The sequence below is a fragment of the Canis aureus genome, chromosome 7 (assembly GCF_053574225.1).
Source record: "Canis aureus isolate CA01 chromosome 7, VMU_Caureus_v.1.0, whole genome shotgun sequence".
In the NCBI taxonomy this organism is placed as follows: Eukaryota; Metazoa; Chordata; class Mammalia; order Carnivora; family Canidae; genus Canis; species Canis aureus.
In genome coordinates, this window is record NC_135617.1 from 58,483,461 (window position 1) to 58,605,356 (window position 121,896).

Here is a 121,896-nt window from a genome sequence, read left to right on the forward strand (position 1 = left end):
TTGTCACCAGAGGGAGTCCTCTCAGTCACCAGGGGCCCTGGGAGTCATTTGGGTCTATGCCACCACCTTAGATTCCCATATTTGAATAAAGACAAGCCTTTGTGATCCAAAAGGAAAATCTGCATTCTCTTCCCCCTCTCTTCTTTTCCCCCTACTCCCCTGGTTCAATAGCTAGAAAGATTTAAGATAACTCAACACAACAGGAAGGAGCAGTAACCGAAAGAGGCATGTCACACACTCACCAGGCAACCCATTTTAAAGTTCCTCTCCAGCCTCCAAAAATAGGGGCTCCCCCTGCAATTTCTTTAACCCAGTCAGTCAAAGATCCCCTTCTATCATGAGCGTATCCTCAACTGAGTACGAAGTGGGATCTGATCTGAGTAGATCATGTATAAGTGAACAACAATCTTTCTTAACCCTTTCAGGAGCATTTATATTGTAAAAGAGCAAACCAAGACAAAAAGAAACAAAAAAATGGTGATGAGTCTCTAATTGGTAGGGTTCCAAGTAGGGTGGCAAAGGGGAGGAAAGAATTTCAGGGAGGGTGGGAGCCTTCACAAAAGGATGAGCTCAGGTCCCTGGGAGGCTGGCTGTCTCCTCTCTGGCCCGTGTCTCCTGCAGCACATGTAAAATCAGTTCCAGTGAGCAGATACTCAGCCTCTACAGAGCTGTGCCCTGTACTGAAGTTTGTCTGTATTATGATTTGTGTGCATTCACTGATTTTGTTTGTGTCATGTACAACCTTACCTTCTCTGCCACCTAGAGAAAAAAATCATAGGATGGGAAGAGCGTTAAACAGCTTTGAGGGCAAGAGGTGAGGTGTCTGGAGACCAGTAGGAGGGGTGAGGAAGTGGGTCTGAGGGGAGGGGGTGCAGAGCAAAGTGACACTCCTACAGGGGATAGCAGGGTCCCAGGAAGGAGGAAGCTGATGAGAGTCCCCAGCCATCTGCAAGACGGTCAGGATCACTTCATAGCTTCTTGTTTCTTGACTCTCTGATGATTCTCAGAGGGCAGACAAAGTGAGTCATGTGCATGGGAAACCCTAATCTCTGAAAACAAGTGATGACAATAATGATTACTAATAACTAGTAGGATGTTCTGTAACTTACAGAGCATTTCTGCATAGATTGTTCCTTGATCTTGGCAACAATTAAACTGTGAAGTAGGAGTTACTTTAATCTCCGTTGTATAGGTAAGAAAACTGAGGCTCGGTTGGGATTTTTTTTAAAGATTTTATTTATTTATTCATGAGAGACACAGAGAGAGAGAGAGAGAGAGGCAGAGACACAGGCAAAGGGAGAAGCTCTCGCTCCACGCAGGGAGCCTGCCATGGGACTCAGTCCCGGGACTCCAGGATCACTCCCTGAGCCGAAGGCAGCGCTAAACCGCTGAGCCACCTGGGCTGCCAGGGACTTTTTTTTCCATGATCTAATAGCCTATAAATGGGAGTATCTGGATTAGATACTGGGACTCTCCTGCCATTCCACATGAGAGTGGTCTCCAAGAGCACATAATCTACTCTTCCACACTCGATCTTAGCCGAAAGGCCACGAAGTGATATAATCTGCTCTTCTAAATCAATTTCCACCCAGAAGCTCTCATTGGTTTGTGTAATGTTGAATTAACTTCATGCCAGCCCACTGTAGTCCTGGCAATAGATAGGAGGAGTGTGATGGTTCAGAACATGATTCTAGAATCAATTGCTTGGGATTGAACCCCAACTTCTCAGACTACGTAAGTGATTTGGGGTTTTGTGGGACTAATGGTGTAGCACGGTGCCTGGCATGCTAAGCATTGTGTGAGTATTGGCTATACTTCCAACATTGTGAGAAGACAGATCTCGGCTGAAGTCAGACACCAGGAGAGATGATGATAGGAGGCAGCAGAGGGGTGGCAAGTCTCCGGTTATGCCGAGACCAAGGACAGAAGGAATGGCAAACACGGTGGACTCAGGACTGAAGACTGCTCGGCATCTCCACACTGCCATTTAATTCCAGGTGGCCTTGAGCAAAAACTAAAATGCTTGGTTTTCTCTTCTGTCTTGTTGAGGTTGTAATGCCTGACTTGCTTTCCACACAAAGCCGTTTGAAGATTAGACAGGCCAGGCCTGACCACTCGTAGCAGACACTGTTGCTGCCTACCTAAGCAGCAACTCACCCAACTCCTCGGTAACAAAATCCCAACTTTGTTCAGGTTTCTACCTCTTCCACCCAGCCACACATTTAGGGCACATGCTCTGATGGGCCGAAGCTCATGAGGGGGCTCCATTTCTCCTGGTGGTGACTGATAGAAGGGCATGTAACATAATTTTGACCATTGAGAAGTGAGGCGAGATCCTCTGGAGTTTGGAAGGGGGAAAGGATTCTTGATTTTAAAAAGAGCCATAAGGAAGAAATGGTATCTTTTCCCCCTCGATGTGGCCACGACTGGATATGATACTGGTCCTACTGCTGCAGGCATCTTGCTACCATAAGGGGCCATACTTGAGTCTAAGGCCAGCTCTCTGAAGATAGCAGTGAAGTGGGATGGAAACATCTGGGTATTTGATAACCTCACCGAGCCTTTTAATTAAGCAATTCTAAGATGCTCCATCTCTGACATTGCCATGTGAAATAACAAACGTATTATTTGCTTGAGGCAGTAGGAGCAGGGTATTGTGCTGCTTGCCACTGAGGGCACCTAATATCCCCCAGATGACAAAGCACTGTACAGTACAGTTTTATGTTTCTCCAGAACCATCACTTGTATCGAAACCTCCAAATTCTCTGTGTAACTGGGAGAATAATAACAACATTTCCAGAAAAGCCTCAATGGGCTATAGCCCTTGGACAAGGAATAGACTCTCAGTGTAACCGAGTCTACCTCAGCTTCACACTTTATTCCCCTTGAATGATGTTCAGGGCTGTGCCTCCCCACTGATTCTCCTGTTCAACAAATGATAAGTGTCCTAAATAAATAGCATACAATAAAGGAGCAAATCGTGCCCCTTCTCCAAATCCATGTGTACTTTCCCTTGTCATCCAGATTTCCAAAGCCTACATCCACTGTGCGTCAGAATACAGGCAAACCAACTGTGGGAAATAATTTGCAAGTCACAAGTCCATGCTTCTATTTTATTTTAAGTGAAATGGAGAGATGCTGGCTGCACCAATGTTCCATTTTCTAAATAGAATGCTTTATTTGGCCAGGCCAGATATGACCTAATGATGGAGATTTAATTGCATCTGAAAGGAAGATAAATTAAAATATAAGTAGTAAAATTGCATATTCTTACTAAACTGAACATGTGACAGGATTTTTTTTCCTTTAATAGCTGTTCATTCTTACTATTCTCTCTCATTTGATGACAAATGGCAAATGTCTTCAAAATTGTTTAAAATTCTGTGGAGTTGTGTTTGTTTTAAATTTTGTACTATGCAGGCCGGCAACAGTTCCTGGTGAAGAATCAGGATAACATCAGAGGTGATGTCTTGATGGGACGTGTAGCTCTCAGTAATGACAAAGCCCTTATTCATTCCTGGAACATAGTAAGTGCTCAACAAATGTGTTTTGAAGAACTAAAGCATACTATCCTGTTTATTATAAGCCGAAGACACTGAGCATCAGCTTAAAGTGGCAGTTTAATATTATATTAACAGGCTTGAGATACAAAGTGTAGTAAATTACTAGAGCAAATGTTGTATTCATTGAAATACCTCTGCCTTTTCAAAAATATATGGCAATGATCATCAATGTCCATGGTGAGCTGCTGGGATTCACAGACTCTAAGCACCTTAAAAGGAAGCATTACTATAAAGAGCATGAAACTTGGAGTTCACCAAACTGGAATCCTGTTCCTGGTTGCATAGCCACAGGCCAGAGATTCAATGTAGTACATTGTAGCTATGAGGACTAAGATAATGCAAGAAAAGTACTCACTGAGGTGTCTGGCATATTAATCCTTGTCAGAGTCACCGAAAATATAATGAATGAGTGAATGAATGAATGAATGAATGAATGAACTATGTAGGCGATAGCTTTCAAGTCCAATCTGTAATACTATAGCCAAGTTCTATATGACCAATTCATGGATGTTACATAAGGGAAACTCGCCCAATCAGAATCTTTGATTAGCCAAGGTATGCTTTTATGATTGTGCTTAGCTTATCGTTTCTTTTTTTTTTTTTTAAGATTTTATTTATTTATTCATGAGAGACACGCACACAGAGAGAGGCAGAGAGAGAAGCAGGGAGCCCGACGTGGGGCTCAATCCCAGGTCTCCAGGATCAGGCCCTGAGCTGAAGACAGCGCCAAACCGCTGAGCCACCGGGCTGCCCGGCTTATCGTTTCATAATTATTTGTTTATAAATTTCTCTATAGCCAGAACGTAAAGGTCACACAAGCATGAACGATATACATCTTTTTATCTCCAGTATTCAGCTTGGCATGGGCACATACTAAGCATTTAATAAACATAAAATGAGAAAGTGAGTGAATAAAGAATTTTGCCTTGGGCTAGGCCTCTTTTCTGTAAAATATTGCATGATTGACAGAGAATCCATTGGAAAGTCAAAATGAAGCCACTACAGAGAGCCCTCTATGAAGTCTAAAAACTATAGGCTCCCATTGCTGGCTGTGCTGCCAGATGAAAACCACATCGTGTGGCAATTTACATTGTGTTCTTCTAACATCAGGAGATTCAAGACAGCCTGGCTCCTGCCATCTCATGAACAACTCTGCCTCAACACACTGGCTACTGTTCTCTCTATTGAATTGCAACTTTTTTTTTTTTTCCCTGGGTATCGATAAACAGCTGCAGAGTCAAATTAGTACTGTTTACTGTCAAATTAAGACGGAAACCGATCCTTTCTGTTCTTTGTTTACAGCGCCTGTACTGCTTGTCCCAAACCCCCGAATAACTAAATGTGAACGGACTGCCTCTGAAGGCGGATGCTGCCCCAGATCAAACAGAAGGCAGATTTTGTTTGTCTTCTAAAATAAACTATCTTTTCAGGTTCATGGGCTCGGAATAACAGCTATCATATTTCGCCAGCTGTTTTTTATTCCTTTGCTAATTTTACAGCTTGGTCTTTGAGAAGGAGGGCTCCGTCTTTGTTCCATTCCTATGGTGCTGGTTCAGTGCCAGGGGAACAGAATATTCATAGAAATTTAGGAAGCCAAGAGAGAGAGAGGAGAGTGTGTTAGTGATTTGGATGCATGGATAATAGTGTTCTGAAAAGTCATCATGAAATAAACAGCGTTTATTGTCAAGACCTAAATACTGTAGAAATTCCTAATAATAGAGTTTTTAAAACCTTGGTCCTATTAGTTACCATTTATTTCATTTCCAGGCTCTTCACCACTGCATATTCAATAAGCAAACTTTCTACCTATTCTTCCAAGTTCTTTTCTTATGTTGAACTAGATGGTGCCACTTAGAAACCGTCCGCAGAATGACATCACTTTGATTGATTCCACCGCTTTTGAAGCACGTTCTGAAGCCAGCCAAATGCATTGTCCTGCTTATACTCTTCTGTCTTGTTCCTCAGCCTGTTATGAGGAAGAATCTTGCAACCTGTCTCACTGAAATTCAGACATGCTGCTTCTGTTGCTTTTTCCGGTGTCTCAGGCAACCCTGGTAACAAAGCGAATGAAGTTGTGCTTCCAGAAAGAGTTCCCAGGGAACCATTGCTGGCTTCTGAGGGAGATTCTTTATCTTATGCTCATAAACCAAGTTCCTAATAGCTTGACCTAGAATATCACCCAAGACCCCCATCGTGTTGATTGCTCTGCAGTTAGTAAAACCTATCCTCTTACCCTTTGGGAAACTAGAACCAATCATTGGCCAGGTTTGTTTACCATTCATTTCACAAAAAGTAATTTTACGTACATTGTATAATTTAACCTTCACAATGATTTTATAAGGAAAATGCCGTACCCCACTTGGTAACTAAACCATCACAAAGGGAGGTTAAAGATCTGGGACAGGAGTCGAAACCTCTTTGCCATCCCTAGTCTAGACCTACCTGCCATCATGCTCCGTCGTCTCTTCCTTGGGATTCAGAGCCTCAGACCTGGCTTCTGAGTTATCTCTAATGTGACTACACTCTTGCATTTAAAATTTCCGCTCTTCTCCAGTGTGAAGCTCTAGCCAAACTAGGCTACTCCCTGAACCTAAATCTGTACAGTCCTGCCTCCATGTGCATGCCATTCCCTAGTCCTCATCACGTAGCCAGGTTCCGGTTAAAATATCACAGCTTTTGCAAATCTTTCTCATGTGAGACCCATATGTTCTCTCTCTCACACACACATAGAAATGCACATCCAGAGCTGTTGCTACGGCTGGTCGATCATTTGGCAGTGAATAGAAAGAGCACCTTGCTGGGAGAGCCTGGGCTTTGTAATCCTTAAAGCCAGTGAGCTCAAGACTCCAGCCAAGGAAAGAACTTTGAGAGCCCTCCGGTGCTGGGGCAGACCTTCTAGGAACACCAGGCTGAGCAGACACTGGACATCAAATACTTTCCTTCTCTCACTGGGGCTACACCCGGGGACACAAATCCTTCCACACTTTTAGTGCTCCCCTAGCAAAATGGCCATCTTCTGCCAAAATCAAGTGTGGAGGGTGGGGAAGACTGCAGTTTGATTCTTCGATGCCGGCAATCTCTTCAATCTGTGAGAAGCTGTGGCTTCTTGTCCAATCCACCATTCATTCCATCATTCCTTCCATAGGAAAATATGAACGCTTACCCTGGAAAACACTAGAGAGAATAAAAGTGAATAAGAACTGGTCCCTAACCTCAGAGTATAATTTGGTGTGAGCAATAACCTTAAAGATCACAAAACAAGGCAGCAGTACATAAAGGTCTAGTCAAGCATATGGAAAGGAAAACAACACAAAATAAAACACCACCCCAAGTTCAGTAGAAGGGAAGATCTTCCCACTGGCTTTAGAGACAAGCTGGAAATCAAAGAATTAGAAGGATTTGAGGAGTAAAGGTAAATGTGAAGGTGGGAGTTGCAAGATGCGTTCAGGCAATGGCCAGCGGGTCCAGGCTATCGCACATGTTCCATGCATATCATGGGGAGCTGACAAAGTAAGACTGTGAACACCCAGCTAATGCATTTGTATGTTTTGTGTTCTTCTGGATAGATTATGGTGAGAGCCACTACGAAAGGTTTACACAATTTCAGGAAGGTTAATCTGTCCTGTCATGTGAAATGGAAGAATGTGGGAAGAATCTTATATGCCTCTTGCTCTAACTTCATCACATTTGGAAATCCTTCTGAATATTCTCTTCCTTCTCACTTCTTGTTCACCTACCTCACCACAAATTATAAGGAAGCCCGGAGTGGAAGCCCAACATGCTTTTTTTTTTTTTTTTTTTGCTTCTTGCTGTATTTTTTTTTAAAGAATATATCTGTGCTAGTTCTACTTATGAAAGAAAGAAAAAAAATGGCCAAGGTTGAGTCAGACAGGCTTTTAAAGCTTAGAAGGAACTTCAAGCTGAGGACCTGTATCTGATATAGCACAAAGTTCATTGTCATCATCACCATGATTGTCATCACCACCACTAACAACTATTGAACTCAAACTCTTCACTAGTTTTTGCTACGGACTTATTTAATCTTTATAATACTGTGAGCTAGAGAAAAGTGGTTGACCTTTATCCTGGTCAACACAACAATGTTGATTCTAGATTGCCTTTGGTGTATGCATAGTCCAGGCACAGGATAGAATTTCCAGCCTACATCCTGGGAACCAGCTCAGGGTTCAAGCTGGGTATAATATGGAGTTCTGGTCTGGTTTTATCTTTGGACCTGATCAATATTCAGATCTCCATAGCTTTCTTTTATTCTTCAAATATTTCTTGAGCATCTTCTATGTGCCCAGTACTTTGGTGAATAAGACAGACAAGTTTCCTACTCTCATGGATAATTTTTGCTTGGAATGACAGAGGTAGAAACCTTAACCCTTACTCATGATATTAAGGAAACTTGGGTCTAAGACTTGGCTTAGATGCTAATTATTCTGGGACCTTGGCCAAGCCTCCAAGCTTCCCTGAGTCCCAGTTTCCTTGTGTTTATAAAGATAGGATTCACCTGGAGGGGCTCAGCTTTTCATCAGAGTCTATGATTTCCAAAGTTTTACAAAGTGAAGTTGTTCTACAATCAGATAGCTTTCCATCTCCATATATCAGCCTTTCTGTTGTCTAGGGCTGAATAGTTTCAGCTTCATGGAGCAACTTGCCCTATTGCAAGCCCTTCCCCACTGAAGTTCATTGGAACCATTCTCATCTAAGGACACCTGTGTCCCACAAGGGTCTGCTAGGTCCAACCTGACTCTTTGCTCAACACCACTCTGAATTTCAACTCAATCTTTTTTAACTTGACAATGTTTCTTTGTTTACTTTACCTGGTAAGTGAATCATTGACCTTATAAAAAGCTCATTTCTGAGATGGAGTGGGATCCAGGAAAGGGCAATGCCAGTCATTGTTCCTGACCTTCTCCGTTAGTTGAAATATACTCAGTGAGAGGTGATGTCATTCCCCGAGGCAGACACAAGACATATGGGGATAAACAGAGTTGCTATTCTCCTCTCATTGGAAGACCATGCCAATGGAGTTATGCTAGGTTCTTCAGAAAGAGGAACTCAAGAATTCAATATGAGTATCATTATATAGACACCACAAAGCCTCTTTGAATGTAGGACTCTGTTGACCTCGAGTGTACTGTTAAATTGGAAACAGGATTAAGTAAGGCAGTTACAAATCACAAAGCATTAGGGCTGTCACCCATTTTCACCCTCCTCCCCTTCCAAATGGGCATGCAACTTCTTTTGTTCAATGACGTTTGGCAGCTGCCAACCCAAAGCCATTTTGATTTTTGCTATTCATCTGTGGTTTCAGCCACGCATTAGAGGTATATCTTTTTCCTTTTTCTCCCTAAATAAAAAAATTCATAAAGAAACCAAGGAGTTGATGTGAAGAGTGGGATTCTTTCATGAGGAAGCAAGTGGGGAAAGCATGAAGTATACAAAAAAGTTGTTTAACACCATGGGCTGGCCATTATGTCCTCTGAGCCTCAGGAAGTGGGAATGATGACTGCTTCCAGAGAGCTAGAGGGACTTCAACAAGATACTGTACAGAAAACACATAGCACTCTTTCCCTCCCATATTCGCTTATTCATTCAACAATGAGTGAGCACCCATTCTGTTCTACAGAGGACGACTTTTAACTCCCTCAAAAACAGAGAACACAGACTTAGCTACCAATCCTATTAAAACATGGAAGAATGTGTTTCAGAACACATTCTGATATAATAATATCAGATATACTAATATCTGATATAATAATATCACATATAATAATAACTCTTTCTGAGTAATCCTTTTCTCTTTATCTTGCATCTTTTCACCCAGCCCAAACTTCAGTGTGGAGAAAAACCTCTGCCCAATTCAACTCCCTTCTTCCTAATCTTTTCTTGAATCCAGGAAATCAGATTGAGAAGAAATGTCTGGAGAAAAAAAAACAGCCTTGAGAAAAAATGGATGACTTTTGAGATGCCTGGGTGGCTCAGTGGTTGAGCGTCTACCTTGGGCCCAGGGCATGATCCCAGGGTCCTGGGATTGAGTCCTGCATCAGGCTCCCCACAGGGATCCTGCTTATCCTCTGCCTATGTCTCTGTCTCTGTCTCTCTCTCTCTGAGTCTCTCATGAATGAATAAATAAAATCTTTTAAAAAAAAAAAAAAGGATGGATGACTTTTGATTGATTTGGTTCCTGGTAAGAACTTGAAGTATAAAATTCATTCACTCCCACAAAGGCCTACTATGTACCTATTAGGATGCACTCACTGCTAGTGGTGTGGGACCTGGGAGAGGGCTGAGTTCAAGTCTCCGGTTTATCCAGTCTACCACTACTTGGCTCCCCAACAGTGGCCAACTCCATTGCCTCTCTGGGCTCCTCCTCTGCTAAGGGGGCCTGGAAGAGGGGATGACTCATGACGTCTCTCCCAGCACAAACATTTTACAATGCTGATGGGCACAGGGAAAGAAACCAAAATGTTGCTCCTGCAAAAACGAAAGCTCTTTGCCTGTTCTGTTCTTTATTTGACCACAATTACTTAAATTATTTAGAACATATTTCCATGTTGAAGTCTAATTGTGGAATTCTTTTTTCTTCTTTTCATTTTTGCTGTTGTTGCCTTTGAATCCAACTTGTTTTGTTCATTTCCTTGGGTGGAAACTTTTAGCGCTGAGTGCATTTTTATGAGTGTCTTTAAAGGAGAGATTTAGATACAGTTCCTCTGCCTTCATATGGAAGTTCCCTGAAATTTATAGGGAAAAAAAAAAAAGAAAAAAGAAAAGTATCTAGTCACTTTGAATCTAGGTCAAACTGAATTTTAATATCCAAAGAATGTAATCAGAAGGCTGGAGTCTACATTACTCCTTTAAGATACCAGATTTGGCAAGTGTTCTATTTTGTTATGAAGGACCCTACCCATCTCGAGACTAATGCGGTACATATTAGCATTCAAGACCTCAGGAAATCTCACTTTGGATTAAATTTAACTCTATATATCCTAGAGTTTTTAGATAAAGGAATTTCTGCTTCATATATTCTGTGGACCACATCAGATTCATTTCTCTAGCTTAGGGTGATTCAACAGTTAACAAATGGTCTAACGCATTCCAAAAGTAAACATAACATCTTATTAATTCAGACCTCTCCAATGTAGAATCTATGCACCCTGAGGGCACAGGCAAATCTAAGCAATTTAGTGGTGTAAATGACAATTAAGGAATTTTAGCTTTCTTAAAAAGACATTGTTTTAAGTGCGCTAAAAAATTTTTTGCATTGAAAATAAGATGCTAAATATAAATGATCCTAAATTAATCTCCAAAGCTGTCCCAACAGCCTCTCTTTGCACAATATATTTTTAGTCACTATTTGTGGCACTGTTGATAAGAGAAATTATTTTTTAAAACATTCCACAATTCCAGTTTTTTCCCTTTGGGGTATACTTGTGCCACAACTTGATAGAAACTAATAACATTATTACTATAGAATATACTGTGCTGGAAGATGTGATGTGTTTGATCACAGCGTGAAATTGGCTTTATGTGATTCACCCCAGGGTAACAGTGAAAACATCTAGGGGGGACACGAATATTTGAGGTGAGTTTGAGTTAACATAGAAGGAAAGCTTGTCATCAAAGGATGGAGGGCATCATCGATTGGGGGGCAAGTAGGATCCACACAGGCAAACTCATTCGCTGAGATCTCTCAGTTTAGCAAGAAGGAAAGCAAGACTTAGAAAGAAAGCATGACTCTTTACTCTCGTCTCAGGCTTTTCTACTAGCCTGGTCTTTACTCTGTGAAAGCAGCTTTCCTCCCTACAGGTCCTTCTGCTCTTCCACAAACGCTCAGAGGCTGACCTAGTGCCTTAACCTCAAGCAGCCGCAGAATCACTTGTTGAAGGTACACTGGGAGCCTGCCTACAAAATTGTTCAATTTCCCCCCAAACCATGTCCTTAGCCTCTAGGATTTGCTTTTGTTCCAAACCCTCTGACTCAGTGTTAGTCTCATATAGACACAATTATTGGGCTGGTGGGGCGGGGGGGGGGGGTGGAGGGTGATGGTGCAGAGAGGGGATATATATTTATCCTGCCACATTATTTTGACTGACCCTTCTGCCCATTTCCACCTCCTGCTCATTGGTAAACCAAGGGTAAGTGAGTATTTTAGGGAAAATGTCCTGGGAGATCACCAGAGCAATCTGAATTTTCTTCAAGTGGAACTGAGAGCCACAGGCCACAGTAACTTGACTCTTGAAATGTTCACCACTGATCTTGGCAGCTGTTTTCTTTCTGGTTTGTGATTTTCAATAAGATCCCAAACAACCAAAGGAGGAAAAAAAAAAAAAAAAAAAAAAAAAGAACAAGCAAAGAGAGAAAAATCCCGAACCTTCCAAAACCAGCCATTTATCATAGTCATTCACACAGCGACCTCAAGGGAGGTCACTGCTGCTTAAGAGTTGGCGCCGGTGCTGTGGTGAGCACCAAAAGGCATTTTTGGCCTAACAAACCAATTAGCCAATGATCATATCCACTTCCTTGCTCCTTCCTGAATTTCTTAAACATGTGTTTCTTGGAATCCACCTCTTTTGCCACATAGACCCAAGCGACAAATCATCAACCCCAAAGATCCAGTGCTTCACAACAAACCACTGGCATATGTTGCAACTGCCAGAGGGCAAAAGGGAGTGATAAACCAGACTACCAAATTTGGTAAAAAAAAAAAAAAAAAAAAAAAAGAGAGAGAGAGAGAAAGAAAGAAGAAAGAGAGAGAGAAAAGAAAGAAAACTATTTGTATTGGCTAAGTAGTATATTCCAAAGTGCAGTGATGGCCCTCATCTATTTGCAAAATGTGTTTTGAGCTCTGTTACAGTTACGAAGATTGTTGAGAGGGAGTGTGTATCATCAGGGCTGGGCCAGTAACCAGGGAAGCAGTAGCTTGATGAAGTTTCTGCAGTCCACACACCGATCCTCAGCCTGGCATATCCAGCAGTTAGATTTGGCCCATACATACCCAGAAATGAAAGATAATTTCTTTTAAGCAGGTGTTTGACAACCAAACACATAAGGGGCTGATGTATAAACCAGAGGCTAAGCTATTCCGTAACGAGGCTGACCCTCTTCTGAAGCTGGCATGCTCTTTTGCCTCCCATGCCTGTCTGGAATGCTCTTCCCCCAGAGACCTGGGAATCTGAAGGAGGCTAGTCACAGAGCATTGACTCAACAAATGCAGAAAGATGGCCTTGAAGAACCTTTCAACTCCACCAAAATGTCCCTCTTTCCTGACTGGACCTGGATGACTCCTGCTTCCTTCTGTCTTTCTACCATTCCAAGCTGTCCCCTGTGTTTTTATTCTTTCTGGAAGTTCCTGGAGCCAGTGTTTGAAGCCATGTTGGTCTCTCTCCACTGCCTTTGTCCTCAGTCATGTCAGAGAAGTCCCTGCTATCTTCCAATATTCTGGATTTCCTCTCTTCCTTCAGCCATTTATTTTTTTTCTTAACTGAGAAAGTGAAGGGTAGGTAGGGCTTTTGTAACAATGGCAGAGGACAGAGGGTCTGTGCATACTTAGAGGTGACAAGATGCTATCTAACCATAACTGTTGAGAGGACAGAGAATCCTGAGAACAAGCTTTTTTTTTTTTTTTCCACACAAATACCAATAGCAACCACACAAATAACAACCACACAAATAAATAGCAAAACAACCACACAAATAACAATACAAATAACAACCACACAACCACACAAATAACAATAACCACACAAATAACAACCACACAAATAACAATAGCAAAAAGTCCACCTTGAAGGTGCTAATCTTTCTAAAATACTTCTGCTGGTTGCCTACCTTAGTTACTAAAATCTAATAAACATAACTGACCTTTTAGATTATTGGCTTTGATGACCATAGAACACTACAGCTGTAGTTGGTATAAAATATTGTACTGAAATTTGGTTTTCGTTGCTGTTTTCCCATCTGTTTTCCTTAATGCAGATCTGTTTTCTTGTGATTTCTTCTCAATGCTGAGCTGAGGTAATATAAGTTCCAGTTCTGCAAAGGTTAGTAGTTAAGCTCCATTCAATTAGAAATTTGCAAGCACAGGGTGCCTGGGTGGTTCAGTGGTTGAGCATCTGCCTTTGGTTCAGGTCATGATCCCAGGGTCCTGGGATCTATTCCCGCATCAGGCTCCTCGCAGGGAGCCTGCTTCTCCCTCTGCCTATGTCTCTGCCTCTCTCTGTGTGTCTCTCATGAATAAATACATTTTTAAAAATCTTAAAAAAAGAAATTTGCAGTCATAATGATTCATAGCTCATGATAATTTTTACCTTGGGGAACTGTGGCAATCATATAACCTAATCGCTTCATCCTGTGAATGAGAAAATGAAGGCCAGGAGGGAAATGAGCTGTTTTGGGACACTCAGTGAATTAGTAGCAGAGTCATTATCACATCTTCTACCTACAAATAAAATGGTCTTTCCACCTAGTGGGAGTAGAAGTTAACCAATAACCAGAAAAGTTGTCACATTGATGGAGGAGAAGGACACGGGGGTGTCTTCATGCCTCTCTATGTTTGGGTTGAGACCTCAAATACAAATATTACCAATTCAAAAAGTAGTAGAGACACCTTTCCTTTACCCCTCACAAACCCTGGTCTTGGAGACTTTCTGGGCCTCTCTTTCCAGAACTGCGGGCAATGAGGATGTTGCATGGGATTTTTGTTTAGTAATAGAGCTTTGTCTACCCTGAGCACATCTTTAGACTCTCTGTGAAGAGAACAAAGAACAAAAGAAGGGAAAGGCCAACATCACCTTGCAGACAGGGCCCACAGAAGTCTGGCTGGACTCAGGAGGGGAGCCTGCAGAGCAGAAGGCACGTAGAAACTGGTTTTGGAGTCTTGACTGAGGCTGGGTTGGGCAGCAAGTCCTGAGGCATCATAGCTAAGAAAACAGGGGGAGAATAAGAAGATCTGAGGAGAAAAAGCCTACAAAGACACCCAGACACCTAGAAAGACACCTTCTTATGGCTGCCATGACTGAAACTGACAGGGACAAAGGTGTCTCTCCCCACCTTACCCCAGCACTGCAGACATTCAGACAAGAAGGGGGCAGGGGTCCAAAGACTAACTCCATGTCCAGGACAGCTGCAGATTATGTGGGCCTGAAGCCAATACCATTCCATTCAGGCTAATACAATTAGAACTAGCCTGAAGCTAATTACACTTAAAGTTAAGAAAATACGAAGTACGCTACAAAGAATGAATTCTGTCAGAATTATGTGTTTAAAATGTGAATTTTTATTTACAATGAAGCAAAGAAACTGCAAGATATTACAAAATTCTTAAAAAGCCATCAAATACCAAAATATTATAAAAGCCAAGATGATGCCTGTAGTATCTTTATCAATTAACTTTCTGACACACCTCCCTACTACTGGGTTTTTTTTTGTTTGCTTTTTTTTTTTTTTTTTTTTTTTTGAGGCATCGTTTCTGTAGCTGATGATTATTAAGTATTATTTTCTTTATGTGGGCAGGAAAGGCAATTTAGTCTTTCTTCCAGCATGATTGATCAAAATTTGCTTTTTCGGGTTTTTATGGTATTTTGCAGTAATAGTTTTCATTAGGCACTGGTGAGATGCCTAATCTTCCACTTAAAATTTTGGACATGTAATGTTGAGAAGAACTTTCCACAACATGGTTTCTGGCTCCACACATCAATATCTGGCTTCTCCTCTGCTGTCTCATACTGCCAGTGCCAGGTGCCATAGGACACAGTCACAGTGAGAGATGACTCTGGGCCTGCATCTTTGTGCCATGATGTGGGACAAGTCTACCCCTTAGGTAACAGGAATATTCCCGCCATTCCTACATCAGGAGGGTTTGCAATAACCTAACTATGCATGGAAATGGCAACAACCTAATTGCCCTTTATTTGGATCCCCCAGGATGCCCATGGCCACTCCAATGTCACTCAACAGGAAGGAAGGTACTGGAGGTAAGACGGGGACAGAAAAACCAGCACTTAACTGACTGCCTTAAAATAACTTACTTTTGCCAATTTTATAAAGACATATGAGCCCTGGGGCCTCTTCCATGCAAATCAGGGAAGGAGGTCCTGAAACCTAAGCCCTCATCAGCTTCATAGTAAATCCAGGCCTTAAATCTGGAAATGCCAGACCTGTTGATAAAGCTCAATCCGCCCTTCATCTCCCCCAGTAGGCTGGCTCACCTGATGTCTGGACTGAGGAGCTGGTCTTCTTAAGTCTGTAGCTAGGGGATGGTCAGGAGGAGGGGGTCCCAGATAATCCTTAAAACGAATCCATATGTGGCTGGATTTGCCTGATGAGCAGGGAGGAGGGTGAGGAGCCAAGACCAGCAAACATCTATATTCCGGGATTGATTAGCATCATGAGGAAAGAAAAGCAAGGAGCAGCCTAGTGTGTAGTGTGGGGAGCAAGGAGGGGACAGAGGACAGCGTGGAGTCACATGTGCAATTCAAGTGCGTGCACACACACACACACACACATAATTGCCAGTCTCAAACATGGGTTGGGGCACTGTGGATAGAGGGGCTGCTACGTGAAGCTGGTGGAGAGGATTTCCAAAGGATATGGTAAGTCATGGGGCGCTCACATCATCATCTGACCCAGATGATGGAATGTGTGACACAGAGTAGGGTAACGGCCCCCTCACATCTAAGCAGATACAGCATGACAGCATGGCCCTGGCACTGTGAGGACCAGCCCCCATCTCAGAGGAGAAGGCCCTGAATGTGGTGGGCTGTATTCCTGCAGTGGGTTCGGGCACAGAGTGAGGCAGCTCAGGGGGGCCATGCATAGAGAGGACATCGTCAGGAGGGCCTCGAGGGGGGAAGGAGGGGAGAGAGGACACCACGTAGCAACCACTACTGGCGCACATGGCATGTGCTCCCCGGATTCCCCAAATGACGGGGCAGGGCTCCGCAGGGGGCTGAGGCCTGCATGAGCAGGTGGGGGCAGAAACCAGCCGGGGTGGCCTTGTCGTCACTGAACCTTTGACATGGGAGTTCCATTTCCTAGATGTTGGCACCTCAGCCCGCTTTACAGGAAACCCATCTAAGCGACATCAGTGATGTGATTTTGAAGGTTAGGGAAGGATATGGAGACCCTCCCTGGACCCCTCCGTTGAGGGTGAGAGGGTCCGATGAGAAGAAGATTCGGATTATTTATCCCTTCACTCGTTTAGTGGTTGTCGAGCTTCTGCTACGAGGCAGAGATTTCCAGCTGAGCGGCTGCCGAGGCAACCGGGGGGCCTGACTGCATTGCTGCATCTCCAGGGGGCCGCTGGCCCACCGCGGCGGCCAGACGAAGGCTCTGGACTCTGGGGCCGAGCTGACCTGGGTTTCCACTGACAGCTGCCCTCTCCCAGCCTTGAAAACGTGCGCAGATACCCGGTCACTTAGACACCTGAGCGCCGCCGGTGCTGGGGTCCCCGCCTGTAGATTGGGAGCACCGTCCGTGCTTGCTTCTGGGAAGTGTGAGGAGGAAGGCGGAGGTTCCACGGAAGCGGTCAGGGTCGTCCTGGTGCACGAAGGGCAAGGCGAGGGTGAGCTCTCCACAGGCTGCTCGTAGCCTTGCACTCTCATTGTCTGCAGTCAGGCCTTGGGACGGCGGGAAAGGGAGCACAGCCTTCCACGCTGTGGCCTCAGATGGCAGCAGCTGACGGGAGCTGCGCAACCTGGCAGCCCGCCCCCCGCTCAGCAGACAAGGAAGCTGACAAATGTCACGAGGGGATAGACAGCTGCACACAGGAGCACACAGATGACACCTTCTGGAGACTCAGAGGAAAACTAGAGAAGGAGGCTTTGGAAGGGCGGCTGAGACTCCCAGAGTCACTGGGGGGGGGGCTGGGGCTGGAACCAGGGAGCTTTGCTCAACTGTGTTTCTCCTTCCAGGCTGGAGGCCCCGGAAATGCGGGCTGCAGCACAAGAGCACAAGTTACCTCTTCTTACTGGGCCGGGGTAGGGACGAGGCACTGACTGGGTCCTGAAGGTTGAATAGGAGTTTTCCAGGTAGGACCCTGGTTTTGGGAGCCAGCAAAGTCCTATACGGGAAGAAATGGAGATGAAGTTGGAATGTTAAGCTGCAGCCAAATTGCAGAAGCCTCCTGAGCACCGAATGATCTAAGGCTCCGAGGCACGATGGGAGAACGTTATGAAATGGTCCTTTATGCCTGGGTTGATCTTTTCTATCAAAATGCGTTGTTGGGGATCCCTGGGTGTCTCAGTGGTTTAGCATCCACCTTTAGCCCAGGGCCTGATCCTGGAGTCCTGGGATCGAGTTCCACGTCGGGCTCCCTGCATGGAGCCTCCTTCTCCCTTTGCCTGTGTGTCTCTGCCCCCTCCCCACCCCCCCCCCCCGTGTGTGTGTGTGTGTGTCTCTCGTGAATAAATAAAATCTTAAAAAAAAAAAACGTGTTGTCAGTTAGAAGGGAAACAAAATGAAACTGTGACCTGTGCTCTTTGCCTCTTGGTTTTTAGGAGAAAGCAGTCCTGGGGAGAGGAACAGCCCTCGCTGGAAGCACAGCCCTGGGGCTCTCCTCCCTCACCAGCCCCCTACCCAGCAGGCTTATTCCTCAGCCTTCCCCCTCCTCGCTTCCCCAGACTTGCCTTATGCCCTAGGCCACATCTGAAATACCTTCTTTCTCCTGCCCTCCTCTTCCCGGGCCGTCCCTCCTGATCCAGAGCCCTTGCTGCATCTTCCAATGGCCTCCCCTAATCAGGCCAGTCCTCACCCCAAATAACAAGGATGGTCACCCATGCTGAGCCCCCACCCATGCTGAGCCCACCTTGTGAGCGCTGCACTCCCGAGTGTGCTCATTCCACCAAAAGTAAGGCACACCTGCCACACCCCCGGGGACCAGCCATGGATGCCGCAGTGCTTGGGATATACAGGTCCCTGCTCTCCCAGGGCTCCGCAGTGCTTCATGTTGTCGCAGGGACCCTGGGTGGGGGCAGTCCTGTCCATCACAGAGGGGATAACTGAGGCTCAGCCAGCTAGAGCATCTTCTCCAAGGCCATACAACTAGAATACGGGGGAGCAAGCTTGCAGCACCGGTCAGCGGGTGCACCGTCTCCAGCACTATGACCCAGAGTCACCTCTGACAGCATCTATGGTGGCACCGTGTCTGATCTTAAGCACCTACAGTGTCTTCTTATTGTTTGGTGTGTGGTAAACTTCACTGGGTAAGTGAGATCATTGAAGGCAGGGGCCCAGGCTGTGTCATGATCTCTCCACGGCACCTGGTACCACGCTGAGCCCAAAATACTTGGGGAGTGAGGCAAGGCAGGCCTTATCTGGCTCCCCAAAGCCTGTCTCATTTTTTGACCCATAAATTCAGCAGCAGAGGAAGGCCCACGGGGCTCCTGGATACTGAAATGCCTCTAGGCTGCTCTGCTTGTCTCTGGTCCCCACCACCTTCTAATCCTCCTCCAGGCCTTCCAGCTCTGTAGGAGGGCTAGCTAATCCCTTGATAACCAGAATCTTCTGAAAGTACTATTTAATCAGGCCATGTATTCCAAAGATACTGTGGCATTCCTTTTTTTTTTTTTTTTTAATCTTTCAAGTAAATGATGAATAACAAATCATACAGTGCTGGTTCCCCGGCAGCATTGTTCTAATAAGGAGGGTCCTCAGGCAGCATAGCTATCACCTGGAAACTGGTTAGAAATGCAAACTAGTATCTTGTTGAGACTTTTTGCATCTGTGTTCATCAGGACTATTGGTCTATAATTCTCCTTCTTGATGGGATCTTTGTCTGGTTTTGGGCAAATCGAACTCCAATTAAAAAAATATACAAAAAATAAATAAATAAATGAATGGACCAAGAAAAAAAATGCAAACTGAAGGAACACTCTGGGGTGGGACCCAGCAATCTGTGTTTTAACAAGCCCTCCAGGGGCTCTGGGCAGCATGAAGTTGAGAACACTGTCCTAGGTCTTTTCATGTATAAACTAACTCCCTGAATTCCCATTCCAATCCTCTGAGATAAACTCTATTGGTAACTCCACTTTGAAGTTAACACTCCACTTTGGAGTTGGGGGAACTGAGGTACAGAGAGGTTAGGTAAACTGCTCAAAGTCACACAGCTAGTGAGGTTGGTGGGGGGAGAGGCTTGACCTCGGGGAGTTTGGGGAGCTCATGGTGGCATCTGCTTTACCACGAGAAGAAATGTCTATAGATAAGAGGCTGGTGGGCACAAGGCAGGGCTAACTCAGACTTTGGTGGGCAAGGGGCATGCCAGTTTTCCTGGCAGTCATGTGGACCTATGAACTGTTGCTGGCAAAGTGACCAAGTAGATCTGCAGGTAGCGTTGTAGAAGAAGACAAAGCACTTTTAAAATCATCTTCTGCCAAGTCCTGATTATGCCATAATGTGCTTCCCTCAGGCCCCAACAGTGATTTCCCAGCAACACCTCCATAAGTGGGGTGATAAGGAGCTTAGTAGAACGTTGCCACAGCCCCTGACCATGGAACGACAGCGACTGCCTTAGACCAGGGGTCTAGGGTCCCCTAACTAGGGGATCATTCTATCTCAAGGGAAATGTCTGAGAGGGCAAAAGAGCATCCAGGAAACACCCATCCTCCCCCGCTGACCCACTAAAGGCTCTTGTGCCCAGCTGGGCTTCTCCATCTGGGGTCCTGGGAGAGAGCTGCGGATGGCCACCGTGAAATGGTAGCACATTCCTGTGGCTGATACCATGCAATTTTCTTTCAAAGTCTGCTTAAAGATTTTACTAGCTCTGAGGGTTGGGGTGGGAGTGGAGAAGAGACAGGGAGATAAACAGACAAAAAGAGACAGAATGACAGAATGAAGATATGAAACTGACTGCAATAAACCAAACAGAGCTGGTATAAAGATCTTTCATCTTTCTTCTGTGCTGGTCCATCCCATGGCCTCTAAGGAATGAGGATTAACAGTCCCTAAGAACCCACACTGTGCCGGGGACACTCCATGTGTCGCTTCACCCAGTCCCCACCACACCTACAAGGCCAATTTTATTTACCCACAGAACATGTAAAAGACAGAACTAGGTTGCAGACTTCCTTCTGCTTATCACCAGCCCAACACTTCTTGCTATATAACTTTCGCTCAATGAGTCTCAATTCGTTTGCCTGCAAAGTAAATCTCCAGGTGTACAAATTACTGGCACTTGAAAATAAACTATGAAATGCTCCTGTCATCTTTCCTCTCATCCCAGTACTATTTTCTCTTTTCTCATTTCATTGACACATGACCTCTCAAGGTAGCACCGATGGGACTGTTCATTTATTTCTAAGGACATGACACAGCCCTGTTTTTGGGGATGCAAATGTTGGTTCTCTGACCCCATCGAACACCCACTTGAAACAACCTGCCTTACCTGAACCGTAAGGCCTCATAGTTCTTCCCTGAAGAAATATTCATCAATTTTAAAAGTTTCAAAATAAATGCTCAAGTTCAGAATGGTATCTTGAGCCTCCTTTTATCTCTATACTTCCTCCCAAATCTCATTGAAATAACACGAAATAAATGCAAAAGAATAAATCCATAACAAACACAAAAGGATCCCAACAGCAATCTAGAAGATTTTACAAATGCCTAGAACTCAAAGAAGATGAGATCATGTTAGTGGGTAAAGCTGAGTGGAATTATCTACACCCCAGAAACACATACAGGAAGAGAACTAGCCTGGAGGAGGCACCCTTCCCAGCAAAGCACTGGAGATACTCCCAAATCAGAGCCACAGCTAGAAAGAATAGGGGTGGTCTATAAAGTCACTATTTATTTGTTTTTATTATTTATTTATTTATTTATTTATTTATTTATTTATTTATTTATTTATTTATTTTAGAGAGGGAAGGGAAGGGACAGAGGAAGAGAGAAAATCTTAAACAGACTCCTTGCCCAGCAGGGACCCCAATGCAGGGCTCAATCCCATGACCCTGAGATCATGATCTGAACTGAAATTAAGAGTCAGACATTTAACCTACTAAGCCACCCAGGCACTATTGGAGTCACTATTTAAAGGCCTTTCTGAGTTTTACAGCCCTCAACTCTCCTCCATAGATAACAACTGGCTGCGATGGCATTTGCTTGTGTTAAAAAAAAAAAAAAAGAAAAAAGAAAAATCCATCTGGCCTTGGCTTCTGGAATGTTCTCTACCCAAGGTCTCCTTGTTCAGGATGGCAATTTGGTCACATTCCTTGGTTCTGCAGTATGTAATATTTTCATAATCACAGTATTTTATATGCTGTGTATCTCTTTTCAGGTTCTCAAACCAGCCTACAGATGCAACTTGGAAGACCTAGAATATAAATCTTAAAAACCCTGAAAAGGTAAAGTGAATAGTACAGTTCTGACAAGGAAGTGGGGGAGGTGGGGTGGGGAAGGAAGTGCAGGTGTCCTCTTGGCTGATGTTACAGTCTTTCATCCGACAAATAGCAAGCGAGTGCCTCCTTGTGTCAGGGTGATCCCCAGCCCTGGAAGGCAGCAAGGAGCCAAAGGGACAGAGATTCTCACCCCTGTGGCACTTCTGTTCCAGTGGCAAGACAATAAGTACTGCCTAAAAGTTGATGAATCACAAAACAAAAATTTAAGTATATTACTTCAAACTATGAAAGGAACCATGAGATTAGGAAGATAATAGTATTATGCAAAAATACAGAGAAAAGGACAGATAGTGTAAATGTGCTAAAATCCCTGTAATAGCAGAGAGGGAACAAGTTCAAGACCCAGGTGTATAAAGGAATTATCTAAGCATCTGGTAGGAATCACTGAAACTAAGTACTGACACAGTTAGGGCCTTATATCCAGGGCATGGGGCCAGAGCTGGGGCCCAAGGAATGGACATTGGTAGTTCTGTGGCGGGGAGGCATGTTTCTGTTCATGTGTGTATAAGTAAATATTACACATAAATGAATAAAATGATCAAAACTCAACTTTACAAACCCTGGGAGAAACTTAAATAGATATTCTCATTCCTGTTTTATATGCGAAGAAACAGAAGCCAGCCTGCATCAGTACTCATGATTAGAAACCAGGTCCCCTGATCCCTGGCTCGAAACTTCCCCTACTTCCTCAAGGTTTTTCCCTTCAGATACAGACCCACTGGGGTTGGGATTCTTGATTTCTTGACTCAATGCAGGCTCCTTGGGGTTGCTCACTGCTCATCTTTGAAGATAAGGAGAATATGACCACCACCGCATGGGCCGTGGAAGGAGGGTGCAGGCTAACCGCCTCACACAGGCCTGGTGACAACAGACTCTCAAAAAATATCAGCTTCCTTTCTTTATATTTCTTTTCTTTTTTTTTTTTCTAACCCATCTAACATTTGGAACATTAATACCATTTGCCAATCATTTTTTCTTCTAATTTTATGTGATTTAGCATTAGTTCTGACTAAAGGAATCTGGCAATTCATTCAAATATGCAGGCTTGCCATATCAGAAGGCTCGTCATGATTTGAGAGGTAGAGAATGTTACCATTAAAGCATTTGAGAAAGATATGATGCTGCTGACACATCCAATGAATGTTCCACATTGGGTGAGTCAAGGGGTGCTTGGTGTGAGGGGATACTGGGCAGACTTTTCCCTTTACCCCCCAAAATATCCTGTCTCACTCACCATACTCAGGTGTCACCCTCTGAATCATTCTTTTGGACCTTGAAGAATTTCAGATTTCTCTGGTCCCCTGTGAATGTGTCTCAGACCACATCCCCCTAGAAGGAGTGGCTGTTCAGCTGGGAGTACAGTCTCTTGGGACTAGACTAGGGAAAGGATGGAGTAGAATAAAGACGGAGGGAAGAAGAGCAGGACTGAAGGGGTGGCACCGAGGATAATGCCACCAGGACCCCCAGGTATCTTCTGCACATTATAATCAGTGCTTCCTCCTGAAGGATGCTGAATAGCATATAAGGGCTCACAGGATCAAGCGCTACCAATGAGCGAGGTAGACACTGTGCTATACTTCACAGACATGATTAGCTCATTTGATCTTCACAACAACTCTATGAAGGTGTCACTATTATTATTTTCAGTCTACAGATGGAGAAACTGAGGCACAGAGAGGCTAAGTGTCATATGCAAACCATGTAGCTGTGTGACACAGCCAGGAGCAGAGCCCAGACAGCTTGACTCCAACACCATGCTCTGCACCTTCACACTAGAAACACTCAGTCCACACCCCATAACACACACACACACACACACACACACACACACACCCCGGGAGGACTTTCGGGGAAGTCTTGCTTTCAAGAACCACTAGTTGCCGAGTTCTCCCTTTTAGAGCCTGTGAGATGAGAACATGTTTGTTGTAGGTACAAGTGCTTAGCTGACACTAACTTAGTAGACTTACCCTCTTTGACTCCAGAGTCCAGAAGGAGAACTAAAGGGTGAGCCTCACAGGAGCCACACAGTAATTCAACCTAAGAAGTATAATAAGACAAAGGAATCAAGTACAAGTTGATATGAGCCTCTGTCAGTGGAGGTGGAGGGCTTGGGCAGCACCAGGCCAGGGATGGTCCATGCCCTGGGGACAGGGTTGGAAGAGCCCAGAATCAAAGCCTCTTTCGGCCTTGGCAGTCAATTCAGACACACTTCTCCAACCTGCCATCACAAAGCTGTGCATCACACCAGCAGGAGATGCATGAAAATAGGATCCAGCCTCTGAAGAGTTTACAATGTGATTCTCATATTTTCTAATACCATCTTTGGAGAGTTTCTGGGAGGAATTTAATAAAGGACAGTGAAGATTCATTCCTTTCATCTCCTAAGGCTAAGTCCATTCTGACCTGCCCATTCATTCTTTCTGTTCTCTGTCTGCTTCCAGAGAGTGCTATGGGGATTCAAGTATATATATATATAAAATATGTTCTATGTCTTTGCCTCCGCAGAGGAAATGCTCTGTCTTACTGTAAATAATAATTAGCAGGTCAGTGAAGGTTGTTAAATGTCCCCGATGCTTTTCTCACTTCCTTCCAGACTCTCATAATTACTACCGCTCTGAACCCAGCGGGCAGAGATGCATATTTCTCTGTCCAGGAAATGACAATAGTGAGATACCCTCTTCTCACTATAGTGAAAGTCTGCGTGACTGTGGATCAGCCCTGTCCTGAACTCATATTAGACTCATTCATGTCCCTGCATGGAAATAGCCACAAGGGAAGTCAGCAATTGACTGCCTACAGGTCATGGCCCAGGGTTCTAGATGGCTCTACTACCATCTGCATGACCTTAGACCAGCCAGGGAAACTCCTGGGCTTTTGTTTCTTCATCTGTAAAACTGATAACACAATACTTACTTTGACTAAAAAATATCATTGCTATAAGAATTCATGCTCTCATTCAATATTTCATATTGAATTTAAATATTTATGGATCATGAGTCAGGGTCAGGTACTATTGTAGTACCCAGGGCAAGATGGGGGGTGGTATAGTCATAAACAAAACAGATAAAAGTCTCTCTCTCTAGAGCTTCATGGCGGGGGTCGGGGGAGCAGGTAAATAAGTGAATAAACTAAACCTACAGAATTTCTGATGGTGATAAGTGTCTTGGCAAAAAGTAAATCATGAAGGGAAGTGAGGAGTGCCAGAGAGAGATCAGCAAGGGCATCTCTTAGAGGCTGCTGTTGAGACGTCGACCCAAAGGATGTAAAGAAGTAACCCCAGAGCATATTTGGGGGAAGAGCATTCCAGGTAGAGGGATGGCAAATGCAAAGGTTCTGAGCCAAAGGTGAGTCTGTACATTCAAATACAGCAAGGCCAGAACTATGGAGGGGATGAGGATGGGGGGTATAGGAACCCTGAGGTCCTAGGGAAGTGGGACTAGATGGGCCAGGACCTTGTAAGGCCTTTGACTTTGACTGTGAGTAGGATGGAAGCCACTGGAGGGTTTTCAGCAGAGGTATGCCATAATCTGCCTTGAGTCTTAAAAAGAATCTCTCCTGCTGCTCAATTCTCAAAAGAGAATTGAATGAAATAATACTTCCTGAGATGTTTTGCAAAGCACAAAGTACAATATGAAAATGAAGTACAGTAAGGAACTGAGCCCCCAGGCCCCCCTGGGAACAAATTGTTCTGGAGACCCAGTGTGGATTAAATATGACCACACATTTACTCCCCCTTTCCCCATGGAGTGGCAAAGTTTATGTCCCTCCCCTTGCATCTTTTTTTTTTTTTTTAAGATTTTATTTATTTATTCGTGAGAGACACACAGAGAGAGGCAGTGACATAGGCAGAGGAAGAAGCAGGCTCCCTGCAGGGAGCCTGATGTGGGACTCAATCCCCAGGACCCCAGGATCATGACCTGAGCCAAAGGCAGGAGCTCAGCCACTGAGGCACCCAGACGTCCCCCTCCCCCTCCCCTTGCATCTTACTGGTTCTGCAACTCCTTATCAAATAGGATATGGTGGGAGTGAAGCCTGGCCTGGTCTGAGGCCAGCTTTTTGAAGGACTGGTAATGTAGAGCAAGGAAAGGGCTCCATCTTCCAGGCTGTTCTCTTTTACTAACTTATCTGAGCACAATTCTCTGTAGTGACCTGTATAACCTTACCAAGGCCAGGAAGCCCCAACAAGCCAGTCCTATGAGAGATCAAAGCACAATGGAAAAGCTTTGTTCAGCTCCACCACTTACTAGCCATATGATATTGGGTGAGCTGCTTCGGCTCTCCAAGTCTTATTCAAGATAGTAAGTTCCACTCTCCATGTTTGTTATGAAACATAAATTAAATGACATGCGCTGAGTACCCAGCATGGTGTCTGGCACTCATATTGTGGTGCCCGATTTCAGACATAGCCCTAACGCAGAGCAGGAGACTGCCTCTATGGATGGATCAGAGCCTTTCTTTCTCCTTGTAACTTGACCTACTTGATGGGAATGTCCCAGCCCTAGACTCTTCCCTCTGGGGACAGGATGGCAAAAGTAGGAAACCATTCAGGAAAGGAGTCTACTAAGATGGGGATAGCTCATGGGAGGGGCTGTGGAGGGAGCCTTGTTTGGAAGACAGCCCAAGTTTGCTGATTCCTGATTTGGGAACCCTCTGCTGGGCAAGGGCTTCCCTGGGGATGGGGAAGAAGAGTGGTCTGCCAGAGGGAATGCTTGAAGGAGGGACACAACCCTAGAAGCCAGCAATGAGATGCCTCCCATCCCACACTTACCCCTTCAGGTCCCTGAGGGCTGTGAGGGCCCTAATACTTGTTTTGGAGAGAATTTTACTCAGTGCTCGGAGGAAAGAGGAAAAAAAAAAAAGCCAGTAAATCAATAACAGATTTTTCTTCCCATCAGTTGGTTTAAAGTATGGAGCCAATGTCAACCAATCTAGAATTTCTAAGTTGTAAATAAAAAATTGAATGGTAAGATTTTTATCTTAGCTGCTTCATAAAAGCCACTATTCAAAGTCTTGGTTTATCACGCTCCTCATATAGTCTAAGCTAAGGTATGGTTGCCACACCTCATGCCAGTCCAGGAAATTCAGTGGGAAAGTCTTCATTTCTACCTGACTTGGACTACAATGCTTAGATATGGCACTCCTACTAGATCCTCCTGTTTCTCCTCCAACTTGTTTTCCTCAACAGATTTCCTGCACCCTGAACAAATCATGCAGAAACAGATCAATGAAGGACATTGAACGGTCTCATTGTTCAGGATTAAATAGTCAATCAACATGCGCAGAACTGTACTGGGTACTATGGAGAATAACCATAATTACAACAATAATAATAATGACAGTTACTATTGATTGCACCTGCTATATGTCAGGCACTGAGCTAGCCACTTTTCGTATCTTATTCTTGATTCTTCCAAAAAATAGACAAAGTGGCTGTTCCATTACCTCCATTTTATATCCTAGCTGAGACTTCTAGAAGCTATGTAAGTTGCTCAAAGTTGCACAATTAGTGAGAATAAAGAGTCATATGATCATTCTCTTGCTCCGAGGAAACACCAGCTCTCATCCATTACCCAAGAATGTTTTGCAAAAAAAAAAAAAAAAAAAGAATGTTCTCTCACTTCTAGCCATCTGGGGAATTTCACTCAACCAATAAATATGTATAAAGTACTTAGTATGTGTACTGGCAAATAGAACACTGGCAACAGAGGAAAAAATATGTAAAACAATTATTTATTCAATTTTGTGGAACATAGTAGAAGGTCAGAGAAAGAGGACAGCATAGGCCAAAGAGGACAGGAAAAGTTTCACAGAGAGAGTGAGTCTTGAGGTGGGTCTTGAAAGATGAAAAAAAATCATTCCAAGGGCATTCCTAGTCAGGGGAACAGAATAGTTAAAGGCACTGAAGCACAAATAAGCATGAGGAAGCATGTTGGAAGAGAGTGAAAATAAGTCTTAAGTGGAAGAATGAAACTAATCCCATACCCTACAGGAATTGGGCAGGAGGATGGCATTTGTCTAGGAATTTAATTAAACTATTGCAAATGATAATTCCAGTGCTTCAAATTTCTTATTCTCAAAAGGTTTGAGGCTACTTTTAAAAGTCAGAGATGAATGAAAAAACAAACAAACAATACTACTCTGTTTTAATACTTGAAACATGAACTCTACTATGAGAGAAGCAACCTACCAAACGATGGTATGGTTAAAAAAGTGTTTCTGTCTTTCCTTATGGGTTGAAACTGGAGTTTTTTCTGAAAAGTAATTTGTCTTCAGAAGATTTCTGTGTGTGTGTGTGCATATATGTGTATCTGTTTCCATAATACTCCAGAAAACTGGAAAAAGAAGAAAGTCTAACTAGCCCTTACCTGGGGACCAGAATTATCGTGTCCACATTCCCAGTGGATTAGTCTGAAGGTCTTGGAATGTCAAAGGTTTCCATGGAAGAAAAGGGAACCCTCTTACACTGTTGGTGGGAATGTGAACTGGTGCAGCCACTCTGGAAAACTGTGTGGAGGTTCCTTAAAGAGTTAAAAATAGACCTGCCCTACGACCCAGCAATTGCACTGCTGGGGATTTACCCCAAAGATGCAGATGCAATGAAACGCCGGGACACCTGTACCCCGATGTTTCTAGCAGCAATGTCCACAGTAGCCAAACTGTGGAAGGAGCCTCGGTGTCCATGGAAAGATGAATGGATAAAGAAGATGTGGTTTATGTATACAATGGAATATTACTCAGCTATTAGAAATGACAAATACCCACCATTTGCTTCAACATGGATGGAACTGGAGGGTATTATGCTGAGTGAAATGAGTCAATCAGAGAAGGACAAACATTATATGTTCTCATTCATTTGGGGAATATGAATAATAGTGAAAAGGAATAGAAGGGAAGGGAGAAGAAATGGGTGGGAAATATCAGAAAGGGAGACAGAACATGAACATTCCTAACTCTGGGAAACGAACTAGGGGTGGTGGAAGGGGAGGTGGGTGGGGGGTGGGGGTGAATGGGTGACGGGCACTGAGGAGGGCACTTGACGGGATGAGCACTGGGTGTTGTTCTGTATGTTGGCAAATTGAACACAAATAAAAAATAAATTTATTATTATTAAAAAAAAGGTTTCCATGGAATACCCTGTCATCTTATACTCTCTCCAGTAACTTCCCAAGATGGCAGATTATTCCAGATGGAACGATTCCAATTTAGGGGAGAACTCCTGTTGGGTAAGGGATGGATCCTATGGTTAGAGAAACTACTATGGAGAAAGGCACTTCCCAAAACAGATTTACACAATAAAAGCAGAAAGAAGGAGGTGCTCTTGCAAAAAGACTGAGACCCAAGGACAGAGATGGGGGTCAAGATCCGGAACTGAGAATATTTTCAAGGCAACCATCCTAAGGTGGTTGGACCTCCTGTACACTTGTACTGGGGATAATTAACATTTAGTTATAGTTTTAAATAGTTTCCTTTCATGCAGAGCCTGTTAGCTGTCCTCCTTGTGCCCCCCTTTGATTGTACAAATTTGTTTCTCGAAACTAACTGCTCCACGTGAGGCCTCACTTTCGAGCTCCCTTTGCATACAAATAGGGGCATGTGGGATGTCACTTGAAATCTTCCAGGGCCTGCAACTTGCCCCTGGCATGGAATGATCTTATTCCTTCAAATCCTTGCTCGCTTCTGCACAGAGAGTCCATTGGGAAATAGTATTTCAGTCACCAGGATAATAATAATACACTGAAATTAACAACTTATAGTTTGTGTGTGTGATCCCATTGGATACTAACCAGGGCACTAGGATGTGGTGATGACATCTACTATTGTCCCCATTTCAGAAACGAGGAAATTGAGATTCATGTCTTTAAAAAAACTCCTAAGTGGCAGAGCCATAGCTAATCCATAAGAGAGTTTGTGCTGATCGAATGCTCTGTATGAGAGAGTTTGTAGGTCATTCCTCATGAAATTGCTTTGCCTTGCTCCTTGCCACTGCTACTCTCATGGTACCAGCTTCATTACCTTTGAGTTATTCCCTGATGAAATTCTCCCATTTTCACACTCAAATAGGTGAAGGCCCAGAGAGGCCTCCCTGGGGCCTGTGGCTCCACTTAGAATCTCAAATCACAATGACAGTGGGATGTGTAAAGAACAGTTCAAACTGAAGTCAAAATGTTATGGCAGTTGGCTAGGTCTCCAAGTACAAGAGTGTTTGCTCAGGTTGCCTGTCCAGCTCTAGAAAATGGAGCCATGAAACACTATCTCCAGCCATACATTAACATTCAGGCAGTCAGTAAATAACCTTTTTAAAAATTATGACTCTCCTCAAGAGCATTTTAGATATTTTTCACCCCATCTCCCCATGAAAATTTAATGCCACAGATATACTGTATATCCACTTATGGACTGTGGCCCTTTGAAGGGCAGTAAACCAGTTCTCAGGTTTTTATCATGCCCCTCCCCCAAGAGTCAGTTCACCCCTGGGGGGCACTGTCACCTGCATTGAGAATGCATGGTTTAGAGTACTGACTGTGTGTGAAGAATATCAAAGTGAGGAAAACAGAATTGATCCCTGCCCTCAAAGGCTTACCATCCAACATGAAGTAGGCTTTGTCTTGCATCATCAACAATCCTAGTAAAAGAGAGAAACCAGAGGCTCTGGGTTAATTTCTGTCTAAACCACTAAAGTTGATTTTAAGACCCTTCTCAATCCAGGAGTTTAGTAGCATTAGATCGGGTTTCAGTTCTGAGCCATCATCAGTGGGGGCTCTACATATAAAAAAATTGGCAAAGACTTGCGGTCTGTGTGGAAATATGGTTGGGAGGCATTCACCACACATTTATGGCATGAAGAATAATTTCTGCTAAAAAAAACTGTTTATAATGAAACACAAGACAGAATGGAACAAATTCCTCCAAAAAATTAAAAATGTTTTTTTTCAATCACTTCTATTGAAAATCCATTCAGCGGGATTTAAATAGCCGACCCTACTCAAGATAATGTTTCACTTTCTTTAACAAGGGAAAGAATTCGAAGCTGAAAAGCCAACTGCTACTTCATTACTTTAATGGAAATCCCCTTGAATTCTATGATCCACTCAATCACAGGCTCATAGACTGAGTCACCAAAAGGTACGCACCCGAAGAAAGGGACTGAATGTGAAAGACATTCCATTTCACTTTAGTGCCTGAGAACACATTATTGTACTGCTTCTGGTGGGCGTGGGGGAGAAAACTAAACATGTGCCTTGTTCCTTCACTCAGCAAATATTTATTAAGTGCTGCTTTGTGCCAGGTACCATGTTAGGTATTTTTTTTAAAGAAGTCCATGAGGGAAAGAAGTGACACTTCTCTACCATCTATAGCATGCCTGGTCTTATACTTCATTTGTGAGGCATTTGAAATGCAGTATTGGGAAGCTATTACATGGGGAGCAGGAAGGAGACTTGAGGGCTGGATGCACCTCTGTGTCCAACCGTGTGAACATCTGTCAGTTATCTAACGTCTCTGGGACTTGATTTCTCCACCTGTAAAACTTAGAGGTTGATGCTAAACAGTGGTTCTCAATATGGCTCTCTTCTGGGGGCTGGGGCCTGGAGGCTTCAGGGATATATAGATGCTTGAGTCCTGTCCAGGACCCATTGTATCAGAATCTCTGGAAGGGGGGCTTGGGGGTAGGTTGTTCTTTATTTTTGTTTTAAGCTTCCCCCAGTGATTCTTCCAGTTTTGTGCTAAAGACTAAAGACAAAGAGGGAAGCACCTAAAAACAAGATGGCAGCACTGACTTCCTGACCATGAGAAATTCTCAATGAAAAGAAGAGGCCAAGGTTTTCCTCCATGACTTCTAGTTTCTGCTTTGGCACATTTATGCTTTCCTTCCTCCTTCTCCCATTCCCATCTGTTTCCTTTCTCTCCTGACCCACTTGCTATAACCCAGTGTCCGCTGTACTTTTCTTCTGCTTTTGGCAAAATATATAGTAGCATTCATTTGCAGCTTAAAAAGAATTCATTTCAAGAGTTTCTGGTCTCAGGAAGAATGACCTGTAACAGTAAGATGAAGGCCTGTAACTCTGAGAAACTGATCACAGGCCTCAGGAAAATAGCTGAGGATACTTTTAAGAGTCAGGAACAAGGCTTACATGAAACCCTGTAGAATAGGGGTTGGCCTTCCCTGGTCATGTGGAAGAGTCATATGCCCTTGATCCCCAGTAAAAAATTAGATAAAATTTCCCCATGATTTAACCCAAAAAGATAAGAAATTTCGAATGAATTGAGAAGTCTTCTGGTCAAACACTTCCATCCAAGGCTCAGGCTCCCAGGTCCGTAAGAGGAACTTGTGGATGTTCCCCTTAAAAAATGGAAATTCCATTACATTAAAACATTCTTTTACAGATGTCCAAACACTAAAAATCCCAGGTTTCTCTGTAAGGTCTAGTTTCATCTGCCAGGAGAAACTGAGCTATCTAACTTGAACACAATAACATGAATATAGAAGGTATTCAATGAGTATTCCCTTTTCCCTTTTATGAAAGAAGTATGTTTTACATTGTTCAAGTTAGAATGGGGGCATTTTTGCTCAGCACCCTTCTTTCAGTCCCAAACTAAAAACCTTTCAAGGGACAAAAAGTGTTCCCACCCAACTCTTATTCTTCATCACTTAGCAGAGTGTTTGGTACTGGAATAAGTGACTAGATGAATGAACAACTGTCTCAATGGAAGTTTCTCCTATAATTTTTTTTCTTATATAAACCATCCCACTTTGCTTATAGCCCAAGCTTCATTATTTACCAGCACAAGAAGATCTGGACTACTTCAGGATTAAGTAACCCTCTGACCACGCCTAAATGTACACCATTTGTACATGACCAGATGACAGCCTCAGTACCTATGATGTTGTTGCCCACAGTGGGCATGACATCCTATGACTTTCTCCTCTGGGTGTCCCATCAGGCCCTGTAAAAGGGCCCTGGTGTCTCAGTTGAGAGTAGATTATTATTCATTCAGATCATATTCAATAAACTATTTAAAACATTTTTTGAAATAATCATATATTCACTGGAAGCTGCAAAAATGTGTGGAAGAGGTCTCATGTGTTCTTCACCAAATTCATCCAATTCACCAAACTACTATGCAGTTTGGCTGGAAAACTTGTTATCAAGTCTGTTCACGTAAAGGAATGGGAACTAGAGTGACCAACGTACCTGGTTTGCCCAGAACTGAGAGGGTTCCCAGAACTTAGGATTTTCCATCTTAAAATCAGTCCCAGGCAAATTGGGACAACTTAGTCACCCTAAAAATATTCCTACTAAATTGCTAAGCAAGCAACGTTTGGGGAGGTATATCCCCACTGCGCCTTTTGTGCCTCCTCTAGGATTGGTTTCCATCACCACCATGAAGCTCTCTGGCTATTTCATTTCTCCTTCTTGCAGACTCTTGCCACCTACTGCTTGTATCTGCCTTTCTTCCCAGAGCTCTGTATGAGAATGATCCCCTCCTGTTTCCCTGAATCCCCTGTTAGCTATCAAAATTTGCATTTTCTCAAGTCACACTGCTGGTCTCAACAAGGTATTGGGAGAAAAGTCTTTCATTCCAGGGCAGTGAAAAGACTCTTGTCCAGTGCTCCTGGATAGGAAGCAGAGGAGCACCCTCTCCTGCCACCAGTTGGCTGAGTGACTTTGTCAATCATCTTCAAGCTCTGGGCATCTGACTCCAAAAGTGAGGGTATTGGTTGAAAATAAGTTTTCTCACCAAATCATACTATTGAGATTATTCTTTATGGAGGGGATGGTCCTACACACTGTGGGATGTTTAGCAGAATCCCTGGCCTCTACCCACTGGATTCCAGGAGCACCCATAAGCTGTGACAACCAAACATGTCTCCAGACATTACCAGATGTCTCCGGGGGTAAAATCACCCTTCGTTGAGAACTGGTTTAAAATACTTCTGAAGTCACTTCCGGTTCTGAAAACATTTGATTTAAAGTAGCTCCCAGTAAATTATGAGTGATTAATAGTTTCCCCTCAACTTCCCAAGAATATTTGTATTTCAAAGTATTACCTATTTGGAAAAAAAAAAAAAAGTCCTGAAGCATCTTCACTGAAATAATAAAAGCAGTTCTATATTGTGGTGGTAGACATTTACTTCCTCCTCCCCTTCCCCTTCCTTTCTCTCCCACCCCCTCCTGCTCTTCTTCTTCTTCCTCTTCATTTTGGAGGCTTAATATCATGGTTATCTACTACCTAAGTACTTTTATTTAACTGAATGTTTTTCAGTCCAAATGAAATTGGTCAGTAGGTTTTCAAGCCAGCAGGAGGGAGCCTGGGTTTAAACAGGAGAGATCACAGTAAAAACAGGGCCTTACCAACTCACATCATGTTGAGCCATTAGATCTTTTCATATAGTTGTATTGACTTTGAAATTTTTACGCTGTATTTATCCAAATCAGATTGTTTGGCAAACAAAGGGTGTTTCTGAAGTACTTTTTATACCAAAAGTATCCCTCCATTTCAGGTACCTCAGCTGGATTTAACAAAACCTCATCAACTCTCACCTCCCAGAAGCACAGTCAACCCCAAACTATCAAACTCTGACACTGGGCCTGTCTGGCTGAGAGGGAGTCCTAGAGGAAGGACTTTTTAGAAAAATCTAAAAATCTAAAATCTGAGCTCCCAAGACCTTATGGATTATCCACTTTATACAAATATGCCAAATTTTGATTGCACTATATTAAATTGTTGATAGCTGGTCATTCTGACCTATAATACCTACAATTTCATATGCTTTCCCCCTAATAATATTCAGAAACAATCAAGTAGATGGAGTGTCACACCATCAGCACTGGTCCTTCTGCTGTGTGCTTTGATATAGGACGTAGGTGGAAGAGAGAGAGAGGAGGGGAAGTTAAGGCTTACAGGGAGAAAAGGTGGGAACTCTGGCCTCTACGGTAGTTGGGGACCCTTGGAGAGGACGGTCATCCCACAGCTGACTTGTTCCATGATGTCACCGAGAGGAAAAGGCTGCAGATTGCGGCTCTGCCCCATGCAGAGTGTAAGCTACTTGAGGGCAGGAGCCATCTGCTATAGTTGCCACCTCTGCATGTCTCGCGCTGTGCCTTTCACACTGCAGTGCACACAGCAGAGACCCAACAGTCACTGCTGCATGATTAAGTGAGTGGGAATATCTGTCTATTCTATGGTCAAATGATTCATTCTGACCTTCATTCATTCCTCCAACGTATATTTATTACTGAGTATTTGCAGAGAAAAATGTTAGATAATGTGGCTGGTTCAATAATTTTGTCCCAGCTCTCAAGATATTTTGAGCCTATGCAAATAGAGCCTAAAGAAGTGGTTTCAACACTAGAATCCAAGTGCAGTGTGGTTCCATGTGAACGACTATCACTGAAATAAGCAAGCCGGGGGAATTCCCTCGAAGCTACGTTCATGACCCCAGTCTCTCTGCAAATGACAGTACCCAGTTAAAGTGAAGGAAAAAGTCTAGTTGGAAGAAAAAAATGTGTTTACTTCATTAATGACTAAGTCTTCTCATGCTCAACAACTCATTTTTGGATTCACGAAAACCACGAGTTTGCCCCTATTGTCAAAAATACATACACATTAGCAGGCAAATGCTCCCAAAATATTCCAATGTGCCAAAGTCAAACTACAATAAAGATTCTAAATCTTTTGGATTACTTTTGGGGTCCTTTTCCCCTTTTAGAGCACTTATGGTTTAGGAGCATAATTGACTTGGATTGGATCATCCTCTTGGTGGAAAGCCAATTAGATTCATTTCAAATGATTAGAGCTACCAGTTCTGATTGAGGTCAGTAGAATAAATAAATCATTACTCAAGGGGAGGCTGTTCTTCCATTTTCTATAGGAATTTCAACAAATTTCTCAAAGGCTGAAAACCTCATATGTTTTGATCATTTTCCTGTCTTGTCCTGACATTTGCATTCCTACTAGCTTCTTCTAACACAGCTTTGACTGGTGTTCAATGACTGCCAGCAATTTGGCAGGACCATTCGTAGGAGGCACAGCTACGTATCAGCAGCATGTGGTCCTGCTCCCTGGAACTCGCTGACTCTCTTGGCTGCCATGGTGGAAACCCTCTAACTTTAGCCTGGTTCCACTCTCTTCCCAAGAGAACCTGGCCTATCATCCTGCTTTTGTAACCTCATCTTTAGGCATCCGAGATGTCCGGAGAAAAAGAAGACTACTGGAGGACAGAAGGAACATCAGGACAGGGCAAAGGTCAACAGCAATCAGAGGACCTGAGTCCACATCCTACCTTTCTGCATCCTATGGTACCTAAGGTCAGCACGCTCCCGCACTGTCCATCCACAAATTACAGAGCTAACTGAGATGATCCTGACGTTGCTTCAAGTTTTAGTTCCCCGTAATTCTGTGGCCAATTAGGAAAAAAATATGTCTCTTTTCTTCTGCCCTCCCTACTTCCCTGCCTTCTCTCTTTCGATCTCCCTCTCTCTCTCTTCCATAGGGCTTGCTAAAAGCTGGCAAATGCTTCCCAGCAGCCAAATAGAAGTCATTACCAGAAGCACTGCAGCTAAACAGAGGGAAATGTTTAGGTAAGCATTATAATGGGCATGGAAATAAAGAGACCACAATTCAAAGCATAAGTCATCATAGATGAGAATGCACATGTTTGGGGCTAGGTTTATGAGAAATGAACGGGATGATGCTGTGCTGGCGAATCCCTGGCCTTGTGTTTTCTTAATGCCAGGAGTGATTTATTTTCTGGTAAACAGTTTTGCTCAAGTAGGGCATCCAATTACTACAAACCTTGTTTGGTATAAAAACTAACTGCATAGAAAAATATTGCCTTTGCAAGGTTTAACTGGTTGTTAATCCAAACATGTGGCAGAGCCCAAATTCCAGGGCTGAAAATATCCTCCCGATTCTCAGCAGCATCTGAACGTCCAGAGTAGATCATAATCATCACTCTCAATGAGGCGTGACTCAGAGGTAGCGTATGGAAAGAGGACATTTCCAGAAAAACCATGGTATGGAAACCGAGCCCGCTGGGGGAGGCGAGGCCTCCCTTAGGTAGAAGTTCTGCTCAGCTCTTTGAAGTATGAGGTTGGGCTGCTTTGGGAAGATGAAAAAAAAAAAAAAAGAGTTTTTAAAATCCTCCTTTCCACACAAATCTCTTCACATACAGCTCTGTTCCCTAGGATGTTTCATCACCTTAAAAAATATATTTAAAACAGACACAAGTAAGAGTATCCTTTCTAAGTGAAGCAAAGCTCTAGGCTTTTATTTTTTTTAACAACGACAAAAAAAATCAAATTGCCTTCTTCAAATTCTCTGGGTTTGCCTCTCAGCATCCATGAGACTTAATTGTCATACTTTAAATATTTTGTTTTTAAGTAAAGAAAGCTTGAAAGAGAGAGAGATAGAGGAGGAGGAGGAAAAATGAGAGCGAGAGAGGGGAAGGGGGGAGGGAGGGAGAGAGAGAAATCTGGTCATTAAGAAAATTTAGCTTCTGTGTCAAAAAATGTTTTAAAAAGAGAAAGAGGGGTGATAAGTCTAATACCCAGATCTTCCTGCTTCCCACATCTCTTTTCCGAGGGGCTTCCCCCTGTGCTTAATATTTTCCATCACCTCCATGAGGTACCCCGTGACCACGTATACCCAGGGCTGCAGATGCTCCCCCGGCCTGCATGTCCTGGAGGATTGGTTTCAAGTATTCGCCCTATTTCAAGGTGGCAGTTGGCAGTCAGAAGGATCCTAAACAACTCTGGAGCCATTTGAGTGGAAAGGAACGTGAAGTGTCAGCTTACCCGAGCACGCAGACAAGCGGCTTGGCCACGAGGCCCAGGCTCCTGGCTCCTTGCACCGGGCTCTCGGCCGCAGGCCGCTCATGCCACTGGGAGCCACGGACCAGGGGACTTGGCCCGAGGACACCCTCCGCTGCTAGCAGCCAGATAACTGACCCCTTCCACCGAGCTGGTCCACACACATCAGTAGTTGCAGAATTCCAAAGATGGGGATTTTAGAATTTTCCTTGGTGGTTCATTCCAGTGTCTCCTAACCCTTCCACCAGGTCCTGCTTCTTCTCTCTCCTGATGCAATCCCAGCCTCTGGGTTTTTTTGGTTTTGTTTTTGTTTTTTTCTGTCTTCACTAGAAATGAAAAACAGCTGGACACCATCTTCTGCCTAATAACCCTCCATAAATTGGGAGACCGTTATTAAACCAACTGGTCCTCGTCTTCACCAGGTTAAGTGACGCCACCAATGGCCTCAGCCTTCCCCCATCCCTGCCGATTTCCAGTGCTTAATTTCACGACTCATCGTGTCACTCAGATGGTCAAGGCCCAAACTAGAAATCGTATGAGGATTTGACTGATACTAAGAGTGTGTGTGTGTGTGTGTGTGTGTGTGTGTAGGAGGGCAGTTTAGCTCAGAGTTCCAAGTTAATTTGTTACACTTTTTTGTTGTTGTGAAAGGCATCAAGAAGAGTTTGTATAACATACATGCATGGTTTAAAAAACAATGAAATGAGAGCTGAGCTCATGCACCCAGCGCCGGTTATTTTTTCTGTTAGCGCTAACCTGGTGTTTGATTTCGCTCATTTGAGAGGAGGCAGAGGGTCATGTCGTCACTGATCACATTTTAAATTACATTTACATTTCCATCACACAGGCTACATTTTCAACCAGCAGTGTGCTCTTCTAACTCTCACACGTGTGTGTTATAGAGCGTTTTTCAAATCTGACAATATTTAGCTGAGGCATCAAAAGTTTTCTAAGATGACCCACTCTAAAAAAGCTAAACCCAGATCAAAAAAACAAACAAACAAAAAAACAAAAAACAAAAAACCTTCAAATGGGGAATGTTTTCAGTGAGCCAAGTTGACTAACAGTCTAGTTCTCTATTATTGAAATATTTACGTCTGAACTTAAAATACGGTGTTTTTTTCATCAGGAAATGTCAGGAAACAGGCCACTGAATTGTTTCTACCAAACAGTATTTGGTGGTATCGTTTCCACCATCCAAACAAACTGCCAAGAATCAGATGTGCCTCGCACTAAAGATTCAAGCTCCTATAGATTTCTTATCGTGAATTTTCTACTTATCAGTCAGAAAGATGGCTTTTCATGAAAGCATTTGAAATTAAGCAACATTAACAGACCATGGTCATTTTGTATATCTTAGGGGGGAAAGTGTGCTACCGAGGTAACATTTTATCATTCATCCTAGGCCCTTCATTTATGGTCAACCTGAATCTCTGCTTGAGTCAAAGGCCTGAAATTTTCCTGGACATGAAGCCACAACTTTCAGTTAGGCTCACAGAGAGGGAGATGCAGGTGCTTGTTCTCAGGAGGCAGCTATCACTACCTCTCTCCTCCCCAGGTGGCCTGTCTTCTTAACACAGAGGGAGCCTCAGTTTACCAGCTCATCTCTCCTTCTTCCAGAGTTCTCTGTTGCTAACATTTCATGTCCTAGAAAAGCATCAGAAATAAGAGCTGTATTTTCACCACCCTCGTATCTATTTTTCCTCAAACAGACCGAGGTATTTTTTGGCTTGTTTTTTTTTTTTTTTTTTTTTTTGTCTTGTTTTGTTTACCTCTCCTGCCAGCTGATTGCCTCTTGTGCTTGGGACGGTACCTAACTTGTTTTGTGCTTACAGGTCCTCCTCTCAAGAGGTGATCAAGGTCTGTGACTTGGTAACAAATTTATTTTTGTTTCTTTCAAGATTCCAGATCTAAAACTCAAAGTCGCTTTTGAACACAGACTTCAGTTGGCTCCATCACACATGCCCAAGAAGCTGTGCAGGGAGGTTGGCTTCTTACATCTAGTCCCTTTATCCAATACCAAATCTTTCCCTTGGCTTCATGTAACAATATCTTTAAACCGTCTCCATCCATGCCTCCTGAGAATTTATAAAGACTATTCACTTGCCTTTTTTCCCCCGTAGCTGTTGCCCACATTTTAGTCTAGTTCCCTTTGTTAAAATTGAGGATCTCTAAATTTCTCTTTAGTAGCAACCTCACTGTGGACACTTCTTACAGGGATGTCTTTCTGGAGACCTGTCAGAACCAAGGCCAGACTATTTCCTATCAGTACAGCTGTTCCAGGCCCCAAAACAAGGCTGGAACCACCTAGCAGGCTCTGTGTAGGATCCAAGGCAGAGATGGGCTACCTGTCTTGAAAAAGAGAATCTTGGCCATTGGGGCCACCCACTTGATACCATCCTGGAGCTTGGAACTGGCCTTTTTAAGAGGGAAAAAGGGGTAGGGGGGGAGAGAAAAAATAACATAGCAAAACTGATCTCAGCACTACCCATGGAGTCATTAATGTGGTTTCTAGCAAACTGCTCATAAAATTCATGGCAGCAGCTAATTGCTACCATGTTCTTCCTCATATACTCTCATATTAAATTTGAAAGAAAGAAAGAAAAGCCCTTTCAAAGCCATATTAATCCATGCAGAGCAATGGAATGCGTGATCTAAAGTGAGCCTTTCACATCACCACAGCTATGTGGGCTGGCTGTCAAACGGTGGATTTCATGTCACTCACAGTACAATGAACAATGCCTTTGCCAGCTGCTGCCTCTGCCTGGGCCCAGCTCCCTTGAACCCCTATAGCACTAACCGGCACGGAGTGCTGTGTGAGCGCACACATGTGAGCATCGGCACACGTGCGTGAGTATGCATATCGGCCTCCAAACTATCTCGAGGGAATTCAAAGTAAATCTTGGCATGTATCTTTTTGCCTCCACCCCCCACACACATTTACTTTAAGGTTCTCAGCAGAAGAGTGGTGGCTAATGGCCAAGCTCTGGCTGCCGCCTTACCCTCATGAAGATGTTTTACTGCATATGCCATGCAATGTGCTAAGAAGACCAGCTTTGCCTCAAGGCAGCTCTTGCAAGGATTTAAAGAACCACAAACTCAACAAGCCCATCATACTTCCTGAAATTCTCACTAGTGGAAGGCTCCTATTGGAATTAATTATTCCAAGCACTCATCAGAACTGGGCTGCTCCTCAGCTGGTCTGCACTGTTGTGGCACATCAATTGCTATGGTCAGCTTCCGCTTTGATTGGCGGTGGTGTCCATTCTGATTTGGTGTGGCATCCTTTCAATTGGTCTTGACATCCCTCCTAATTATTAAGGTCAGTGTCAAACGGATTGTTACATATTGTAAATGTATTAAATGCAATGAATATAGCCAAGAAACCAACATGTTCAGATAATGTATCAGAATAACTGGGTGACAGCTAGCCAAAGGCATGGCTGGGTCTGCAGTGAGCAGTTCAGCTGAGAGTTTCTTGCTGTTGTATGAGAACAGGATCCCCTCCCAGGTATATCAGAGATGTCATTGCAAAATAGCTACAGATCAGTGTTTATTTTTCCAATCCTGCCTGAGCAGGAAAGCTGAAGAGAACTAATGTCAATCTTCCTCCTGGGGAAAGACTGAGATCACAGCATCTTACGGGGACTACTTATCTCTCCTTCTTGCCCCAGCCTCACATTCTGTAAGACCTGAACATTTTCCATGACAGCCCCAAACCCGTTCTGACCCCAACTCAGCCTTAATCAAGCCAGGCAATAAATTAGAAGCCCCATACCAACCAATAGGCATGTTTAGAATTTGTTTGGAATCAGTCGTGTAAACTGATGGCTTGTACGAATGAGATGAGATTTCTGGGTCCCCCCTCACAAGCCTTTAACATTAGCCGCATTCTCTCAGCCATCAGTCCTCCACATCCCATTAATTCCAAGGGGATGAATGCCCTACTCTGAACCACATCCTACTCACATGAGTCTCTGCTCTCACATAACATTAATGATACCCTGTGACTTCTAGAAGTAACTCAGTGCTTCCTCTCTTCTTCAGATGGCTTCTCTGATCTTCTCATCTCTCTGCCACTTCCAACAGAAAGAGTTCTGAAGTCATGGGGTCTCAGGACAAAGTTAGATCTCAGACCCAGGCAATTAAGCTACAGCTGGGAGGAGATGCCAATGGTGTGAACATGGCCAGTGTTCTCTTTCTCCTGGGTTCTTCTTTTTGTGTGAATCCTTTTTGTGTGCATCCTCATTATCCTCATTATCAGAGTGGTGAGAGTAAAGCCATAGATAGGTCCATGGGTAAGAGGCCTAAGAGACCTGACTTTAGGTCTTGGATTGGGGGACGAAAATGAGGTCATTACTGTTTTTATTTGTTCTAACCCAGTGCCTCAGGGATGATACCAGATAAGAATATGGGGTCAAAGTCTTAGTTAGAAATAAAGCATGTTCCCTTTGCCACTCTACCTCAGGAGCTTGAGACAATAATAAGCAGCAGGTCAAGTACTAGAGTTTCATGATCTTAGACAAATTCATTTCAATGGACATGTAGCTCTAGCCAGGCCTCTTTCCTTAGGTTCAGGGGACCACTCATCATCTTCTTCCCTACTGGCTGGGGTTCTGCTTCTGACAGACTGGAGTTCTTGGATGCACAAGCCACCCACCCTCCGGACAAAAATCTTGCCCTTTCCAAATACTCTTGCCACTGAGCCCCACCCACCATATTGGCACCCTTGGATATTTTCATCAACAGGCATTCAACTCAAATTCGGGCAGGGACATCATGAGACATTCAGCCATCCTCCTTGAGGGCCAGTCCTCGAAGTGGTTTCACACATCCTGACATGCTCCCCTCTTTGGCTGCCCTATCTTTGAAGGTTGAGATTGCCTTGCAACCATGACAGTACAAGCACTTGATGTATGTTCAAAAGTGGAGTTGTCCATGAATCATGAACATTACTATGTATCTGTGATTATGTCAGAGGAAAGTAGCAAAACATGAGAAAATTATTATGCAAATTAAATCTTCAGTGGATTGGAGTCCAAGCAATAGTGCTTATGAGAGTCTTTGCTGTCTTCCCTGAAGATTTTAGATTGTCTGCTTTCAAGAAAGAAGATTTCTCATAAATAATACAACCCAAGTGATCCAAGGTCTACAACCTTCTACAAACTCCTGTCTAATATTCACATAAAATAATCCAGGCCTCTATCCTTTATCACTGTGGGGAATTCAGCAACTTTCAAGTATTTCTCAGGATTTCTATAAGGTATTTACAAGTTATTGGAACTTTCCTATACCCATCGGCCCTAAACCCCTGTTCCCAGTTTTCCCCTAATCATCTCTGATTTCAATCTGTGTTCTTATCTACACCACTGTTCCCAAGTGTAGATCAGCCTCCTTCTGTTACCCAAAACAAACCCAACACTTGTCTTGTGTGGAACAGACTTTGACAGTTTGGAGCTAACATAGGAGGATTACAACAGAAGACAGGATACCATTAAAGCTGGATATTGTTGAATATAATTGGATAGTAGATACCAGTATTAATGAAGTTGATTGTCTAAGCCCTTCAAGAGGGCTTGAATGGCCATGACATGCCTTCTTGTCTTTCACAAATCAGAGTTCCTCTCTTACTACATTTCTTTGCCAAGCTTCTGCTTGCCACCTCCTCCTCTTCCCCAATGGCAAGCCCTTGGGCTAATCCAAAGGACACTGAAATTTTCATAAAAACTATGCAAAGTTATTTTATGTCTGTCTTTAATTCAAATGCATTCATATAAATAAAACATGGTGTGTAATCAAAGCCTCATTAAAACGTTTTCTGGAAAAAAAAAAAAGAGCAGCTCCATTCCTAATAGAAGGTCTGTCTTCCTTCTAGGAAGTAGCATGACTATAACTTTGAAAAGCAGCGCCTTTCTCTCTTTGGTTCCACCCTGATAGGTTAATCCGAGGATTTATTCTAATCACTGTGGAAGGCTTTTAGTGTTCTTAGTTTTCTTAAACATTTCCAGGTGGAATTTAAAGGTGTCCTTGTAGCTGGAAGAGAAAGGGGAGACTGCACTTACAAACTGAGATGGACTTTTGTTTGATGCAGAAAGGAACAGAAGTTAAGATGATAGGGACTCTTCTGTCTCAGGTGTCCCCAAGTCTCAGTGGAATGAGTCTTCAAACTGGAATTCAAAAGAAGAGGATTCTTTTGTAGAAAGGGGGGCTGCGTAACATAAGTCAAGGAGATAGCTCTCTTAGAATTCAGAAGCCTGCTGCTGAAAGATTACTGGAGAACACGTGTGTGAGAGGACCAGGCCAGGAGGAAGGGTGGGGGAGGTTGTGGTCAGCTGCAGCGTGTGGAGGATGCCACCCAGATGTAGATGATGGGACATGCCAAGAGCAGAGTGTCTGGCCAACACTAGAACTTGAAGGTATTATTTCATGGCCTTGTGGGTCGGGCAGGAAACCTATCTCATGGGGGTGGGAAGATCTTAAAAAGAAATGGGGAGGCAGTTATTACTGTGATGGAAAATTCTCTATTGATCTCAAGTGGAAGAAAAGAGGGAAATGCCTCAAGGAGGCCAAATGGTTTATTTGGAGGGGGTTATTTATTTTCAAATATAAAATAAAACGAACAAATCAGTACAGGGTACTGATTCATGTACCTCTTTTTAATAGTGAGGGGGCCTAGTGTAACTAAAGAAAATTAAAAGTTGGTCTGGCATGAAATAATGTTTGAGAATTTTATTATCCATTTGAAGACACGGAATCACAGGGGAAACAGTGTACTGTCTTAAGTCTGTTGCAAATGTCTGCAATCTGACTATGACTAATTCAGATCTCAAGAAATCCCCTCTTTTAACTCCATACAACACAGTCTTCTTGTGGTTTCAGCCCCCTCCCAAAATAACATTAGAACCACCCACATCAGAGGGTAAAGTAAGCAGTACAGGGAGGAGGTATTAACAGAAGGCATGGGATCACCTTAGAGATACTTGAGTATCCTTGTGAGCACTTGGTGGCTTGTTAAACTCCACTTTAGTTACTAGTTGGCTTGACACTTGGGTTCTTATTTTCAGATGAATCCTAAACCATACAGATTCTATCTTTGACCAAAAGGATGACACAAAAGATCACTGAGAGGATGACCCTACTTAATAGATAAGGAAAGCAAGCCAGCTGATGTGCCACTCAATGCAAAAAGGCAGGAGGCTAAAGCACAGCCAGTTCCTGGGGCAGCTCTGATTCCACATGCAAGAGGTTTACATGGAAGCCCAAACATCCCTTCATTGGACAGTAGTCAAGCGACTACGTTTTAAAAAATAAAAGCAATGCAATTGAAATAAACCAGTATTCTTGCAGAGGATACTCTCAGAAGTGTATTCAGGAGATAGGGACAAAGATGAACAGCAAATCAAACCTCTGTATGACGTGAAATGTACAAGTTAGACAAAGCTGGAAGAAGAGAGTCAGGGAGGTCAGTGTCCTGATACGGTAACTAGCTGTTCTGGCTTCCCAGGACATGGAACTTTGAGTGCTGAATCTGGGAGACTTCTGAATAAACCCGAATAGTCACCCTGATCCATGGTGAGTGACGCAAGGAACAATCCAAGAGTCACAAGAGACCTTTTGGTGGCAGGCATGGACTAACTACACAGAGAGGTCTAGTGGCTGGTTTCAATGCTGGATATTTGAAGGATGGTATAATGAAAGCCGAGCTTCCTGATTCCTGCTTTGATTTTGTTCTGTCTGGAAAGAAGAATGATCTTTAGGCCAAGAAGAATAAAATCAAAATTGGTTAAGGCTCTACCAAAGCTGAAGATGAATGTAGAGCTAATAAGAGTTGATCCAGCTGCTGTAAATGAAATCAAGAGTGCTAGTCCAGGAACTTTTAACCCAAGAGAAATAGTGGTAAAACTACCAAACCCATGTGGACAATATTTAAAGAAAAGGTTCAAACTTGAGTGTGGTTGATATGTTCCAGGGAAGCCTGTTGAAGATGCAGATTCTGAGGTCCCGCCTTCAGATAGTCTTATTTGTTATGTCTCAAAGATGGGTACCGGCATTTTCAATTAACACCCCAAGTTATTCTCATAAAAGTGAACCTTTATGGTTCCCGCTCTTTGGGAAACACATTTTTACAGAACATTGATGAACAACCAATTGGTGAGCAAACAATTGGTCAACACCAATTGGTGAATAAACAAACAAACAAAAAAAGAGATCAGAGATTAAAAAGGAACAATAGATAAATGGATGTGTATATGTGTGGGTGCACCTATACAAATTTTAATTTTCAAATAAGATACATCTAACATGGATTTCACAAAATACAAAAATACAGCCTAAGGAGCCATTTGCCAGGTCCTATCAGATGCAGGCTGATGCCTCTCAGGGAGGATAACGTAGCTGGTGGTGGCAAAGGCCAAGTGTGGTCCTCCAGACACTCTCTATAGACCTTTGGACTGAGCGCTATTCTGAACCATCTCTTTGGAGTCAATGGCTCCACCCAAAAGAATGAGCTTCAAGGTAAAAATCAAAGCTACCCTGGCAAACAGACACATAATATATGTCACTTGGGGATATTTTTGTCACCAGCGGGCTAGACAGTTGCAGGTATGCAAATCAGAGTCCTGGAAACACCGCTAAAAATGCCTCAGCTAAAACCTCCCTGCCACCCAGACAGCCTATATTCTAATAATGGCATTTCCTTCCTATCTGGTTGCTAATTCTCTGAGATGCAAACAGAGAAGAAATGAGAAAGAGAAGACCTGCCAACTAGCTCTGTAGAAAAATTCCTGCCCGATTAAGATTTTTATCTCTTCTTAACTTCGGTTTCTGAAATAATAACTAACATGTGCATAGCGCTTTATTCCTTAACAAAGCCCTTTCATGTGTATTACTATCTCATTTCGTCCTCCCACCAGCCCTGAGAAGTCGGTAGAACAAATGATTTAATGACATCTGGGCCCTACAGGCTAAAAGGGTGGCAAATAATCAGAGCTGGGGCTCGAACTCAGTCTCCTGACTGCAAACCTGAAACCGTTATTCCTCTGAACCGGACAAATCGTCTCCTTAAATCCTTCGTGGAAACAGAGGCAGTGCAAATTACTTAACGAGCTAATTCCTCCATTGAAGGAAGGAATGGCTCAGACGGTTGTGGCCGCTCTCCTGATCGCTGTAATATTTGTGTTTGCTTTTTCTTAAAATTAACTCCATTATGTTCCTGAGCAGTGGATGCCAACACATATCTGCAGAGAATTACAATCTGCGCTGGAAGGAAGCTCCCTCTTGGACGTCCTGCAAGACCCAGCAAGGAACCTGATGGAAATTGAGCCTGTCATTAATGAGACAGGGCAATTTGGCTCCGAGAAAACAATCTCCTAAAACAACTGTGTCAGCAACCTCATTGTACTCCCCCCCGCCCCCCCCCCCCCCAAACAGAGCAGGGACAGGTTCCCAGAGGGCAGAGGCCATGTGATTATACCTTGATCTGCGCCGTGGGGCCCAGCACGGTGTCGTGCGCAAAGTGGGTGCCCAGAAACGTCTGTGGAATGAACAGCTCAGGCCGGCTACATGCTTAGTAAGATAGAAAGAGGTGCAGAGAACAGAGCCAAAAAATAATTCAAATCTCGGACTCTTATCCCAGCTCCAGCCCTGCCAGGAGAGCACTGTGTTCTTCTCTCTCATGGATGAAGGCCTGTAACGAAGAAGAGGACAAGCCAAGGGTCTTATTTCTCAATAATTCATACAAAATCCGCCAGAGGCGGGTGGGCAAGCAAAGCAGTCAAATCAACGTAGGTGCGTTACCAACAGAGGGGAGGCAGTCCAAATTCCAAACCCAGAATACTAGCCAGGAGGAGAAGCAGTTTAGATCACTTCCCTTTGTAAAATGATCCTCCCGACTAAACAAGGCTGACTGTATGTTTAAGGGTTAAAGGCATTACCAGCTGGCAAATGACCTTCTTGAGAGAGAAAGGGGAAGCCAGAGAGGCCAACGCTTCAGAAGTACCTTGTTTAATAAAAATAATCTCCCCCTCGCGTTTCTGACACCACCGGGCAGTCACACCGTCCCGCCTCGGGTCACCAGTTGTGGCTCTGTGAAGTTGCAGGAAATTATAGAAATCCATCACGGCTGAGTTTTCCAAACTGGTTATTACTCGCTGCTTTTTATCTTCCAAACAGCCCCTAAATTTAATTGCTTTGTTGTAATGAATTAACCTCTGAGGTCTACAGTAGCATTTATACTGTGTTCAAAGGGAAAGTTGCAGGTTCTCAGCCCCTTCCCGGAATAGGCTCTCTCAGACCAAAGCGTCCTTGCTCAGTCTTCGGTGTCTCTGGCCGATACTTGTCACCAGCGGGCACCCGGATGTCCAGGCGAGGAGAGACACAAAGAGGCTCCTCTGACCAGAAGCAGTCAATGCAGGCCCTCCAAACTGATCTCAAGAAGGCGATGACCATGGGGACTGTCACTCTGTTAATAGGTGTTAAAAGCACTGGTTTTAGAGGAGGTCAGACAGGGTCTTACTCTCCCGCCTTGTTTATCTGTCTCCTCTGGACCATTCCTACCAGCGAGCAAACAGGCTTTACCATCTCTCATCTGCAAAAAGTGCCTTCTTGGCCACCATTTCTTGGCTATTCCTTAAACACAAATTTCTTAAAAGGATTTAAGAGCATCCCCCTCCATCTCTACTCAAATGTTTCTTGTCAGTTACCATCAACCTTCCATCGAGTCAGATTTAACAGACCCTTGTGAGTTCATCTTTGTCACCTTTGTAGTGGCATCTGATAACAGGGGATTGCTCCCACCTTCTAGAAACAGTTTCCTCCTAGATTCTGTGAAGCCCACACTCCCCTGGTTTTCTCCTGCCCCTGTAGCCCTTCCTTCTCATCCCCCTTTGTTGGTTCCTCTTCTCCTACTTACTCATCAGTAATGAGCCGTCTTCTCATTTTTATTGATCCACCTTCTCTAGAAATTCTCATCTGCCCCTGTGACCTTAGATGCCATCTACATATCAATGACTTTAAAATATATTTATGACTTCTTTTCTGAACTTCAGACTAGCATACTCATAGCTTATCTGGCCCAAATCCAAATTCTGGAGTAGTCACCATCTCAGAAAAGGAGTCCTGCTTTTCTCTTGCTTTCAACCCACTGGCTAGTCCTGTTGGTCCTGCCTCCAAAGCACATCTCAAATAAATACACTTCTCTTCATCTTTATTCCCAGAACTTAGCTCAAGCCACTGACTTAGCAAAGAGGCTCTCAACACTTGTTGAGGCTTCCACCTGGCTCCCTTTCCTTCCATTTGTCACACAGTAGCCATTGACCCTCAAGGCAGGCTCACACTCTTCTCTCCACCTACTCCAAGTTTCTTGGCCTGCTCTCTGTTCCTCAAATACACCAAGCACATTCCCACCTCAGGGCCTTTGCACTTGCTCTTTTCTGTGCCTAGAACGCTCTTTCTTCTGATCTCCGTATGGCTGGTTCCTTCTCATCATTCTGATGGTAGCTTAAATATCACTTCTGCAAAGAGGCCTTCTTTGCTCTTCCAATCTAAAAATCCAGAGACTTTGAACTCTAGCTCCCCCACTTCCCAACAGTAGGAAAAAGATAAAGGATGAGAGTAGAAGGAAGGAGTATGAGTGGTGTGGAACAACAGTATGGCCTTAGATTCAAGCTCTGGCTCTAACACTATCTGCTGAAACCAGCTCAGAGACAATTGTGGTAATCTAGGAGAAAGGCTGTGCCCCTTGGACCAGGCGTATGGAGAGAAGCTGATGGGTTTGAGAAATATTCTCTGAGGTATAATTGAGAATACTTGATGATATTTGTATGTGGAGGAGGCAGTAGGGATTGAAGATAGCTCCCACATTTCTGACATGGGAACTTGAGTGAGGAGTAATGTCTTACTGAGGTGGAGAAGACTGCCCAAGAACAAAAGTTGGAAAGGATGCCTTTAAGTTTTTTTTTGGACACGATAAGTTTGAGATGCCTGAGAGATGCCTAAATAAAGAATTGGATAGGCCCTCAATGTGTGGTTGGAGTGCAGAAGAGAGGTCGGGGTATTTCCAGAGCTGCAGTAGAAGCCTTGAGACTGGAGGAGGTCAGCATGAGTAGTGTTTAAAATCATGAAAATGGAGCAAGTTATCTAGGGGAAGAATATACAATGTGAAAAGGACAGATAAAAGCCTGAGGCACACCAGCTTTTGGAGACAGTATGAAAGATCTAAGTACAACAAAAGGGACTGAGCAAATGGGAATGGCCAGAGAGAATAGGGAATGCAGGCATCTAGGAAAAGGCAAGAAAGAGAGTCCTGAGGATCAAGGAGTAACCAATTATGTCAAACGTTGCAGAGATGATCAGGAAAGATGTGCCCTTTGAATTTTGCATTGTGGAGGCCATTTGTGGCTTTAGCAATAGCAAATTTGGGCTGGTGGTGAGAGAAGACAGATTAAGGTTGGTTGATGAGGAAGTGCAGGCAGATCATATAGACGATGCTTTTAAGAAGCTCGACTGTGAGGGTGCCTGGGTGGCTGCTTAACTGACTAGTTAAGCATCTGTCTTCAGTCAGGTCATGATCCCAGGGTCCTAAGATCAAATCCTGTATCAGGCTCCCTGCTCAGCAGGGAGCTTGCTTCTCCCTCTCCCTCTGCCTGCCACTCCCCCTGCTTGTGTGCTTTCTCTCTCTCTCTCCCTCTCTCTCTCTCTCTCTCTGTCAAACACATAAAAATAATCTAAAAAGAAGAAGAAGAAGAAGAAGAAGAAGAAGAAGAAGAAGAAGAAGAAGCAGCTTGATTACGAAGGTAAATGAGACAGGGTGGTAGTATCAAAGGAGGGTTTTGGTATCAAAGGAGAGCCATTTATACAAGTGGGAAGCTAACAGAAGGATCCAGACAAGGGGGAAAAGTTGAAAATATAGGAGAGAAACTTATTTAAAGATTTTATTTATTTATTCATGAGAGACACAGAGAGAGAGGCAGAGGGAGAAGCAGATTCCCCGCAGGGAGTCTAATATGGAACTCAATCCCAGGACCCTGGGATCATGACCTGATCTAAAGGCAGACGCTCAACCACTAAGCTATTTCTTCAGGTGCCTGAGAAATGAGATTTTTAGAAGAGTGATGTCCCTAAGTCCCTGGGGACTGTTGAGTCTATGGCATAATGGAAGCTTCATATGTAATTTTCAATTTCCTGGTAGCCACGTTAGAAAGAGTAAAAGGGAAAGAAGTAAAATTAATTTCAATAATGTATTTCATTTCCTACAACATATTCAAAATATCATTTCAACATGCAATTATTAATAAGATATTTTACATTCCTTTTTTATACTAAGTATTTTATACTTAGAGCACATTTCAATCCAGACTAGATGCATTTCAAACACTCAGTAGTCAACTTGCATTTGATGGCTACCATATTGGATAATGCAGGTCTAGAGCATAAGTAGAGGGTTTAATTGGCCTTTGATAGAGTGAAGAACACTTTCCCCATTGAAAGAGAAAAAAGGGGGCAGTCCAGGTGGCTCAGTGGTTTACGCCACCTTCGGCTCAGGGTATGATCCTTGGAGACCTGGGATCGAGTCCCACGTCAGGCTCCCTGCATGGAGCCTGCTTCTCCCTCTGCCTGTGTCTCTGCCTCTCTCTCTCTCTCTCTCTCTCTCTGTCTCTCATGAATAAATAAATAAAATCTTTAAAAAAAAAGAAAAAGGGAAAGGACTCAGAGTATAGATGCAGGAAGATTTAAAGATTTGGTGCTGAATGGATAAGGGAGAATGGAAGGAATATTAAAGACCATTTAGTATAACCATTTCTGCATTACTTAATCTTTCCATCAACGTACATCTTCTCCCTGGAAATTTCCTTCTACTTCCATACTACTTTGGGAAGCCACTAGGCTGCTTGAGCCTTGGAAAGTAGGTAGTTTTCACCTTGAAAAGCCTCCCATAATATCTAAACAAATCCCGTTTTAAACACTGTAAGGACTTCCTTTATACATTCTCTTCTCATATGTTTGGAGGGATAAAGCAGCGTCCAGTGATAAAGCAAGGATGAGCTCTGTGTCCCAAGCCCAGCCTTGCCAATGACCCTTCTGCATGCTGGGCAGTTCACTTCATAGTCAGGGTCGGAGCAGCAAGCATACAAAAGAAAAAGAAACACTGCAAAATAAATGCCCATTTACACAATCAATAATAATAATAGCAACAATGACAACAGTACACATGGGACCAACCACAGCCTCCTAGTGTTGGCAGCTGATGACCCCTCAAACCTATTTTTCACTCATATAAGCTCCAGCAAAACACCAAGTGTGACTCTGCCTAAGCTTTTTCCTCCTTTCCCTGCAAACCCACATGGACTTTGAGGTAAATCTAATCCACATGTTTCTGATTCATTTACACTTAACTCATCAAAATGTTGTTTTCTAACAGCTATTTGATGGCCAAGAAGTCTTTCTTAAAGCTCTTTTCTTAGAAAAAGGATGTTGTGGTTTGCCAAGAGAAAAAAGAACTGAGCCCCAAAAGGTTTGAATTCGGCATGAAACTAAGAAATCGTGAAGTTTGGACCAAACTTGTCCCAATGCTTTCTCATTATTCCTAACAACCTTTCTCCCCTAGGTGATTTTTCAACTCTCTCTTCACTGATGGACAGGGTGGGAAAGCCTTGGGCTGGGCAGTCGCTGGTCCAGGATCGAATTTTAAACAAGGCAAACTAGTAAAGAGGATGATCTTGGAAAGGACAGCTTTCCGGCAATTCATTCTCCCTCCCTTGAAATTCCCTTTACCTCCGTGCTTTACAGTAAGCCTCTTGTCAGCAAAATGGCAGCTCCTTGACTCACGCAGGGCACTTCCCCTGTTCATGAGCTGCTCCCCCTAGGGTGGGGCTATTCATGGTACTTGGAGCCATCACTTCTTTCTTCATTTTCCCCTTCTCAATGAAAGCTCTATGTCAAAGGGTACATGAAAACAAAACTCCCAGAGCATGAAGAATTTCATGGCCCTGCAAAGAAACAGAAGATACATTAGGGTCAGATGTTAGGCTGATAAACTCACCAACTCCCTTTAACTTAAGACTTTAATTAAAATGACCCCTGTGAGGGGGATTAAAAATAAACACTCATTCATGGTTTCACTTTGGAATCCCATAAAATCTACATGAATATACTACTTCTGGCTTATTGTAGCTTCCTAAGACGGTCTGCCCAGATGGATTTTATTCTTGCCATTTGGAATGAAGGCAAATCTTTAGCAGCCCTCACAGGCATAGAGACTCTGATCTTCCTCCATGTTTGTTTCCCTTTGGGCAGCTTCCAGACATGGGCCATTGAATGCAGGGTACAATGGCGAGATGAGTTTATGAATTCTCTCTGCTGCAGGAGCAAACTGTGTAGTCTGGCAGCAGTAACTGGGACACAATAAATGGCCAAAAATATATGTGTTGAATTAGTCTATATCAACAAGACTCAGTGGGCCTGTGGACCAAGTAGAATAGAGAAGAGGAACGATATTCATAGTTTGCAAAGTAAAAGAAGACATTGGAAGGGTACAAAGGGGAATGGAATGAGGAGGAATGCAGAGGGAATGGTTCCTAGTAAAGTCATTTTGCAGGTAACTTCAACCATTCAGTGAGTAAGGAATGACCATCTCTAGAAAGTTTCCTCAAGGTGACAATGGATAAGACAGGATAACTGAGACTTCGTGAAATGCACCAATATAGGACTATTTTGTTATTATCCATTTTGGTGTGTATAAGTGGAATCTTCCCAAGGAACTGACACTCTTACTGGAAAGAAGTTAGAATTGTGGAAGACATGAGGGATTGACTTTGGACTGGAAGTAAGGTTTTCTTGTTTCTTTTGGAAGCTAGGCATTCACTGGCCCCAGATGCTAAGACATAGATACACCGGATTCATTCCAGTGGTGGAAGTCAGCTGTCCCTGAGACAATGGAAGGAGCTAGTGGCAATGACCATGTAGAGAGGTGGCTCATTTCTAGGCAGCCAGGATGCAGGGCAGCAGCTATGAAGCCTTACAGGTTCAAGAAGGTACATCTGAGTTTTTAGTAATGCTAGTAAAGACCAAGAACACAGTTCCACGTTCCCGTGAACTTGAGGTGAGCAGCGCCCCATCCTGTTGGTGCAGTTGGGTCGTCAACAGCAGATACCCAGATGAGATAGCAGAAAGGCCATCTCAGAGTGTTCTGCACTGAGCCAGAAGCAAGATGAGAAGATAAAACTTGAGGGTTTGTTCAGAGCGCAGCCAACTGCCAGACTCTCAGAAGCAACTGAGGGATGTTTGGAGGTGGTTTGTGTCCAACAAATATACAGGCATGGACTTATGCTTTAACAATTTGGACATTAAGGAAGCAGAACTTGGGGGGCACCTGGGTGGCTCAGTGGTTGAGCATCTGTCTTTGGCTCAGGTCATGATCCCAGGGTCCTGGGATCGAGTCCCACGTCAGGCTCCCTGCATGGAGCCTGCTTCTCCCTCTGCCTGTGTCTCTGGCTCTCTCTCTCTGTATCTCTCATGAATAAATAAATAAAATTAAAAAAAAAAAAGAAAGCACAACTCTGTTATTTAAAAGACCTGAGAACACATATAGGTGACACAAAGAATGCCTTCCTGAGGGACCCCAGCCAACTCCTTACTTACCATGTCAGTGCCTCAGGCTTTGGATGGATTCCTCCACATTTACAACCATCTTCTCTGCCTTCTCCTGTCTTCATAGAATCTTTTTTCTGAAGTGAAAGAGTATGAACCAGAGGTCAATATGCATTAAAAATGTAAAGAAGGCAAAGATCATGTAATCCAAGTTTTACTCCTGGATATCCATGGAACCTCCAGCCTGGTGGGGGTGGCCCTTCCCTGAACTGAACAACAGTCTGAGCTCTTATTCCATATCCAAGAGGTTTCCAGCTGCGTGGCTTGGTCCTCCTTCTGGGATGCTCCTCAGGTACCCCCTCTCACTCTGACCAGCCTTGACCACCTTCTCCCTACTCATCCTGAAGGACAGCTCTTCAATCTCACCCCTTACTCCAGGGATAGAACACCTCTCCACATCCCTCTCAACAACAACCCCAAAAATTCAGTTGCTGCTCACTAACTGATAGGCTCATTACCTATGTGATGGGAAAATATTATTTGTTATTTGTCATTTCTGCCTCCCCCAGGTCTCCTATAGAGAGTGAATCCTAGAAACTAGAGGATCTTTAGTAAACTGAGCCCCATGCTATCATTCTCAGAATAATGGACTTTCATGTACTGATGGCAACATGATGAAGGACAACATTTTCTAAACTTTTCTCACTCCGACTCATAATAGGAAATGCACTGTACACTACAACTCCTCCACCACACACACTTTTTATTTCACTTTTTAAATTTTTTATTTCATTTCAAAAAAATATTAGGTCTCACCCACTAAATTGATTTCACAACCTACTCTTGGTTTATAACCAACCCACAGTTTGAAAAATACTGAAAAAGTGAGTTGGGGCAGGTGTGTGGGCAGATGTGTGTGTGAGAGGGAGATTGAGGCAGAGAGAGAGAGAGAGAGAGAGAGAGAGAGAGGTGGGGGGAAGAGGTGAAAGAAAGGGAAACAGAAGTAGATCTGGGAGGGTTAGGAGAAAAGGAGGAATATAGAGCTTAATAGTAACTTTGGGGCAGATCATAGAGGTTGAATGAGGATTTTTATTGCCTCCTCTCTATTTTCCAGTAAAATCTGCATTCTCAGTGATGCTCTGGATCGACTTGGTAGGGCTACATACAAAACACCCTAACCTAGTTCAAAATTGGTAGAGAATAAAGCCAGAGGCTGCCCCGGGAAAGCAGGAGCATACAGACTGGGTGTATTTTAATATCTATGTATCTATGTAGATAGATACAACTATCTATGTTTCATGGAATCCTCTGCATTGGACAGGCAACAGAATTTAGAGAAGAATGGTAGCTATATGGGATGGAAAGAAGGAAAGTTAGGGAGCCGGGAGGCCGAGGTCCTACTCTAGGATGGCCTCTACTTAGCACAGACCCACAAATGCCAATTCCTCATTCTGGGCCTCATCACCATCTGGAAAAGAGAAGAACTGGAAGATTTGTAAGGTCCTGTCCACTTCTAAGTTTTGAAGATTCCTGCATTGTATTCTTTATCTGTAAGACATTACAATCTTTGAGATCTTTATTGACCCAACAGAGTTCCCTTTGTTTACCTGCTTTGCATTTTGTACCAAACTAAGCCTCAGTCTTGGAAGATCATCTCTGATAGGTTTATAAGTGTGTATGCCTCTTCCCCACCTATACACATCCCCTTGTACACACACACACGCGCGCGCACACACACACACACACACACACTTCTAATGTGTTGGTCGTCTGGTCTGTCCCTCTGTGTCTATCTCACCCTGCTCTCTGATGCCAGAGACTGATGCCTGTATAAACCCAAGCAAGAGATCTCCTTTCTGGCTCTGATAACCTTTCCTCACTTCTCCCCTTCTCTAGGCCTCGGGGTGGAAATGGCTCTGCTGCTTCTGGCTCCTGTGCCTGTCTCTCTCTTGAGACATCTCTACCTATCACCTCTACCTGTGTAAAAATGCCTAACACTCATTGATATTTTCTTTACCTCACCAGATTTCGAAGATGAAGGCAGAAATCTTTTTTGAATCCTTCATTGCTGATGTCTCTATAGGGACAGATGACACGCTCCAATTAGTGTCAGTTTATAAGAGTTTCTTAGTTGCTTTAGAAGCCAAAGCTTATAAACTTTTAAACACACATTTTTATGGGACATAAACATTTTTTCTTCAATAATATTAATAATGATTTTTGGTTTTCAATACTATTAATAAATATAGATTGGGCAAAATAAATGAAAGTAAAATTAGTGATAAAAGTATTAGGGGAAATATCAGTTCTTAAGATGGGACAAAAGCTTAAATAATAAAATCTATGAATAAATCCTCATGAATTTTTATAAATCTACGTATCCCTTATGGTCATATGATTCACCTAATCAGGGCATTACATCGAGCCTCTTTGTAAAAAAATATACGTACATACTTATGCACTCACACACATATATATGAACACATACACATAGACACACACACACACAAAAGCCCGTTCACAATGAAGACATATAGGGCAGCCCTGGTAGCTCAGTGGTTTAGCACAATGAAGACATATAGTAATTTATGCTATACATATGTTTCTATGTTACAGAAGTTTTATTTAGGATAATGGTGTTAAACAAGGGACCAGTAATTGGACATTTAATTAATTAGGGTCATGCATACATTTCTTTTTTTTTTATAGTTTTTGTTTTGTACATTTCTAGTGATTGTTAGAATCATATATTTGGAATAGTGATGATTCCTTAGTTTAAAACAAATTATACATTTATTTCTCAAGTGTATGTACATGTCTCAAATATCTCATTAAGACAAAGAATCTTATTCAAGTTAAGAAGTTCCTAATAGAAATGTAAACATAACTCTGAATAATGAATGTGCTACCAGATTATGAAAAGCATATGGCTTGGGGCCTCTGTTCCCCTTTCCTCTTTCTTAGGAATTACTCACAGCACTTAGCTCAGAGCTGAGCACCTAACAGGTAATTGAAAAATAGGCTTGACTATTGAACAAGCTAAGTGAAGCCCAGTTAACTATAGTTCTTTCATGTACACACACGCACACACACGCACACACACACACACACATTCAAACACACACATCTGTAGTCAGATTAATGCCTTATTTATCTTACATTATTGTTAGTACATTTCCCAAATAAATAAAGCTCACCCCTTCAAAGTTATATATTTTAACTGAGATCACAAAATTTTCTTAAAGAAAATACACACTATTCTAACTTCTTAAATAAAAAATTCTCAACATAATGTAAACTGTAAGCAATGAATCATGATGGTTCTAATTATAAGCATCAGTCATTTTACTAGGCTCTCAGATTCTGTTTAGGAACTTTTAGTCATCATCAGGGTATTTATTATTTTTAAACTGTATTCTGAACACTTGAGGCAATGAGACCTCACCCCCTCCTACAACGCCTTAGGTCTGGTGGCAACTTTTGCCCCCAGAATAAAACCTGAGAGTTGATCCTTGAAGACAATAGGCATTCTGCTGGGAAGGATCCAGATGTGGGTTTGAGTATGAGGCCATATTAAAATAAATCATCTGGTAACTGTAGCCATCATCTACATTAGATTCTTAGAGAAACAAAAAAGCAACTCCATCCAGGAGTAAAATATACTGAAAGGCAATATCCCTAAACCAAAGCCCCCTTTATTTTGCCCCTCTGGGTTCTCCAGCCTGCTTCTTCCTCTGTGGGGAAGCCCATGCTCTGTCTACATAAACAAAGCAGGTGGTCTGTCCTCTTCATGGAAGAGACCCATTAGGCACACAGTTCTGAACAAAAGCAGAGGAACTCTATAAGCAAGGATCATCCAACACCGAAGAAAAGCTGATTCCATAAAAGAGAAGAATCGAGTGAAAAGAGAGAGCAGCCATAATTCAGAGAATGGAAGTGACATTTTTAAGAAGTATAATTAGTATTTGCAGAGTTTGAAGAAGATGATGCATTCAGAAGCCAAGAGCAGGCTACTGCAAGAAAGAAGTATTTAGGGGCACCTGGGTAGCTCAGTAGGTTAGGTGTCAGACTCTTGGTTTGGGCTCAAGTGATGATCTCATGGTCTTAGGATCAAGCCCCAGGTTGGGTTCTGTGCTGAGCATAGAGTCTGCTTCAGATTCTCTCTCCCTCTCCCTCCTGTTCACTTTCTCTTTCTCTCTGTCTCTAAAATAAATAAAATCTTTTATAAAAAGGAACATTTAAAGGACAGGAAAGAATTTCAGGAAATTAAAAAATGATAATTTAAAAAATAAAACCATCATATCAACAATAGAATAAAGAAGACTAAAGACCAAAATAGATGTCTGGAATTTATGACTGATCTGTGAACATCTATAAATTGATCTAGAAGCAACCTATAAACAGCTCATAATGTAAGGCAACAAGATAAAGGGATGGAAAATGTGATAGGTGAGTTAGGGGACATAGAAAAAATCTGCGAGATCAAGTATATGTTGAATAAGAATTTTAGGAGAAAACAGGGACAAAGGAGAGGAGAAAACAATTTTTTTAAAAAAGGGAGTGATGAACTCCCCCTGGGCTGAAGAATTATAGGAATCTCCAGATTGGAAGGGGCCCATGAAGTCTCAAAAGAATGTCCAAAAGGATCCCAACTAGGGGTAGGGGAGATTTCAGAATTTTAAAAAATAAAGAGAAAAGCTTTAAAGCTTCTGGAAGAAAAGATAGTTTTTATAAAGGAAGTGGAGACAGACTGGCATCAGACTACTTGTTGGTTCCAGTAGGTGCTAGAAGTCAGGCAAGCAGTGCAAACACACGTGGAGACAAGAGAGAGGAAATGCACCTGTGTGTCATGCAAGGAGGCTGGGGGCAGCTCTGATGGCTTCCTGCCTAATATTGTTGTTACCTTCTTTTTTACTAACAAAACCCCAACTCTTTTTTTTTAAAGACTTTATTTGACAGAGAGAGAGAGAGCATAAGCAGGGAGAACAGCAGGCAGAGGGAGAGGGAGAAGCAGGCCTTCCGCTGAGTAGGGTGCTCCATGTGGGGCTCATTCCCAAGACCCTGGTATCATGACCTGAGCCAAAGGTATATGCTTAAACGACTGAGTCACTGAGCCATCTAGGTGCCCCAGAATCCCAACTCTTGGGGAGGAGGATCTCAAGGAACCTAGCTAAATTCTTGTCACCAGACTCCTGTGAAACTAGGAGTGGCCATCTGACCCAGTTCTGGACAATGAGAGTAAGCAGAAGTTGGTCCCTGGAACTTCCTGGGTAGCTTTTTCTAAGGAACAGACTCACTAGCCTGACTTTTCTGTTCATTTGTTTCTTTTCCTTTTCCCCCTGCCTGCTTCTCAGAATGTGAACTTGAAATGCCTTAAAGCTCACACCCATGCTGTGACCCAAAAGACCAATGCTCACATGATAAAGGTGCTGCTAGAGGAGGGCAGAAGGAACCTGGGTCCCTGATGAAAAATAAAATCACAAAATAATTCAAAGAAAGGTGGCAAATTTACAAAATAATTTTGGAGGAGGAATGGTCATTTTAAGTGGGGCATAAAATGTATAAGCCACACAAAGGAAGATTAATGAATTTGACAAATTAAAATTTTAAAATTTTAAAATAGTCCCACAAAAGTCAAATAATTAAAGATAAACTGAAAAAATCCATAATTGCCACTCATGTCATGAAAAGCTAATTCCCTCAATATAATAAACTCCCTAAAAATTGCTACTGGAGAAAAAAAAGACTGACTCAAAGAGAAAAACAGGCTAAAGGTAATAACAGTTCACAGGATAAGGACTACAATCACCCTTCTATGAGAAGATATTTATCTCATAATAAAGGTTAAAACTATGGTGAAATACTGTATATAACATATATTATATTATATATTAATATTACTTATATTAAATATTATATATATGTATTCTTGCCTGATCTTGTATCTTTATAGAATTTTCTAAACAGATAAATGGGAAAATTGCCCTTGGAAAGAGTTTGGATGATGATCAGGAGATAGATGGAACGTTTACTTTTCACCATATAACTCTTTCTTTATTTTGAAATAGAGAGAGTACATGTGAGTGGGAGGTGGGTGAGGTGCAGAAGGAGAGGGAGAGAGAGAATATTTAAGCAGACTCCCTGATGAGGGTGGAACCCCATGTGGGGTTCAATCTTAAGACCCCAAGGTCATAATCTGAGCCAAAGTTAAGAGTCAGGCACTCAACCAACCAAACCACCCAGGCATCCCATAACTCCTCTTTTTAATTAAACATCATATTTTGAGGTAATTGTAGGTTCACAGGCAGTTGTAAGAAATAATACAGAGAGAGTCCTTGTGCCTTTTACCCAGTTTCCTCCTGTGGTAACAATTTGCGAAACTATAGTCCAATATCACAACTAGTATATTGATACTGATACGTTTTCAACACCACGGGATCCCTCATGTTCCCTTTCATGGCTACATCCACTTTCTTCTCACCTGTAACTCCTCCTTAACCCCTAGCAACCACTGATGGACATCGCAGGAATGTTGTACAAATGAAATTACACAGTACATAGCTTTTTTGCATTGGATCTTATCACTAGACATAATTCATTAGAGATTCATCCAGGTTGCTGCATGCATCAACAATTTGTTGCTCTTTATTGATGAATAAGTTCCATGGTATAAGTATAAACCACAATTTATTCACTCATTGAAGGATATAAGGGTTATTTTCAGTTTGGGGCTATTTTGAATAAAGTTCCTATAAACATTCATGGACAGTTTTTTTGTGTGACCATAAGTTTTTCTTTCTCTGGGGTAAGTTCTCAAGTGTATAACTAATGGATGGTATAGAAATCACATGTTTAGTTTTTAAAGAAATGGCCAAACTCATGGCTGCACCATTTTACATTCCCACCTGCAATGGAAAAGTGATGTAGATTCTCCACTTCCTCTCTAGCACTCGGTGTTGTCACAGTTTTTTCTTTAGCCATTCTGATATACATTTAGTAATACCTTGTCTCTTAATTCACATTTCCCTCATGGCTAATGATTGTTGAACAACTTTTCACGTATTTATCTGCCATTTGTATATCTTCATTGGTGAGATGTCTCTTCATGTTTTTTGTATGTGTTTTAATTGGATTTTTTTCACTGTTGAGTTTTGGGAGTTCTTTATATATTCCAGATACTAAGCCTTTTGTCACATACAGAGTTTGCAAATATTTTTCCTTGTCTGTCCTTTCTCTTTTTATCCATTTAATAGGGTCTTTTGTTGAGTGCAAGTTTTGAATTTAATAAAGTTCAATTTATCATTTTTCCTTTTATGAGTCATGCCTTTGGTGTCATGTCTAAAAACTCTTTCCCTAGTCCAAGATCCTGATGGTTTACTTCTAGATTTAATTTTCGGAAAGTTTTATAATTTTATTTTTTACATTTAAGTCCATTTTCCATTTGAGATTTTAAAAAATAAAGTATGAGGTTTAGGTCAAGTTTCTTTTTTTTGGCAGGGCTACAGATGTCCAATTATTCTTGCACCATTTGTTAAAAAATCTACCCTTATTCCATTGAATTGCCTTTGCACCTTTGTCAAAAATCATATATTTATGTGGATCTATCTATGGGTTTCCTCTTATCTACCATTGATGTATGTGCCTGTCATTCCACCGATACTACACAGTCTGGGTTATTGTGCAATAAGATAAGTCTTTACATCAAAAAGACTGATTCCTCCTTATTTATTTTTTTAAAATTGTTTTAGCTATTCTAGCTTCTTTGTCTTTCTCAATAAATTTTACACTTGATCTTGACCAGGAGGCCAAGAAATGATTTCAGATAAATTACAGACTAATTTTATCTATACCTTTAAAAAACTGTCCTAGGATTTAATAGGGATTAAGTTAAACTTAAGTATCAATTTGGGAAGAATCACGTTTACTTGGCTGTCTTTTAACACATGAACATGGTATGTTTCTCCATTTATTTAGATCAACTTTGATTTCTTTAATTAGTATTCTGTATTTTTTAGTATTCAAATCCTGGACATGTTTTATTAGGTTTACAGCAAAGTATTTCATTTAAAGTGAGTGTTTATAAATTGTATTGTATTTTTTGTTTTGATGTCCATTTAATCATTGCTGATAAATAGAAATATTGATTTTTGTAAGTTAATGTATCCTGCAACCTTATTGAAATCAATTATTAATTCTAGAAGGATTTGTTTTTAGATTCCTGAGCATTCTCTACATGAACAATCATGTCATGGGAAAATAAGGACAGTTTTATTACTTCTCTTCTAATCTGTATAACTTTAATTTCATTTTCTTCCCTTATTGCAGTGGCTAGTACTTCTAGCACCAGTTGAATAAGAGGGGTAAGAAAGGACATTCTTGCCTTGTTCCCACTATTGGGGGAAAGCAGTCAGTCTTTTATTATTAAGTATAATATTAACTGCAGGGTTTTTGAAGATGCTCTTTATTAATTTGGATAAGTTCCTATTTTTCTGAGCATTTTATCATGAATAGGTGTTGAATTTTGTTAAATGCTTTTTCTGAATCAATTGATATGATCATGTGATTTTTTTCTTTAGACTGGTTAATATAATGAATTATAATGATTATTTTCTGACTATTGAAACAGCTTTGTATCCCTGGAAGGTACAAATGATAAGAATATTAATGCAAATCACTTGTAGTATCTTTGAGTCTCACCCAAACCATTCTTTCTCTGAGCTCTACTGCACTTCCTTACCTGCTAGAGAGGTTGACAAGACTGGCTTTAGAGGACACTAATCCAGGCAAAGATCACAGGCCATGATGCTGGCAAGTATCACAGGGCAGCCAGCATGCCAAAGAAGAGAGTACTGTGGATACATCAGACTGAGTGAGGAGATATATGAATTGTGCCAAGCTTGCTGCCTTGGGGCCCACCGAGGTATTAGCCTTCAGTTGGCCAGTAATTTCTTTTTCTTTCTTTCTTTCTTTCTTTCTTTCTTTCTTTCTTTCTTTCTTTCTTTCTTTCTTTCTTTCTTTCTTCTTTTCTTCTTCTTTCTTTCTTTCTTTCTTTTTCTTTCTTTCTTTCTTTCTTTCTTTCTTTCTTTCTTTCTTTCTTTCTTTCTTTTTTAAGTAACTTCTTTTTTAAAAAGAAGATTTTATTTATTCATTTGAGAGAAAGAGAGAGAGCACGAGTTGGGGGAGTGGCAGAGGGACAAGCAGACTCCCCACCGAGTGGGGAGCCCAATGTGGGGCTCAATCCCAAAACCCTGAGACCATGATGAGAGCCTAAGTCAGATGTTTAACCAACTGAGCCACCCAGGTGCCCCTGGCCAGACATTTCTTTGGAGAACAATATAACTGATTAATTCTGGCTAACTTTGCCCATAAACATACAAAGAATGAGGGGAGAATGCATCCAGCTATTGTAGGAATGCAGTCCTCATGCACATAAACTCATATCCGCTTACTTTGCCTTGTTGTATTCTAGGAATTGATTCTACATTTTTGGTGGTGTGGAATAAATTGCCTTCAACAAATCCCAGATCTTGTCACATTAATCTAGTGCACAGTTATAAAAATACCCATAGACCTCTAACATTGCTCATAGGCTGGAAAAACACATCTGAGAGAGATGAAGCTTGGATAGGATTCCTTTAGCCTAAAGTCCATATAATATTTAAGCTACCTGGAAGAAACCGGCAAAATCTGGTGTGTGGGGGCTCTCCCTGTGCCTAAGAACCCTAGGGAGGCCAGATAATCCAAAGCAAATGTCTGTTTAGAAGCAAAGGCCACTGATAAATTTAATTCTCTCATCTGAATCATCTGGTGAGGAATTTATATATGTCTAGTGAGAGTGGAAAAATGTTACCAAGCATTTTAGATGGAAAGGGCTCCATATTCTATTTTTCTTTCCTAGATTGGCGTTTCTCAATTTTTTTCATTCTATCTCCCCCAGGGAGGCTTTTTATACACTTTTTTCCTAATTGTTTCCATGCCCACACAAAATTTGGATACTACAGATATATTGTGTATCTGTTTATATTGATGGAAAAGGTTGAGCTTTGGAGGGCCATAAATGATTATAATATCTAATTCCACCCACAATCAGTTTTTGCCCCCCTTGGCAGCAATATTTCCCCAGTTAAGAATACATGGCCTAGATAAATGAGTGTCTAAATTCTTCATGAAAGCAGGAGAAAGAAATACCCTAAAACCACTTCTAAGTTTGCTCTCATGTCCTGTCCTGAGAATTGCTATAATAATTATTCTCCTTTATGTGGGCACAACTATTGGTATACTTCATTCCAGGATCAAGTAGAAAGAGATTTACTACAATCAAGGAAGTCAGTTTCAGGAAGTCTGGAAAGGCCTGGAAAGTCATAATTAGGCAGCTATCTTCTTATCTGCATTCTCTTCTAGGAACATGAGTTCCCACCAGAGTAGGTTCTAAGTAAAGGCTCTCACTGGCTCCCACCCAGTGCTGGGTGTCTCCTCCACAAATCCAAATGCCTAAAGTCCTCATCCACACATCCTTCTGGTGTCCTTTCACTGTTATGACAAGAAAGAGGATTAATAGAGGGTGAATTATGGCAACATTTTTTGCAATATTCAATGGCCTGACTCTGATGCCATTCTTTTTTAAGATTTTATTTATGAGAGAGAGAGAGAGAGAGAGAGAGAGAGAGAGAAAGAGAGAGAGAGAAAGCAGAGACATAGGCAGAGGGAGAAGCAGGCACCATGAAGGGAGCCTGATGGGGGACTCGATCCCAGGACCCCAAGATCATGCTCTGGGCCAAAGGTGGGCGCTAAACCACTGAGCCACCCAGGGATCCCCTCTGATGCCATTCTTAAGTGTACCAGCTTAATCCAAGACATTATATAAAATCTAGTGTTACATCTTAGGCTTGGAGTCTAACAGATTTTGGTCCATGAACCATGACATACTTTTCAAGGGCATTCATCGCAACATATTAAAAAAAGGTGTGTATCCAATTTGCCCACATCATAGCCTTCTTTGATTCATTTTCATTGGACTTTGGCAGCCATAGTCACATCAGGTAGCAGGGAAAGTGAAGTTGCTTGGTGGAAGCTGAGCATGCTAAGGTACCAGGTATGCCAGGGAAAGCTACTGCTGAGTTTGAGGGAGGCTCTAACATTATTTCCATAAACTGGTTTAATGAAGAATCTAAAGTCATTAGAAGATAAACATGAGATAGTTTCCTTTATGGAATATCTGCCACCTGCTGAGAAGTAGCCAAACTTTCCATCACCTTGATTATCAGAGCAGCCTCGCTTCAGGTCTGTGAGAGTCAGTGCTGCCAATTTCAAGCCTCAACTCTGTATCAAAGAGGACATTCTTCTCTTTCCACATTCCTGATTCCAGGGTAGCCTACAGGGGAGTCTGGCTGGGGCTGGCGAATGAGACACAGTCAGCTCCCACACATGCCTCCATCCTCTTCTCCATTTTTGTGTTGGGGTAGAGAGCAGAGGGATGGAAGGTATGTATCTTCTTAAGTGGTTGCCTATAGTGAGCTTTCAGGCTCCTCCAGACTTCACCTTGCTCGGTCATAATTGCTGATTTGGCTCAGTATCTGTGAACTCAGAAGGATCCGGTAGCAATTCCAACAGCCTTATGGATGAGGAGCTCAATTTAGAGGTGTTCCCCTTGGCATATGTGGACTCTTGGGAGACTAGGCCATCTGTTTCACTTATCTTCTAGCCAATGGATTCACCCACTTCTCTGATGCTCCAAAACTTTGGTCTCTGTCAAGACCATGGCCCTAAATCCCATTTGTCCTTCCTAACCCCAAATCTGGGGTTTATGACATGTACATGATCCATTTTCCACAATTCTTAGGAACTATAGAGGGAGCCCTTGTCTCTGTCTGGTGGCACACTGTGCAATCTCTGTCCAGAGATTTTTCTGCCTCTTTGGTAGCCCTGGTTTGGGTTCTCACAACTGGTGACTCAGTGTCACAACCAGGGAATAAAATTTCCAACTTCTTCTACTTGCTGAACTTACTTTCAAGGGTCTACATGAAAAGTTACAAGTGATTCTCTTGAGGTCTCATCCTGTGACTTCAGAAAGCAGAAGTCCCCTCGGACGAAAAAGGGAGGAGGATGGCTTGGAGGGCTCATGGCACCTGCTGAACTGGGCAGTTTCATTCCACACCTGGTTGCCCTCTGACACCTACTGGGAGAAGGGATGGAGAGTAGTAGAAGCTATGTTCCTTCCCAAGCCCAGTTGTGGTGTCTGACCCATTAATGGTAAGGAATTTGGATTTCACTCCCCATTACATGGCTTCTGTCCAAAGCTCTTGATTCCTTTTCCCTCACAAGGATACGTTGCAGATATGGCTCTGGGTTGTTGTCATAGATCTGGTGGCTGGCCACTCTGCCTTACCTCAGCTCCATTGCTCAACTCCATCTGGCTCAACCTCTGAGTCTCAGTGCAAATTTTCAAGAGAGGGAATCTGATTGGCTTTACTTCAGACAGATGTTCACTACTGGTTTAACCAGATGTGGATGGAAGGGCCAGTCACCAGATAAAAACATGTCTTCTTAGGCCTACTCATTCATCAGGGCTTATGGTTAGGATTACTATATCATCCTATCAACCAAACTGAGGCTTTCTGGAGAGCAAAGGGTAGAGTTAGCAAGAATTCCAGCTGTGCGCACAAATCGGGACTGTCCTGAGCAAATCAAGATGTGTACTCACCCCTACCTGAAGAAAATCCCAAAGAAGGAAGAAGAGCTAGACAAGCATACCAGGCACATTTATGATGTAGCACAAAACAAATTAGTCATGAGGCTCCTTGAGGGAAGGAAATGTGTTTTGTATTGTACATCTTTGTATTTCAAAGTCTAATATGGTGTCTGTCAGATGTGGAGATAGCTAATGAATACCCATGGAATGAATGACAATTTAACAAGCTCCAATATCTTGCTGAAAAATGTAGTTAATTTTTACATGTCAACTTGGAAGTGTTTTTCTTTTTTTTTTTTTTAAAAAAAAAAGGTAAAACATTCAAAGCATTCTCTCTGAGAGACATTTGATAGTCCTGTTAATCAAGTTGCCTACATAATGCACTGAGAATTTTGAAGCTTGGGACTGTGCCCTTTCTATAATTTGGCTTAAAACGTACCTGCACCAAAGCCGCATGTTTTCTTATGAAAGAGTCTTTCATTGGGAACGTTGGTGATTCTCAAGTTTCTACCCAGAACTTCAGCCCTGATCCACAGGCTTATTTTGGCAATTCTTTGTCAGGAACTTAGGCGGAAATTGTAATCTCTCTTATTTGTCATTGGTCACCCTTGGCTGCAGGATAAAAACAGAAGCAGGGAAATGGAGTATGGTTGGAGGGGGTAGGAAGAAGGGATACAGAAGAGAGGAAGTAAGAGAGGAAAAGACAGGAAGATACCCAAAGACAGAAGTAAGGCTAGAGCCAGGAAAGAACCTAGAACAACTGCTGAACATCATCTCTGAGGGATGCCATGTATGTGGTGCCTCATGGTGTCTGTAAAAGCCCACTGACTCCCAGCGACCCCTCCTATGGGGGACTTCCCACTTCTCTTTCAATCTAGGCCTTTCTTAGGCATGTGCAGCCATATTCATATACCTTTTTGAAGCCATCTCTAAGAACAACATCTTTAAGACCAGCAGAGGTAGTACGAAGCTGGGCTGAACACCTTCGCCCTCCTCCATCTGATATCAGAGTACCACTTTCCACAAGCTCTGTTAATATGGCCATGGGTCTCTATCTGTATTCCAGAACGCATCTGACCCCAGAGACAATGACCTAAATAATATTTTAAAATACTGTGATAGGAAAATTGTCTTCTTTATTGTAGAGGGTGAAGCCATTATTTTATTCATTATTTATTATTTTGTCTTAAATGGGTTTATATTTGGGATGCCTAGTTCAGCAGTTGAGCATCTGCCTTTGGCTCAGGGCATGATTCTGAGTCCAGGGATTGAGTTCACATTGGGCTCCCTGTGAGGAGCCTGCTTCTCCCTCTGCCTACTTCTCTGCCTCTCTCTGTGTGTCTCTCATGAATAAATAAATAAAATCTTTTTTAAAAAATCGATTTATATTTGATGCTTTTCTACAAAAAAAATAAGGTATGATGTGTATGACAAGAGAAATAGAAAAGATATATTAGGAAAAATGTATTACCTCCTCTCCTGACCCTTCTTTCATATTTTGAAGCTACATTTTTTATTCCTTTAAATTATCATAGAAACTGTATTTTTTTGCTGATTTTTGTACTTATGAATGTTCAAGTTGCTTTAACTTCTTTTCCTCTTCAGTCTCTATTATTTTAATTAAAATATTCTTGTGTTATGTCGATTTCTCTGGGAAGAAAGTCTCTGCACAACCCTCCCCAGATCTTGTTCTGTGGGAGAAGCTCTAATGCCAGGCATTTCCCTTCTCTTGGGTGGCAGCTGCCTGAATCACAGACATAAAGCCTCAGAGTATTTAACTTGGCTTTAGAGAGTCTCCTTGCAAACTCAAACTTAATGAGGATAGGAAAATTATTACAGAGGTGTTCTTGATCGCGTACAGAATGAAGGCACATTTGCAGTGGTCAGTGACAAGAGGGTATACCCCACTGTGTCTCTGCCAACCTCAGGCTCCAGAATTTCCCTAAGGCCTCATTGCCTCAGAAACCCAATAAACAGCCCAGGTTGTTTATTGGAAAGGGGCTCTGCCTCTCATCTACCATTCACTATTGCCCCTGGTGGCCTGACCACCCTTGCTTTCGGGTTGAGAAAATGGCAAAATCAGGGCCGTGTTTATGCGGTGCATTGAATTGTCACCTGTAAGAAGAAAGCAGAGAGAAAGAATGAGGCTCAAGAAATTGGTTAGTCTGGGCATAAAGACATGAATGCCTTGAAATCATAAGGAAAATAGAAGGGTTACAAGTTTTCTTTTTAAGATTTCAGAATGTTTCATGATGGTTTAAGCCCATACCACACTATTTTTTAGACCACAGTTTGGCAAATTGTGGCCTGTGGGCCAAATCTGGCCAGGCAGCAGTTTTTATAAATAAAGTTTTATTGGAACACAGCCACACCCACTTGTTTACATATTGTCTATGGCTGCTTTTGGGCTAGAAAGGCCGAGTTGAGCTGTTGCAATAGAGACCATATGTGATCCACAAAGCCTAAAATATTTACTCTCTGGCCCTTTACAGAAAATTTTGCCAACTCCTGTTTTAGGCCAACTTTAACACAGTCTCATCCTCCTCACTAATTTAACAGGAAGATATTTATATATCAGTGCAAAAGGAGAAAACATTGCTTATGATCGTGTCACTGTTTTTCTGCACCCACAAGTATTTCCTAGAGGGATTGCAAAGGGCGTAGCATTTGAGTCCTGCCTCCATGCTCTCCAAGTGTATATCCCTGGGCCTGTCCCATAACGTTTCATGCCTGTTTCTCATCTGTATATGGGAATTCCACTTGCATATAGCTCATCAGGTCGTAATGATTATTATTTAATGAATAGATGTTTTGTAACCAAGTAAAGAGTCAAGGACAGTGCCAGGCCATATATGGCCTCAATGAACATTCTCCATTAAGTGGTCCCTTTTTATTGCATAGCCCATTTCTCTATACCTAACATTCCATAAAACACACATTTATCAGAAAAGAGGAAAGAGAGAGAACCTGGAAAGAGGGCAGAAACTCATCTGTAATTCAGCAAGATCTAAGCACCTACCCCTTATTTATTTTTCCTAAAAATCATTCATAACAATTCCTGAACTGGATGTACTAGAACATGGCCTCCAGAATGGTCCCTATAAAAATTATAAACTAACCGTTGAAGAGAATGACAATACTCAGTGGCACTGCAATCTGCTCAATTCACTAGGTCCCCAGAATCCGGTTATTACAACTCAGTCTCATGCTTCAGTGGGCTAATTGTTCCTTGGATCGAATCACCCGCCGAGGCTCAGCACCTAGCTCTCTTCAAAGCACTTAATAAATTAGTGGCTCTCCACATGTACTTACCTGTGCACCGCAAAGTCAGACACACAGGGTCTGGGCTGCCCTGGGTTTGAAAACAGGAAAGCTAATCAGGTCATTGCTCAGAGTGAGTCCAAGGAGCACGGGAGTAATTTGCCCCAAGCACCCAGCGCTGCTTTACCCCTTGACAGAACTGCTGAATCAATTAGCCTAATTAAATGAGGTGGAAAATTACTCCCACAAATAAGTTGCCATGAAAGGCAAGTCTTAATTTGGCCGAAGGGAAAGCAAACAGCTTTCCCCAGTGTCTTGCCAGAGTCTATGAATGGGGAATAATTGGCATTTATGTGTGTGTGTGTTTTTAAAGCCACGGTACAAATATGTTTTCGTTGACAAGCAGCTGAGGCTTTCTCTGGTAGAAAGAGAGGGTTCTAATTAAGGAACGGTATAATTGTGTGTGTTGGCTGAAATGCCGCATGTACCCCGCCTGCAAACATCGAGGCCTGGAACCCGCCCCACTGTGAAGAGCAGGGGCTCAGGGCACCATGGACCCCTGGAGGGGCACCTGACAGCAGCCAGCAGCCTCTGCTTTCTTCCTGGAGATGTTTCTCACTAACCTATGCAGGGAGGATCAGAGCACTCCACTGCAAGTGACCCAGAAAGGCAAACTAAGAAGTTAAAAAGGATGCCTTCGTCCTGTGGAATCCACTACAGGCCTTAAGAAGGATGTTGGAGGGGCACCTTGGTGCCTCAGCGATTGAGCATCTGCCTTTGGCTCAGGTCGTGATCCTGGGGTCGTGGGATCGAGTCCCGCATCGGGGTCCCCACAGGGGGCCTGCTTCTCCCTCTGCCTGTGTCTCTGCCTCTCTTTCTGTGTCTCTCATGAATAAATACATAAAATTCTTCAAAAAAAAAAAAAAAAGGAATGATGTTGGAGAAATACATTTCTGAGTGTAGAAAGGTGATCAAAATTACTTGATAAGACAAAAACAGTTGCATGATGGTCTATGCCAGAGTGAATGCAGCCACCTCGCTCTTCCGCAACTCAGCCCCCAAACTCTGGGACCATCCAACCCTCTGCCTGCCCCAAGCCCAGCCCCATCTACAAGGAGAACTCGAAGACCTCTGCACGGCTGGAGAGGCTGTAGGGCCTTGGAATCCTCAGACAAACCCAGCAAAACTCTTGCCCAAGCTGGCCTCCATGGGCACTGTAACTGATAAGTTTGTTCACCAAAAAGTCTCTTTTGGATATCTTTCTTAAAGATCTCTCCCCCAACAGGGATGAGGGTTTGAAAAAAAAAAAAAAAAAAAAGTCAGCTATGGGGAGAAAGAAAATCTCTGCAGCACTTGGGTAATTTAAAATTAAAATACTGAAATGATCACAGCATGTGAACTTCTCCCACTACCCTATTTCTAGGTGCTGGGTGGGATCTGAATCAGTGTGGTTCTGAGCCCCAGGAGTAGTTCAGATGAACAAGGCTGATGTGGGTGCTCAAATCAACTCAGCTCCCTCCTGGGTCTTCCTAGAACCCTAGACAGTGTCTTACATCCTCTTTCCATCTAACTGAGGACAAATGAATGATTCACTAGGGACTCCCAACTGGGGAGAGTCGATAAACATAAAGGGTCCTTAAGAAGAGGGTGTAAAGGTGATGGAAGGGTTCAATCTTTTAACTGATGGACTAAAATGGCCGCATGCCCTGTGGAGGCCAAGAAAATTAATGTCAATTTCTCTGTGCCGTGATAGGGCTCAGTTTTTGAGATGGTAAGCTTAAGAGACAGTATAGCTTAGAGTTAAGAGCATGGACTCTGAAACTAGCTAGAGGGACAGAGGGAGGAAGGTAGGGTGGAAGAAGGGAGTGGGGAAGGAGGGCTAATGCGAATGCCTTACCTGCCATGTGCTGTGCTCTTTACAGATATTGTCTCATTTAAACCTCCTCCAAACCTATGGAATTCATCTCTAAGGAAGGGCATTTTAAAGAGAGCCCTTTGGATAAAGCTCAGAAGTCATATAATTAAATGTTGCATTTGATTTGTAACCCTCAGCCCATCTCTGACCCTCTACCTCCTTCCCTGAGCATATTCCATCCCCAAACCCCCTCTCATCCCTAGGATGAGGCTCAGGGATGGGTGGGAGGCAGGAGGTGTCTTTGTTATCAAATATTTGATAATTTTTTAAAGCTAGCGTTTTGATGTTTTTCTTTTACTGTTAGAAAATCTGGTACAAATGCCAAAATTTCTGCCATGCTTACCAAGATGCCAAGTCAAATTGCTATATTACCCACTATTTTTCCCATTTTGCAGATAGGGGTCCAGAGATCAAATAAGTAGCCCACATTTACAAAGCAAGACAGTGGCAGAACCACTGACTCCAAAGCCATGTGTTGGTTGGCTTGAGTGCTTGACTTTCCATTCCACATGCTGCCTCACATTTCCTACAGGACTTGAGGTTTAGCAGCACAGCCCAGAGGTCATCCACTCACCGGTCAGGACTCCACTGTCCTCCAAGTGTCCTGGATTGTGTGTCAGCTTGAACAAGTCCCTTAACACATCATGCCTTCATTTCCCTGTTCATGTCTCAGTAGTCTATTGTGTGAAACTAGTCTGAAGAATGTCTAGGGGTAAAAATGCTTCCTGGGAAGTAAAAAGAGCATGAAGTCCAAAGAGATGCTACAAGAAGAAGCTTTTCTGAGAGATGCTCTTTTTCTCAAACCTACATGGATTTCAAGTAGGCGAGGTGTGGCCTTTTTTCACAAAACAGCAGGATCGGATAAATGGATCCATGGTATCAATTTCTATTTTCCATCTTCTTTCAGATTATTAAAAGAATGTGGACCCAGTCAGCCATTGAGGGAGTATGAGAAACTCTGGAGATTGGGCAGCAGGAAGATCTAGAGAGGAGAGTGTCGAGGAAGAGCCTGCACCAGACTTTGAGGGTGTTTTCAGGCTGCAAAGTTCTCGCTAGGGCTTGTGGGACTCTGAGATTCCCACAGAAGCCCTATTTATCCCTACTATTCTTTACTGATGAAGTTTTCATGCAGAACCTGAACATGTGAAGCAATGATCTGTCCATCTGAACTCAAGAAGAGGGGCCACAATGAACCAGAATGGACTCTCTCCATTTAGACATGGAGGGACCGGAAGGGTGGCAAGGAATTTATTTTATTTTATCAAAGGACAACAACCTCTCACAGTTTGTTATTGCCCCATTTGATGACCATGCAGGAGACTGACTCAACAGAATGGTAGGTGTCTCTTCTTCTAGCCCTCAGGTTTCTCATGGGCCCAATGATTCTAGTGTTTTCTCTGCCCCTTCGGGTCTGGTAAGCACTAGTTATACCTCATTTCTTAGTGTCTGTCAGGATTTATTTTTTAATTTGAAACATGCACTGTAATTTGAAAATATGGGTTTTCTTTAAAGAAATAATATTTGCCATTTTTCAAAATAGGTCTATTGGATCCCAGGCTAAGACACGGTAGCCAGGTGTTGGCATGGAGATGGGTCGAAATGCGCTGGCTAGAAGTCCCCTCTTTGAACTCAAAGCATCTTTGGGTCCACTGTGGCCTGTGACCACCAAGGATCCAGAGCTACATCTGCCAAAGATCAGGAAAAAGATGAGGTGCTTATCCAGCCCTTGATCGGCAAGACAGAAATGAGGGGTTGGGGGAGGAAGACCCATTAAACACCAAAAAATATTTTTGAGCCAGAAGAATGTCAATTCTTAAGTAAAGGCAGCAAGGACTCCACAGCCATATCTATACCTTCCCCACACTGCAGAGTAAACCCCAAATTGTGCCCCAACATGATGGTGCTGCTTCAGGTGGCGCCCTCCCCAGCAGCCCATCTACAAAGCTGAGGAAGTAAACTCTCCTCATTCCAGGAACCCAGTTGGGACTCTCCAAAATGAAGGCCTTCCCAAATAGCATCCCAGGGTCCTTTTTTAACCTCTTATCTCTGATAAATTTGCAAGGCCCTGTGGGGTTGGGTGGGAGCCAAGGGGGGATTAAGTGGAATTGGAGAAGTTTTGCAAATAAGCAGTTACCTACCATTAGCAACTTCACACCTACAGAGAAGGCTCAACTTCTCCCCCTCCCTTTCCTACCCAAGAAGGATAAGTAATAATTCTGTTGTATAAGAGAGAGAGACTGTGTGTGTGTTTGTCCGTATGTGCATAAGCACACACATGTGCACTCACGCACAGTAGGCCATGTATGTATCTGCACACCTACCCACATGACCTGCATGACCATATCCTTACCTGCAATGCCTACGGAGTTGGCCAAGCCCCAGGGAAAACATGCACTGTGGACACCTGTGTAACCATATTTAGCATGCACCCATGTACATGTGAGTGTATGTGTGTGCGTGTAAACACATTTTTTTCTCTTCTTACAGATTCTCTTCTGAATATTTCATCAGATCTAATAACCATTCTCTTCCATTTCTATCCTAACCAGGTTTTCTGCTATGTCTGCTTCAAATATCACAAAATAAAAGTTAATTTTTTTTTTTTTTAACAGCCTTAGTCATAGGACCTCGAGCTACTGCTACCAGCTTTCCTGGCTGGCCTTGACCTCTCTGGGATATCTCCTACCAGAATTCCCCAGAAACACACCAGTAACCTGAATGCATGGCCAGACATCTCAAGTGTTCCTTCTGGGTTATGTTATAAATTTTGGCTAAGGCATCAACACATGTCAACATGTTACTTTCAGTGACATGTTTGTCTTTTCTTTGTTAGCTTTGGTTCAAGGCCGTGAATCCATTTGGAGAAGTAATGTTTCCAAGCCTTAGCAAAACTGGTCTAACATGCTTCATGGACTTTGGGGTTTCTCTCTGCCTGTCTCTTCCTTCCATCACTCTTCCTCCCCCTTTTCTTATAAATCCAAATGAAAAGGGTATTTAGTGATCAAAGTGAATTCAACTGGCAGAGCATGAATGAACACAAACCAATGAGCTCCCAGTGACCTCTGTCTTTGGTCGGATCATGATGAGATCCATCTCCTGTACCCATTCTTGCTGCCTCTGGGGGGATCAACCATCTCTCCTCTTTTTATCTGAGCTTTGCAATTCTCTTTCTTCTTCGCAACAACAGTGGTCTATGCTCAGCTTTTAACCCTGCCTTCTCAAATCTCTCCTCTCCTTCTTCATTATTCAAAATGTCTTTGATCTGTTTGAAGTGGAGCTCCAGGGTACCTGCTGCCTTCCTGCCAGGGATACTGAGAGCTCCAAAGCCATCTCCTCTTGTCCCGAGAGGGGCTACTTCTTTGCTCATTTCCTTTTGTCTTTGAGAGAACAATTTCCTTTGACTATGCTTTCATTACCCATGTGGGAAAGAAGGTGCCACCACAGCCCAGCTCAAAGATCTGGCCTATGAAGTGATCTCAAAGTGAAGGTGTGTTGTGCATTCCTTATGGGCACCAGAAGGTGGCCGGCAGGAAGTCAGTTTACAGGGAGCAAAAGAACATGATTTTACTGCCTCTTTCTTAAAAATATATAAAAAATAAAAAATAAATTAAAAAGCTTCAGGTTTGAACAAATAATATTAATATACAGCTTGAAAAAACATCTTCATTTACAACCTTAAATCTAATCGGTTTTGGCTGTCCCAGAAACCCATTCACAAAAGATCAAGATATACCCCTATTAGGATATCCTAAAGAATTAGTCACAGACTCTGAAGAAATCTAGAGCAGGAGACAGCATGTGACAGTGAGCGGGGTAATAAAGCAGCAGGCAAATGGGATTCTAACCCTAGAACTGCTTCTGTGTGACTGTTGGCAAGTTACGTAATGGCGTTAGGGTTCAGTCTCCTCATCTGTAAAAGGGGAGGCAGGTTAACTTAAACCTCTAAATTCCCATGGGCTCCAAATACATCTGAGCAAGCCAGCAATATTAGAATGAGCATGTATGCTCCCAAGGCAACTACTTTGAAGGAAAAATATATTTATTTAGATATACAAGTTCTGGTGTTTGTTAAAAAAAAAAAAAAAGATTTTTACTGCTTTATAGTCACACCTCGTATATTCCAGCTTCTGTTAGAAGCCTTTTATGACTCTGTCATTCATAAATTTGTCCAAACTCTTTTTTAATCCATTTACATTTCCTGTCTGTACTGCCTCTCAGGGTAATGAGTTCCATAACTTTATTACGTGCTAGGAGAAGTATTATTTCCTTGTTTGCCCTAAACTTCCCTCAAGCTTCCAAACTGCCTGTTTGCCCTAGTATTTCAAAATTCTACGAACAAGCCCATCCACAGTCTTTACTTTATAAACTGGAGTTAAAATCATTTTAGGCTGCTTCATAAAGCAAGAGCCTACCCCACACCATTCCCTTAATCACTATGGTTATTCAGACAATAAATGTGGGAGCGGATGGTGTAAGGAAGTCTTGGCTCCAAATGACTGAGAGTTGGGAGTGCCTGGAGGTCTAAAGCTTAGGCTTTAGAGTCAGACAAACCTACAGTCAAATTCCAGCTTTGCTACTTGCTGTGCGGTCTCCCTGAGTCTTACTTCCTCAGCTGGAAAATAGAAAATAGGACCTACCTCAGAAGTTATTGACTAATATAAATTTTTGTAATGTGCCTAACACAGGGACAGGTCTATTATAAATATCTCCCTAAATCCAGTGGTAGGTAGATAACAGTTAATGGACACTAAGACACTAGATAGACTTGATGCACAAGGTGTTCTAGAACCATTGCTTACATCATGAGCAGGGCCCAGATAAGTGGCTGGCAAAGACCAATTCAAGCTTCAATGCATGAGAAAATGGAAAGGTATCAGTGGGGAGTGATGTTCTGGACACTAGCAAGTGGATAGAGTTGAAGGGGAGATCTTTAGTAACAGATCAATAGGAAGTGTGATCTCAGCTTGAACTAAAGTGGTATCAGATCATGAACAATAAATATTTGCAAAGTGGTAGAGGAGATTTTAAACCAAAAGAAGGAAGGAAAAGACAATATGCTCTTCCTAGAACAATACCTTGAGTTTCAGGGGGTTGAAAATTGATTTCTTGCTCATACTAACCAGCTGTGTGATCTTGAGCTAGTCAATGCTATCTCTAATTCCAGGTTTTCTTACATATAAAATAGAATGAGTCTAGTTCGCTGACTTACAAACCATACTCCTTGAACCTGTATTAAGAAGGAGAGGAAAGAGGCAAGAATGAGGATAGGCTATGAGTCCTTGTCCCTAATTCAGTATGAGAATCTATACTTATAAGATTTTCAGATTGGCTTATAAAAGAAAATTGCATAGAGCCAAAATTACTCTTTTAAAAAAATCCTTAAATCACTCAAATGTATATTATTGTGGAAAGTCCAAAGGAACCAAAACCAGGTAAAGAAAAACAGAGTTATCTCTTCCCCTCTCATAATTACTCTGGCATTTGCCACTATTGAGCCACGTGGCAGGCTGAGTCTGTTTGTCTATCTATCCATCTATTCATCTGTCTGGCTGTCTCTCTCTTACACACACACACACAAATACATACAGGTACATGAAAACATGAACTAATGCAATGATCTTTCATTTAAAACTCAAAATTTGGCTTGTGGGGGTGCCTGGATAGCTCAGTCAGTTAATCATCCAACTCTTGATTTTGGCTCAGGTCATCTCAGGGTCCTGGGATAGAGCTGTGGATCAGGCTCCATCCTCTGCGGGAGTCTGCTTGAGGATTCTCTTTCTCCCTCTGTCCCTCCCCCTGCTCCCCACACACACACACTCTCTCTCCCTCTCTTTCAAATCAATAAATAAATCTTAAAAATAAAAATAAAATTTGGTTTGTAAAAAGGCTTACCCAGCTACAAAGAAAAATAATTGATACTACTAGATGAGATGCTAAAGTGCCTTCAACTCTAACAGAATGAGATTCCAACAAGAAGGATATAAGCCTTGGATTCAGCAATCTTATTAGAGGGATTGGAGAGAATCCATATGCATAGGAAACATTGGGACAATTTATTTGCACACCTAATCAGGCAACCAACAGGTGTGGGAAGTATATGGAAAATAAGAAAAAAAAATTTCTGCATGAATACTGGAAGCCTAACAACAAAAAGAAACACTTGGCATCCACTAGCTCCATAACCTGACTGGCATCCTCATAAGTAACTGGTTACAAGAAAAGAATGCGGAGTCTCTATAGGTTATTCCCTGAAGACATCATCCCAAAGTGTACCCAGGGCCAAAAAGACCAATAAAATTCCAGCCACACCATCAGCATGATTGCTTTTTTTTTTTTTTTAATATATATACTTTGTCCAACTCCTGAATAAAAGCATAGCCTAACCCAGCTAGGGTAATTTGCATTGTTCTCATTCTCTTACCTTGCAAAGACATAATGAACAGGACAAGGCAACTCAGAAAACAAAGAGAGAAAATAAAGCAAAAGAAACAAGAAGAAGAGGGTAACCGAGGGAGAAATGAAGGACAGACTGAAGTATTCCAAAGAGGGGGGTTGAGAGAATTGAAATGATAGAAGATTCTTCAGTGGGGAACATTGAGAGAGGGTGTTACCAATATCTACAAAATAAGGAAGGAGAGATAAGATGGCTATGGGCTTTCTCTGGTGGCTCCCTTCCTTTCTCCCACTCACAGAAGCTTAGAGAAAGTTGTATGGAGATTAACAAAAAGTGTGTTCTATCCAATAAAGCAACATATCTTTAAGGTATATGTCACAGGTATACTGTTCTCATTTATCCAAAAGAAATGCTTGGAACTTATTATTCCATCAGGAGGATTCAACAGACATTATAAATACATCCAAGAAAGGTTAGGAAAAATATAAATATGAGAACTTGAAGGAGAATGTAGCTCTGTATATCTCTGACCAAAAATAATCAGTTTTTTATGGAGAAAGTTGTTCTCTTCAAACAAAAGCATCATTTTGGAGAACATTTCTCAAATGTCTTCGCATTTCCCCATTTATTTGTTAGTATCTGGAGGCAAAGACCAGGTCTTATTCTCCCTTATATCCATCTAAAGCTCCATCTAGCGCACTGTCTTGTCCAAAAGAAATTTTTGTGTTTGCTGAAACAAACTTAATTAGATTGATTCATTGCAAGAGCTGGTATATAGGGTCTCCCAACAAGGCTTGTTGGTACTTTCAATGTCCCCTTTGTATCCACAAGATCAGTCCCTAACGATGATTACATTTTGTGTCATCTGGAAAACATTCTTTCTTGTGTGTTTGGAAAGATCCAACCTATTTGGTTTCCCAAGCTTTTCATCTAATAAACCTCTTAGAAAAGTATGTAATTTGAATAACAAGAGAATAAACTCAACCTTAGCCTATTGTGATACTAGGAAATAGTCAGTGCCAATCAATTGCAAAACAAATCCCAGAGTGAATGCATCCAAATAAAACAGCGGTTAACCTACACTTTTCTTCAGAGCATGACTATTGGTGTTGGTGTTGAGCCTGTGAAGGAAAAGGAGTATCTGTGAGCCATCAAGACTTTTCACCATCCTTTTTGAGGAGCAACTAACTATGAAACAAGAGATGGAAAGTCTAAATCCAGTTCGATCACAAAAGGACCTGTGGCTTCAGGTGAATGATTTAGCCTATCTGGGCCTCAGGTTCCTCATCTGTAAAATGCAGAGGTCACAGACTAAGGTCATAACCCCCAAATCCAAGAATTCTACCTTCTCATATCTATTGGTTAAGAAAAATACTGTTTCCAGAAAATGAGATTTTGAGTTCTATATTTGAGAACATAGATTTTCTAACTTACGCTAACTTAATTAGAGCTCCAAAAGGTATCTGATAGCCCAGATAAAAGGATTGTGTGTGTGCACATGCATGTGTATGGGTGTGTGATGTGGGGAGGGTGAGAAGGGTTGTATAAGGCAAGAGTTTAATAACAAACTCTCCTTAAATTCCCCTGATTCTGGAAGAAAACTGATTTTCTCTGTGATGTGACCACATTTCATACCACATTTCCATGTTCATGTTTATTAATGAGACAGCCTTCCAAGGAGCAATGTTCCTTCTGAGAATGTTCTTAAGGTCCATCCTCCACTCCACTATTGGATGAAAACTTCTGGAGTGTAGAGCCCGCAGGCCACAGTCCTGAAATGGTTCAAGAAGTAGAAAAACAGAGTCCTATGGGGAAACAATGGCATGCAGAGAGGGGTAAAAAGAAGTAGGCTATGGAGAAATTCTAGAAGTCTTGCAAGAGAAGTTAGAGGGGTGCACTCATTCTAGACAGCTGCAAATCCACAAGAAGACGGAGATTACCTCAGAAGATTCTACAATCTTTCCAGAATTCTAGTTTTTTCCTGACATGTAGAACTGAAATCAGTGAGCAACATGGCTTGAACATACGATGGCATGCTAATGGGCCAAGAAACAGCAAATGGAACCAAGAAAGGGCATAGTCTTTAAAGGCTCATGGACCAGAATGGCTGGTGCCTGGCTCATGATAAATGCTGTAAGAGTGTTTGTAAATAAATAAAAACAAAAACACTTATTGTCCAAAACCCATGTGAAATATAAGCCTGCCACCGGCATCTTAAAATGTTTTCAGCATTGTTATCTACAAGACTTTCTCCATTCATATAAATAAGAGGCCTGAGCTGTGACTGTGTTGTAACAAGAATGGATGATGAAAGCTCTTACTTACCTGCAGTCAACTTCATATGAATTGAAGGCACGTTTTGCCCTGTGGCAAAAGAATATAGAACAAAGTTGAATGAATGGCCTCTGCCTCCAAGATTGCTATCCAGTTGGTGAGGTAAATTATATGTGTGCCCTAAGTTAAAATCTACCCAAGAGATGTCATCAGACAGTGTAAATGCCAAATGACTGATACAGACAGGGTGTGCAGTGAGCAAGAATAGTGTGGACTCAGCAGGTCAGGGAAGGTTTCATGGAGGAGAGCTTGAGTTGTGAGCATGAGGGGAACAGTGAAGAGGAAAGGAGAGACTTCCAAAAGGCTGGAAGAATGAGCATAGGCACCAACATTGGAGAAGAATTAGCAGTGAAATATGACATTGCAATGACTGGTAGATCAGTTGGCTGGGCTAAGCAACTCAGACTTATCCTATTAGTAGTAGGAAATACTTAAAGATAAACAGTGTAAGGTAAGCTCTCAGTCATCAAAAATTCTCTAAGCGAATCTAAGGTATTGATCACTTCTGTCAGTGGTAGTCCTTGTTCCTAGTAGCCACAGAAAAACTATTCAAGGGTGCCCTCATCACATATGCTTTTAACTGATATTCTTCCTAAGTTATAGACACACTTGCAACCTTGAAGAATATTCTGGAAATGGAAGAAATCTAAGAAGTTATTTCTCAGTCAATGCAGAAATTTTTTCTATGAGACCCACAAAGGCAATATATTCCTCGGGCTGATGCAATATACTGCACCAAGAAGGAACTCAGTAAAGGTTAGTGAGTGACCAAATGAATCCAACCATTGCTTAAAATTGGTAATTTGGATTTCACTTAGAGTTGGGCAGCATTTACTCCTCAGAAACTTCTTTCTTTTTTTTTAAGATTTTATTTATTTATTCATGAGAGACAGAGAGAGAGAGAGAGAGAGAGAGAGAGAAGGGGCAGAGGGAGAAGCAGGCTCCATACAGGGAGCCTGATGTGGGACTCAATCCCGGGTCTCCAGGATCAGGCCCTGGGCTGAAGGCGGCGCTAAACTGCTGAGCCACCTGGGCTGCCCTAGAAAGTTCTTTCTTACTTTGACTTAAGTTCTGTCTCTTTCTACCACTCGTTAGTTCTAGTTTTACCATCCAAAGAAACATAACAAATCTACTCATTCTTTTGAGTATGAGTTTTTTTGAAAATTTGAAGATATTGGTTGGGTCTTAGCTTTTTCTTTTCCAAATAATATCTCCCATTTCTTCATAGAGCTCAAAGGAACCAATCTGCTATCATGAATAATACTGTATTCCCTTTCTCTCTTAATGCACTGAGCAAGATGGGTTGCATAAGGGGTTGCATTATAGATTGGGGGGAGTAATTCTCCCAGGGGCTAGATCCATGAGTCCCTGAACTTTTTGCATATGTGCCATGCTTCCCTGGGGTGTGTACTATGTCCTGCTGCAGCTGAGGCACATGGCCACTTTCCAATAAGCCTGATCCCTTCTCCCCACAAGCCCCTAAACTCCTATGCTGTAGGATCTATGGAACCTGTCATCCTCCCAACTGCTTGCATTTCCAGCAGATGGCATTTTCCCAGGAAGATGCTCCTGCTGGCAGCCCCTGCCTACTCTAAATCACAGCCATTACCACTTAAGCCTACTTCCTCCCGCTTGGTCCCCAGCGCCTTGAGCAAGCAAAAGCATCTGGTTCCTCATCCTCCACGCCATAATCCTTAAAATCCTCGAAAGCCTTCATTAAATCACAATTCTACCAATGTCACCACACCCCTAAGCTTCAGGGAATGCTCGATTACAAACCAATCCTTCACCTTCTAACACAGAGGGTCATAGCCAGCATTTCTAAAAAACAAAACAGAAAATACCACAGCTAATCATCCTTAATAAACATAAATATTATTTCTGGAATTTTTGTTTTTTACATACAGTAACACTTTTTGAAAGCTATGTACATGGATATCCTGTATGTCTAAACATAAATATTCTTCATGGACTGAAATGAAATATTAAGTGTCTGTTATTGTGGGTGTTGGCCGAACGAACATGATAAACACAATGTTCCTGCAGCCCAAAGCTGTGGCTGTCACTAGCTAATGTCTGAGCCTACAGGGCTATGTAATGGAAAGAGGATTTCTGAATATAGACTCCACATCTGTCTTATTCGCCTTGGCATCCCCCATGCCGTTCTCACTATCTGCATAAAGGAGGTGTCTGATAAATATTTGTTACATGAATGAAATCCACTCCCTGGCTGAGTGACCTCTGGGACTCACTCTTCTCATTTGTAAAATGAATCTTCACCATTTCTTGATGAACTCTGAGTCCCTTCAAATGCTACTCTGACAACCCATGACTGCCTCCGAATCCTGGAAAATGCGTTTGCAATGGCAGAGGTTGGCTCTGGTAACTCCTCTCTTCCCCCGCATTCACACTATACAAATAACCACCCTGGGTAAGAAGTGTGAGGATAAGCTGGTGCTGAAAATGAGCTAAGAAAAAAACCAAGTACACCCTGCCCAGTGTATGTCAGGCTGTGGTTTGTACTAGATTAATGAAAGCCCCACATGGCATAATTGTGTTTACAGTGAGCTTATAGGACTTTTCCCTCAAGGTAGGAAAGGAGGTTTGGGTTAAACAAATTATTTAGCTTTTCCTGACCTGAACTGGCAACAGTGATGGGGAGCGGTAGCTGAGGAATGGCCTTCCCGATTTCAGCCCGGATTATGCTCACCTTGAGTGCCTTTGCAACCAGACACTGGTCTTCCATCAAGGAAGCAAAAGGCAATTCCTATGCTCTGAAAAGGTCTAAAGCCCCAAATTGCTTCCTGTGGGCAAATTGTACCTTGTCCAATTGTGTAGAAGTAACATCTAGCTACAGGGCAGCAAACAGCTGGTATTATAGGAATTAAAGGTTCTGCTTTTCGGCTGGAGCAATGAAACAAATAAGTAAATGTGATTGCCCAGAAATAGAATCCTGCTATCTTTATTGCTGTCACTCACCTCTTCTTCCTGAGACAGAAACACTGTGTGGAGTCACATGCAGCCCACATCTATGGGAGGGTGATACCTTGTAGTTCTGTTAAGAAGAAACACACATCTTACCTGCTGAGTCTACACAACACCAAAATCCTAGTTTGAACAAACATGTCACTGAACGAATTCAATGACCGACATGTTGCCCGGGCATATTTGACTTTGGTCTAAAAGCAAATTAATTTTAACTACAGCTTGGGGAGTGGGGATGTAATTTTGCTTAGTTTTTATGGTCGATCTTTTTTCAGTCAATCCATAACCATTGCCAATTTCTCTTTAGTCTCTGAAGATATTTTTAGGTATGAGACTGTACTAACAGGATGTATGTAATTTATTGGCAAAACTTTCCTGTCAACCCGTCAGTCATTTTTGATTCCAAATTACATGGGCCCAACCCAGGTCTGGGATGCATTCACATTAAATGATTGTGGATCATTTATTTCAGAAATGATAGGTTGGAGAAAATGTGCTTTGCACATGAGAAATGAAAACCCACAGCATGTCAAGTTTCCTGTTTCCTTGCGATCCTCATTTTTCCATTTAGCCCCTATTTTAACTTTTCCTCCCTCTTACTTAAAGGTCTTGAGAGGATCCAAAAACAGATCAGGGAAGGCCTAGCCACCCGCTCCTTGGCCCCGGGTTGAGTAAGACCACCTCCTAGAGGGTAGGAAGGAAATAATCACAATCATCACTGACATTTTGTATCCCCCTTGGGAGTTCAGCAAGGTAATGAGAGGAGGGTGATGACCTACATCTTGTAGGCTCACCCGGATGAGGTCATACAGAAAGGAAAAAAGGTGCCAGAACACAAATACATGCGCTCACAATGCTTCACTTTTTTCCTAGAAATGGCTCCCACTCTTTGTGAATCTCCTCATGGTGCATGATGACGTAAAGAAGGGAATATGTTCTGTGAGTGGGTGTTATACTCAGAGAAACAGGCTGTGCGCCTTCTATAAGCCTCTTGCCTGCTGTCAGAGCAGACAGTCAGGAGAGGTGGCAGGAGGTAAAGTGGGAGACGTCAAAACAAAGAGGAACAGTGTGCAGCTCTCACCAGCTCCAACCTTGATGATATGGGGCCCTTCCACACGAAGCTGAACTCATCTCTGACCTATGAGTGGGAGAAAATGAAGAGGCAACCTTATGGGCCTGGAGGCTGCCCTGAGCACCTGCCCACAATTTTGTAAACAAAACTTGCACAAAAACAATTATTCAGATTTGGTTTTGTGCCAGTTCTCAGGCAATTTTTGTAATCATTTAAATTTTTATTTATTTAAGCTTTTAATAGAGGTATAATTTCCATAGTATCTATCTTAGATGTAACTGTGGTTGATGCTGATAAAGGCATATGTTAATGTAACACACCCCTATCAGGATATAGAATACTTCCATTACTCCAGAAAGTTCTTTCCCGTCAATATCCCTTCCCTGACTAGAAGTAGCTTCTGTTCTGAGTTCTATGGCAACAGATCCACTTTGTCTGTACTAGAACCCCATAGAAATGGAATCATACTGTTATTTACCCTTTCATGATACAGATTATTTTACTTAATGCACTATTTGTAAAGTTGTCTGTATTATCATGTGTATCAAAAAACCATTCCTTTTTTTAAAAAGATCTTTATATATTTATTCATAAGAGACAGAGAGAGAGAGAGAGGCAGAGGAAGAAGGGCAGAGGGAGAAGCAGGCTCCCCACAGGGAGCCTGATACAGGACTAGATCCCAGGACCCTGGGATCATGACCTGAACCAAAGGCGGATGCTAACCACTGAGCCACCCAGGTGCCCCTAGACCATTCCTTTTTATTGCCTAGTGGTACTCTATTATATGAATATAGTGCAAGTTACCCATTTACCTGCTAATGGACATTTAGGCTTGAAACAATTATGAATGCAGCTACTATGAATATTTTTATTATAAGACATTTAGTAGGTGCAGGGACCATGTGATTTCACTTGGGCAAATTTTTCAGTGGAATTGTTGAGTCCTATTAAACATAGGATAGGGCTGTGTTTAACTTTATTAGAAACTGTCAAGCTGGGACACCTGGGTGGCTCAGTGGTTGAGGGGCTGCCTTTTGGCTCAGGGCGTGATCCTGAAGTCCTGAGATCGAGTCCCACATCGGGCTCCCTTCATGGAGCCTGCTTCTCCCTCTGCCTATGTTTCTGCCTCTTTCTCTCTCTGTGTGTGTCTCTCACGAATAAATAAGTAAAAATCTTAAAAAAAAAAAAAGACTGTCAAGCTTTTTCAAAGTGTGGTGTTAACTAAATTGCATCCCTCCAAAATTCGTATGTCGAAGTCTCAATCCTTGGTACCTCAGAATACAACTATTTTTGGAGTTAGTGTCTTTAAAGAGGTAATTAAGATAAAGTGAGGTCATTAGAATGGGTCTACTCCACTATGATTGATGTCCTTATGAGAAGAGATCAAGAGATACACACAGAGGGAAAATCATTTGAAGACACAGGGAGAAGACGGCTATCTATAAGCCGATGAGAAAGGCTTCAGAAGAAACCAGTCCTGGCCCCACAGGACTTCTAGCCTGCCTACCTAAGACTTCCAGTCTGCAGAAATGTGAGAAAGTAAATATCTTCTGTTTAGCTACCTGCCTGTGAGCCTTTGTTATGGTATTTCTAGCCAACTAAAATATGTTACCACCGTCTTTACACCTCCAACAGTGATGTATATGAGTTCTGGTTTCTCCACATCCTCATCAACACTTACTATTGACAGCATTTTTAGCTTTAGCCATTCTAGCAGGTGAATAGTGCACAGGATTGTAATTTCCATCTGCATCTCTCTGATAATTAACAGTGTTAGGCACTATTTTGTGTGCTTACTGGCCATTCATTTATCTTCTTTTGAGAAGCGCCTGTTCAAGCTTCATATTTTTATTACTGAGTTGTTGGAGTTCTTTACAAATTCTGAATACAAGTTCTATAACAAATAATGGAATGCAAGCACTTATCCCCAATTTAAGACTTGTCCATTCATCTTCTTGCCCGTTCAGTAGCTTTTGAAGAAAAGTTTTAAATTTTAATAAACTTCAATATATTATTTTTGTGATTATTATTTTTCTATGTACTCTGTAAGAAATCTGTTCCTTGTCCAGGTCAAAAGATTTCTGGAAACTTTATGATTTTAACTATGTTCATGTCTATGATCCACTCCAAATGAATTTATGTGTATGGTGTGAGATATGTAATAAGGGTCTTTTTTTTTTCCCACATATGTTCCAGTACAATCTGTTGAAAAGGTGATTTTTGCCATTGGGTTTCTTTGAAAACTGTGAAAAATCAGTTGACCATGTATGTATAAGGTTTACTTCTGGATTGTATGTTGTCTCATTGAACTGTGAGTTAGAACAGAGAAACCCAAAGAGGAAGCTGACATGCCAGGGATGATGCTCCACCAGAGCTCTCCATCTTTTTTTTTTTTTTTTGTATATTTTTTTTAATTGGAGTTCGATTTGCCAACATATAGTATAACACCCCATCCTATCAAGCGCCCCCCTCAGTGCCTACCTATCACCCAGTAACCCCATCCCCCCCGCCCAACTCTCCTTCCACTACCCCCTGTTCTCTCCATCTCATTAAAGGGCACCAACATCCCATGCAGTTGCACCAACCAGTGAAAGACATCATTATCTCTTATGTATAGGAACATCTACCTGCCCAGGGTCACCTGCATTCTCACCGGCCTCTTTCTAAACCATTTTCTACACAAACAATTCATCTGTTACCACTTAAAATCATTCAATGACTTCTCATTTTTCTTAAGATAGATTTAGAATTCTTTCCTAGAGTTTGCAATAAGATCCTTCATGGTCTCCACTCTATGCATACTAGGCTTCTTTAGTTCCTTACTTTCTTCTGCCATCAGGACTCTTCATACTGTTCCCTGTCTGGCTTCTCTTCCTTAATTAGATATCTCCTACTCCCCCTTTATTTCAAGCAACATTTCTTCAGAGAATCTCTCCTTTTATCTCTCTAATTAGATCAAGTATCTCCCTTACTGGATCATGTAGCACCTCTTCTTTATGCCATTCATCATAGTGTGATTTTTTTATTCTATATTTTTATTATTTGATTAACTCATTTTCCTCATTTGTCCTCTACACACCATAAGGACAAAGATTGTGTCTGGATTTTGCTCACGATTTTATATCAGTACCTAGCTTTGTCCCTGACCTGCAGCAGTTGCTCAGTAAATATTTGTTGGGTAAATGAATAAAGAGCAAAGAAGCTAAGAAAGAGAGAAGACATAAACTTGCTTCTCTTTCTCTTATCCATCCAGCCCTTGCCACTAGCACCATGTCCAATCCACCTTCAGAAATTGGATTCTGCCTAAGTCTGACCACATCTCACCATTACTGACCACCATTCTGGTCCAAGCTACAGAGTCTCACCAGAGCTTCCCTAGGGGTTCCTTTGTACCCTGTATTAGTCCACAAACCCCACAAATTGGGTGGTTTTTAAACAACAGAAATTTATTTCTCACCATTCTGCAAGTTGGAAGTCCAAGATCAAGGTGACAGCTTGGTCAAGTTCTGGTGAACACCCTCTTCCATGTTGTAGATGGCTGATTTCTCACTGTGTCCTCACCTGATGGAAGGTACTAGGGAGCTTTTTTTCAGCACTTTTATAAGGGCTCTAATCCTAGTAATGAGAGTGGAGCCAAAGGCCCCACCTTCTAATATCATCACCTTGGAGGTTAGATTTCAACATATGAATTTTGGGGGAACTCAAACATTCAGACCATAGCATACACTAAGTTCATTCCAGAGCAGTCAGCCTGAATCTTTTAAAATATGTACCCCACTTGACACGATCTAACAGTTCACCACAACAATCAGAGGACCTCCAAACTTTTTATTACTCGTCTAAGATGCTTGGCTACCATTTCCAACTCAGACCCTGCACTATGACCTTCAATCATCCCATTCCAACCACCCTGCGCATTTTACCATTTCTTCAACACACCAGACCGACTCCTGACTCAGGCACTTGGCTGTTACTATATTCTGCTGAAATTCACCTCCCCATGTTGTTGCTTCTTCTCATTGGCCTCAACTCAAATGTCACCTCCTCAGAGAAGCCTTCCTTGACCATTCTAGCTAAAATAGTCCCTCTCTATTACCCGAGAAATTATTTTTACTTCATAGGAAATTTGACTTTCTAACATATTATATCTGTCTTATCTTCCAAAGTAGACTGTAAGCCCACAAAGTAGACAGAATTTTCAACATTCAACATTTGGAGTCCAGAAAAGGTAGTACAAAGACAGTATCTAATAATTATTTATTTGTTGACTAGATAATCAAAAATAAAAGAGAGAGAGAGAGTGGGAGAGAGAATGAGCATCCATGCACTGCATGGTACATATTAATTGTTCATCAAATGATGCTATTATATCTCTAAAGATGTGTAATCATTGAAACCATAATAACATGATCTTCAGGTGATTACAATTCTCAATTTAAGACTCATAAAAACAGAGTTGAAAGAATAAGTAGAAATTATAAGCATGTTAAAAAATCCCTATATTCACATGTTAAATAAGTTTCCTTTAAGCTCTAGTTCTCTTTCCCATTCTTTAAACTGATTTTTATTGAAATATACATCCTGACACCCTGAAACTTTTCTGCAAAGCAAAACTAAGTGGCTAAAGGTCTTGGGATAAAATAACTTAATATAGTACCAAAGAGTTTTGTATTTCCCGTGTCCCCAGGGTCTGATAGCTTCTGCATGCCTGTTCCCAGGATGTCTTGGGGAACATATATTCCTAGATTTTCATGAATATCCCCTTGAAGCTAAAATAATCACCTTATTTAATTGAACTAAAGTGATCCCTTATTTAAGAGAACTCCTTTGATGGGTGTCTACACTTTGCAATCAACCATAAAAGTCTGAAAAGAGCAGGCCTTCTGTTTTGCAATCTTTTTTTTTTTTTTTTCACTTGGCTGCATAATGTGAAAATCCTTTCATGTCGTAGACAAATATCTGAATAATTTTAAATGGCTACATACTATCCCTTTGAGTGGCTAAAATATGGAATCCATCCAGTCTTCCATAATTTGACTTTTAAGTTTCAGGGCTATTGCTATTTATTCTCCTTACCTTACTGGGTTTTTTCTCCTTCTTCCATTTTTGATTGAAATCTCAAAGTGGCTTTTGATTAGGAGACTTGTAATTTTCTTGTGGAAAGCAGAAAACCTGAAAAGGAATAGATTTAGAATGGAATGAATCAAAGTAGTACTGGGGCATTTTATATGTTCATGGTGACCATAATATATCTGAACAGCTATTGTCTTCAGAACTAAGTGAAAGAGAGCTGATGTCACAGGCAGCTGATGTCACACTGTCTGTGTCCTGACCAGTGTAGGAACAGGGATGGACGGTGTCCATCCTTTCTGCTGGATTTGGCAGAAAACTGTGCCTCTAAGAGCCAGGTTTTAAAACTTGGATACTAGTTATCCCTAACGAGGATAATTGGATCCCTCTTTTTCAAATCATAGACTTAAGAATTTGTTTACTAAAATGTGCTGTTCCCTAAAATTAATTTTATTTTTAACTTTCTTCTATAGCTGGTAGTCATGAAGATTCGGCTACTGAATTCAGGTAAGTGTGCTTAGGGATAGACGTGTCCATGTGTCTCTCTTAGCTTGCTCTTCCTCAATTGCTGTTAAGACTTTGAATGGAATGGATCTTAAAGGCTCAGAGCATTTGATTAGTAACATTAATTTTTCTAGAAAAATTAAATTTCCAGGAGTTTAAGTTATTTAGGAAGAAGAATGACAAAGACCTGTAGTCTACAAAAAAAGAATGAAAGACCAAGAGGTTTCTAAGGGGTCTCAGTATCAAGCCACTGCACCATTCTGAGCCTAATAAAAGGATGGAGCTAGATGTTCTCTTGTAGCTCCCTAAATTCTGAGATACTGTCACCCAATTGTCTGTGAGAGAATTCTAACTTCTTTCCCAAAAGACTCAATCACATTAATTTGGAGATTTTCACTTTTGTTGGCAGTAACAGTTTGAAAAAGTCATTTCCTTATGACTCCTTTTAAACTGCTATACAAGGAGAAGTTAATTCTTCTCATAGTCGGGCTTGGAAGCTCATAAAGAGAGTAGTCTCAGCAGGGAGGGAGGTTCTGTGAATCCATAGCCTTGCTGTCATTTTAAATAATTCCATTGAGTTTAAAAGCAAATGTTTAATTCAGCACATTGACTGAGATTCGCCAGTCCAAGGCCTTGTAGACTGAAGACACTGTAGGAGATAATAAAAACGAATGAGTTTCTGTCTTACTTCATTCAGATGACTAGCTGAGTTTCTCTCCCTTCCCTGAGTTAGAGAACTCTCTAACGCGTGTTTCTTCTCCTTCCTGGTAGCCTTGGGCACATTTGTGCATTTGTAATGTGTGCAGAGAGGGAAAGCTCAGCTGATTAAAGATCCTGCAGAGCATTAGACCAGAAAGTGAAGGTCAGACCACAGAGAATTAATTTGAAAGTCTTAAAAAAATAATAGTAATAATTTGAAGGTCTTTTCCAAATGTTGCTCATCATTTCTATAGCACAAGAACAATTTTAATGCAGAAAAAAAATAACATGGAACACTGCTATATCTCTTGTACCATAGAAGTTGGGAGAGAAGAATCTTCAAAGATGGGAAAGACCTGTATGATCAAAGTGATCATGTTTGCATTCTATGGAAGTGACCCTTATTGAAAGACAACTCTCAGAGCCTATAGCAAGGTAGATTCCTAGAATCTTCCCTAGATGTCAGCCATACCTTGGGACCCGCAGGGACCACCTGGTTGGGTATTGAAGGGGGTATAATGTGATAATATGGTACTGGGTTTGCAATTTACTTTGCTCGATTCATTTTAACCTGATTTCACACTTATAGGATGTTGATTTCATATTTGTAATAAAATATTGAATAGGAACTTGGGAAAAAAGCAGAGAGATCTAACTTAGAGTTGGTTTCCCATAGCAAGACTGGTTTCAGCTTTTACTTTTTATAGGACGACCCCATAGGTATAGTAAGAAATGAATATAGAGGGGGAAACCCTCAAATCTTTGTCTATGTTTTAAGTATTGTGAAAAAAGATATCAAAAGCAATGGCATCTGCACTCAATCCATGCAGCTCAATTTAGGACCATGTCATCCTAGGAGACTCTCCTCTCTTGTCACATGGCCTTAGAGAATAAGCATCTCTCCTCCAGGTCAAAGCGGATTCCCACAATCTCCTGTTGCAATCCAGTTTTATGATGAATGTAGCTCCTGTGTGGAGCTTAATTGCCTCCACCAATGTTTTGTGAAAACAAATAAGAATATAAACTGGGATTACTACCCATGAATATCATATAACCTATATTTTGTTTTACTAGTAGGATTTTTAAGCATTTATTATATAGTGTCTAATTTATATTATTTATACACATTTCAATAAATTTTCAGTATGGATAATATCCTTTATGCTTTTTTTTTCTTAGTGGTTGATGTCCTTTATATTCTTACCTACATAATTACATACTTAAGAACCTTAGGCACTGATCTTACAACATTATAATGCAATAAAATGACTCAGAAAATTGATGAGAGGTTGTAAAAAATTTAATGGGAAGGGATTTTTTATAATAACCATTCTAAAACGTGTGAGGTGATATCTCATTGTGGTTTGGGGTTGTGTTTCCTTAATAATATATATGTGTGGGTTTATTTCTGGGCTCTTCATTATGTTCCATCGATCTATCCATCTATTTTTATGCCAATACCATACTGTTTTGTTTACTATAGCTTTGTAATATAGTTTGAATAGTGCAGTTGTTTGGCTATTTAGGTTTTTTTGTGGTTCTATACTATTTCAGTATTTTTTTTTCTATTTCTGTAAAAAAAGTGGCATTGAACATTTGCATCGAATCTGTAGATAACTTTGGGTAACAAAGGTAATTCTTTGCATCCACAAACATGAACTATCTGTTAATTTGTGTCTTTTTCAATTTCTTTCATCAATGTCATGTAGTTTTCAGTTTACAGATGTTTTACTTCCTTGATTAAATTTTTCTCTAAATATTTATTGCTCTTGATGCTATTGTGAATAGGATTATTTTCTTTCTTTTTTGGATATCTCATTTTTAGTATATAAGACCAATAATTTTTTAATATTGATTTTGTATCCTTCACTTATATTGAATTTGTCGACTAGTTCTAACTGTCTTAGTGGAGTCCTTTGAGTTTTCTGTATACAGTATCATGTCATCTGCAAACGGAAACAGTTTTAATTCTTCCATTCTGATCTGGATGCTTTTTTACTTCTTTCTCTTGTCTACTTACCCTGGGTAGGACTTCCAGTACTATGTTGAATAAAAGTGACTAGAGTAAAGATCATTGTTTGTTCTTCACCTAAAAGAAAATTTTTTCACTATTGAGTATAATGTTAGCAGTGGGATTGCCATATGTGGCCTTATGTTAGGGTGTATTTTCTTTATCTTCCCTTTGTTGAGGATTTTTATCATAAATGGATATTGAAATTTGTCAAATGCTTTCTCCACATCTATTGAGATGATTTATTATTATCTTAATTTTATAATGTGTTGTATCATGATGATTGATTTGTGGATATTGAATCATCATATCTGAGAAATGAATCCCACTTGCTCATGGTATATGATATCTTTTAATACATTGTTGAATTTGGTTTGCTAATTTTGTTGAGGATTTTTGCATCTATGTTCATCAGCGATATTGGCCTGTAATTTTCTTTTCTGATTAGTGTCCTTATCCGGTTTTGGTATCAGAGTAATGCTGGCTTTGTAAAATGGGTTTGGAAGTATTCCCTCCTCTTCTATTTTTTGGAATAGTTTGAGAAAAATTGGTATTAATTCTTCTTTAATTGTTTGGTAAAATATACCAGTGAAACCATCTGATCCTGGACTTTTGTTTATTGGGAGGTTTTTGATTCCTGATTCAGTTTCTTCCTAGTAAATGGTTGGTTCAGATTTTCTGTCTCTTCACAATTCAGTCTTGACAAGCTATATGTTTCCAGGATTTTGTCCATTTCTTCTAGGTTGTCCAATTTGTTGACATATATGTCATAATCTTTTATATATATATACTATAGGTTTTGACTTTGTGGTTATCATGAGGTTTACATAAAATATCTTATTTTAAGTTGATAACAATTAACTTTAAAAGCATATGAATACTTTATTTTTTTATTGCTCCCTTCTGCCATTTTAGGATTTTAATGTTACAATATTGCACATCCAATAACAAATTATTATAGTTATAGTCCTTTTTAATATAATTTTTAAACTTTTAAACTAGAGTTGTGATATACATACTACCATTAAAATCGGAGAGAATCAGACTCTGACTACATAGTTAGCTTTGCTGGAGTTTAACACATGCATATGTTTTTACAGTGGTAACTGGCATCTTTTAATTTCAGCTTATAGAATGCTCTTCAGTGTTTCTTATAAGACAGATCTTATTCCTTCAGTGGTGATCAGTTCTTTCAGTTTTTTATTATTTGGGAAAGTCTTTACCTCTCCTTTGTTTCAGAAGGACAGCTTTGCTGGGTATAGCAACTTCCTGAGGATTCTGAAAAGAGTAGCAGAGTGCTCAAGATGGCAACATGGGGGCATTCCTGACATCAGTCCACTTCACAAGAAGAACTAGCAAATATCCATAGATAAGACACTGTTGTGAAATTTTCACTTCATAAGTGGAGCCCTGACCTCATAGATCTCCCAGCCTGACCAACGCTATTCTTTGCTCCCCCTGTCTCCACCAGAGTTCATGAACTGAGAAGGAATTTGACCAAGGCTTACACAGAGTTGATGGCAAAAACATATCCAATACTGGAACAAGGCTTTCTTCATGGTTAGGTCCTCCATCCCCCAAAATTGAAGCCATTTAGCATAGAAAAATTCGTAAGATATTAACTTTTCCTACTGTTTTGAGGACAGAGAAAGGTCTCTCTAGTTCAGGAGTGTTGTGAAACACCAGTTTTCAAGGTACAAACCACATTTTTATTTACTTACAGTCTAGAACATACAAGTGAAAGATAAACAGCATAAAATAACTTTAAATAAATGAAAAAAATATATAAACTCACATTCTATCTGCCTGTATCACCATCACTGCCATCCCTAACAACAACTGTGACCAGTTTGAGGATAAAGATTTTTAAAAATCATATCTCCCTTCCAGGATCTCACAAACTTAACTCAAATAAGTATGAAAATCCAGTGGTAACCTAATTCTCATAAATTATTTTCAAGACTCAATTCTCTATTTTTAAGCTCTTGCCTCTATGTTTTCAAGCTGCTTAAAGACAGTAGAATTTTAATTATCTTAAAATAAATTTAGAACATCTAAGGTTGTATCCTGTTAAGATGAACACATCACATTATTTTGGTCAATTTCATCTATGAAAATAAAAAAGTAAAACACTAAAATTAAAAAAAAAAGTTCATCTAATAAAAAAGTAAAGCTGTCAGATCACTGATTTAGAGTGGTATAGAGACCTCTAAAATTGCAAAACAATAGGAGTAGGGTTGGGGGGAGTCTTCATTTGTATCTCTCTCCTTCATTGTACCAGAGCACTGGTTAGAATCGCAGATGAGTAGAGAAATAACTTTAAAAATTGAGTTCCTGTCTACACAATGCCAAAACATCTAGTAAGTCTGGTTAAAAAAATGTCAACCCAGATGTTTGGCACTGCATAGACAAAACATCCAGATGACAGGCTGAACTTGCGAATAAACTGCTGAAATGGACCAGATGTTCTGGCTTCTTCGGGCTTTAGGGCCTAGGGGTCCCTGGGGACGTCAGGAGAAAGCACACATCCCTGCTGGACCTTCACCACCTGCACGCCTTCCCTGGAAACTGGAGTGGGTGTGTAACAGCGGGGTTTCAATTAAAAATGTCAACGACTACCTTAGAAAAATCAAGTTGAAAAGCACAAGAAGGATGTAACGTGATATTTATCTGAAATTCATGTTTTGGGAAGTCACTGAGTCACATCTATCTTGGGGCACTGTGGTTGCATTTCTAAATAGTCTCCCCCACGAGACTTTCTCTTTCAACCCAAGTTCTGGGCTACTCTTTGCCAACTCAGGGCACAGTGGCTTTTTACAGGCCCCAGTTAGGGCTGAAATCTAGAACTTTCTCTCTCCCCCTTCGTTCATTTCGCCCTTCCTTTATTGCTTCCTCATTCTTCCTTTTATATCTTGCAGTTAGTATGGTGTGCAAAGTAGGAAAGGGAGAGTAAGAATCATGCCAGGGATTTTTCCGGCACAGCCCAGGCAATGGGGAGCCCTGGCAGAAAGGGCCAAGGCCAAAAGTGGCAGGGCCAGCGGGAGGGCCTGCGCAGACAAGGAGGGAGGTGTCCCGGCTGCGGGGCTGCGGCCCAGAGGGGGCGCAGGGAGGGCATTAACCAGGGGTGGGACACAGCCTCAGACCCTGGCACCCCCTGCAGCGAGTCTGTCTAAAATGTTGCCTCGCAGGAAACTGAGGGCAGAGGGAGAGGAAGAGTCTCCGAAAACACCATGTGATTTACTAAGCTCCCAACTGTATTTAGAAAACAGCTTTGGCTTCCGTCAGAAAGTTCCGATATGCATTTAATCCGTTATATAATTTCTGTTTTCGGAGAGGGGTTTGTTTTGCTTCTTTTTCAAAACGTCATTAAAAGATTTCCTTCATGTCAGTATTTTCTGGAGCCTTCCCTGGGACACTTTCTGCTGCTCTGTCACAGGAAAGCTGGGATTGCTTTCTTGTCTCCCCCCAGAGAGACTTCTTAAAACAATCTCCAACTGCCACTGGAGGAAGAGTTACTGCATCTCTCATCAGGATGCAATTAATAAAACAAGTGAAGTGTGATGTGGGAAAGAAAATTTTTTTAAGAAGGAATGATTCCCAGCGTGTCTCATGCAGTGGGCTCTGCGCTTCGCTGGCTTGAAGGAAATCCCAACAGCAACCTCGAAAGTCCAAAGAATGTCCCCGATGCCCCAGCCCTCACCTCAAGAGACAGCAGAACACACCCCGATTTCACTAATACCCAGAAGATGGCAGACACACACGGGAGAATTTAAATACAAAAAAAAAAAAAGTATGATTTTTCCCTCCTTTTAATTTAAAAAAAAAAGTTAGAAAGAAGGAGAAAGGGGGAAAAAAAACCCAAACGTTCCCTATTCTTCCATTTCTAACCACCCCCATCCCCGCCTTTCTTTCTCCTCCTTTTGCCCCCTCCTCTCTCAGGGATTGGCTTTATTTAAAAAACTATATTTCTGCCCAGGCATTCAAAAATGCTGAGTGCCTCAAGCAAAGTAGTAGAATAAGCATGTTTCTTACTGCTTCTTGGCAACACTGCGGCCCAAGACCTGCTTCCAATTAGAGATCATGTGGCTTCAGTTTAGTATTATCATGAAAATGAAATTACCACTTTAGAAAAGTCAAGTTATTTTGGAAGTGAAAACTGCAGGTCAGAGCCCACCAAAATTCCAAAAAATTTGCTCAAGAAACATCTTGTTGAAGGGTCAAAATGGCCTGGCCGATAAACATCCTGGGGTTGTGATATGCACCACTCACTCCTCTGGCAAGGCGTCTGCGGGCCTTGTTGAGAAGGTCAAGCTCATTGTCCTTTAAGAAAAGGCATCCTTCTGATGGCAGATCCGAGCTCACTCTGCTTGCCTAGAACACTCTGCTTGCCGAGATAGAGTGCTGGCCCCTCTGACCCTCTGATGTGCTTGAACCCGCCGATCTCCACCACTCACCTGGGTGGGACTAATTCTACTTAGCTAACTCTTCCTCTACTAAAGGTTTCTATCTTCCCTCCCCAACAAGATTGTAAATTCCTGAGAGCAAGGGCCGTGTCTTTGCTTTTTTGTAGCTTCATAAATTCTTAGAACAGGAAGGGACTTAGTCCAATAGCTTAAAGATAAGGCCTATTAACTAGTTTCTGGCAGACACGCTATGAGCATGGGGGCCTGTGGCCACATTAAGGTCAGCTCTGAACACAGAGTGCCTTACAACCGGGATGCCCTGCAAAAGTGCTGTAAACCTGACCTGGGAAATCTTGTGTACCAGCCCAGTGGTTAAGGAAGGACTGGGTTCAAATCCTAGGGCCACCACTAAGTAGCTCTGTCACTTAAGACAAACTGCTTCACCTTTTTGAGCCTTTGTTTATTCATCTATAAAGCTGGGAAAACATGAGTCTCTACCCCATGGTTTGCTGAGGATTAAGTAAGATAATGTATGTAAAGTCTTTAGCCCATGTGCAGATAGTCGGTAAGCACTAAATAAATGGACATTGTTTTGTTATCATTATTATCTGGCATGTGTTTGATGGGGACCCAAACAGAGGGTTCCTTTTATAGAGAGTTCCGCAGCTTGTCATATGAAAACATGGGTTTATTTGGAGGAAATGGCCTGTATCAGCTTTCTGGAACCATCTCTGTTATTATGAAATTCCAGGAACTGGAATAAAATAACAAGGGGGTGAGAGAGAGGGTGCGTGGATTCTTCCCAAAGCAACTTGAACCAACCAGCCAGTAGATCAACAATCTCTTGAGCACACTTTGTATGTCAGGCACTGCGTCTGGTGCTGTAGGAAATCCAGGAAATGTTAACATGGGCTCTGTCTTCAAATGCTCATAATCTAGTTGGAGATAGAGAATTCCTGAGAAGGAAACCAAAATTCTGTGTGCAACGTGTCTCAAGAGGCCTCCTGACAACAGGTACTTTAGAAACTCAGAAGCAATAGCAATGGCTTCCAGGTGGGCAGAAAAGGTGAAACTTAAGGTAGGTTTTAAAGCACTGGGAAGATGCAGCTGGGTGGAAATGAGGAACCCATGCTCCTCATGCTCAGGGAAGAGTGTATGTAAAGGCCAAGATGTAGAATTCCAAGATGTATTTAAAGGCAATAAGACCAGACTGGCTAAAGTTAAAGGTGTACCTATAGGCTTAGGAAACATAAAATTAGATGAGCTGCTTGAAAATGTACTGTGAAGAGCTTTGAATGCTTTGCTTATTGCTGAGCCTTAGTATGGTTGCAAAGAATACAGTGCCCCTCAGCATTGTGCAGTATACAACCTATGCAACTGCACTTAGCATCTTGGCTAATTCTTTGGGCTTCATCCTGCAGGTAGCCAGGAGGCTCTGGAGGCTTTTGAGGAAGATACCAGGATCTGATTTTTATATATGTTGTTGTTTAGAATTAATGTTATCTTTATATGGTTTTGTATGCACTAGACTTAGAAGATTTTTAGAAATGGGTGCAAATTCAGTGAAATAACTGACCACCAATTTGGGTAAGGAAAGGAGAGAAGCTGTGGTGCTCTTTACATTCACAGTTTCAGCCCCTTTGGAGGTTGAGGGATCCTCGTCCAAGTTAACAGTTGTCTGAAGGGGAAATAAGGTCAGAGTAAAGCATAGCGCAGTTATCCAACCCTTATTGTGGGCTATTCTGAAAATTCTCCTATCTAATAACACAATGTCTAAAGGAATTTAGGGGAGGGGGGGCAGGCTACAATCCTGGGGGGCGGGGAAGAAGCCACGATCCTATCTAAACCTCTTCAGAGGTGTGGGAAATGAAAGAGTAGATAGAGGATTTGGTTATGATCACTCCATTTTCCTTTCGCTGTCTTTGTGAACAATTGTTCTGTGACTTACGTCAAAAACAGAGACAAATTCATGATTGTGCCAAGAAAAACTCCCTTGGAGAGAGCACAACGTTGACCCTAACATGAGGTGGGGGTGAGGGGGGGTGTCTTACAAAAGGAAACAGTGGTGTGTGGTCCTTCTCATCTGCGTTGGCAGTTGGTGGGTGAATTTTGGTACCGTGCGCTACTTCAAATGCCACTCAGCCTTGAGCCTTGAACTCACTGTCTTCCTAGGCAGACAACCCCCAGTACCTCGAATATCCCGGCTCCCCCACCCCCCGCCCCAGCTCTGGGTTCCACGTGTCAGAGCTCCTACTGAATGCCAGAGAAGACAAAGTCAAAGGAGAACAGAAAGTTTCTGCAAGCCCAAAAAGGTGTGGAGCAGATGCTGGGGGTGGGGGTGCCAAAGGGATGGAAACAGATGCTTGGAAGTTTCTGCCATCAACACCTACTTGTAGATTCAAGTTTGAGCCGTCATTTGCAAATGCCTGTGTAAAATAATCCATCTCCCATGACCTCAACGGAACATGACTTGGCTGGCAGGAGGAAGCATCCTGAGGAGAAAAGCAGCTTCCCCAGATCTTCACAGAAAAGTTAAAAGATCCCAATATGGAGCCCATTGCTCTAAGGCAGGAGGACTGTGTAGAGGTCAAGGATCCCACAGCCACACCGAAAGAGCTTCTCCAAATCCTGCTGTTGACTAAAGGAGAGTGGGGAGGTGGGAATGAGATCATGGGGAGGGTGGATGGCTCTTCCACACTCTTTCCAGGCCCTAGAGAGTACCAGGGATGAGGCTCCTCTGTCTCCCCCTCCACAACTGCCAAACTCAGACACACCCCAGAAGAGTCATCTGTTTCCTTAGGAGAGAGCAGACCCAGGCAAAGCCCAGCTGACCCCCACAGTTCAGCATCCCCTAGGCCCCCCAGGGCAGCCCCTCATGGATATGCCTGGGGCCTCCAGAGGCCTAGCCCCGAAACCAGAATGGAAAAGAAAATGACTCGGAATTGCTGACAGGCAGACCTGTGTCTGTGGACTGCACATGGTCGGTGGAAACGTGCAGACACAACCTGTGTCAGCTAGCAGAGTGGGTTTCTGGGGATCGGGCATTCCACAGGCACAGCCACCTGGGAGGGAGGTGGGGATTAGCTGTGTTTAACTATTTTCTTTCATTTCTCGTAAGTGCTGCTCAGACCATTTCCAGCAGGGCCTTGAGTCGGATGGCAGAGCACTGCAGAGGCCTCAGTGTGCTGTGAATCCAGAATAAGGAGAGGCTAGCACGAGGCTAGCTCCTTGCCCACAGTCCACACTGCTCACTGGGACATCTAGGACATCCCCACCCTCTCCCTTCCCGCCTCTTTCTGTCTGCGGCCTTTTCCCTACACACACTGAAGATGTGTGTGTACATATACAAAATGTGACATGATACAATACAATGCAGCCTTGTGTACTACCACAGAGGTCAAGATCTTCGAGCTGACTCTTGGCAACGGCTGGTTTTATCAGCCCAGCACCTTGAAAGTGAATTCAGTGCAAGGTCACCTAGAGATCTCTGCCCTTAACACTAATTCAGAGGAAGAACCAAGTGTACTTCCTTTCAGTGTTCCAAATGTTCTTTGTAGGTGAATTCTGGTACTTGGTTCACAAAACCAGAAGCTTCCAGAAGCTTCCGTAACTTTCCCATGTACAGTCCATCACCCACAGATTTCCAAGTTTGGGCAAACAGTTCGTCTCAGACCATGACTTGCATCTAGCAGAGGCTGGCTCACACGTGAAGATGTGAAGAGTCTCTAAGTGCCACAAAACAACCTACCCCCTTCCCACCCTGTCCTTGACCCTCTCCTCATGGTCTCATCTCTCCTGTCGTTGCAAGTGTTTTAAAAATGAACTGCTCCTCCCCACCATCTTAGCTTGACCCAGATCTCTAGATGGATGCCAACAGGAGCACTTCTTACTCTGGTGAGCTACCAACACTCAACCGTACTGGTCTTTTCTATCACTGGACATTTAGAGGTAAAATTCTGATAAAACTGCTCGGCTCTCTATCTCTGAACATTCAAACCATCCATTCAGACCACAAAATCTGAATATGTGGATCAGCCAAGTTATCACCACCACCCGAGTCACCTCTTCTTCTTCCTACGGCAACTGCATCTCCTACTACATACACCTGCATCACATTCGTTCAGGAGGTCTCGTGTTTATTGACCCATCAGCAAGTGCTTATTCAACATGAACTACGAGCCAGGCACTATTTGTTCTAGGTCCTGGGAAAAAGGCAGACAGCTAAACTGCCAAAGTCCCTACCCTCATGGATCTTCCACTCGCATAGAGGAGAAAGAAAGCGAAGACTTTATAATATGCCAGGGGGTGACAAGTGCTAAAGGTCAAAGTTGAACTGGCAAAGTGGGTTGAGAGTGAGCCAGGGAAAGGGATTGAGTAGTACTTCAGATGACAAGGGGATACTCAGAAAAGCCTCTCTAAAAGGAAGATACAGGGCAGAGATGGAAGTGCCACTAGAGAGTGTGTATGAGGACATCTCTCACCTACAAAAAGAAAAAAAAAAAAAAAAAAAAAAAAGACCTGCAGTTCTGCATGGCAACAGAAGGAAGTAATGCAAATTAAAGTCCCTTACGTTGTGGCAGCATTCAATCATTCATCGTGTGCTTTATGCTCCACATTTCATTAACTTCTCACCATTGATGAGGTATTATTCACACTTTGCAGATGCCAAAATCAAGTTCCAAAGAGGAGATGGGTACCTCCCAAAGCCATAAAACAAACAAACAAACAAACAAACAAAAAAACAGTGAAGAGTTTGATTAGAACCCAGATCTCCTAATTCCCAGCCAAATGCTTCCTAGGGGAACAGATCATTTTGGCTAATCCTAATATCAGGCATATTTTGCTGAAGACCCCAGTCAGAAATACATGACTCAGAACATTAAAAAGTCTACTCAGATATTTATCACTGTCTGATCTAGCCACATGGTTACAAGTGGGCAAACAAGTTACTCAGTTACCATAGGTATCCCGTTCTTAAATATGTAGGAGCTGACTATACTCAGTTAAAACCCCAACAAAAAGGAGATTTAAAAGTGTGCACATCTTGTCTGCAATACTTAACTATAACTGCTATGTACATATATGTGCACATTAACAGATTTCCTCTGGATTTTTAACTCATGGGTCCCCATGTTTTCCATAATATAACGGATTATGAGGTAGATAATCGCTAGTCCTATGTAACTTTGGACAAATCGTTTCTCCTCTCTGGCCTCAGTTTCCTCTTGTGTAAAATGAGCATTTTGATTTAGATGGTCCCTAAATTCCTTTCCCCCTCTGGCATCCTACAGTGCCATCCACACACATATTTTTAAATAATTAATATAGATTTGATTAAGGCTCCTGAGAAAGCCTTTTGGTGCTGTGCCACATTGTACCTGGCTAGAGACTTTCAGTGATGCCTTATTACTTTGATTCATTTTCCCAACAAAGATGCTTTTCCCAAGCTAACATCTTCCTAGCTTTTCTAAGGCAAGGTGAAGAGTATGTTCATTTCCTTCATAATCAGTTGCTGACCAAAAAATTGGGGCAGGGTAGAGCCTTTGGGGATGAGTATGGGAATAAAAGGAAAGGACAGGAAAGGAGCAAAGAACAAAGAAAGGAGAAGAAAGAATAAAAGGTGAAGAAATGAAGGAAAAGAGGCAGTGGGTGGTGGGTGATGGAGTGGATTGGGGGCAGGGACAGGAAATGTCCTAGAAAAGTATTTCCAGAGCTTTGTGATCTGTTTCTTGTACAAGGCATACGGGCTTCATTAATAAGAGTGTGTGTGTGTGTGTGTGTGCGCGCGCATGTGTGTGTGTCCTGAAACATGTATTAATCATGCTAGTGACGAGCAGATGAAATCAATGATTTCTAAAACTTCCTCTAAAATCAGCTAGAGAAACCACGTACGTGATGTTTCCTCAAACTGGCACCAACACAATCATCCTCCGTGGGCTGGTGTCCAGGACTCTTTCCTCTATGCTCACCCCTCACTCTGGGACGAGCCCTCAAGTTCTCTCTCCTTCCCCAACCCCCATCACTGGTGTCTCCTCCTCTCCAGGAAGGAAGACTTGTTACATCTCACTGGCCAGCTTCAGCAAGGGAAAGCCTTTATTTCTCAACTTTCACAGTTTTTCTATATGCTTCAAGCCTGTGATTCTACTTTGTTCTTTCTGGTTCTTTTTTTCATCAAGATTCTTCCATTTCTTCTCCCTTTCACCTCTACCTAGAGCATTCCATATCTTACAGAAATAACCTTTAAATGAGGTGTGTGTCTGTGCTCCTTGGAGCCCAAAGACTTCTGGGGGTGGGAGGAGTACATAGACAAGAATATTTGAGAGAATCATTCTCCAGATCGTCAGCAACCATAAACACTCTGTAACCAAGCACCTCCATGCTACTATTTCACAGTTGCCTATCTGACAAAATATGGTATATTTCTTGCCCATCCAAATCTTGCTTTGGACCATACCTTGGTGAGTAAAAACCCTTGGGATGCTGAATAAGAGAGACAGTTCAATCATGCATTGTTCTAAAAGGAACTGATTGACAATAAAGCAGAGAAGACTTTAGTGAGAATTACTAAAGGGGCAGAAACTTATTTCTGTCAGGAAACCAACTGTTGACAAGGCTCTGTGACTTTATCTGTGTGACTATCTACCTATATATGAATTAGAAATGAACAGTTCCCATAGGAACATATCAACAAGTGTATTTGAACTGAAATTTTAAGTCAATTTTTTCTAACAAAAACAAAGTTGATCTGACTGATTTATTTGAACATGTGAACCACCTTTGCCAAGGGGGAAATACATATTTAAAGCACACATACAATATGCCAAACTTCATAACATTTGCCAACTATTAAGCCTGGCCTGTGAATAAAAATTGTTAGATGCAGTGATAGATTAGATTTTTGCTTCAAATTAACTACTCATTGCCTTATTCTCATAAGAGGAATATACTTGGGTCACGCATGGCTATATGACCTGCTTTGGTCCATAGAATGCTAGCAGAAGGGACGTGTGCCGGAGCAGTACAGAAGTTTTAAAAGTCATCACGTGGTTCTACCGAAACGCTTTTTTTTCCTTCTGTCTCGAGAATATCAGGTCCCAAACAATAGGTCTTGCTTCAGCCTGGATCCTGGAAAGAAGAAGACTTATGGAACAGAGCTATAAACAACTTACACCCAACTATCAGGTAAGCCAGGCAGAGAGCCCTGTTACTGTAAGCCACAAAGATATGGGGTATGTTTGTTATAGCAGCATAATGTAATAACAACTGATCAGTTATAGATACCCACTCAAAAACATGTGAAAGGGTAAATAACTTTTCAAAATTTATTTAGGGAGCATGAGAACAAGGAGGTTGCAGACCTCCATTTTCAATCCATGACCATTTTCCATTAAAGAGGCCACCTTTCACACATTCTCCAGGTTTATCAATCAAATATTAGCTATATACGCTGGAGATGGATAAATGAAGGACATATACTCCCCAATCTCAAAAATGACAATCTAATACTGTAGATATCATAGAGTATCTATACTATATTCTATAGTCTACTATATTGTACAGAGATAAACAAGTAATGAGCATGACCATGGATATGATCCCAGAGAGCAGAAGTATCGCAGAGAAGGGTTTGGTTAAATTTTTCTAGGGTAAAAGATATTGGGGAAGAATTACTGGAGGCGATGAAGTAGGGGAGGACATTTCAGTCAGATACAAATGCATATGTAAATTCCTAGAGATGTAAAAGACATGGTATGTTTATAGAAGTAGAAACATCTGGTATTCCTAGAGTTCACTTTCCAGAAGCAGTGAAAGGAGACACAGCCTGTGGCTGACAGGTCCTAGATCCTCACTCTCTGGTGTTCATAACCTAGTATAATGCTCTTTCTTTGTGAATGGAAATGTCCTATGACTGACCTCTAACCTATAAAATATGGCAAAAGGGTTGGTAGTATTCTATTCCGTTATGTAACACTCCTAGAAGACTTGCAAGGAGTCCCTCCTTCCCTTGTCAGCAGTGAGAAAACAAGTTGCCATGAAGTAAGTGGAAGTCCATGTGACAAGAAACCGTAGGAGGCTTCTAGTAGCTAAGGGAGACCTCTGGCCTGCAACCGCAAGTAAATAAATTCTGCTAACAATCAGAGTGAACTTGGAAGTGAATTCTTCCTGAGTTGAGCCTCCAATAAGACCCCAGCCACAGCTGAGAGCTTGATGGCAGCTTGGTTTAGACTCTGATGCAAAGCACCAAACTAAGGCATGCCACATTCCCGACACACAGAAAGTGGGCGATAATAAATGAATTGTTTTAAGTTGCTGAGGTCATGGTAATTCATTATACAGCAGTAGTAAAAACTAACACAAACACACACACACACAAACAAAAAACTACAACACAGCTAGAGATTCAGGAAGGTACTGTTCTAAGGAGTTCAGATTTTATTAGGTGGCCAATGAGGAGAGAGGCTGATGGCTCAAAGAAGAGGAATGACACAGAAGGAAGTTTTAGGTTGATCACTCTGATGACAGTATGGGAAAAAGACTTCAAGGGACAAGGTTAGAAGCCTCTTGTCTCCCACGAAGCCAGGCATACAAATGATCGTGTGACCTCAGACTCAGAAGTACCAAGAAACATGATTTATTGAATATCTACAGGATGCTGTGTCACTGAAGAATATAGGAAGAGTCACAAGGTACAATCCTCATACTTAAAAAAAATCTTTGACTTAGGGAACATGATGGTTATACAGAAAAGGTTTCTTTGTTTTGTTTCATTCTGCCTTCTTAACAATAATCAGTAAATAGCTGGTACTTTAGAGGAGGGATGGATCAAAGTCCCTTCCCATGGGAGCAGCCAGGGAGGTTTCATGTGAAGAGCGATTCTGAGGTCCACCTTGAGGGATGAGCAAGGGTGGTATTTAATGGCCTGCAGATAATTTCCTTTTTAAAAAACATTTTTTTTAATTTATTCATGAGAGACACACACACAGAGAGAGGCAGAGACATAGGCAGAGAGAGAAGCAGGCTCCCTGAGGGGAGCCGGATACAGGACTCAATCCCGGGATCCCGGGATCACAACCTGAGCCGAAGGCAGATGCTCAACTACTGAGCCACCTAGTTACCCCCACATAATTTGTTGGTGAGAGAAAACCAGAGCTGTGGCTTTTGGAAAGAACTTTAGGGGAAACTATTGAAGTGAGAGATTGGGAAGACTTTACCTATCCCCTTCTAGTTTGTCTGTAGTGCCTGACTACATCTTGTAATGTGATGAAGGACTACCCAAGAAGGACTCATGAAAGAGGTAAGAGCTGGTTCTGAAGGAAGGCAGGCCCTAGACAAGCACCAAGGAAATGAGATCACTTTTCTATGGGAGTAGGGTATTGCCAGAGGTGTGGCCATGGAGTGGGGCATAAAGGGACCTAGAGAAGACCTGTCCGTTAGAGAGAAGGGTTGAGATACAAATATAATATAAAGTAAATATATAAATAATTTTATATAAGTAAAATATAATATAAATGAAGTGTAAATATTTCATTTATATAAGTGAAATGTAAATATAAAGAGATGTGGGAGAGAAGGTTGAGAAAGCTGCTTGGGGCCAAATTTACCTCCAAAGCTTTAAACTCAATCAGTACCCTTTCAAGCCCATATTTTCTTGGCCCATCCATGATCCTGCTACCCTCTGTTTATTACCTCTTAATAGTTTCTTTTTATATGCTAGAAAAAAATCAGTACTCCCATCACCTACAAGGCACCACCTGATCTGGCCTCTGCCTTGCTCTCTGGCCTCAACTCATAGCCCCAAGACCCCTAACACTCTGGTCTCACTTCTTTAGAGCACTCAGCTGCTTCTGTCCTCAGGTCCTTTACACAGCCAGGGGTGGTAGATGCAGGGAAGTAAAGGCACATTCTAGGCAGGATTTCCTTGGACCCTCCTCATCCCGATGTGGGGTCCTTCTTCCTCAGAAGGTCTCATGGCACTTGCTTGCTTCACAGCACTTATCACTGTGTCGTTACCACCTTGGGTGTTGTGTGAGGAGCTGTTGAGTGCCTGTGGCTCTAGCTACAATATGGGAGACCTAGTGTGTACTGTTCACCACCACACTCCCTAGGCCCACTCCCCAGGCACACGATAAATATTGGCCCAACAAATGGGTGGATCCACAGGTCCAACACCTCCTGGAGTTTTATCCAGCACAGATGACAAGGACAGAAGTTTGGAAGTGGTAACTTCTACCTCTCACATGAGGCTCTACACCTAGAGCTTGAAATGAAGCCTCACTGTGGCTTTCCACTCACCTGCCCAGGATAGAGGGCCACCAGACACCAGCATACACCATTAACTGACAGTAAGATACTTTTATAGCCACTCCTCAAAACAAGGAAATGAAAAAGGAAGGCTTGGCATCCCTGTACTCTGTTTCACCATGGCTGTGTGATGCTTTTACTGGCAAGTCCTCGCAACAATGGGCTATGGGGCTGCTTTTTTTTTTTTTTTTTTTTAATCATCATTAATAGATAAGGAACCAAGAGATTTCGATATGCCCAGCGTCACATGGCAAGTTAACAATGGAACTGAAGGTTCAAACTCAAAACCACAGGATCGTCAACATATTTATGGAACAGGCATTGTGAACTCTTTGGTTTCATCTGGTGATTTCATTACAATTGTATGTAGACTGAGAGAAACCCCAGTCTGGCAGAGGACTTAATTCTCAGAATGTAAGAGGATTTAGGACTTACTGGAGTTGATGCCAAACTCAGTGCTGAGGACAGACGGTGAATTCAGAGGAAATGGATGCTTGCGAACCGTGGACTTTTTGAGGGAAAAAGGGACAGGAGCAAATTGGTAGGACTCAGGCTGAGACCCTCTGCAAGGACAAGTGGGTCAATGTTTAGTGCCTTTAGCAACTCAGAGGCTGACTTAGAAACAGGGCCATTAGACTGAATTTGAAGCCTGGCTCTTCTATCTTGGCAACCTAAGAAAAGTGACTTAATCTAGTTATTTAGCACCTACCCCATACGATTGTTACACAAATTAATTAGGGAAATCCATATAAAGCAGGGGTGGCAAGCTATAGTCTGTGGGCCAGACTGAGCCCACTGATTGTTTTTATACATGAAGTTTTATTAGAGCACAGCCATTTATTTACACACTGACTATGGCTCTTTTCACAGTACAGTGGCAGAAGTAAGTAGCTGCAATGGAGAATATGTTCTCTAAAGCTGAAAATATTTGCTTTACAGAAAGTGTTTGCTGATCCCTAGGAAAAACCATTTATTACATATTTAGCATACTAATTTAGTATTAAATGTATACACATGTAGTAAAGTGCATTTAGTGTATAGACTAGCACAAAGTACGTGCTCAATAAATATTAGCTTTTGTTATGTAATCCCCTCTTGTACGATGAAGGCCCAGAGAGGGTAAGTAATTTGCCCAGGATTCCAGAGCTAGGTAGTAGCAAAGAAACAGGATTCAGGAAAGAGGGTTAGGTACCAAACAGAGCTGTCAGAAAATTTGACCCCAAGGGGGTCATGGAATATGGGAAGCTCCATTCAAGGAAATCTGCATGTCAAATCCGTTGCCTTACTGGTTGAACTGACTATAAAACCAAAATTCACTGTAATCAAGAATGAAAGGATGAAGACAGCAAGTTCCTTATGTGTGTTCTCTTAATTACTAAGAAAATCCAGGAAGACTGGTCTGGAGAGAAGAATTTTCTGGAAAAGATGCCATTGACTCTGGAGTGATGGTTGTGACAAATTACCTTAAAGTGATAAAAACCAGTTAGCAAATCTTCATCTCAATTAAAGTAGGGGACTGTCTTGTCATTGCAGCCTGTCATTTACATTTCAGGAAAGTAGATTGAAGAACTTTATATTTAATTTGTGTTTTGTCTGGAATGTAAATAAGGAAAATGGGCACTGGCAGGTCAATGATTCCTTTGTAAAACAAAGTAAAGCATCTGGGTGTGTCTGAGGGTTAGTAGTTATTGTGTATCAGAAGCTCTTGAGCAGGCGTGCAATTTTAACATGAAGGAGCAAAGCTGAAGGCAACAATCATCTTGTAATGAGGATTTATTTTGGGTTTTTTGCTCACTCAGTGGCATCTAACACAGGAATGGTAAATACTAGTCATGTGAATACTGATCACATGTGCTTCTACTTCTCTGTCTATGGCAGACATTACTGGTTGATCTGGCACATTTTCCCGCTGATCCCAGACGGCTCCAGAATTCTCTGCAATGCCATGCTCTATGAATCATCCAGGTGGCATGCAAGAGGAAATTAAAATTGCCATCCCTGGATGCATACGGATGTTTTTTAAATTTCTATTGAATGATGAATAAATAAGTTAATTAATGGATGAACAATAGATGATTCAATAAAGGAGCTTTCTGAATGCAACAAACCACTTTGTTTTTGTTCATATCACCGATCACAAAAGAAACCAAGTAAGGATAGGGCAGGAGCAGATTGTGGATTTTTAGTGGGGCAAAACAACTCCAGCACATCCTTGGAGCCTTGAACTCATGATGTCTACTCCATTTCTAAGGAATGGCATATGAAATAAAATTGTTCTGGAACCTGCTTGTTGCAACAATCCAGAAGCATGGCTCATTATGGTAAAATCTCATTCCATTTGTTCATTCAATAAATCCCAGGTTTGTTAGGATGCCAGCAAGATCTAGAAAGCAGTGGAAACAGATAATCTCAAATGGGTCATTTTATGAGTGTAATGAAGAAACTATTACAAAGGCTAGTGCAATGCCCTGGGACTAGAAGAAGGGGAGCCATTACCATCCCTAGGTCTGACAGGCTCCAGCTACAGGCCAGGGACTCAGCCAGCCTCTCTGCTGATGTACCTTGGTGTCTCCATTGGCTGTATCCAAAGGGAAGCCAGAGGAACAGGGAGCCCGGGTATGTCAGGGTTCTCCAAAGAAGTAGAACTGTGAGGAGAGGTATTATAGGAATTGGCTCATGTGGTTATAGAGTTGAGAAGTCCCACAGTCTGCCATCTGCAAGCTGGAAAACAAGGACAGCTAGTGGGGTCAGGCCTGTGAACTAGGGGCTGCTGGTGCTGTCTGGAGTCCAAAGGCCTGAGAACCAGGAGCTCTGATGTCTGAGGGCAGAAAGGGATGGACGTCCCAGCTCAAGAAGAAAGAATTCACTGTTCCTTGGCCTTTTTGTTCCATTTGGCTCTGCCCTACCCCAACAGATAGGATGATGCGTGCCCACATTATCTAGTCTACCGAATCAAATGTTAACCACTTTTAGAAACACTTCCAGAGACACTCCCAGAAATAATGTTTTACCAGCTATCTGGGTATCTCCTGGCCCAGGCCAGTTGGCACATAACCATTACAGAGTCTATTGACTCAGTTCACACAAATCAGCTCCAGGGTGCAGAATGGAGTAGGGAAGGGTAAGGGGGGGTACTTCTGGAGAGGTAAACAGAGGCACACAGCTCACGCCGAGCAGCAGCATTGGTGAGACCAACGAGGACTGAGCAGCAAGCAAGACGGGCAAGGCCCTTGCTCCCAGGAAGCTGACAGTCCATGGTGGGAAGAGAAGCGCCAAACTTATGAATATGTTAAAATAAAATGTTTTCACATACTTTAGGAAACCCAAAGCTGGTGACATTTTACCAATACTGTTTCTATTAGTTTTTTCCAAATGAAAAGACAAATCAGCAGCAGCAGATAGTACAAATGCCAAGAGAAACAACTCTGCCTAATAGGCTGTTTATTCTTTAAAGAGAAGCAAGGCACAGTTTTTCTATCTTGTCTTTTAATCACATGCTCACTTCGAAAGTCATTCTCTCTTGGATAGTTTGAGAAAACAGATTTTTGGTTTTGGAATGGGTGTCTTGTTTAATCCTGGTTTCTGCAATCTTGGTAAATCAGGGAGAAAGATATGTCCAGCGGGCAACACAAGAATGTTTTATTTGCGTAAGAAAAAGAAAATAGATATATTTTTTTCTGAGTTGCAAGGATAGATTCTTAACCATACTTTGGTGTTTAACATCCGTTCATCTCAAGAAATGTTTTATTTTCAATCTGTTCTGGATTCTATCCAGAGAGAAACAATGACATTTCTCTTTACCAATAATATTTTAAAGCTTACTACCCTACGGGATCTTTCTTAAAGATTGTAAGAGGAGACAGGCTTTGGTGGTGGTGGCGGGGGGCAGGTTAAGGTTTTCCTGAGGGGATCTGAGGGAGGGGTTGGCCAGTGGGAAAGAGGAGAGTTTCTTCTTTTTAGAGTGCTTTTTTTGTTTTGTTTTGTTTTTTGTTTTTTGTTTTCTTACCAAAATACGAAGCCTTGATCCCAAAAAATTGACAAACCAGGCCCAAAGTGAGGAAAGTAGAGAAGGGTTGGCCGCACCTCAGAAAAACTTGCAAACAAATTCACCATATGATGGGTTCACGATATTAAATTAAAGCTTCGACAATCACAAATCTCACAAACACATTCCAGAACGATGAAAAAAAAAGAGAGAGAGAAATAAAGACACCACCCCCCCCCAAAACCAGCTGAGCCAGTATTTAAAGCCTTTTTAATTTAACAGAACCCATTTTTTATGGTAGCCAGGATATGTTTCTGGCTTTTCAAGCTGTCACATGATCTCTTGTCCAGATGTGCGGGTGTATATTTGGGACTGGACCAGCCAAAAACTGCAGCACTTTCCTTCAGCTCGTAGCTTGTTACTGTAACTCAACCGTGCTCCTCTGGGCTACAGAAGCACCACATTAATATGTGGTACAACAACAATAACACAGGAGGGGATAAAGTTAACCAAAACATTCGCATGAATCTGGAAAAGAGGAGAGGCAGGAGGCGGGGCAGGAGAAGGAGAGCCAAGTCAGATAGGTTTATTTGTCAGCTCCACACAACACTGAAAATGAAACCTCCAAGTGTGTGGTGGTCTGAAAACTTCCCTTTTTCTCACCTACTGCGAACAGCTTTCACCCGAGGACAAGACTTCCTGGAGCTTTCTTCAGGAAATTAGCAAATGCCTCTGTTTGGAAGTCAGGTTGCAGGAACCCACAGCAAGGCCGGAAAGTGCCTCACGAACTGCGGACCACAGGGCTTCTCCTTCAGAGACGTTTCTGGAAGCCCAGGCTTTCACCACAGAAGGAGGGGAATGGGGAGCGAGGAGGCCACCACCGGCCTTGTGAGTCTTGGCCGGTGACCTTCCGGGGAATGACCCGTCAAGCTGCTCAGACAGCTCCTGGCAGTCCATTAAATTTGTTAAGCTTTGGTTTCCTCGTGTATGAGGTGGGGATAGGAATAGAACCTGCCTCGACGGGGAGGTGTTCAGGGTTCAGTGGAATCACCGTGACAGCACCCAGCACAGTGCCTGTCACACAGAGAGGGTTTCGATTCATTGCACCGCGTATAAGCACCATGTAGGGGTGGGGGTGGGGGAATCAGGTGAAATTTAATAAGGTGATAAGTCAGATCCCATGGAGAAGGCGATGTTTAAATTAATCAAACAAAATAAATGTTATTTACAGACTTATCTTAATTCACAAGAGACATCTATCAACCCATCGGCTCTTTGACTGGATTTCTGGCCCTAACAGTTGAGAACAAGGGGCTTCATCAGAATGAAAGTGAGGAGCTTTCAGAGACACCCCCCCACCGCCCCCGTCTGAAATCCTGCTTGCTGGTCCGCTGTGCCCACCATGGTGGCTCACCAGGCCTCAAGCTGGCCTGTGACCACTTAAGGAACAGGAGCCACATGACGGGGCTGGCTCTGGTTCACCTGTGGGTTTTCTCTCACCCATAAAGCAGAGAGTTAAGACAAGTAGAGCCCCACATCCCCTTTCATGCCGTTACGATTCTCCACTAAAGGGACATGAAAGGTAACAGCTGAAGATTTATTAAGGGAAGGCTTTATATTCTTTTTTGCCTAACTCACACCCTCCCAGTGCCACAGAACAGTCGCCAGAAGGGAATTCTATGCTGGGCCCTCCCCCAACCTCTTCCATTTTCAAGACACTTTTCCCTCTTCCTTTGAGTGTCAATCCTTCCAAAGCCTCTGTGCTCTACTCGGTTTGACTTCAGTTTGAGTGGTGAGAGGGAAGATTTATTTCCACAACTTTCTGTGGAGACTGTTTCACAGAAGACGTATTGTTCCAAGCAAGATTTTCACCAGGGCAGTGGGGGAGGCAAGAAACCTCCCCCCCAGAAAAAATGTCACATTTCTTCAAAATCATTGACTCTCGAAAAGAAATGAAGAAAAACCTAGAATCTTCAGTTAGGTAATATACAGATATCTCTATTTTATGTACAAATATATGTGGATGTGTGACATAATACACATACACACATGTTAAATCTTATAATCTCGAGGTCAGAAGGACTTGTGTGGTGGAATTCCTTCTCTCACCGTAATGCACTCTGAATTATGCCTGCATTAAGGATAACATGGGTTAGAGCCAAGGAGAAATATCGCCCATCTGCAGTCTGGCCAGTCTACCAAAATTCTGCAGATGACACCTGACAGAGCCAGAATCTCAGCTCACAGCCTAAAGGATGATAACTAAATTAATTTGAAAAGATTTTATTCAGCTTAGTATGAATTCAAAAGCCAGGAAGTTAGTAAAAGGACTTTTATTGAGTTTTACAGTAGTTCTCATTTCTGGCTACATGTTAGAATCACCTGGACTGTGGTATTTTTAATCCATCCCTATAGAGAATCTGTTTGCAAAGTAGTCCAGCATTCAATATGCTGGATTCATGTTTGCAACAGAAAGAAATATTCTGCTTGTAATGAAAACTTGTGGCTAAAAGGCTCATGTACATAATTTCCTCCTCATAACGGCTAAAATAGAAATCACTCTCCCTTCCACCCCATAGTCATACTCTGATATTTTTAATTGGCCTTTGCAGAGGGCCTTTTGAGTCTCCTTGTTACAATTGTGTCATGTAGGTGAAAGAATCGTGGTCTAGGAAAGAAGAAACATGGTCTTCCCTTTCTCTGGCCCAAACTAGCTATGTGATTTTAAGTGAGGGTCTTTTTGTTGTTGTTGTTTTGTTTTACCAATATAGCCTCAGCTTGGTCTTCAGTGTAATGGGCAGATTATCCTAGGCAATCTTGAAAATCCCTTCCCTTAGAGTAAAAGCACTGAGATCATGAAGGAGTCAGAGAATCCCAGTTCAACCACTTCCTAAACAGTTGACCTTGGGTTTGTCTCTGAGTTTCAGAACAACCATTGGTAAACGTATATCGAGAAAGTGAATTGAGATGACATACACAATAGTGTGTTTACAAACCATTAAATATTAATTTTCACTCCATTTGGTTCCCTTCCTCACTTTAGGCCCCTTCCTAAGTTGACCGAAGACTCGAGTAAAATACAAAGTGCTTAAGAAACCCACCCAGATAACGAAGGAATTTCTAGCTGGCTCACTCTTCTGTCCAGGAAAATTATTCTTTCCTATTCAGTAACCCAGACAGAGGAGGCCGAGTCACTCATATCATTAGCAGAGCATTTACTTCCTAGAGTTGATGATTCCTTTGGGACCCTGATGGTGGGCATTTAGGGTTACGGGAGAGAAATACTGGAGGCAACCTCTCATGAAACCTCCAAATCATCCCATAGTCACCCCTAGTTTCCAGTGTTAGACAAGCCCTACTTGTCTCAACAACTCTCGTCCTTCGGTTGCATCAGGGGAAGACCTCTGAGGGGGCCATCTTCAGGTAAATCTGATGTTTCCATCTTTCCCTAGTAGGGAAGAGACTATTGAGGGAGGACAAGAAGGCAAGCAGACATTTTCTTGCCATTCCTTCCAGTAGTCCAGGTCCCCTGGGAAATTGCCCAGCCCTCTAGGAGATGGGCTTTCTATAATGAATGGAATAATCTTTTTAATTAGCCCAATGTGTCAAACTCAGTGGTAAATACACCAACCATAATTCCTTGCTGCTTTTTGCCATTATAATTCAAGAGTATAAGTTTGGTGAGTGGATGCTTTTGTGAGCCTGGCAATTGGAAAACATCTAAATCTGACTTGTTTCCTGAATGAATGTGTGGGGGTGTGGGGGTGGCTGGGAAAAGAGAAAGATAAACCGGAGCTGTGTGAAATTTGACAGTTTCAGTTCACAGGGCTTCGCATTAACTAATTTCAGTTTCAATTCATGCAGGTTTCCCTCCTTTGGAGAGAAACTTTGACTTTCAGGTTGAAAGACGCTAAACGGAGCTGAAACCACATTATTTGACGTACTTTCAGATTGAGTTGGGGAGAAGACAGAGGTGGGAAGGTTGCCCCAACTTCATTCCAATTTCTCCCACAAAAACTTGCCCCAGCTCACCTTCGGAGTTCTGTGATTCCTGGTCAACTTTCCTCCCAGCTAGACTCAAGTTGACTCATGAGCCCAAAGTCCCATATATTTAGCTGATCTTGGAGGCCCATTCCTTGAGCCAGGGCCCAACCTGGGAGGGCAGAGCTAGTCTGTGACGGAGGGACAAGGCCTGCCTACCCTGAAAGACCCATCTGCCCCAGAATGTCACCTATTGACCTTTCTGGAATCCCCCTTGAGGCTGGGAACAGTGGCCAGCAGAGAATCTGGGTCTTAATCCCACCTCCACAATTCTCTCTCTGTATAAATTTGGGGGAGTTAATTGCCAAACTCTTGATACAAACATTAATAATTTCAAAAAACTTCCTAACACTTGCCCTACCTCAAAATTATGTTGTTGCTCCAAGCTTGGTTAGTCATCCAACATGTTTAATAGGGATGCATTCATCTATCACTCGTCCAGTCCCCTAAAAATGCTAAGCAGTTTTAGAGAAGTTAGTAATGAAGTACTTAAGAATCTTTTCAGAGAAAGAGAAACAACAGGAACCAAGGTGGGCAGAGTTTGAAGTAGCCAGAGCCCCTAGTTTGGGGAGACTGGGAGGGAGCAGGAGGCTTATGAAGTGGAGCTCAAAGATAGTGAAGCCAACCCCACCTATTGCACAATTTGGCCTCAGTCAGAAGACACACTCCTTGTAAAATTGTGCCCAGCTTCTCCAGAAAGCAGAAGGCCCCTCCCTGGTTACCTTTATTTTGTTAATGTGGTGTATCCCATTGTTTGATCTGTAGATGCTGAACAATCCTTACATCCTTGGATTAAAATTGTGACTTGATTGTGATGTAAGATGCTTTCAATGTATTGTGGAATTCGGCTTGCTAATATTTTGTTGAGGATTTTGCATCTATGTTCATCAGCGAAGTTTTCTTTTCTGTGCCTATGGTGTCCAGGTGGAACTACTTTAGATTATAATCACATTGGAACAAGAAGGAGAGATCAGATCCAGAATAAGAGGAGGAACTCTAATGAATACAGATAGGCCCCAATCAGTTACAATGTGATTTACTAGATATTCCAAGTCACCAGAAGGTCTATATTACACGGTTAGAAGAAGAACCCTGGAGAGATCCTATCGGGGATGGTTTTCTCTCTAGGAGAAAAGCTAAAACTTTCAGGGTCTGACCTGGGCTCAATATTGAGTCAAGTTGATCTTGCACAACATAAGTCATGTGAGCTGGCTCCACAAGCCACACATGGTCTGCAACTCTTCCTGGGCATGTCTCAAAGTCAACATAAGAGCTAAACAACCAAGCATACACCCCCCACCATGGGGATGGGAAGAGTCTCTACCCTGTTGCAGTGGCCTGTTATACCATGACTTGGATAGGTGTCGGTTTGGGGAGAAGGAGGTAGTTTTAATGAAAATCCTTGTGGCATGGATCGAAAACTCTTAGCTTGGACCAAAAGACTCCCTCTTACCAAAGCAAAGTTTACAGGACTGCCTTTCCCCAAATTCCACAAACTCTCTGTGGTAATGATTATGGATGTTCTCCAATACCTATTCTCTCCATCTTCCATGGTATTTAGATTCGTAATGTTTTGTGAAGCACCTGGCTGCCAGATTAAAAACTACATTTCCTGGCCTTCCTTGCAGTTGGGTGACCATGTTACTCAGTCCTGGCCAAAGTGGATAAAGTGGTGTGTGTAGCTTGCTGCAGGTAATTCTAAAAACAAAGTTGTACCTTTGTCCTCACTCCTCTTCCCGGTCTTTTCCTTCTCACTGCCTGGAATGTGGCTCTAATGGCTAGAGCTGGAGCAGCAAATGGGGACCATGGGATAACCTACAGAGGTCATCCATAATGGAGGATTCAGATCAAAGAGGTCTGAACTCCTGATACCACGGAGGCCATGGTAGCCCTGAACTGACTACCTCTGAATTTCCTAAGAGTGACTTGTAAATCAACTTCTACCTCGTGTATGCTGTTGCTTGTTGGTCAGTTCGGTCATAACTAATTCATTCCCCTGATAGGCTGCATGTTTTCTCAGTTTGTTTCCTCTTCTTGTTATTCCAATAATTCCTCTTCCAGAGATTCCAATTATCCAATCAACAAAAATTAAAATAATAATAGTCTTTATGGAGTTCTTCTTAAGGGTCAGGTACTCTTCTGACTGCTTGCTATGAGTTGATTTGCCACAACAACCTATGAAGTAGGTGCTACTTTTTTGTTTTATCTGATCAAGAATCTTTATTATAAGAATATTTACAACTGGGCAGCCCGGGTGGCTCAGCGGTTTGGCACAGCCTTCAGCCCAGGGCCTGATCCTGGAGACCCGGGATTGAGTCCCGTGTCGGGCTCCCTGCGTGGAGCCTGCTTCTCCCTCTGCCTGTGTCTCTGCTTCTCTCTCTCTGTCTCTCATGAATAAATAAATAAATCTTTTTTTTAAAAGAATATTTACAACAGCAAAAAATAGGAAATAAACTATGTTGATAGTGGGCTAATTAAATAATTTAGTGTGTGTGCATGTGTCTGTGTGTGTGCATTAAAGAATTAGACAGCTTTGAATGTACTGATATGAAACAATCTTACAGGTGTGTAGTTAAGTGAGAAAAGCAAGATGTTAAAGTGTGCTTTTACAAATCAGTAAATTGGGATCCCTGGGTGGCTCAGCGGTTTAGCTCCTGCCTTTGGCCCAGGACACAATCCTGGAGTCCCAGGATCCGGCTCCCAGCGTGGAGCCTGCTTCTCCCTCCTCCTGTGTCTCTGCTTCTCTCTCTCTCTCTCTCTCTCTCTCTCTCTCTCTCATGAATAAATAAATAAATCTTTAAAAAAATCAGTAAACTGAGGCATAGGGTACTTAAAGAATTTGCTCAGTGTTACATTTCTTGTAAATGGTTTGATTCTTGAGTCCAAATCCGATTTCAACTCTGAAATGTGATAGGGATAGGTTGGTTTGGCTCTTCCACTGCTGGCCGAGGTTCCCAGTGAAGGGGGAATCCTCCCACAGAGCAGAAGGTCATATCAAATGCTTTCTGAGATTCTTTCTAGTTTGAAAAGTTCCATAACCGCATGACTAGGAGACGTTGCAAGATCCCTGGGCAACCAGTGAAGTTTCACTTACGTGTATTACACTTCTCTTCCTGAGAGAAAGGCTGTCAACTGGAATGTTTCAGATATATTCTCAGTACTTTGTTCCAGGATGATTCTAGATTCAGCAGAAATTCAATCATAAATAAAGAAGCTTGCATTTCCCCAAGACTCTGGTTAACCAAGCCTCTCTGCTCCATCCAGTCATGATTCATTCAGTGAAGAACAAGCTAACTTAATCCTTTCCATGTTCAAGTCACTACAGTACCCGATTAGACTAAAATAAAATAAAATAGAATAGAATAAAATAAAATAAAATAAAGCAAAGAACAAAGAACATGACATTGTCTATGCCTCTCCCTGCCAACAATCCTGTGAACCCTCAACATAAAAGTGAGAAAACCTCGGTTTAAGTTCTGGACTATAAGAAAGTCACTTCTTCTCTTTTAGTACCTAATTCCTTATATTTGGGTTGGGATGGATAAGACTTGGATCAAAGAGTTGGCGTGAAGTTTAGGTAGCATGAGTAAAACACAATGTAAATCTAAAAGCAGCATAAACACGTTTGCTTTTTAACTGCCCCCTTGTAGCTACACTTCTGACACATGCATTTTCTGTATCATCTGTTCCTCATTACAGCCCAACAGGATCTGTCACGTGGATAACGGCACCCATTTTACAGAGGAGCAAGCTGAGACCAGAAACACGCAGTAACTTGTCTTATTCCATGGAAGAGTCAGTTCTTAGAGCAGACGCCTCCAAGCTGAAACCCTGACTGTGCCGTCTCCAGACAGGGAAGCCACAGAGAGGAAATCTAGCAATTTTGAGCATAAACTCTGGAGCCAGACTCCCTAGGGGTAGAGCCCAGATCTGCCTCTGCAACCTGTGCCAATCCAGGAAATGCTTTAACCTCTCTGGGCCCTGGGTTCCTCAGTTGCAAAACAGAGACGTAATAAGGTAAGAAAGGTAAGAAAGGTTTAACGATTCTCTGCAACATTTTGCTCAATGTACTGGAAGTTTCACTTTTAAATCTCCCCACTAGATAGATGGCATCTCTCTAACGGACAGTCCTGTGCTTGTGCTTGGTTTGAAGAGCATTGTAACCCCGTTCTTCTTCCCTCCCTCCCTTCCTACCTTCTTTCTCCCCTCCTTCCTTCCTTCCGTTGTGATGGCCTGAAACCTCAAAGGAGAAGGACATCACAAGAGGTACTTTGTTTCCTCAGCTGGGACCAGAACCCCAGGCTGTGAGCTCACCCCATACAGAGAATTTCCACCTCTGAACAAGGAAGAATAGGATCTGCCGAGCACCAGAGGCTAAGTGGGAAGAAGGGATCAAATCCTAACTGTCCAGGCTCGCCTCTCACCATGGAAACACGGCCTGGCTGCACGCAGACACCGAGGGCCACACCGGCGTATACATTTACATTGGGAGAAGCAGATGAATTCGCTCAATTCACTAACACTCTTGTTTAATTTGGAGCTTTGAGCGCCCAACTGCCAAGTGAAATGGCTGTCTTAGAAAGCTCCTGTGTATTTTAAAGGAACATTGCATGCATTTTAACCAGAGATTTCCTCTGTGTGTTTATTTCTAATGGTGCAAGTGCCAACGGGAGGTAAGGTTGCTGCATCTCATCTGTGGTTGTTGGGACAAGATGACTGGCCCACCTGAGGACATTGAATGATGGGCTACAAGGAGTGAATTAGAAATCAGTGGGGTTCCTCTGTTCCCGTCGTTCAGCAAGCAAGGAGAGGAAGGGCTAGTTTTATGTAGGGGAGTTGGAAAATCTTCTGATGTCTGGGGTACTTGGCTCATGGGTATTTTTTTCCACACCATCCTCCTCTGCTCTTAATGCCTCCCGCTCAAATATTGCTGTGCAGGTTAAAATTCTCTCACACAAATTCCATCAGTCACAGGCAGCTAGAAAGTTCCTGGTCTTGTCATCAGGTTACATCCTGGGGCATGGGTAGAGTGACCTTATGCTCAGCTTGCGGGCACAGCCTGACGCTGGCAGGGACCACCACTTTCTTCAACTGATGCCATGTCCGGGGTAGGTGTGTGACCATGGACAGATCACCTAGGCTCTCTGTGCATCTCTTTCTCATGTTTCCACTTTTAGGGGGTTGTAGGGATTAAATAAGGTAATACATACACAGAACTTAGGACTGTGCCTTATGCTATTGTGAGCACTAAGTAAATATTAGCGACGATGGTGATGATGAGGGTGGTAGTGATGGGGGTGGTGAGGACGAGGGTGAGGATGGTAAGGATACTTCTCTCTCCTCCTCCTTGGTAAAATAACAATAATAATAGATTGCAGTCACTCAAGGTCTACTGTGTTCCAGGAAACTGCCCTGATGGGCACACTATGTACCTGGTGTACCTGGTGTCTAATCTTTGATAACCCCGATGTGATAGTTGGGAAACAGAGGCTGAAGCCAGTTATCTAATTCACCTACAATCACTGTCCTTGTAAAAGACAGAGGATTTGGATCCGTGGACCTTCAACCCATGCCTTTTCCTCCATTCCCATCTGTGCTTTGTCTCTTGGGCATTTTAGTTCTCTTACATGCTTTCTGGAAAAGGCGGTGTGTACCATCAATAAATGAACATACACACAGACTTTTAAAAGGTTAATTCTCCATTGTGTTCTCTTCCTCTCTGCATTCTCTTTCACTGTTATCTGCACTTTGATACTGCCTCCTACCACCTGATGTTCCCAAGTTTTCTGTTCACAATGCCCCTCATTAAGAAACTGTTTTGTGACACTTCTGAGGCCCCCAGGCCATTTCAATGCCAGTAAGCATGGTAATCTCG

General features: G+C 42.2%; 1 protein-coding gene and 1 long non-coding RNA gene across 29 annotated transcripts; one reads left to right on the forward strand and one right to left on the reverse strand.

Moving 5' to 3' along the window:
- Window positions 1-10,037: 10,037 nt before the first annotated feature.
- Window positions 10,038-90,274, reverse strand: LOC144317435 (uncharacterized). Of its 24 annotated transcripts, none has more exons than XR_013383434.1 (16): window positions 90,083-90,274; window positions 83,929-84,004; window positions 80,941-80,979; window positions 67,485-67,657; window positions 56,375-56,434; window positions 54,409-54,494; window positions 52,543-52,757; window positions 47,771-48,232; window positions 47,246-47,458; window positions 43,836-43,940; window positions 23,929-23,998; window positions 16,584-17,634; window positions 15,782-15,935; window positions 14,366-14,494; window positions 13,437-13,607; window positions 10,038-10,306 (listed from the first exon to the last, which is right to left on the reverse strand). XR_013383434.1 is itself a non-coding variant. In XM_077903801.1 (10 exons), exons 4-7 carry the CDS (start codon window positions 67,499-67,501, stop codon window positions 52,676-52,678), a joined length of 240 nt encoding a protein of 79 aa, XP_077759927.1. In that variant the 5' UTR covers window positions 67,502-67,657; window positions 80,941-80,979; window positions 83,929-84,004; window positions 90,083-90,274; the 3' UTR covers window positions 43,511-43,940; window positions 47,246-47,458; window positions 47,771-48,232; window positions 52,543-52,675. The 24 variants fall into 24 exon arrangements, 7 of the variants coding, with proteins under 7 accessions (XP_077759927.1, XP_077759922.1, XP_077759924.1 ...); XR_013383435.1 differs by having other exon boundaries at window positions 10,040-10,306; window positions 16,998-17,634; XR_013383437.1 differs by lacking the exon at window positions 13,437-13,607 and having other exon boundaries at window positions 10,039-10,306.
- Window positions 90,275-90,317: 43 nt separating this feature from the next.
- LOC144317436 (uncharacterized) lies at window positions 90,318-120,647 on the forward strand. Of its 5 annotated transcripts, XR_013383453.1 has the most exons (5): window positions 90,318-90,414; window positions 90,550-90,583; window positions 104,785-104,875; window positions 119,721-120,038; window positions 120,269-120,647. It is a non-coding gene; the product is annotated as an uncharacterized LOC144317436 (long non-coding RNA). The 5 variants fall into 5 exon arrangements; XR_013383452.1 differs by having other exon boundaries at window positions 90,332-90,583; window positions 119,721-120,047; XR_013383454.1 differs by having other exon boundaries at window positions 90,332-90,583; window positions 119,721-120,047; window positions 120,305-120,647.
- Window positions 120,648-121,896: the final 1,249 nt, after the last annotated feature.

Bases quoted from the DNA above. Each gene is read 5' to 3' on its own strand.
- LOC144317435 (XM_077903797.1), bottom strand. From the start codon at position 83,978: ATGTGGGCTGCATGTGACTCCACACAGTGTTTCTGTCTCAGGAAGAAG. The intron at 80,980-83,928 runs GTGAGTGACAGC...CTTTTGCCACAG, and splicing joins TTCTGTCTCAGGAAGAAGAG to GGCAAAACGTGCCTTCAATT. The intron at 52,758-54,408 runs GTAAGTAAGGAG...GTTTCTTTGCAG, and splicing joins AAGCCTGAGGCACTGACATG to GGCCATGAAATTCTTCATGC.